This window comes from Dendrobates tinctorius, unplaced genomic scaffold (genome assembly GCF_039654945.1).
Source record: "Dendrobates tinctorius isolate UK_male_01 unplaced genomic scaffold, ASM3965494v1 ptg000159l, whole genome shotgun sequence".
NCBI lineage: Eukaryota > Metazoa > Chordata > Amphibia > Anura > Dendrobatidae > Dendrobates > Dendrobates tinctorius.
This window is the reverse complement of record NW_027361826.1, coordinates 9244761-9388939: the sequence shown is the minus strand read 5'-3', so window position 1 is coordinate 9388939 and position 144179 is coordinate 9244761. Positions and strand designations below refer to the sequence as shown.

Here is a 144179-nt window from a genome sequence, read left to right as displayed (position 1 = left end):
TCTGGCTATGGTGACCCTACCATGTATTATATCTACAGTCATGTATATGAATGGCTGCTATGTAACAATAGTGATAATGTTTGTTTTTCTGGGGCAAGTTGATGACTTTACCACAAAGTCAACGTATAAATCATAAAAAGAGATTACAAGGAGCGTACATGATGAGAATGATACATGGGAGAATGGGGGAAAAAAGAGAATACATGTCAAGTATTCAGACACACATATTATATACATGGACATTTATAGTCACAACTTGGGTTCAATGAGCTCTAAGAATTTGCATCTTCTAGGATAGATACTTGGCACCTAAAGGGCTTTCACTCCAAGACTAAGTTCAAAACTGTACTCAACCAGCATCACTATTGCCATACACAATACAGAATAATGGCACATTACAGAATAAATCTTGGGCGCTATCATTACATTTCAGCTAACAAATGCTCTAAACCTTCGGCCAACCCTACAGTGGTCCAGCTGCTTTGGTGCTGGTTTATCTCTGGGAGAACAGAAGGATTAAGTGTCTAAATCCAAACTGCCCAATCCTTCTTTCCACCTCCAGGGAATCAGGAGGCTCCTATATACAAATGGTTGGCTACCCTGCCGAAATCAGATGGTTTGGACATCTGTAATGTGTATGGGGCCTTATGACATTGAACTTGTTTACGATATAAATAAGGAGCACGTGGATGATCAAAATACTTAGTGTATAAGGTATTCGCAGTACATAGCTTTTCTTTAATAAAATCAATTCCAGTTTCAGCATCACATTGTGGCATAACAAGATTTCTTATATATCTACATGCTGTAGGCGACCGTCAGGAAAGATACTGGACAGAGTGTATATTTCTTCCAGAAAGTTAAGCCGGGAGAGATACTAAAAGCAGGGTAGTACTGGTTGGTGCAGCAGCTGAGATGTTTCATTTATGATCATTCCGGCTGGGTTTTATTGAAGTGATGAGGAGGATTTAGTGGTGGGACTCATCACTCCCGCTCCCTCTTCAGTACGCGTAGTACTGGAGGCTTAACCAGCTCAGCTGGGAGAGGTCGTGTCATTACAGACAAAGAAAAGGCTGAAGGAAAAGCTTTAGAGTGTCACAGCCTCCAGACTGATATGATGTGTTCCCGAGGAAGAAATGCACAGCGTTTAAATGTGCTAAATGACGACTTGCTGGAAAGCCAAGCTTGAATACATCTCTGATAGCATGAGGCAGCGGTATGTTAGTTAGAGCTTAGCCGGGCAAGTCTTTGTTGTTTTTGGTTTCTTTACTTAATGTTTGTTACCTTTTTGGCTAAAAACAAAGTCCCATGCTTTCGTTATATGCACTATGTCTGCCTACGTCACTGCCATGATGCCCTATAACGTCATAGCGCATTACATTGCCTATTCTCAGGCTCAGTAAATACATGGCCAGCATATTACTGATTTATAATAAAACTTATTAGATTATCGAAGCCTGGAACGCATCCATCTGAGGACCGACAAGTAATGATGATGGAATGTTAAGTATCTATCACACACTGTAGAAAACACTTCATTACTATCCTTTAATAACACTGCCAAACCCATGCAAGATATTAAGCCATGCTATTCATCTTAACCCTTCTCAGTCCAGACTAGCATCAGGGAGTATGGTAAATCAAATTATCATAATTGTCATTTCCTCACACATTTGTCATGTCCGATCACCTGAAAATAATTCTTTAAATTATTCTTGAGATTTCCACATTTTACACTGCACTTTTACAGTTTGTCTATTCTATATAGAAAAAAATGGTATATTTTCCGTGTACTGCACAAAGGAGGTCAAAAGAAGACTCTTAAGGTCTCTGTTGCCTTCTAGCCTTTCCAACATATTTTTACAGCAAATTTGTCTCATTGATATATGACTCACAGGAAGTTATTACTGTATACCATAATGGGACAGGTTTAAGGAAAAAAAAAAAAGAAGAAAAAATGTTTATAAAATGGAAAGAGGGAGGCTTATCTAAAGAAGAATATTATGCTGTCTGCAGAACCTGCAGGGCACAAATCAGATTAAATAAACTGGAGAAGTGGGCAGCAACTAACAGAATGGTTTTTAACAGGGAAAAATGCAAAGTACTACATCTGGGCAATAAAAATGAAAAAAGCATATACAGAATGGGAGGAATAGGGCTAAGCAACAGCACATGTGAAAAAGACTTGGGTATATTAATAGATCACAGACTGAATATGAGTCAACAGTGTGATGCAGCAGCAAAAAAGGCAAATGCAATTCTAGGATGTATTAACAGAAGCATACAGTCTAGATCACGTGAAGTCATTATTTCCCTCTACTCCTCTTTGGTCAGACCTCATCTGGAATATTGTGTCCAGTTTTGGGCGCCACATTTTAAAAAAGACATCAACAAACTGGAGCAAGTTCAGAAAAGAGCCACCAGACTGGTGACCGGTCTGCAAACCTTGTCTTATGAGGAAAGGTTGCAGGATTTGGGATTGTTTAGTTTGCAAAAGAGAAGACTGAGAGGAGACTTAATAGCTGTCTACAAATATCTAAAGGGCTGTCACATTGTAGAAGGATCAACTTTATTCTCATTTGCACAAGGAAAGACTAGAAGCAATGGGATGAAACTGAATGGGAGGAGACACAGATTAGATATTAGAAAAAACTTTTTGACAGTTAGAGTGATCAATGAGTGGAACAAGCTGCCACGAGAAGTGGTGAGTTCTCCTTCAATGGAAGTATTCAAACAGAGGCGGGACAGACATCTGACTGGGATGATTTAGCGAATCCTGCTTTGAGCAGGGGGTTGGACCAGATGGCCCAGGAGGTCCCTTCCAACTCTACGATTCTATGATTCTATGACATACACTATCATAATGGAGACCTGAACCGTACACCCAAATATTTGCATGGATAGGACTGTTTATGAGATCAGTTCACTTGGTGCTAATGCATTGGCAGCCTTGCTGCTGTGGTCGGGTGGTGGTCTCACCCAAGGGGCTTTGCCTGGCAAGAGAGATGGCTCTCCCTGAGGGTGCAGCGTTGCACTTAGTAGAGTAAGGACCCCCCTTATAAATATTTCTCCATAACATGGAGGTGGGTTTATACAATTTGATCAAAATGTTAACTAACAACATCATATACAGTTTTGAAAAATGTTACTTTGCCACAAAAGATCAATGTAAAATATTTGGATGTGCAATCCATGTCTTTTTTTCTACAGTTATTACATAATTAGACCATTCAGGAGGATGGGAAAGATGGAAAAACAATACCATGTAGCAAATGAAAACATATTTGTTCTCAAATTAGTCAGAAGTGGAAAAAGAGGGTCCATATTTCAGGCTGAATAGGAGTCTGTGGAGGTCTTTTTGCAGGTTACTCCTGAAGTCAGTTGCATGCACATACACAAAGACTAATTTCCTATATGAGTTTCCTTGGAGGTTAATGACTACTGATGCCAAACCAGAAAGCATTAATAGGCCACTTGGGATAGTGTAATTTAGATATTAAATCTTTCAGATATTGCCTGCAGCATCCCTTTAAATATTTCTCTATGGAGGTAAATCTACAGGTTGTCAAGGTCTCAGTTGTATCACAAGTAACAACAAGGCTGCCCTTGATAATTTGTACTTTACATCAATGGGTCTATCTTTTCAGTGAAAAATACATAAATTTAGTTCTTCAGGGTGTGTAAACTGTTTCTGTATATTTTACATCAGTGACTATTTGGACTTGCAATCTCCATTTGATGCCACATATCACACTGTGTTCCCAATACGAAGCTACATTATGATATTCATACATTCCATATTACCCGCCAGACTAAAGCCCCTAATGCGCATTACAGTCTAAGTGTTGGCACCCTGGAAATAGTTCCAAAAAATGAAGTATTTCTCCCAGAAAATTATGGCAATTACAGGTTGTGATGTTCAGGAAGAGATAACGTCCGAGAGTGGACCCTCTGGGTTGCGGATCCGGAGCCCCTGGGTCGAGCGCACCAGGTGATGACCGACCCCTGTACAGGGATCGTTAGGGGCAGGACCGCAGAGGGCAGAACCGCGACTGCTGGAACCGAGAGGGACGGCTCGAGGGACTGGAGAAGGCAACCGGCTGGCGGGGCTTACCAAGGCCTGGAACTCCGTGCAGGAGGATGAGGACAGAGGGCTGGATGCTGGGCAGGGAACAGAACGGACACCGGAGGACGGAACAGAGACAGGGAACCGGGAAGATGAAGGTAGTGGCACTAGGAGTAGGCAGGACAGATGACAGGCAGGAAGACAGAGCAAACACCAGAGGTAGAGACAGCAAGACTAGGGAACGTATGAGACGAAAAGAGACCTATAGGAACCTATAGGTGGCCAAATTAGAGCAGGTATGGACACACAATAATCAGGCGTCCTCCCCTTGTGGGAGATGCCTGATATATCCCCTGCCGGTAGGCGATAGGCTGGCCACTAATCGGCCGCCGCCCACCGCAGGGTTAAACTACCCGACGGCCGCGCGCCCGCGCCCTAATGCGCATGTGCGGGGTCGCCGCTGTTGGGAGACCAGGAAGGCAGGGTGCGCGTGAGCAGGAGGAGGAAGGAGGTGTGTGTGGACCGGAGGAGGGAGGAAGCGGCGGTGCGCAACGGAGCAGGTAAGAACTAGCCGCGGGGAGGCCCGGAGCTAGGGGACCGGCGGCGGTTACGACCAGCGCCGTTACAGTACCCCCCTCCTTACATCTCCCCCTTCTGAGATTGGCAAAAAACTTTTTCAGAATTTGTGGGGCATTTACATTCTCCCGGGGTTCCCAGGACCTCTCCTCGGGGCCAAATCCCTTCCAATCGATAAGGAAGAAGGTTCTTCCCCTGACTCTTTTCATGGCCAAAATGTCCTTAATTTCAAAGGTGTTATCATCCCCAATTGGCTGAGGGGAAGAGACAGGTGCAGGATGGAACTGATTGAGAATGACAGGTTTAAGGAGCGAGACATGGAAGGCGTTAGGGACCCGGAGTGAAGCCGGCAATTTCAATTTGTAAGCAGCGTCATTAATGCGTCCGAGTACTTCGAATGGCCCGATGTACCGAGGGCTTAATTTGTACGAGGGGACTTTCAGACGGATGTGCTTGGTCGAAAGCCAGACTTTGTCACCTGGATGGTATGGTGGAAGGTCCCTCCGTCTCTTGTCGGCATGCTTTTTCATGCGGGCGCTGGAGTTCACTAGGGCCTCCCTGGTCTCGTTCCAGACTTGAGAAAAGTCAGCGGCGAGAGCATCTGCCGCAGGCACCTCCGAAGACGTAGAGATGGGCAGCGGAATGCCAGGGTTCTGGCCTGTAACCACAAAAAACGGTGACTTGGAGGACGACTCATTAGGATGATTGTTGTGGGCAAATTCTGCCCAGGGAAGAAGTGAGACCCAGTTGTCCTGGTGGGCGTTGGAAAAATGACGCAGGAAGGACGTCAGAACTTGATTGACTCGTTCCACTTGCCCGTTGGTCTGAGGATGGTAGGCGGAGGAGAAATCCAAAGATGTACCCATTAGCCGACAGAGGGCTCTCCAGAAACGAGAGGTAAACTGCACACCTCGATCTGACATGATCCGTTGGGGGAGGCCATGCAGCTTAAAGATTTGATGGATGAAGACCTCGGCCAACTTAGGAGCCGAAGGCAAGCCGGGTAACGGGATGAAATGGGCCATCTTGGAGAAGCGGTCTATCACCACAAGAATAGTAGTACACCCCGCAGAGGAAGGCAGGTCTGTCACGAAATCCATGGCAATTTGTCGCCAAGGCGCCTCTGGAACAGGTAGCGGGTGAAGAAGACCAGTGGGCAGATTCCTAGGCACCTTGTTCTGCGCACAAGTGGTACAGGATGCTACAAAATCCTTCACGTCCTGGAGAAGAGTGGGCCACCAATAGTAGCGGGAGAGAAGCAAGCAAGTCTTTTTGATCCCGACGTGTCCTGCAATCATGGACGAATGCCCCCGACGTAGCACCTCCAGTCTTTTGCTGTGTGGAACGAAGGTTCTGCCGGGCGGAAGGGTAGAGAGGCTCACAGGGGCCACAGTGATGACCTTCGTGGGTTCAATGACATATGATGGATCTTCCTCTAACTCTGGTGACTGCTGAGATCTGGAGAGAGCATCAGCCTTGATGTTCTTATTCCCGGGACGAAAATGGAGCTGGAAGTCGAAGCGGGAAAAGAACAGCGACCACCTGGCTTGCCTAGCGTTGAGTCTCTGAGCGGACTGAAGATAGGCTAGGTTTTTGTGGCCAGTGAAAATAGTAAAGGGGTGGACCGCCCCCTCGAGCAGATATCGCCATTCCTCCAGAGCCATCTTTATAGCGAGCAGCTCCCGGTCTCCGATTGAGTAGTTACACTCAGCAGAGGAGAAGGATTTGGAAAAATACCCAGAGGGAACCAGGTGACCAGATGATGCCCGCTGGGAGAGTACCGCCCCGGCCCCGGTGGAGGAGGCATCCACCTCTAGGATGAAGGGCCTGCTGGTTACAGGGCGATGTAATATTGGTGCAGACGCAAAGGAGCGTTTCAAAGCAAGGAAGGCGTCTTCTGCTTCAGGAGACCAGGAGTTTGGTTTAGTTCCTTTTCGGGTCAGGGCCGTGAGGGGCTTGGTCACAGAGGAAAAGTGAGGAATAAATTGTCTGTAATAATTTGCGAATCCCAAAAAGCGCTGAATGGCTTTCACCCCGAGAGGACGGGGCCATTTGAGTACAGCAGAGAGCTTCTCGGGATCCATCTCCAGGCCGGAGACAGTGAGAATGTAGCCCAAGAAGGGCAACGAGGTTTGCTCAAACAGGCATTTCTCCAATTTCGCAAAGAGCTGATTCTCCCGAAGACGTTGCAAGACCAGGCGAACACTTCTTCGATGCGAGGATAGATTGGGTGAGACGATGAGAATGTCATCTAAGTATACCACAACACAGGAGTACAGTAAATCTCGAAAAACCTCGTTGACGAACTCCTGGAACACTGCCGGGGCATTACAGAGTCCAAACGGCATGACCAAATATTCATAATAGCCATCACGAGTATTGAAAGCCGTCTTCCACTCGTCCCCAGCGCGGATTCGGATTAAATTATAGGCTCCTCGCAGATCCAGTTTGGTAAAGAGCCGGGCCCCCCTCAGCCGGTCGAAGAGCTCTGGGATCAGTGGGAGAGGATACCGATTTTTAACAGTGATATTGTTCAGCCCTCGATAGTCGATGCATGGCCTGAGGGATCCGTCTTTCTTCCGGACAAAGAAAAAACCCGCGCCAGCAGGAGAAGAAGATTTTCGAATGAAACCTTTGGCCAAGTTTTCTTGAATGTACTCTGTCATGGCCGAGGTTTCTGCTGGAGACAGGGGATACGTTCTCCCCCTGGGTGGGGTAGCTCCTGGAATCAACTCAATGGGACAGTCAAAGAAGCGGTGTGGCGGCAAGGAATCTGCTTCCTTCTTACTAAAGACGTCGGCGTACGCGTGATAGGGAGCCGGGAGTCCTGAAAGGTCGACTGGCTCCTGAGGCGGGTGAGGACGGAGCACCGACAACAGACAGCTTTCTTGGCAAGAATGACCCCAGCGCAGAATCTCTCCAGAGCGCCAGTCCAGCACCGGTTCATGCAATCTGAGCCAGGGTAATCCTAGTAGAATGGCGTGGGACAAATTGGGTAGGACATAGAAAGCTATTTTCTCCCGATGAAGAGCTCCTACTTGGAATTCCACTTCGGCAGTAACCATAGTGATAAGTTCCGGAAGTGGTCTGCCATCCACAGAGGAAATCGCACGCGGGCTTTCCAAGGTAACCACTGGAATCTGGAACTTGTCCACCTCCTCTAGCCGAATAAAATTACCAGCCGCACCTGAGTCCACATACGCCTCCACAGATCTACGCTCCCGACCTAGCATAATCAAAGCAGAAATGGTAAGGGGCAGAGAGGAATTAGGGTCACCTAGGGAGGCCTCTCTTACCCTGCCTAGGTGGAGGCGTTTCCCAGCCTCACAGGACAGGTCCGCAGAAAATGATTGGCCCCTCCACAATACAGACATAGGCCCTCCGTCATCCTCTCCCTGCGCCGTTGCTCAGACAATCTTACACGGTCAATCTGCATGGGCTCAGGGGCGGCACTGGTAGAGGGTGCAGAGGAACGCGGAATAGGGGCTTGATAGAGCCTAAAGGGTCTCCTCTCCCTGGCTGCTTCATGCGAATGCTCTAGGAACCGGAGATCTATACGGGTGGCCAGAGATATGAGGTCCTCTAGAGTGGTGGGGGTATCCCGACCGGCAAGCTCATCCTTTATTTTGTTAGAGAGGCCCCTCCAGTAGGCTCCCACTAGAGTCTCATTATTCCACCCAAGTTCAGAAGACAACGTCCGGAAACGGATGGCATATTGTCCCACGGTGAGTGAACCCTGACGGAGGTTGAACAGAGCCTCAGTAGTAGAAGCCAACCGTCCAGGCTCGTCAAACACCTTGCGGAACGTATCAAGGAAATTTTGAATACTAGAGACCACGGGATCGTCCCTCTCCCACAAAGGATTCACCCAGGCCAAAGCCTCTCCCTCCAGGTGGGACACGATAAATGCCACCTTGGCGCGGTCAGAGGGGTATTGCTGTGGTAACAGCTCAAAGTGCAGTCTGCACAGGTTCAAGAAGCCCCGACATAGCTTGGGATCCCCGCTGTACCTGGGGGGCTTTCCCAGGCGTGGTGGAGGGTGAGATACTGGGTCCCGGGGTTGGATCGGGGCAGCCGCCGCGGACTGTAGGGACAGTAGGCGGTCATCGACGGACGCCATGTAGTTTAAGATGTGGGACTGGGCGTTGCGCTGCTGTGCTAGCTCCTGCTGGAGACCTGCTAACATGGGAGCGTGCCCGGGGTCGTCGGTTTGAAGGGCGGAAAGTCGGGTGTCCATGGACTTCATGAAGGACATTATCCGGGTCTGGTTTTCCCGTAAAAAAAGTAATTCTTTTTGCGTAGCGGCCGCGGCTCCAGCGGGGTCCATGGCCTGATTATACTGTGATGCTCAGGAAGAGATAACGTCCGAGAGTGGACCCTCTGGGTCGCGGATCCGGAGCCCCTGGGTCGAGCGCACCAGGTGATGACCGACCCCTGTACAGGGATCGTTAGGGGCAGGACCGCAGAGGGCAGAACCGCGACTGCTGGAACCGAGAGGGACGGCTCGAGGGACTGGAGAAGGCAACCGGCTGGCGAGGCTTACCAAGGCCCGGAACTCCGTGCAGGAGGATGAGGACAGAGGGCTGGATGCTGGGCAGGGAACAGAACGGACACCGGAGGACGGAACAGAGACAGGGAACCTGTTAGCGCGGGTGGTCTGGAGCGGGAAACTCCGAGAGTGGACCCTCTGGACCGTGGCACCGAGGGGCCCCGGGCGAGCTGCCAGGTGGAACCGACCCCTATACAGGGACCGTTAGGAGCAGGCCCAGGGGTTCGAGTACCACGGTAGCCGGTACCGAGAGGGGCGACTCAGGATGGACCGGAGTAAGACTGAGACTGGAGTAGGACGGCAGGAACACAAGGCAGGACTGGAGTTGGACGACAGGAACGCTGATAGCAGGACTGAGAAGCTGCTGTGAGGAGCAGCCGAGACTGGAACTGCAGGAGCAGAGTGTGCACGATGGAGCGAGGCCAGAGTGTCAGGAAACACAACGATCAGGCGCCTCCCTCAGGGGGAAGCGGCCTGATATGGCCCCGTCTGGTCAGCCATTGGTCCAAAGGTGCTTCCGGGTCAGGGCACAGCCGGAGCATAAGAAGTAGGAAGGAGGCGCGGCCGCGGCCTATGGCGCATGCGCATAGCATGCAGGGAAGGCATCGGTCGCGGACCTGTCTCAGGTGACCGCCGCGGCCGTCGGGTGGAGAGAGGCTGCGGCGTGGGAGCGGAGGGCGACTGTGGTGTGGGAGCGGAGGCCGGGTGAGTATGGCGGAGCGGTGTAACAGTACCCCCTCCCCTAAGCCGCCCCCCCCGGAGGTTAACAAGAAACCTCTTGAGGATACGGGGAGCATTAATATGCTCCCGAGGCTCCCAGGATCTCTCCTCAGGACCAAAACCCTTCCAATCAACGAGAAAGAAAGTCCTACCTCTAACCCTTTTCACAGCAAGGATGTCCTGCACTTCAAAAATGTCGTCGGCACCCACCGGCTGAGGACCAAGATCAAGCGAGTAATGGAAACGATTCAGCACCACAGGCTTCAGGAGAGAGACGTGAAAGGTGTTCGGGATCCGGAGCGAAGCAGGCAACCTCAATTTGTAGGCGACTTCGTTAATACGTCCCAGAATTTCAAACGGACCGATGTAGTGTGGGCCCAACTTGTAGGAGGGCAGTTTTAATCGGACGAATTTGGAGGAGAGCCAGACCTTGTCGCCAACACGATACGGAGGAGAATCCAACCTCTTTTTGTCTGCATAGTTCTTCATCTGATCCACAGATCTCTTGAGTGATGTGTTGGTCTCAGCCCAAATCTTAGAAAATTCCGAGGACAAGGCATTGGCCGCGGGTACCTCAGAGGCAGGAGTTATCGGAAGAGGAACACCAGGATGTCTGCCAAAAACAATGAAAAACGGAGACTTGGCCGAAGACTCACCAGCATGGTTGTTATAAGCGAACTCTGCCCAGGGGAGTAAGTTGACCCAATCGTTCTGGTGGGCGTTAGAGAAGTGACGTAAGTATCCCGTAAGCGTCTGGTTGGTACGCTCTACTTGTCCGTTGGACTGTGGATGGTAGGCCGAGGAGAAGTTGAGGGAAACATTCATGAGCTTACAAAGCGAACGCCAGAACTTGGAGGTAAACTGAACCCCTCGGTCAGACACAATGCGTCGAGGTAGTCCATGAAGCCTGAAGACTTAATGAATGAAGATTTCGGCCAGCTCTGGCGCTGAGGGAAGACCGGGCAGAGGGATGAAGTGAGCCATCTTGGAAAAACGATCCACCACCACCAGAATGACTGAGCAGCCCGCAGAGCAGGGTAGGTCGGTGATGAAATCCATGGCGATGTTCTCCCAAGGAACCGTAGGGACAGGCAACGGAAGCAACAAGCCGGACGGAGATCTCCGTGGCACTTTGTTTTTTGCACAGGATGGACAAGAAGCCACAAAGTCGAGTACATCTTGGCGAAGTGAGGGCTACCAGTAGTGGCGCTTGATAAGGTCAAGGGTCTTCTTAGTTCCGGCATGGCCGGCCAGTTTGGAGGAGTGCCCCCATAGAAGAACCTTTCGCTTGAGATTCTCTGGCACAAGCGTCTTGCCAGGTGGAGGAGTAAGCCAGTTCACCGGAGCCACGGTGATGATCCTAGTGGGATCAATGATATGCGACGGTTCCTCTGTGGATTCGTGTGGCTGGAAGACCCTGGACAGGGCGTCGGCTTTGGAATTCTTGTTGCCAGGACGGAATCGGAGCTCGAAATCAAATCGGGCAAAAAATAAAGACCATCTGGCCTGGCGAGGGTTTAGTCTCTGGGCGGACTGGAGATAGGCCAGATTCTTGTGGTCCGAGAAGATGACAAAAGGATGGACAGCTCCTTCCAGGAGGTGGCGCCATTCCTCCAAGGCCAACTTGATGGCCAAAAGTTCCCGGTCACCGATCGAGTAGTTACACTCGGATGGAGAAAAGGCCTTCGAGAAGAAGCCACAAGGTTGCAGGCGACCGGAAGCGGTTCTCTGGGACAGCACCGCCCCGGCACCAGTCAAGGAAGCGTCCACCTCGAGTACAAAAGGTCGATCGCTCTCAGGGCGATGCAGGACCGGAGCCGTGGAGAAAGCCCGTTTTAGGGTCAGGAAAGCCTCCTCTGCCTCAGGAGACCAATCCTTGGAAGTAGACCCTTTACGGGTGAGTACAGAAATGGGTCTTGTGATCGCGGAGAAGTGGGAGACAAATTGCCGGTAATAGTTGGCGAAACCGAGGAATCGTTGTATCGCCTTTAATCCGACGGGGCGAGGCCATTTGAGGATGGAAGACAGCTTCTCGGGATCCATCCTTAGACCAGCGTCGGAGATAATGTATCCCAGGAATGGCAGAGAGGTCTGTTCAAAGAGACATTTCTCGATCTTCGCATAGAGACGGTTCTCCCGAAGACGCTGAAGCACCAGGCGGACACTCTTTCTGTGGGACGAGAGGTCCGGCGAGAAGACGAGGATGTCATCTAAGTACACGACCACACAGGAGTACAAGAGATCCCGGAAGATCTCATTGACAAACTCTTGAAAGACTGCAGGAGCATTGCAAAGACCGAAGGGCATGACCAGGTACTCGTAATGGCCATCTCGAGTGTTGAAGGCGGTCTTCCACTCGTCACCTGCACGGATACGGACCAGATTGTAGGCTCCTCTGAGGTCCAGCTTGGTAAAGACCCGAGCCCCTCTGAGACGGTCAAACAGTTCCGGAATGAGTGGAAGAGGGTACCTGTTCTTGATCATAATCTCATTCAAGCCCCTATAGTCAATGCATGGCCGTAGAGTTCCGTCCTTCTTTTTGACGAAGAAGAACCCGGCTCCCGCGGGCGAAGAGGATTTCCGTATAAAGCCTTTGGCGAGGTTCTCTCGGACGTACTCGGACATGGCGGTGGTCTCTGCGGGAGACAGAGGGTAGATTCTGCCCCTTGGAGGGGTTGTACCGGAAACAAGTTCAATTGGGCAGTCAAACGGCCGGTGTGGAGGGAGGACCTCCGCTTCCTTCTTATCAAAAACATTGGCGTAGGAGCTGTAAGCTGGAGGAAGGCCCGGGAGGTCTGGAGGCAACCGTGGAGCGGCCGCCAGGCGGACAGGAGTCAGACAGCGAGCTTGGCACGGGTGCCCCCAGCGGAGTATCTCCCCAGAAGACCAGTCGAGAACAGGCTGATGAGTCCTTAACCATGGAAGACCGAGTAGAATGGCGTGAGAGAGCTTAGGTAAAACGTAAAAGGCAATCTTCTCTCGATGTAAGGCTCCGATTTGCAACTCCACCTCTTCAGTGACCAAGGTGACGGTCACCTGTAGCGGTTTGCCATCCACGGTGGCAATCTGAATTGGGTTAGATAGAGTGACTACAGGAATTTGGTATTTGTCTACCTCTTCCGGCCGAATGAAGTTACCCGCTGAGCCCGAATCCACGTAGGCCACCTCGGAACCACTAGTCCCTCCTGAAACCAAAAGCACAGAAATCGTAAGGGGTTGAGAGGAATCATCATCACCTAGGAAGGCTCTCTTACCTGACCTAGGTGGAGTCGTTTCCCTGTCTCTTAGGACAGGTGCGGATATAGTGTGACGAATGACCGCAATAGAGGCACAGACCTTGTGCCCGTCTCTCTCTCTGACGTAACTCGGCCAACCTAAGATGATCTAACTGCATGGGCTCACCCGAAGAGAGGGAAGAGAATCCGACTGAACGGGAGCTGGCAGACTGGGTGAAAGGAGAAACTGACCTGGAGGAGCGCCTGTCTCTCGCTGACTCCCGAGCGCGCTCCAGGAAGCGCAGGTCAATGCGGGTAGCCAGCGAGATAAGATCCTCTAAGGTGGACGGGGTATCTCGACCTGCGAGTTCATCCTTTATTTTACTAGAAAGACCGCGCCAGAATGCCCCCACCAAAGCTGCGTTATTCCAGCCGAGCTCGGAGGAAATAGTGCGAAAGCGAATAGCGTACTGTCCGACCGTGAGAGAGCCCTGGTGTAAGTTAAAGAGTGACTCGGTGAGAGAGGCTAACCGACCCGGCTCATCGAAAACCTTACGAAACGTATCCAGGAAAACCGGGAGACTCGAAACGACCGGGTCGTCACGTTCCCAGAGCGGGTTTACCCAAGACAGGGCCTCTCCCTCCAGATGGGACATGATGAAGGCCACTTTGGCCCGGTCCGAGGGATATTGCTGCGGCAGCCATTCAAAGTGGAGACTACACTGATTTAAGAACCCCCTACAGAGCTTGGGATCCCCGGTGAAACGAGGCGGCTTGGCGAGGCGGGGCGTCGGAGGAGCAGAAGACGCAGGGGGAGGAGGCGGCACTGCAGTGGCAGCCAGGAGGGCCGACAAGCGACTATCAAAGGAGGCCATGTAGGACAGAATGTGGGTTTGAGTATCTTGCTGCTGACCCAGCTCCTGTTGGAGACTGGCCAGCTGAGTGGCATTTCCAGGATCGGCCACCTGTAAGGCCGACAAATGGGTGTCCATGGACCTCATGACTGACATAATGCGCCCCTGATTCTCCCGTAGGAATAGCAACTCTTTCTGGGTAGCAGCCGTAGTACCGGCGGAGTCCATGGCCTGATCGTACTGTTAGCACGGGTGGCCTGGAGCGGGAAACTCCGAGAGGGGTCCCGGGCGAGCTGCCAGGTGGAACCGACCCCTATAAAGGGACCGTTAGGAGCAGGCCCAGGGGTTCGAGTACCACGGTAGCCGGTACCGAGAGGGGCGGCTCAGGATGGACCGGAGTAAGACTGAGACTGGAGTAGGACGGCAGGAACACAAGGCAGGACTGGAGTTGGACGACAGGAATGCTGATAGCAGGACTGAGAGCTGCTGTGAGGAGCAGCCGAGACTGGAACTGCAGGAGCAGAGTGTGCACGATGGAGCGAGGCCAGAGTGTCAGGAAACACAACGATCAGGCGCCTCCCTCAGGGGGAAGCGGCCTGATATGGCCCCGTCTGGTCAGCCATTGGTCCAAAGGTGCTTCCGGGTCAGGGCACAGCCGGAGCATAAGAAGCAGGAAGGAGGCGCGGCCGCGGCCTATGGAGCATGCGCATAGCATGCAGGGAAAGCATCGGTCGCGGACCTGTCTCAGGTGACCGCCGCGGCCGTCGGGTGGAGAGAGGCTGCGGCGTGGGAGCGGAGGGCGACTGCGGTGTGGGAGCGGAGGCCGGGTGAGTATGGCAGAGCGGTGTAACAGAACCGGGAAGACGAAGGTAGTGGCACTAGGAGTAGGCAGGACAGATGACAGGCAGGAAGACAGGGCAAACACCAGAGGTAGAGACAGCAAGACTAGGGAACGTATGAGACGAAAAGAGACCTATAGGAACCTATAGGCGGCCAAATTAGAGCAGGTATGGACACACAATAATCAGGCGTCCTCCCCTTGTGGGAGATGCCTGATATATCCCCTGCCGATAGGCGATAGGCTGGCCACTAATCGGCCGCCGCCCACCGCAGGGTTAAACTACCCGACGGCCGTGCGCCCGCACCCTAATGCGCATGTGCGGGGTCGCCGTTGTTGGGAGACCAGGAAGGCAGGGCGCACGTGAGCAGGAGGAGGAAGGAGGCGTGCGTGGACCGGAGGAGGGAGAAAGGGGCGGCGCGCGACGGAGCAGGTAAGAACTAGCCGCGGGGGGGGGGCCCGGAGCTAGGGGACCGGCGGCGGTTACTACCGGCGCCGTTACACATGTTATACACATGTTCATTACCTTTTATGTGTATTGGAACAATACTATAAAAAAAAGAGAGAAAAAAGGCAAATTGGACATAATTTCACACAGGCCCAAAAATGGGCCATATAAAATTGTGGATAAACAACTTTGTTTCAAGCATATGATGCTCGTTCAAACTCACGTGGCAAGTAACAGATGTGGGCAATATGAAAATAACACGTGAAACCAGATAAAAAAGGGAGCAGTTGACTCAGTCTTTGCATTGTCTGTCTGTGTGTGCCACACTAAGCATGAAGAGCAGAAAACTGGGAAGAGAACTGTCTGAGATCTTGAGAACCAAAATTGTTAAAAATATCAATAATCTCAAGGTTAAAAGTCCATCTCCAGAGATCTAGATGTTCCTTTGTCCATGGTGCGCAACATAATCAAGAAGTTTACAACCCATGGCACTGTAGCTAATCTCCTTAAATGTGAAAAAGTAAAGATTTGATGAAAGGTTGCAATGCAGGTCGCAGGATCGTCCGTATGGTGGATATGCAGCCCCAATCAAGGTCCAAATAAATGCAAGCTGTCCTGCAGGCTCAGGGTGCATCAGAGTTAGCACAAACCATCCATCGACACTTGAATGAAATGAAATGCTATGGCAGGAGACCCAGGAAGACCCCACTGCTGACTTAAAAAAAATAGACTGCAGCTTGCCAAAATGTAAGTGAGTAAGCTAAAATCCTTCTGGGAAAGCATTGTGTGGACAGATGAGGCCAAGATAAAACTTTATGGTAAAGAATAGTGATGAGCAGAGATTGGCAGACACCTGGATGTTCAGGTCCGGTGAACAGTTACAAAAAGTTTGGGTTCAGGTACCAGAACAGTACTCAGACTCGAATCCGGACCCGATTCACTTGAAAGACAGCATGAGCGCTGAGCTGTGTTCAGAGGTATAAAGTTTACCTACGGTCGCTGGTGTCAGCTGATGGGACTTCTGATCCCATCATCCGACACCTGCTGCCGTTAATTATAGTGAGAGCAGGAGCTGCAGGTGGAACTAGTCATCAGCCGCTCCTGTGCTGTAAATATTTTATGTATTTTTGCTAACCAGCCAGGCAAAACTCACAGCTGGGGGCTGCAACCCTCAGATGTCAGCTTCAGCAAGGCTAGTTATCAAGAATAGAGAGGTCCCCACTCTGTTTTTTTAATTATTTAAATAAATAATGAAAAAAAAATGGCGTGGGGTCCTCCCAATTTTTGACAACCAGCGTTGCTAAAGCAGACAGCTGGGGGCTCGTATTCTCAGGCTGATAAGGGGACATGGTTATTGTCCCCCAGGCTAAAAATAGCAGCCCGTAGCTGCCCAGAAAAGGCACATTAGATGAGCCATTTCTGGCGCCTTGCCCGGCTCTTCCCACTTGCCCTCTAGGGGTGGCAAGTGGGGTGATAGTTGGGGGGGTTGGCGCATTTAATAGATGTTCCTTTTCTGGGCAGCTGTGAGCTGCTATTTTTAGGCTGGGTGGGCAATATCCAAGGCCCCTTACCAGCCTGAGAATGGCTGGTTGTCAAAAATGGACCCCCACATCGCTTTTTTTAAATTATTTATTTCAATAATTAATAAAACAGCATGGGGACCCCTCTATTCTTGATAACCAGCCTTGCTGAAGCTGCCGACAGCTGAGGGTTGCAGCCCTCAGCTGTGAGTTTTGCCTGGCTGGTTAGCAAAAATACAGGAAAACCCACACCGTTTTTTTTATTATTATTTATTTACAGTGCAGGAGCAGTTGATGAATACTCCCATCTGCCGCTCCTGCTTTCACTGTTATTAGCGGCAGCAGGTGTCAGATGATGGGAGCAGTAGTCCCATCAGATGACACCAGTGACCAGAGGTAAACTTTATACCTCCAATCACAGCTGAGCGCTCACGCTATCTATTAACAGCGTGAGAACCGCAGCTCTCTGACCGGCGGGGATGATTTCACCGCCGATCAGAAGTGGTGTTTGTCGGCCTCCCATGCACATGACAGTGCGACAAACACCCGGTGTTTGGGCAGCCGAACCCGAACAGCAACACAGACTTACTGGTGAAGTCCGTGTTCGGTGTACGTGCCCGAACAGTAGGTGTTCGGTACGGACGCCGAACCTTACTGTTCGTGTTATCCGAGCATCTTGAGCGTGCATGGATATTAGATTCCAGTCCCTGCAGCTCCATGTTTTGCAGCGGTAGACAGCTGCAACACATACAGGGATTGCCAAACAAACTACCTCCGCAAAACATGCAGCAGCAAGGCCTGGAATATGATATCTGTGCACCCCCAAAATACTCGGATAACACCAGAACATGCTCAGATAACACGTTAGCTGAGCATGTTTGCTCATCACTAGTAAAGAACATCATTCTACTGTTCACTGAAAAAGGAATGAGACCAACAAAGAAAAGAACACAGTACCTGCAGTCTTTACTGTGTGCAAGGCATCATGAAATCTGAAGATTACCAATATATTTTGGGTGCAATGTAGTGCCCAGTGTCAGAAAGCTAGATTTGTGTCTTAGCTCATGGGTCTTCCAGCGGGACAATGACCCAACACAAACTTCAAGAAGCAGCCAGAAATCGATGGAAACAAAGCGCTGGAGAGTTCTGAAGTGGCCCACAATAAGTCAGCATCTAAATTCCTATCTGTGGAGAGATCTTAAAATTGTTGTTGGGAGAAGGCAGCCTCAAACGAGAGACCTAGAGCAGTTTTCAAAAGAAGAATGGTCTAAAATTCCAGTTGAGAGGTGTAAGAAGCTTGTGGATGGTTATAGGAAGCGATTGATTGCAGTTATTTATTCCAAGGAGTGTGCAACCAAATATTAAGTTACGGTTGCCAACAATTTTGTCCTGCCCATTTTTGGGGTTTTGTGTGAACTCATGTCCGATTTGCCTTTTTTAACTTTTTTTTGTGTGGTTCCAATACTCACAAAGGAAATAAACATGTGAAATTGCAATAATTTTCTGGGAGAAATACTTCATTTTCTGGAACAATTTCAAAAGGTGCCAACATTTTTGGCAATGATCTGTAGATAGTTGTAGATGAACGTTTGGCTAATCGTTCACCTGGCAACTATGTGACCAATTCTCCCATGCACTGAAGCGAGCGCTCTGCTCTGGCGTTCTCTACATGAGAGCCTCTGCCAGACATCTCTGGAGGTGGATTATCTGTAGAGAATAAAATGATCTGCAGTTCAAAATCAGACATACTAGATCCCTAAAGGGATTGTCCACTATTTGGACAACCCCTTCTTAATCCATATGCTTCCCCCCTTATAAAATAACATCTATACTCACCTGACACCGTTCCAGTAGTGTGACACTGCCTCTCAGGGGGCTCACTTGATATTATGTCATGCAATCCCTGCAGCTAATTAGCGACCACTTTACTCTCCTGTCCTTCAGAAAAATCAGACATCCGGAGGAGGTGAGACAGCAGCTATAGCTCGGACTTCCCCTTAGTAGTGGACAACCCCTTTAAGTGTCGGTTTACACAAACTGACTGGCGACTACAGATTGGTATTTACCAACTGTCAGTCATTTAACAGCCTATTTACACAGGCTGACCACATCAGCCGAAGCTGAATGATCTGTAATAGATTGATCAGTGCGCAATAGCTAGCATTGTTATGGACAGTGTGAGTCCTGTTTACACATGACAATCCACCTCCAAACAGGCACCAAAATCAGTTCTCCTGATGAATGACTCTTTTGCTTATTCATTAAGTGATCACCACCCTGTTTACACTGCAAGATTATCATAATCAGTCTTAGGAACATTCATTCATGATAATCTTTCAGTGTAAATTTCAGTGTTTTCTTTTACAGAAATGTATGTATTTTGGCATTTAGTCATTTTTGAAATTGGGTTTCATCCCAAATTTTGCAGTTTTGCCTTTATAGGCCTTTTGTCTCTCTGCACATTCAACTTTAATGTGGTCTGTGATCATAAATCCACTGAGAGGAGATCAGAAAATGACACATAAAGAAGACTTCCAAACTATCATGGTAGTCTTTCAGAACGAGCACACTGTTGGATTTTCACTTTCTAATGCAGAGGGTATGTCAGTCAGTGCCGGAGGTGCGGTTACAGCTGCCATTCTGAAGTCTCAGAGCAATGACGGAACCAGCGCCGCCCCCACAACTGAAGGCAAATGCTGCCAGGGTGAATAAAGATCATTTTCTCCCTGCAGCGTTCGGTTACGTGCAGGCATCAGGTAGATTAGTAACGCTATTATCTTGCACATTATCCTCACATCTGCAGGTGGTGAGAGGTTATTATTTATTTATTTATTTGCAGATTATCCTCATATCTGCAGGTGGTGAGAGGATATTATTATTTATTTATATAGCACCATTGATTCCATGGTGCTGTACATAAGAAGGGGTTACATACAAATTACAGATATCACGTACAGTAAACAAACTACAATAACAGACTGATACAGAGGGGAGAGGACCCTGCCCTTGTGGGCTTACATTCTACAGGATGGTGGGGAAGGAGACAGTAGGTTGGGGGGTTGCGGCAGCTCCGGTGATGGTGAGGCGGTAGCTCCAATAGTGGTGAGGAGGTAGCAGGGTCATTACAGGCTGTAGGCTTTCTTGAAGAGGTGGGTTTTCAGGTTCCGTCTGAAGGATCCGAATGTGGTATATAGTCGGACGTGTTGGGGCACAGAATTCCAGAGGATAGGGGATATTCGGGAGAAGTCTTGGAGGCGATTAGGTGAGGAGCAAATAAGTGTGGAGTGAAGGAGGTCTTGGGAGGACCGGAGATTACGTGAGGAAAGACATCGGGAGATTAGTTCAGAGATATATGGAGGAGACAGGTTATGGATGGCTTTGTAGGTCAGTATTAGTAATTTGAACTGGATACGCTGAGGGAATGGGAGCCAGTGAAGAGATTTACAGAGGGGAGAAGCAGAGGAGTAGCGAGAAGTGAGATGAATTAGTTGGGCAGCAGAGTTAAGGATGGACTGGAGAGGCGCAAGAGTGTTAGCAGGGAGGCCACAGAAAAGGATGTTGCAGTAGTCGAGACGGGAGATGATGAGGGCATGCACAAGCATTTTAATAGATTGAGGGTTGAGGAAAGGACGGATTCTTGAGATATTTTTGAGCTGGAGGTGGAAAGAGCTTGGATGTGCGGTTTGAAGGACAGGGCAGAGTCAAGGGTTAGTCTGAGGCAGCGAACTTTCGGTACGGGGGAAAGCATGATGTCATTAATTGTGATAGATAGATAAGGTAAGGAAGATCTGTGAGATGAAGGAAAGATGATGAGTTCAGATTTGTCCACATTGAGTGTCATGTCCCACGACTTGGGAAATCATTTAATATTTGCATTGCTTGTGTTGCATCATCTGTTGCTAGGCAGAAGTTTGCCTTTCCCTGTATTTTGTTCCAACTCTCTCCCTGTAGTCCTGTGATGTATGTTTGTTCCCTCCTTCATTCTCCATTTTGTGATCGTCCCTCCATCTGTATGCATCTTCTTACATGTCCTCTGAAGAATATTCCTTTTTACCTGCTGCTTTCATCATAATACAAGAATTTCAGTTAAAGCATCCCTCTGTCGGGATCCCTCAGAGTACCTCTTTCACCTGAAGGACCGATGTTCTTGGGTGTGAGACACCATATGTCTCTAATTGATTGCTCCGTCGAGAAGAATAACACAGACTTACGCTGTATTGTACAACTCGGGAAGCCTGCTGAGATGCCTCTGGCTTATCAGTTAGGTTTCCATTCTTTATAGCAAAGAAGTTAAACATTTACAGACATGCGTAGTATAAAACAATTTCACAACTGGTTTCAACAAGACAGAGGAAGCCACGTAGGCTGAAAAACAGGAATTCATCTGTTATCTGGTTTTAGTTCTCAAGGGAACAGGTAAGATGAGTCTAAACAAGAAAATACAACATAGACAGAACTCAATTTAACTCCTTCAGTTCCTATCACCTCTTTTCCTGGAGTCTTCTTACATGAGATTGTGGCTGAGTTAAGCTGTCTGATTAATCGGTATGAACGTGAGTACAGGTCGATACGGAAGGGGCCCAGAAAGAGAGGTCTATCCAGGCACCATACGTTCTACATATCCATGAGTCAGAACAGTAAAAAGGAATAACCTGCCTTCAGAGACAGTAACTCAAGGTCTGTGCTGAATCTCAGTGGAAAAGGACATTTTCCAGATAGACTGTAACCCAGTTCCAGCCAGACCCCAGCGTGCATAGAAGCTACACTGCAGCTGAACAGAGAGGAATATAACTCCCATCATTACGCAAGACCCTGCAGCTGCTCCAGCATTAGATACAAAGTATCAACTCTGTGCAGAGTCTGTGTATTTCCTGTTGCTGAACAGTGAGAAGTATAACCCTCATCATCCACTCTTCCTGCCTGCAATCTAATCATGTCTGAATCAAGGAATACAATGTCCCTATCAGACTTACAAGCACAGGAAAGAGACCCAGACCCCCATCCACCATCTAGCGAAAGGGGAAAACGTACAGTCAAACCCACATGGAAAGTCATGGAGAATTTAGAGACTGCAAAATGTGAATTATATAGTGATGTGTCTTCAGTATGGAAGAAAGTGCCGAGTCATATAGACACTGCATCAAGGCCTGCTTCTCATGAGTTACCACCAGAGGGAGTTCTAGAACAATTATGCACAGCATACCAAATGTACATGCAGAAGAGTGACCAAAATTTTATTCTCCTGAAGAAACTGAATCTCCCAGAGACTTTAAACGAATTGCAAGGTTTCCAGCAGCTTAATTCTGAAATAGACTGCACTGTACGTGACATTAAAGCCAAGATAGAGGCTAGAATCGCACGGACACCAGATGCATCAACTCGCTCTTCCAAATCGTGTAAGCACTCAAAACGTTCATCTAGGTCAAGTTCATCAAAATATTCTACTCTTACTGAGCAGCTTATAACAGCACGTGCTAAGGCTGAAACTACTAAGGTACAAGCTGCCTTTGCACAAAAGAGAGCAGAAATGGATGCAGCTGCAGCACAAAAGAGAGCAGAAATGGATGCAGAAGTGGCACGCATGAAAGCGGAAAAGGAAGCTCTAGAGAAGGAATGTGAGCATGCAACAGCCATGGCAGAATTAAAGGTACTCGAGCAGGCTATCAGTGGGAGTCAAAGAGACAGCGTCAGTTTGTGTGAAATGGAGGCAGAAGACCCTATTGAACGCACAAGAGACTACGTGCTAAGCCAAGATGGCGAACCGCAGATCATCACTAACACTCCTGATGGTGTTGACGCTTCTCCAGAGCAGCAGGATGCCGATCCACTTACAGAATCCTGCATTCAAGGTCAGTACAATGCTCCCAAACTTGAACTTCCTTCATATTCCAGTATGCGCCAAAACCCTGCATCTCACCAAACTCCACAGGCTAATACCTACATGCAACCCAATATACCGGCAGGTCATTATACCCTCGACAACCACACAGTGCCACCTCCGCAGGTAGCAGAAACTATACCCACCAAACCAGTTGCTGGACTAAATGCATATGCCACTCCATACTTCCCCATGTTTCAAGGCCAAGACGTCTCCACCCCTATGTACAACACCGCTCAGCCTACAATTGTGCATCCTAAGTCAGAAAGAACAGACATGTCCGACTTCACAAGGTACATGATTCGCCGTGAACTTACTAAAACCGGTCTCACAAGGTTCGACGACCAACCTGAAAATTACAGAGGTTAGAAAAGTGCCTTTAGAACCGTAACTAGTGACCTCGGCATCACTGCTGCGGAAGAGCTGGACCTGCTGATCAGATGGTTAGGACCACAATCCACAGAGCGTGTCAAGAGACTCAGGTCTGTACATATCAGTAATCCAACGGCTGGTCTCATGGCTGCATGGGAAAGACTAGAGAGAAACTTTGGCAGTCCAGAAGCCATAGAGGATGCACTGTTCAAGCGACTACAGAGTTTTCCAAAGATATCCAGCAAGGACAGTTTAAAGTTCCTAGAGCTCAGTGACCTGCTGTTAGAGCTCCAGCTGGCCAAGGCAGACACCCACCTACCTGGCCTTAGCTACCTGGACACTGCTCGTGGAGTAAACCCCATTATCTCCAAGCTACCATACAATGTACAAGAGAAGTGGACTGCAATAGGGTCAAAATACAAGAAAGACCATCAAGTGTCATTTCCTCCGTTCTCCTACTTCTGTGAGTTTATAAAAGTCATTGCAGAGCGTAAGAATGACCCAAGCTTTTCCTACGGAGAATCCAGTGGCCCAGCTTCACCTCCCTCTAAATACGTGAGCACACGCTCGAATGACAGAAACCGCAGGGGTCCAGTGTCAGTGAAGAAGACGGATATTCTTCCCTTACCAACATCAGCCCCAGGCAAGAGCAACAAGGGTGAAAAGATAGAGAACCCAAATCGTGAGTGTCCCATCCACAAGAAGCCACATCCCTTAAAAAAGTGTATCGGCTTCAGGAAGAAACCGCTCCAAGAACGCAAGGAACTTCTAAAGAAGTTCGGGGTATGCTACAGATGTTGTGCTCCTACTGAACACCTTGCTAAAGACTGTAAAACTACAATTAAGTGTATGGAGTGTGACAGTGAGGATCACGTACAAGCACTCCACCCATACCGTCCTGACTCTACACGTACTCCTTCCCCCACCACGAACCATGGCGGGGAGGACGCAGCTCAAACTGCAAGTCATACCACAATATCTTCTTCATGCACAGAAGTCTGCGGAGAAGGTCTCTGGGACAAGTCCTGTGCGAAGATTTGCCTGGTGAACGTATATCCCAACGGTCACCCAGAGAAAGCCGCGAAGGTGTACGTCATCTTGGATGATCAGAGCAACCGATCACTTGCAAGGTCAGAACTCTTTGATATGTTTAACTTAAAGGGAAATGTTTACCCTTACACCTTAAGTACCTGCAGCGGTGTTACAGAGGTCTCTGGGAGAAGGGCCAGTGGTCTTATAGCGACATCCCTCGACAACACCGTGGAGATACCCTTACCCACACTTGTCGAGTGCAACCAGATTCCATCCAATCAAGAAGAGATCCCAACGCCAGAGGCTGCTCTTCATCACCCACATCTCAAGGGGATAGCAAACAAGATACCAGCCCTCAACAACAGCGCAGATATCCTGATTCTGCTTGGCAGAGACATTCTCCGGATGCACAAGGTACGTCAGCAAATTAACGGACCACACGACGCACCATATGCCCAACGCTTTGATCTAGGCTGGGTAATTATAGGCGATGTTTGCATACACAAGATGAAGAGACCTAATAACATCTCCTCTTACAAAACACACATCTTGCCAAATGGTCGCAGCACTCATTTTCAGCCATGCCCACATCATTACTGGGTGAAAGAGAAAGTGAGCAACACCAAGAGGCAACAGGAATCCTTCAACAACATGAACATGCTCCAGCTCTGGGACGAAAACCTCGGGTCAACAGTGTTCAATTCCACAAATGAAGACAACAAGTTAGCACCCACAAGGGAAGATAAAGAATTCATAAAGGTTATGGACAAAGAATTTGTTCAAGATGACTCCAACAGTTGGGTAGCTCCTTTACCCTTTCGTTTCCCAAGAGCGAGGTTGCCAAACAACCTACAGCAAGCAACTGCAAGGTTCTCATCCTTAAAACGTACCCTAAAGAGGAAACTAGAGATGGAGAAGCATTTCATTGACTTTATGCAGAACATCTTTGACAAAGATCATGCTGAACCTGCGCCACCACTGAAGGAAGGAGAAGAATGTTGGTACCTTCCATCCTTTGGTGTCTATCATCCTCGCAAGCCTAACCAGATCAGAGTGGTGTTTGACTCCAGTGCTCAGTATGAAGGCCTCTCTCTCAACAACCTGCTACTAACTGGACCCAACATGAACAACAGCCTCCCTGGAGTATTGATCCGCTTCAGACAAGAACCTGTTGCTATAATGGCCGACATCCAGATGTTTCATTGCTTCATCATGAAGGAAGACAGCAGAAACTATCTTAGGTTCCTATGGCACAAAGACAACAATGTCAACAATCAAGTCATAGACTACCGGATGAAGGTCCATCTCTTCGGCAACAGTCCTTCACCTGCTGTGGCGATCTACGGACTGAGACGGACAGCCCAGGAAGGTGAGAGAGAGTACGGATCCGATGCTCGTCAATTCGTAGAGAAGAACCTCTACGTAGACGACGGGCTCAAGTCCTTGCCCACAAGTGAAGAGGCAATTGACCTACTCTCCAGGACACAGGAAATGCTATCCACATCAAACCTCAGACTCCACAAGATCATCTCTAACAGTCAAGAGGTAATGAGCGCGTTTCCATCTGAGGACCATGCCACGAACCTAAAGGACCTCAACCTAGGTTCTGATGTTCCTCCCACACAGCACAGCCTTGGTCTACTGTGGGATATCAAACAGGACACCTTCACCTTCCAAGTGTCGCCCTGTGACAAACCCTTTACCAAACGAGGAGTCCTATCTGTCACAAACAGCATCTACGATCCTCTCGGGTTTGTAGCATCCATCACTATTCAAGGCAAGATACTGTTAAGACAGCTCACTGCCGAGAACACTGATTGGGACACCCCACTTCCGACTCAGAAACAGCAAAGGTGGGAGACATGGAAGAAGTCCTTGAAGTTCTTAGAGCAACTCCAAGTCCCACGTTGTTATTCTCCAATGATTCTTACCCCAGCTACACTTCTTACACAGAAGATTGGAGCTGCAACAGTTCCTTCCGGGAATTTCGATAACAAGGACATTTACAAACGTCAGTGGAAGCAAGTACAACACATAGCCAACGTGTTTTGGCACCGTTGGAAGACCAAATACTTGCACCTGCTTCAAAACCGTCACAAATGGCAGACACCCAGTCCCAATCTCCAAGAAGGAGACCTTGTCCTCTTAAAAGACAAAGAGGCACATCGTAACGACTGGCCAATGGGTCTTATCACCAAGGTCATGCCCAGCGAGGACGGAAAGACTCGTAAGACAGAAGTTAAGGTGACAAAAGGGGGCTCTACCCGAACCTTCTTCCGTCCGGTCACTGATCTCGTGCTGCTTCTACCAAAGGAGGACGTCACATGAACTGAACATTGCTCCTGGACGTTGCTCACGGCGGGGAGCATACCTCCTCATCCCCCAGTTTTATTGAACATTGACATTTTCCATTGGATTGAACTTTGAACATTGCCATTGGATTGCTGGGTTGGTGGAAGAGTTGCATGTTTGTGGCTTCTCCAATCCGAAGATCGGTTTAATAGACTTGGACTTATCTTCCGGTGTGATCTACGGGTCAACAACAACGAGTTGGACTTTAAAAATGTTTATTATTGCATGCATGTTTTTCTTTTCTCTTGTTTTTCAGGTTCGAACGACTTCGAAGAATTAAGGACATCGTGAAATCCAAGGATTTCAGACGGGGAGTGTCATGTCCCACGACTTGGGAAATCATTTAATATTTGCATTGCTTGTGTTGCATCATCTGTTGCTAGGCAGAAGTTTGCCTTTCCCTGTATTTTGTTCCAACTCTCTCCCTGTAGTCCTGTGATGTATGTTTGTTCCCTCCTTCATTCTCCATTTTGTGATCGTCCCTCCATCTGTATGCATCTTCTTACATGTCCTCTGAAGAATATTCCTTTTTACCTGCTGCTTTCATCATAATACAAGAATTTCAGTTAAAGCATCCCTCTTTTCCTGGAGTCTTCTTACATGAGATCGTGGCTGAGTTAAGCTGTCTGATTAATCGGTATGAACGTGAGTACAGGTCGATACGGAAGGGGCCCAGAAAGAGAGGTCTATCCAGGCACCATACGTTCTACATATCCATGAGTCAGAATATTGAGTTTGAGGAAGCGAGAGAAGGAGGATATACAGTCATATGTAAAAGTTTGGGCACCCCTATTAATGTTAACCTTTTTTCTTAATAGCAATTTTGGTTTTTGCAACAGGTATTTCAGTTTCATATATCTAATAACTGATGGACTCAGTTATATTTCTGGATTCAAATGAGGTTTATTGTACTAACAGAAAATGTGCAATCTGCATTTAAATAAAATTTGACCGGTGCAAAAGTATGGGCACCCTTATCATTTTCTTGATTTGAACACTCCTAACTACTTTTTACTGACTTTCTGAAGCACTAAATTGGTTTTGTAACCTCATTGAGCTTTGAACTTCATAGCCAGGTGTATCAAATCATGAGAAAAGGTATTTAAGGTGGCCACTTGCAAGTAGTTCCCCTATTTGATTCTCCTATGAAGAGTGGCATCATGGGCTCCTCAAAACAACTCTCAAATGATCTGAAAACAAAGATTATTCAACATAGCTTTTCAGGGGAAGGATACAAAAAGTTGTCTCAGAGATTTAACCTGTCAGTTTCCACTGTGAGGAACATAGTAAGGAAATGGAAGAACACAGGTACAGTTCTTGTTAAGCCCAGAAGTGGCAGGCCAAGAAAAATATCAGAAAGGCAGAGAAGAAGAATGGTGAGAACAGTCAAGGACAATCCACAGACCACCTCCAAAGACCTGCAGCATCATCTTGCTGCAGATTGGGTCACTGTGCATCGGTCAACAATACAGCGCACTTTGCACAAGGAGAAGCTGTATGGGAGAGTGATGCGAAAGAAGCCGTTTCTGCAAGCACGCCACAAACAGAGTCGCCTGAGGTATGCAAAAGCACATTAGAACAAGCCAGTTACATTTTGGAAGAAGGTCCTGTGGACTGATGAAACAAAGATTGAGTTGTTTGGTCATACAAAAAGGCGTTATGCATGCGCTGTATTGTTGACCGATGCACAGTGACACCATCTGCAGCAAGATGATGCTGCAGGTCTTTGGAGGTGGTCTGTGGATTGTCCTTGACTGTTCTCACCATTCTTCTTCTCTACCTTTCTGATATTTTTCTTGGCCTGCCACTTCTGGGCTTAACAAGAACTGTACCTGTGTTCTTCCATTTCCTTACTATGTTCCTCACAGTGGAAACTGACAGGTTAAATCTCTGAGACAACTTTTTGTATCCTTCCCCTGAAAAGCTATGTTGAATAATCTTTGTTTTCAGATCATTTGAGAGTTGTTTTGAGGAGCCCATGATGCCTCTCTTCATGGGAGAATCAAATAGGAGAACTACTTGCAAGTGGCCACTTTAAATACCTTTTCTCATGATTTGATACACCTGGCTATGAAGTTCAAAGCTCAATGAGGTTACAAAACCAATTTAGTGCTTCAGGAAGTCAGTAAAAAGTAGTTAGGAGTGTTCAAATCAAGAAAATGATAAGGGTGCCCATACTTTTGCACCGGTCAAATTTTGTTTAAATGCAGATTGCACATTTTCTGTTAGTACAATAAACCTCATTTGAATCCAGAAATATAACTGAGTCCATCAGTTATTAGATATATGAAACTGAAATAGCTGTTGCAAAAACCAAAATTGTTATAAAGAAAAAAGGTTAACATTAATAGGGGTGCCCAAACTTTTACATATGACTGTATGTCATGCCCTCAGCCGCAGGCCCGGTCTCTGCTGCACAGGTAGACCAGCGCCTATCTCGCAGGTCCACTGGTACTACTCACCCTATCCGTGGCTCGAGACGATCAGCGGCTCCTTTCTCTGCTAAGAACCTGCATCCTCTTGGCAGGTCTCCTGGTAATGCTCTTAGGAGGTGCGCCCCGCTTCCTGCACATACTTAAAACAGCAGGGCACCTGTTTTCTATTACGGCTGTCTGTGCTGTGATGTTCTATGCGTAAACGGCATCCTCCCCTAGAGGGAGGTGCCTGAGCAATGTGTTTATTCTGTGGGATTGTAGTCTCCCATTCAGGCTATACTCTGTTGAGTTCTGCATGCTAAGGCCTGTTTCCTCTTCAGTTTTTGTCCATCAGTCAAGATCCGCTGTTTTGCAAAAAAACGGATCCGCCATTTTGCATGGCGGATCCGGTTTTTTTTCCCATTGAGTTGCATTACCGTCGGATCTTGACAGATGGCCATCCGTCGGATCCATTTTTTTGCGGATCCGCCAAAACGTTGACGTCCGCTGACATGCCCGAACGGAGCATGTAACGTTTTTTTCGGACGGCAGGATCCGCACTTCACAATGCGCATGCCCCGAAAGACTTCACTCAGCCTGAAATTTAACCCTAAAGTCTGTTCTGGTGGCTGGAAAATCTCTCTCTCTCTCTCTCTCTCTCCTCCCCGGGCTACGGTTGCTTTAAAATTCTTCATTCATCGGATCCGTAAAAAAAAACGGTCCGGTGGCATCTGTTCACATCAGTTTACCAACGGATCCGCTTTCCGCCATTTTGGCAGATTTTAACTGGCACAAAAAACTGAAGTGTGAAACAGGCCTAAAACTAGTGTTGTGTTTTTACTAATTACTCCTCAGAATCCTCTCCTGGCAGTTCGCTGTCTTGGATCCTTCTGGACTCTCCAGTTTCTATCCCAGGCTGACCAAGGATCTCCTCTCAGAACCATCCAGATATCACTGCCAGCTAGATCAGCCTTTATGAGATTACATAGAGCTTTCGGGATTCTCGCCACCCCCCCCATACGGTCTGTACGGGTCGTCCCCCTGGTCTGGGTATCGCGGCATTAAGGTCACCTGGTGTTGCGATGGGGGAATCCCTGTATAGGGGTACACCTTGCCCGTTGCTCCACTACGTGGTTCTGTGTCGTGGTCCAGAGGGTTCTTCCCTCAGGCACCTTTTCTGTTTGTTTGCTTCCTTTAATAATCATCCTTGGTTTGTTTTTTGAAGCTCATTCTCCTGTCTCTTGTGTATCGGGTGTACAGCTACCACTGCACCATCAGTGGTCTAGTGAATCCACTTTACATCTTCACACACTGTGGGCATAACAATATGGCGGATAGACACTACGGGATTATAGACAGCAGAGAGGTGAAGTCTGGGAGTGTATAGATTGAGAAGAGTAGGGGTCCTAGAACAGAGATTTGGGGGACTCGAGGAGAGGATCTGTAGTAGGAGGCAGCGGTCAACTGTGTCGAAAGCAGAGGACAGGTCTAGAAGGAGGAGTATTGTCTGTTAGTTTTGGTTGTAAGGAGGTCGCTAGTAATTTTGGTCAGGGCAGTCTCAGTGGAATGATGGGGAAGGAATCCAGATTGTAGACTGTCAAAGAGCAAGTTAGATGAGAGGAAAGTTCAGCGTGGATGTGCTACTCCAGGAGTTTGGAAACGAAATATTGGATGATAGCTGGACATAGCGGTTGGGCCGAGGGTAGGCTTTTTAAGGATAGTCGTGATTGTGGCATGTTTGAATGCAGAACGGAAGGTACCAGAAATTAGTGATAGGATGAAGAGATACATTTTTGATTTAGATAAATAGACAAAAAAGGTGTCTAAACACAAGGATGTCATCGCCATCACACGCACATACAAGAACAACACAGAAGTATTTAGAACAAGGGTCATTAATGGCAATGGTAGGCCTGGCACAGGGACGGACTGGGACAAAAATGAAGCCCTGCCACACAAATCCCACCAGCCCACAATCTATAACACTCCTCACCCCGATCAGTGAATTTTTGCTATACTTTGTCGTCCCCTCATCACTCTCTTTAAGGAGTTATTTGAAGAGCCACATGTGAATGGCACCACAGTGCGTATGATTGACCACAGCTCAGTTTACATGGTGCTCTTCAAAGCTACGTTTCCCAGGATCATGGGGGTCCCAGCCGTCAGATCCACAACAAACAGAAAGTCATCCCCTATCCCCACATAATGCTCCATACTGTATTATTTGCCCTATATATTACTGCATACAGTATAATGGGCACCATATATTACTTCATACTGTATAATGGGCCCCAAATATTATTTCATACAGCATAATGGTCCCCATATATTACTTCATACAGTATAATGGGCACCATATATTACTTCATACAGTATAATGGGCACCATACATTACTTCATACAGCATAATGGGCACCATATATTACTATATACAGTATAATGGGCCCCATATAATTCTTCTCCTCAAACCCCGCTGCTCTGGTCTCCTCAGTGTATTCCGATCCTCCGCACTGCTTGGCACAGGGACATCATTAACTTTATGTATATAATTGTCCACTTGGACTGATAGTAATAGTGATTTGTTTGTACTCTGTTGCCTGGGGCTGGCTCACCTTATGGGGGTGCTCAGGGCATATGATTATACACCAGTAAAAAGTATGAGAGGCTCAATGTGATCAGTGCCACCAAGTTTCCTACCCCTCTTATTCTACTGGTACTATGGGGACACTGACTGGTACTGAGGAAAAGAAAGAGCAGAGAGAAAAAAGAAAACAGAAAAAGAAAGAAAGAAAGAAAGAAAGAAAGAAGAGAGAGAATGAGGGGAAAGAAAGAAAGAAAGAAAGAAAGAAAGAAAGAAAGAAAGAAAGAAAGAAAGAAAGAAAGAAAGAAGAGAGAGAGAAAGAAAGAGGGGAAAGAAAGAAAGAAAGAACAGAGAAAGGAAGAAAGAAGGAAAGAAACAGAGTGAGAAAGAAAGAACAGAGAGAGAGAGAGAAGGAAAAACAGAAAGATTAGAGAGATAGAGAAACAGAGAGAGAAAGAAAGATTCTATAAAGATACTATAGCAGCCCGGCCCCCACTGCAGGATATATCATGATCCGCTCACATGGCCGGCATCCCCGAGTCCAAGGCAATTCCACTGTCCGTGCTGTCGGAGGACACGGTGATGGATCTGAAGCATTCCCTGAAGTGCCTCCATGGTTCCGTCACAATCTCCTCCCAAAATTACCTCATTTCCGGTCAGCTTCTAGCACATCACTTCCGATGGAACGTCACGTGCGAATTTTAAAGTGCTCCTCAGGGCTCCACCGTGTACTCCTGTGTCCACGGGAAAAGTAAGCTCCCAGCTGAGGCAGTGGGGCAGAATCTCTCTCAAAATCAGGACTGTCCTGCTGGGAGGTATGAATGCTCCCCACCATATACCTTGTACACGTATGGCTCCGCACACATCATACACACACGGTTCCGGTTTTTATGCCTCGTACACACATGGCTCCGCTCTGTACACCTCACACACACATGGATCCACTCAGTACACACATGGCTCCACTCCGTAAACCTCGCACACATGCGGCTCTGCTCTGTACACCTTGTACACATGTGGCCACGCTCTGTAAACCTTGTACACAAATGGCTCCATTCCGTAAACCTTGTACACATGCGGCTTTGCTCCATACACCTTGTACACACGCAGTTCCGCTCCGTACACCTCGCACATACGCGGCTCCGCTCTATGCACATGCGGCTGCGCTCCTTACACACACGGCTCCGTACACCTCACACACGTGAGGCTCTGCTCCGTATACCTTGTACACGTGCGGCTCAGCTCCGTACACCTCGTACGCGTGCGGCTCAGCTCCGTACACCTCGTACGCGTGCGGCTCAGCTCCATACACCTCGTACGCGTGCAGCTCAGCTCCGTACACCTCGCACATGTGCGGCTCAGCTCCGTACACCTCGAACGCGTGCGGCTCAGCTCCGTACACCTCGTACGCGTGCGGCTCAGCTCCGTACACCTCATACGCGTGCGGCTCAGCTCCGTACACCTCGTACGCGTGCGGCTCCGCACACCTCATACACACACAGCTCCACTTGTACACCTCACACACTCGCGGCTCCGCTCAGTACACCTCGTACACACGCGGCTCCGCTCCGTATATCATACACACGTGGCTCCGCTCCTTACACCTCGTACACACGCTCCTCCGCTCTGTACACCTCGTACACACACAGCTCCGCTCTGTACACCTTGTACACACACGGCTCCGCTCCGTACACCTCACACACTCACAGAGAAAGCAGAGTTCTGCATAAACCAAGGGCTGATGCGCACAGGACCTGTGATGAGGTCACAGGAGGGGAGGAGTCAGGGGTCACATGATCAGGGAGCCCTGACTCCTTCCCTCCTGTGACCTCATCAATTACAAGCCTCTTGCACGACCGCAGCACTAGCGTGCAGAGGCTAAATTGTAGGTGCTGCGGGTAGAGGAGCGCATAATGCCGCCCCCAGCTGCCTGCCGCTTGGGCAGCTGGCTCAACTCGACTCATTATAGCTACGCCCGAGTACACAAGTGGTGAAGTGTGATTTGGAGAGGAGACAATTAGGCTACGTTCACACGTAGCGGAACTCTCGCGGAAATTACCGCGAGAATTCCGAATTCCATTCCGTGGGAAAATCGCATTTTAAATTCCCGCGAAAAAACTATAATTTTTCAAGCGTTATTAGCTTGCAGAATTGTTAGCGTGTTCCAAGCGATCTGTAGCATCGCTTGGAGAACTGATTGACAGGTTGGTCACACTCGTCAAACATAGTGTTTGACGAGTGTGACCAACTTTTTACTATTGAGGCTGCCTATGCGGTATCAATAGTAAAAGATAGGATGTAAAAAATAATTTAAAAAAATATATATATTGCTATTCTTACCTTCCGGGGTCCCGCGCAGTCTTCCCGCCTCTCTCCACGCTCCTGGTGTCAGTAATCCTTTGCGAGAATTACCGCGATGACGTCCGTTCTCGCCGGGATCGCGACGTCTCGCGGTCATTCGCGATGACGTCGCGCGAATGACCGCGAGACTTCGCGATCCCGCGAGAACGGACGTCATCGCTCACAAAGGATTACTGGGACCGGGAGCGTGGAGAGAGGCGGGAAGGCTGCGCGGGACGCCGGAAGGTAAGAATAACAATATTTTTTATTTTAAATTCTATTTTTTAACAGGGATATGGTACCCAAAGCACGGAGGACAGTCTCCTCTCCTCCGGACCGTGAGTACCATCCGCAAATGTTCTGCTTACTTTTCGCATGGTGTGCACAGCCACATGCGAAAAGTAAGCAGAACAATGCATTCCTATGGGTGCGGGATCGACACGATTCCGCTAAATTAATGAGCATGCTGCGTTTTTTACCGCAAAGCAATTCCGCTGCGGTAAAAACCGCAGCATTAGCACAGCATTGCGGAATCCCATAGGAATCCATGGGATGCTTATTTTTCGCGGCAAAATCACGCGGATAAAACCGCCGCAAAAATGCGACAAAACCGCCACGTGTGAACATAGCCTTAAGCTTCCCTTCAGTGATGTTGGAGACGAAGGTTATGGGGTTAGGGCATTGGTCTGGTATAAAAAGGGTTGTGGTGGTTGAATAAAGACTTGCCTTGTTTGGTCGATTTTATTTTTGAAGTGTGTTGCAAAGTCCTCAGCAGAGATGAGGGAGGTTGGAGGGGGCAGTGGTGGGCGGAGGAGGGAGTTAAAAGTTTTGAATAACTGTTTGGGGTTGTAGGATAGGGAAGATACAAGGGTTGTGAAGTAAGCCTGTTTAGCAGAGGTGAGGGCAGATTTGAAAGCAAGCATTGTCTGTTTGAATGCAGTGAAAACATCTTCCAACGTCACTCTGCAACCCTGGATGCTTGCCAGAGCTTTTCAGTGGTGTTATAGTGCCAGGGTTGTCTATTGATACGTCGCACTGCCAAGAACGAGAGGGACGATCGTGTCAATACCTGATGCAAGAGTGGAATTGTAGTAAGCAGTGGCACTGTCTGTGTTGTGAAGCAAGGATATGGATGCCAGTGGTAGAAAAGAATCAGAGAGCGTGTGGGTGTCTAGGTGTGCGAAGTTTCTACGAGGGTACACATGTTGCTGGACATGGGTGACAGGTGAGGAGGACAGGGATGAGAAAATGAGTAGATGGTGGTCGGATAGGGGGAGAGAGGAGGTGGTGAAATTAGATAGAGAGCAGAGACGGGTGAAGACCAGGTCTAATGTATGTCTGTCTGTGTGGGTGGCTGAGGAAGACCACGGAGTAAGTCCAAAAGATAAAGTAAGGGTCAGAAGTTTGGAGGCTGTTGACTAAAGGGTATCAGTGGGGATGCTGAAGTCACCCATGATGATAGTGGGTATGTCAGTGGAAAGAAAGTGAAGAAGCCAGGTAGAGAATTGGTCAATAAAGGCAGTGACTGGGCCCGGAAGTCAGTATATGACGGCCACTTGGAGATTGGAGGGAGAGTAGATGCGGACCGAGTGGACTTCAAAAGAGGGCAGTATAAGGGAGGGTAGAGGTGGGATTGGGTTGAAGATGCAGCTAGTGGAAAGGAGAAGACCCACTCCTCAACCATGTCTGCTGCCGGGGCGAGGCGTGTGGGTGAAGTGGAGGCCGCCGTAACACAGTGCAGCAGGGGAGGCGGTGTAGGAGGGTGTCAGCCATGTTTCTGTGAGGCCAAGGAAGGCAAGATTGCGAGAGAGAAAAAGAGGTCATGAATCACATGAAGCTTATTGCAGATGGAGCGGGCATTCCAGAGTGAGGGAGCAGGGGGATGGGTGTCAGGGGCATGGGTTTTACGTTGGAAAGATTGTGGTAGTACATATTAGATAGGGAGCGGTAGGAGGGGGTAGTAATGGGAGGTATGAGCTGTGGGGGTCCAGGATTGGGAGATATGTTGCCAGCAGTAAGGAGAAGCAGAGAGACGGAGAGAAAGTGGAAGAGAGTGGCCGGCTTATTTTATGTTTTATTAGGAGAGATCTGAGGTTGAGGAGCAGGTCAGCAGAGGAGGTCAGGTTGGGACGTAAGAGGGAAGGGGAGATGATTAATTGGTTAGAGGGTGCTGGGGTTTGGTGATAGCGAAGGAGAGTGAGGATTAGTGGAGCAAATACTGTAAGGGCATATGTAAACCTGGTGAAGGAGTAAGATGGGTTAATTGAAAAGCTAGGTCCAAGTAATAAGAAGTGCTTACTTGGCAGACATAACCAAAAGAGACAGAAACATAGTGTGGGGTCCTGACTCCTGCCGTGACTATCTGCCATTGAAATTACTGCAGCTTCTCGATTTCCTTTAAGACTAAGTCTGTTTATTTTATTGTAATATTAAAGAAAAAAACTACTGTACAAAAATGTAGCAAAATGTAACTAAAACACAGTTGGCAGGATAAAAACAGTAAAAAACAAATCTAGCCTTAGGGCTGCTACACATAATAAGGATGCATTTAGGTGTCTGTATTGTGACCACAAGATCCTCACCCACTGTTGGAACCCACCTCCAATCGCCATACAACCCTTTGATGTGATAGCTAGCGATACAAGTTTTGCAGTTGTAACACAGACACTAATATGTGGCAACATTACGCTCATCAATGGCCTTAAGCCCGCAATACACATTAGATGGCTGTTGGACCAACAATAGTTGAGCCGACGGCCATCTCTCCCATGCACAGGAGAGATTATTTGGCGTAGCGCTCCTGTGCTATATGTAAGTTGCCTGCAGACATGCCTGATGGTGGCTCATTTCCAGAGGAACCAAAGGATTGGCTGTCCGGAATTAGACATACCAGATTGTTGTGAGTTCATTTTTCCCTACACCATTGAGGTCTGATGAACTCCCTCCTCTGGTGAAGGAAGGTAGTGAGGCTGATTACCAAACACCTGGGCAGCTAGATGATGACTGGGTGACTGGAATTGAGGACTGGATATAAGGCTGCCGACGCCCTTCTTCCTGGCTGGTGATTTTCCTGCTGGATTCTTGGAGACCAGTCTGATTCCTGCATCTCAAAGCTAAGATTTTCTGCTCCGCTTTGTACTCTTCAGTTTTGTTTTGTTTTGCCTTGTTTTTTGGGAGTTCTGCCATCCCCGGCCGGGGGTGAGCTGAATACCATTTTTGTCTCTGATCTGTTGATCTTTTGCTCTGTCTTCAGAATATACCTGAGTGCTGATATAGTCTTTTGAAGCCTAGCAACTTCAGGGCCTGTTCTTCCTATCAGTCGGTTGGCTCATTTTGATAGGGTTTTTTCGGATGGCAGACAGCAGCTTTCCTATCCTGTCCTATGTAGTTAGCTTGAGCAAATGATGGGGCCCAAGCTATCTTTCTATCTGTGTTAGTGTTTTCATCTTGCTTCACCGTCATTATATGTTGGGGGCTGCCTATTGCTTTGGGGTCTGCTCTGGGGCAGTTTAGTTTTTCCCCTTTCTGTCTTTAGGCTATCTAGTTCTCCGGCTGTGATCGAGGGGTCTAGGGCACCGTAGGAACCCCCCACGGCTACTGCTAGTTGTTGTGGATAGGTCCAGGGGTCTGCAATCCGATAGCTGCCAACCTCTCTGGTTTTTCTGGACTTAGCTGGTATTTTGTTTTTTCCTCCTTCGGTGACTCATCATAACAGAATCACCAGCCATACCGTAGATCCTAGGGTACTCAATAGCAGGAGAGAATACAATTATTTCAAGAATAATTGTAAATTATTTTTTGCTTGAAGCCTAACTCGTTGGGGAACTCCGCGCAGCAGGTTTAAATTGTCATCTCTTTGCTGCGCGGCGATCCCCAGGATTGGCCGTTTTCTTCGAAACCTGATGATCCTATTCTGAATAATGTGAACGCATTTTTTCAAGCCTTGGGGTTGTTGTATGATGAACCTAATGCTACTGATCAGGCTGAAAAGACCCTGTTGGCATTAAGCCAAGGTCGGGATTCGGCAGAGTTGTACTGTCAAAAATTCCGAAAGTGGGCGGTCCTTACTACCTGGAATGATGGTGCCTTGGCAGCCCTCTTTCGGAAGGGTTTGTCTGAAACTGTAAAAGATACTATGGTGGGATTTCCTGTTCCCTCTGGTCTTGACGATTCTATGTCATTAGCCATTCAGGTGGATCGGCGTTTACGTGAACGCAAAACTACACGAGAGATGTTGCCACCTGTTGAACAAATGTCTGAACCTATGCAATGTGATAGTTTTGTCTAGGGCGCAACGTCAGGAGTTCAGAAGGCGTAATAAGCTGTGTTTTTTTTGAGGAGATGCCTCGCATATTATTTCTGTCTGCCCTAAACGAGAGAAACGTGCACACACGTTTTCTGTGGGTGGTGTTCAACCTAAGTTTCTTCTGGCAATTACTCTGATCTGCTCCCTGTCCACATTTTCCGCCAAGGCTTTTGTGGATTCAGGAGCAGCTCTTAACCTGATGGACTTGGATTTTGCTAAACGTTGTGGATTTCCTATGACACCTCTGCGGACGCCTATCCCTTTGAGGGGTATTGATGCTACTCCTTTAGCGAAGAATAAACCTCAGTTTTGGACCCAGGTGGTAATGCGGGTCGCCCCAGACCATCAAGAAAATTGCAGATTTTTGGTGTTGCATAATTTGCATGATACCATTGTTCTGGGGTTTCCCTGGTTGCAAATCCATAATCCAGTTCTGGATTGGAAATCTTTGTCTGTGGTGAGTTGGGGTTGTCGGTGTGCCCTTAGTGAAGCTCCTGTTTTCTCCACCTCTCCCCAGTCGCATGATGTTCCTGACTATTTGGCTGACTTTTATGATGTATTTAGTGAGAATGAGTCTGCGTCTTTGCCTCCTCATAGGAGTTATGACTGTGCAATTGAGCTGAACCCGGGGTGTAAATTCCCCAAGGGTCGGCTTTTCAATTTATCTGTACCCGAGCACAAGGCTATGCGATCCTATATTAAGGAGGCATTGGAGAAGGGTCATATTAGACCATCCTCTTCACCCTTAGGTGCTGGGTTTTTTTTCGTGGCTAAAAAGGATGGTTCATTAAGGCCTTGTATTGACTATCGTGCCCTCAACAAAATTACTGTTAAATATCAATATCCGTTACCCCTGATTTCTGATCTATTCTCCAGAGTTAAAGGTGCTTGCTGGTTTACCAAGCTTGACCTCAGGGGGGCGTATAATCTTATTCGCATTAAGCATGGGGATGAATGGAAGACGGCGTTTAATACTCCGGAGGGACATTTTGAGTACCTGGTGATGCTTTTTGGGCTCACTAATGCCCCTTCTGTCTTCCAGTGCTTCATGAACGATATATTCCGAGACTTTGTGGATAAATTTTTGATTATCTATCTGGATGATATTTTGATCTTCTCCAAGAATTGGGACTCTCATGTGGAACATGTTCAGACTGTGTTCCGGATTTTGAGGGAGAATTCCCTGTATGTCAAGGGATCGAAATGCCTTTTTGGGGTACAGAGGATTTCATTTTTGGGATTTATTTTGTCTCCGTCAGCTATTGAAATGGACCCGGCAAAGGTACAGGCCATTTATGATTGGGTTCAGCCCACTTCTTTGAAGGCCCTCCAGAAGTTTTTGGGTTTTTCTAATTTTTATCGGAAATTTATAGCTAATTTTTCTGGTATTGCCAAGCCATTGACGGATTTGACTAGGAAGGGTGCTGATGTGCTGAATTGGTCTCCGGAGGCTGTTTCTTCCTTTCAGGAGCTGAAGCGAAGATTCACTTCTGCTCCGGTTTTGCGGCAACCTGATGTCTCACTCCCGTTTCAGGTGGAGGTGGACGCTTCTGAGATAGGTGCAGGAGCGGTGTTGTCCCAAAAAGATCCTGTGACATCTAAAATGAATTCTTGTGCTTTCTTTTCCCGAAAGTTCTCCCCATCCGAACGTAACTATGATGTGGGGAATCGGGAACTGTTGGCCATGAAATGGGCATTTGAGGAGTGGAGACATTGGTTGGAGGGAGCCAAACACCAAGTCGTGGTCCTTACTGACCACAAGAATTTGATTTACCTGGAGTCGGCCAAGCGCTTGAATCCTAGACAGGCTAGGTGGGCCTTGTTTTTCACACATTTTGATTTTGTGGTCTCTTTTCTTCCGGGCACTAAGAATGTCAAGGCAGACGCCCTCTCTAGGAGTTTCCTTGCTGATTCTCCTGTTGTGACTAAGCCTGCTACCATCTTAGGCGAGGGGGTAGTTCTTTCTGCCATCTCGCCCGATTTGAGACATGCTCTGGAAGAGTTTCAGGAGGACAAACCTGAGCATTGTCCCAGTGTAAAGTTGTATGTTCCTGACCAGTGGAGGAAGAGAGTGATGTCTGAAGTTCATTGCTCTGCATTGGCTGGTCATCCAGGTATTTTTGGTACTAGAGATCTGGTGAGTCGGTCTTTTTGGTGGCCCGCCTTGTCTCATGATGTCAGGAATTTTGTGCAGTCCTGTGGGACTTGCTCCCGGTCTAAACCTTGTTCTCGCTCTAGTGGCTTGTTGATGCCTTTGCCGGTGCCCAGGAGGCCATGGACCCATATTTCAATGGATTTTATCTCTGATATGCCTGTCTCTCAGAGAATGACTGTTATTTGGGTGATTTGTGATAGATTCTCTAAGATGGTCGATCTTGTACCACTCCCTAAGTTGCCATCTTCCTCTGAGTTGGTGCCCTTGTTTTTGCAACAGGTGGTTCGCTTGCACGGGATTCCTGAGAACATTGTATCTGACAGAGGAGTTCAGTTTGTGTCTAGATTTTGGAGGACTTTCTGTTCCAAGCTGGGAATTCAGTTGTCCTTCTCCTCTGCGTTTCACCCTCAGACCAATGGGCAGACGGAGAGAACAAACCAGACTTTGGAGTCGTATTTGAGATGTTTTATTTCTGCCGATCAGGATGATTGGGTTTCATTTTTGCCCTTGGCCGAATTTGCTTTAAATAATAGAGCTAGTTCTGCCACTTTGATGTCACCTTTTTTTTGTAACTTTGGTTTTCACCCTCGATTTTCTTCAGGGCAGGTGGAGCCTTCTGCCTGCCCAGGTGTTGACACTGTGGTGGAGAGAATGCACCAGATCTGGGACCATGTAGTGGATAAGTTGTCTCTCTCCCAGGAAAAGGCCCAGCGGTTTTCCAACCGGCGTAGGACCGTTGGTCCCCAGTTTAAGGTGGGTGATATGGTTTGGTTGTCATCTAAAAATATCGCTATAAAGGTGGCATCTCCTAAGTTTAAGCCTAGATTTATTGGACCTTACAAGATTTTGGAGATTATTAATCCGGTCTCTTTTCGGTTGGCTCTTCCTGTCACATTTAAAATTCATAATGTGTTTCATAAGTCCTTGTTGAAGAGGTTTGTTGAACCAGTTGTTCCTGTGGTGGCACCTCCTGACCCTATATTGGTTGAAGGTAACATGGAATATGAGGTAGAGAAGATACTGGATTCCCGTCTGGCTAGACGGAGACTCCAGTATTTGGTTAAGTGGAAGGGTTATGGTCAGGAGGATAATTCCTGGGTCTCTGCCTCTGATATTCATGCCGAAAGATTGGTGCGTGCCTTTCATCGGGCTCACCCGGATCGCCCTGTGGCATGGATGAGGGTTCGGTGACCCCTCCTCAAGGGGGAGGTACTGTTGTGAGTTCATTTTTCCCTTCACCATTGAGGTCTGATGAACTCCCTCCTCTGGTGAAGGAAGGTAGTGAGGCTGATTACCAAACACCTGGGCAGCTAGATGATGACTGGGTGACTGGAATTGAGGACTGGATATAAGGCTGCCGACGCCCTTCTTCCTGGCTGGTGATTTTCCTGCTGGATTCTTGGAGACCAGTCTGATTCCTGCATCTCAAAGCTAAGATTTTCTGCTCCGCTTTGTACTCTTCAGTTTTGTTTTGTTTTGCCTTGTTTTTTGGGAGTTCTGCCATCCCCGGCCGGGGGTGAGCTGAATACCATTTTTGTCTCTGATCTGTTGATACCTAAGTGCTGATATAGTCTTTTGAAGCCTAGCGACTTCAGGGCCTGTTTTTCCTATCAGTCAGTTGGCTCATTTTGATAGGGTTTTTGCGGATGGCAGACAGCCGCTTTCCTATCCTGTCCTATGTAGTTAGCTTGGGCCCCATCATTTGCTCAAGCTATCTTTCTATCTGTGTTAGTGTTTTCATCTTGCTTCACCGTCATTATATGTTGGGGGCTGCCTATTGCTTTGGAGTCTGCTCTGGGGCAGTTTAGTTTTTCCCCTTTCTGTCTTTAGGCTATCTAGTTCTCCGGCTGTGATCAAGGGGTCTAGGGCACCGTAGGAACCCCCCACAGCTACAGCTAGTTATTGTGGATAGGTCCAGGGGTCTGCAATCCGATAGCTGCCAACCTCTCTGGTTTTTCTGGACTTGGCTGGTATTTTGTTTTTTCCTCCTTCGGTGACTCATCATAACACCAGATCCTTAATGCCCCAAATGTCCAGAGGCCACATAGACATTAGACTGTTGGCCGAACTTGCTGATATTGGCAGGTTTGACTGACATTAAAGAGGATATCCGAGACTTTAGACAAAAAGGCATGGCATCTATCTGCCTTTTGTGCCTGGCACCAGTCATTGACCGGAGACTCAGCTACTCCCTGTTAACAGAACAGGAGCTTCTCTTCCTGTTGACAAGGCGGAAATATTAGTGTCATGCTGATTGACAGCTGGCTTCCATTGCCTCATTGTGGGAAGCTGGCTGTCAATCAGCATGATACCAATAGTCCCGCCCTCTCAACAGGAAGGGAAACTGCTGATCTTTTGACAGGGAGCAGCTGAATCTCTGGCAGTAGCAGCCAGTGACCGGCGTTGGGTACAACAGGCAGGTAGTTGCCTCTGTTAGCAACTCCATGCATTTTTTTTATAATCCCGGATAGCCAGTTTAATGTGTACGGGAGATCTTGAAATGGGGTTTGTTTGCTACCTTTTTGTGCTTTCACTTTTTATATTTAAAAACTGCTGCACATCCTATCCTAACATTCATGGCCTAACCTTGGTATAGGTCATCAATGTTTAATGGGCGGGATATAGGTCATCAATGTTTAATGGATGGGAGTGTGACACACCTGGCACCCCCGCCGATGAGCTATTCCCAGTGCCAGTCAGAATTGCTTAGTTGCGGAGTTAAACACAGCTCAGCCAGCTTAATAGTGGCCACAGCTGGGTACTGCACCTACGTCCCCTACTTGAATTAATAGGAGGTGGATGTACAGTACCTGTCCACAGCCACTATTCTGTTAGGAGCTGTGCCGTGGAGCTGTGCAACTGAGCAATGCTTTCCTCCACCTTCACCAAGTATAGCTAATCAGCAGGGGGTGCCAGTTGTCATACTCCCATCCATCAGACATTAATGACCTATACTAAGGATAGGCCTTCAATGTTAAAGTCCTGGACAACCCCTTCAGGCTATGTGCACACGTGCGGAATTGCCGCAGAAATTTCCACGGCAATTCCGCAATTCCCTGCCGCGAGAAATTCGCATGCGTAATTCCCGCGAAAAACTAGCGTTTTGCAAGCATAATTAGTGTAACTAGCTTGCAGAGTGCTAGTGTTTTCCAAGCGATCTGTAGCATCGCTTGGAAAACTAATTACAGGTTGGTCACACTTGTCAAACATAGTGTTTGACTAGTGTGACCAACTTTTTACTATTGAGGCTGCCTATGCAGCATCAGTAGTAAAAGATATGTTAAAAATAATAAAATCGTGATATTCTCACATTCGGGCGTCCCCCCCAGCGTTCCCAGGCCTCAGCGATGCTCCCATCAAGTCCCGTTCCCATCGATGCCTTGTGACAATGACCCCAGATGACGTAGCATCACGCGAGACCACTACGTCATCACAGGTCATTGTCACAAGGCATCGATGGGAACGGGACTTGATGGGAGCATCGTTGAGGCATGGGAACGCTGGGGGGGGACGCCGGAAGGTGAGAATATCATATTTTATTTTAGTTTTTTTTTTTTTTTTAACAGGGATATGGTACCCAGGGCCCGGTGGACAGTCTCCTCTCCTCCAGACCCTGGGTACCATCCTCACATTTTCTGCTTACTTTGCGCATGTTGGGCATAGCCGCATGCGGAAAGTAAGTGGAACAATGCATTCCTATGTGTGCGGAATCCCCGTGATTACGCAAAAAGAATAAGCATGCTGCGTATTTTTCCGCGATGCTATTTCGCTACGGAAAAATACGCAGCATTAGCACAGCATGTGCAGAATGCCATTGAATTCAATGGGTTGCTTATTGTATGCGTTTTTGCTGCAAAAACGCATAAAATCCGCGGCAATTCCGCACATGTGCACATAGCCTCAAGGTTAGAGCTTTACATGAGCAATCTGGCCTTGGGTTGCATCAAAGCTCTAAGTTTTAGCTCAACTCTCAGCCATTTTCACTTCTTTCTTCCTAGATCAGGATTTTGCATTAGCTTTGTAAGCTAAATCCAGGAAGAGGTACAAATATTTACACTCTGCACACTTGATTTTGGCTTACAAAATACCCCGGAAAAATACTGTATAGAAGTGGCCTAGTGCAGGTTCTTTAAAGTTTGTAAGGAAGTAGAAAGAGTAGGAATACAATATTTTACCGTGAAGTTGAGTCAGATTAGCAGGTAAAAGGGTTAATGTGTTTTAAAGTTTAATGGCTAATTAATAGTTCCTGGTAGGCTAAGCAAAAAGACACCTCTTGTCCGTAATCATCGCTGCCTCCGCTGCCAGGCTCATGGCATCAACATCCAATGGGGACGTCACAATCAGTGGCTGCAGAACTCGCGTGATGTTTCAACTGGCGCCAGATGAGCAGCTGGTGCAGGGATGAGTAGAGGAATGATGCCAGACCAAAAGACAAGTTGTTTTTTTACCCACCTTTCCAGTCCTGTTAATAAGAGGTTGTCCAATAGTAAGGATACCCCTTCAATAAAAAAGGAAGTTTTAGATTTTAGCAGACAGTAAAATCTAGTGTGAAAGCATTGTACTCTATGTTCATGTTATCAGGAGAAATGTATGCAGTAAAATTCCTTTGATCCAGTATTACCTGGAAAGCTAAAGGACTATTATAAATATAAACAATTTACTTGCAAGAGTGGACACACTTGGAGGCTATAACAAAATAAAATATTAAAGAAAAAAAATGAGAACTACAGATGACACATACATCCCTATGTTGTATAGCCATTGGCTCTTGTGAGACTGTAGTCCAGTGCAGGCTCTCACGGCATGCTGGGAGTTGTAGTTTGGCACTAGATCATTATTATAGATTGTCATGCAGCGGCAAACTTTCAGATTAAAGGAATGTTACTTTAACAAAGCTGCCCCATCAATATCACAGCATTAATAACTTACACAACACAGGAGGTTCACGTCTTTTTTTTATTTTGAAATTTATGAATACAAAGTTTAGGATTTTGTCAATGCTAAACTACAAAGCAATCACACGTCAATGCTACGGACAAAATAATCCTCCCATTAAGTCCATAATTAATAAATCGTCTATTGAAGAAAAATCTGGTATAGCCTCCCGCCTTTTTACATAAAAAAAATCATCAATGCCAAAAAAAACCAAAGCCTTATCCTCTAGTAAAGCGTTCGTGACGGATTTGTGATCTGTTTCTAGAGTTGAGCTGAAAATGGAAAAGTGCAATTCTTCTGTAGACGACGCTGGAAAAACAATGAGAAACATTCGGCATCATACAGTTCATTGTCAATGATTAAATGGGTAAGAATCGAATACAGCATGGTGGGGCCGTGGCCACGATCCAGGAGGATCTGTTCTCAGCATTGCCAGCCTGGGCTGGTGCTGATATCACATATCCAGTATAGACCGTAACGGGTGAGATAACTTCTACTAGATCCCAAATCTCTCACTAGTTAGGATTTACTTGGGGATGGAACGGAGCAAAAAAAAAAAACTAAACAAAACACTAAATTAATTATTGACATGGTGGCTCCGAAGCACAGACGTGTATTACATGATATGGCTATAATTCCAGCAATGTCACCGATACAGATCACACATGGGATGTATACAGCCTACACATATGGGACGTGGATTACCAGTAACTACAGCCTATAAATTAAAGGTAGAAAATTAGTGCAGAAAAAAAAAAAACAAATAATAATGCCATCAAACTTTTACTTCCCCACCCCCCCCCCCCCACACACAAAAAATAAATCAAATTTAAAAAAAAAAAAGTCCATAAATAAAAGGTATTGTCCTCAGGAATTACAGGGAAGCGGATCATCTTAAGAAAGTTGCACAGGAGAAAAAAAAGTTAAAGGTTATAAAACTATGTACACGACTCGCGGGAGCTGTCCAGCTGCGCTCACTTCTTCCTTGCAGACTTCTTCGGGCTGGCCTTAGCCTTGGGTTTGGCCGGCTTGGCCTTCTTCACCTTAGATGCCTTGACAGGTTTGGCTTTCACAGTCTTTGTCTTCTTGGCTTTCTTAGGAGAGGGGGCCGGCTTCTTCTTGGCCACCTTCTTTGCCTTTTTCTCGGGAGCTTTGGCCTTCTTGGCTTTGGCTGAAGACTTGGCAGCCTTCTTAGGCTTTGCTGCCGCTTTCTTGGGAGAAGCCACTTTCTTCACTTCCTTCTTGGCCTTCTTGGCTGGTTTCTTGGGTTCATCTCCCTTGGCCAACCTGAAGGAGCCAGAGGCGCCCACGCCCTTGGTCTGTCTGAGGACGCCGGAGGTCACCAGCCTCTTGATGGACAGTTTGATCTGGGAGTCGGCGTTCTCCCCCACTTTGTAGTGGTTCTTGATGTACTTCTGGATGGACTGACGAGAGGAGCCGGATTTGCTCTTCTCCGCCTGGACGGCCGCCACAATCATGTCCGAGTACTTGGGGTGGTCTGTGGATTTTTTGGCTGCCCTGGATTTCTTGGGCTTGGCCGCAGGGGTGGACGCGGAGTTCTCTGCCATCTTCTCTACCAATTCAGGTGTCTGTAACTTTGTGGATTACTTGTGTTCCCAGCTGTCTCCTCTGGGCACTAGTTTGGGAGAAGCCTATGGGTGAGGAGGACAGCAGCCCCGACTCTTCCTCTCAGCCAAGTTCAGCCCCAGAATAAACGCTTACTCCCAGGGGTAATGGAAATGTCAGGCTGGCTTGGTCTTTGTGCACACACTCACTTTCCACCTGTCAGTCTCTCACAATCCTTTCTGCCTCCCAGGTACAATGGGACAGTCCGGTATTTTCCTGCCAGAGTCGGTGTGAGGTATTGCCTGGCAGCCGTCTCTCTCCCCTCAGCTGTTTGTTCGCCGTCGCCTCTCCTCCGCTCAGTGACAGTCGCAGGCGCTCTCTCCTCAGCACCTTCCCTCCCTGTGTTGGCCCCTCCTGCCGGTTCCCGCCTTTTATTTGCTGAGGTCGGACCGAGTTGAAGACTGGCGGCTGCGGGCGGGAAGAGGCAGACATGGCGCCGCTCTGCTTCTATCTGTGTTTCTTCCCGCACACAAAGTGTCCATTCCCTGAGCCCCCGGAGCCGCTGCCATTCTCCCAGCCGGAGCTCCCGTGAGCCCAGTCTTTGGTCTTTCGCCCCCTCTTGTCTCCCAGTCCCGGGACATCGCACAGCCCCCGGGAGAGCCCCGAAAATCGCCGTGGTGTTGCAGGAATCGCACTCATTTCGTCCTCTCTGGCCCCTGTGGAGCAGACCCTGGGGGCCCGTTCGGCGTGACACTGTGGCAGGGTGTAGGTGTAACCCTGAGCCATGGCTGGGGGTCCTAAAATGACTGCTGGCTCCTGCCCTGTCCTCACTGAGGGGGGCAAAAGCGACCCCAACTAACACACAGCCCTGAGAGCACAGTGTGTCCATCAGGGAGAGGTGGGAGGGTCTGCAGCCCTCCTGGGGGACACAGCAACAGCATGGGGTGCACCCCAACACCCCGCACACCGGCACCCCCAAAATCCCCGGCCTGCACCCTTCCCGCCAGTGTTTCACAGCTTCTTGGCAAAACTTTCCAGCTGACTTTTGTCATGTGCATAGGCTGCCATTACTGTGCTGCAGCCAGGAAAGCGGGGGGACAGAGCAGGTGACCCCCAGCAGGAGCCCACCCAAGGCACCCCCCAATAGCAGGTGCACCCCCACCTCACTGCTCAGCATGGGGCAGGCACTGTGCCCCACAGGGGCAGCTCTAATGTTAGGGGGAGCTGACCCCATTTATGAGAAACCCATAAGGTACCCTGAGCGTTATCCCATCTGCCCCCATGACTGAGGGGTCTCACGCACGAGCCCCCCTAAAGTGCCTTGCTGTGAAGCTGGGTCTTGCCTCCACATTTTGGGTTGGTTTTTTTTCACCCATGAATCTTCAGACATTTATATGAATGTGACTATTGTAATGTATGACTCCAGCAATAGTCCTGAGAGCTCGGGGGCCTGTTCCTGTATGGGGGGCACAGAGCCTGGTGAGACCCCGCTGTGTGTGGCACCGCAGGGCACATGTGCATGGAGGGCAGGGCACGGTTATGGCGGGGGATTAGGGCTGATAGCCGACCACACATGCAGGATGGCTGCTGCTCTGTAATCTCAGCCTCTGCTCCATGGCTAAACACAAAGGGATTAAGCCGATTTTAAGGATGTCAAACCTTTCTAAATTGTCTTGCCAAGAGCAGAGCAGCTCTGATCGCCATCTTGCTTGGAGGGAGTTGCTGCTATTTTTTTCCTCTCCCTTCTTCCATTGAAAACAAGACAAGTTTATTACAGTGCAATCACCTGAGCCGATGCCACAGAGGAGCCTGTGTGCACATGGATATACTGTGTAGATGGGGTAGGGGGTCCCACCTCTAATGTGCACAGCATTCCCCCCTTCCTGCAGCAGGGATCACTTGCAGCTCCTTCATCTTCATCACATGGTGCTGCTGCCAACTCTGCATACCTGTGCCCATCTCATGCAATCAGCATTTCTGGGGTCAGATATTTCAGCACTTATGTAACATTTGACCGCAGACACTATGGGGTTTTACATCATCAACTTGCATTCAAATGTAGCAGCTTTTCTTGTGTTTTGTAAATAATTCCATTTTTTTAATGTGCTTTTTTTTTTTTATAATATTTACACCTGCCTTCAAGGGTGACAAGAAAAAAGGAGGAGGAAAGGGGTCATAAAACGCAGAACATTAAAATGTCCTTTTGGTTTTCTTATCATAAAATATTGGTGACAATATTCTCCAGCCACAAGGTGGGGAAAAAAAGAGTAAGTTGTGTAACTCTCCTAATGAATTGCATCACATTTATCCAGATATATTTGGGGTAATATTTGCACTTTAAGCCAAATGTGTTTTTCTGGTATGCCTGGTGTGTGCTTAGTCTGATATGCATTATCTGTTTTCATCATGTGTTGCAGAATTCATGAAACACTTCCTGCCTAAAATAGAAAAAAAAAGTTTCGAAATTTTGCCGAAACAATTTCTGTAGAGATGATTTGGAGAAAGAATTAGGAAAAATCCTTTTTATTGATCTGTTCTAGTTTGAAGAAAATAAAAAGTTCTTTGCAGTTTGATTATAGCTGTTGACACCATATGCAGAGCCTTGTTTCAGCTCAATTAACACATTGGGGAAGACTTAGGCTATGTGCGCACACTGCGGTTTTTGCTGCGGTTCTGCAGACGGTGTACAGTAGCATGTTATCCTATGGGATTTACATTCTGCTGTGCACATGCTGCAAATTTTTAACTGCGGAAAAGCTGTGGTTTTGAATCCGCAGAAAGAAATTACATGTCAATTCTTTTCTGCGGATTCTGCTGCGGTTTACCATCTCCATTGTAGAGGTGATAAACCGCAGGTCATTTTACCTGCGGTTCTGCAGATAAAAAATCCGCAGCGTGTGCACATAGCCTTAGGGTATGTGCACACATTGCGGATCTGGCCCTGTGGATCCTCTAGTGTTAGCCTATGGAAAAAAAAAAACGGCTGTGTACATGCGGAAAATTCCACGCGGAAACGCAGAGGTTTATTTTCCACAGCATGTCAATTCTTTGTGCGGATTCCGCAGCGTTCTTACACCCATTCCATTATAGGAATCCGCAGGTGTAAAAACGTAGGCGAAATCCGCAGGAAAAACGCGTGGATTTTGACTTGCAGATTCCGCGTGGAAAATTCCACACACAAATCCACAACGTGCGCACATACCCTTACTAAGTTACTAAGCAGAATTCATTAATACCGTGGTGCCGTGCCACCGGTCCTCCAGCATCTAATCCTTATGTAGTGCTCGCACCCTGTTCCTGATTTTGGTTTTAGCAAAAAATAAAACCAGACAAGACCTTTTTATTTTTAAAGCTTTTGAGCTCTGTTCCCACGATGAGCTTTTGATGTTGCAGAATTTCTGCACCCATGAAATACATTAGGTTACCTGCCTTCGTCATTGCATTTTTTACACGCGTTATTTTTGTGTTTTTGAAGCTGCGTTTTTTGTCTTTTGTTGATATGTTTTAAACAAAGCTGCTTTGTTTCTCTTACGTCCTGGTATTTCGTTTTGACAAAAAGCTATATTCATATAGTGATGTGCGGATTACATGCCTTTATGATGTGTTTTCAGTGCAGAAATGCACAAAAATTCCTTGCATGTGCATTTTTTACTTGTGGATTTTCCACATCTAATGCACATCTGAGGGAAAATTCTGTACATAAAATTCAGCGTACCTGCAACAAAAATTGACATGTTATGGATTTGAAAATTTGAAATGCATACCGCAGGTCAGTTTATGCTGAGTAAGGGCTCATTCAGACCTCCGTTTTTATACTTACAAGTGCTATCCATGGTTTTCACAGATAGGCTATCACAGGTACCCGTGCTATGAGGCCATTCACATGTCTGATTTTGAGCTGCGTGTCGGATCAAAATCGACAATGAAAGTGAATGAGTGAAAGTGAATCAGACTGCACCCCTTCTGAGGAAGAGACCGAAACGCGCGTCAAGGGGTACATTGAAGCGGTACTGGACTCTGGGTAATTATGTGCATCCTTTAGCCACCATGTAATTGTTTCTATATCTTTGCTATTTAGCACTTTCTATTTTGACTCAATGACTGGCTGTGGTATGCAAAGAAATATATTTTTTATAACAGACTTTAAAGCCGTTCTGATGTTCTTTAGTGTCACCATACTTTAATTGGATATATATTCACGTGGAAGTCTGCAGTTTGGTACTGTAGGATGAGTTTGAGTCCTTGTATTACTATGATGTAGATTTCATTGACTTATTTAAAGCACTTTATTATTATTTAATATCTAGGGCTTTCATTAATTCTTATCGTAGGGCAGAACTCATCCTCCTGCTCAGTGTTTGCATTGTTTTTCTCTTGTGTGTTATCCTCCCTTTTAAACTTTTTTGACACGGTTCAATAAAAATTATTTTTAAATGAATTTATTTGAGGACCTTTTCTTGCGTAAGGTTTTTGCATTTAGATGACATCTGAGTCCAGTCTAATTTTCATGGAATGTCAGAATGAAGAAGGTGGAGAATTTTTGTTATTTAACTTCGCCATGTACAATAAAATCAGATAACACTCGTACCACACAATGGTGAAACTCTGATCAAAATAGTCGATCTGTTTTTCTCGTACATAAGAAGCACAGAGGGCAGGAGACTTCTATAAATCCAATCCAGTCTGCTGGAACTGTAAAATGCTACATTTTTGACACAGCAAAAATACACAGCATCAAAAATTCACCAAAATCTCGTGGGTGCACAGCATAAGGGTGTGTGCACACGTTTCGGATTCTGCTGCGGATCCGCAACGGATTTGGCCCTGCGGATCTGCAGCAGATTCTCCTGCGGTGTACAGTACCATTATATTCAATGTAAACTAAAAACCGCTGTGCACATGCCGCGGATATTCCCACGCAGATTTGCTACAGTTTTTAATCTGCAGCATGTCAATTCTTTGTGCGGAACCCGCAGCGTTTTTATATGTCTTCCATTATAGGAATCCGCAGGTGTAAAAACGCAGGTGAAATCCGCACAAAAACTGCAGTAAATCTGCAGGTCATTTTACCTGCGGATTTAGCAAAATCCGCGTGGAAAAAGCCGCAGCAGAATCCGCAACGTGCGCACATACCCTCAAAGTCCCATCCTAGCTTTATGACACATTTGTGTCTATCAAAAAAATACACCATTTTAAACATCCTGCCCACAATGTTAATTTGTCTAAAAAAGAAAAGGAGGCATGGCCAAGAAGAGGCAGCAAGTACTATCTATTTATTATTAGTTACATAAAATGCATAATAGCAACAATGGTGTCATTTTCTGTCAACTTCACAAAATGGTGAACTAACAATGGTGTGTCATATTTGTGGCAACTCAATCCAGACATGTTGAATTCCTTTCCTTATGCCACCACGTGGCTGGGGCACTTTTCACCAATATTTTGCAACATAAAAAGGTGCACATTGTGAATAACGTTTTTACATTTATTTTACAACTCTGGTGCCTCTTTTTCTAGATGCTTTTAAAAACTGGAAAATTATAAATTAATGAATATATGATTTTTTTTTATGCGTTTTCCAACAAAATTCAGGCTCTTTTTGCTTAGTAAATCTCTCCTGGTTATAAAGTGTGTAGTTATTTGTAAGATACAGAAAAGTGTCTTAAGGCCAGGTTCCCACGTGCGGAAAAATAAAAAAAAAAAAAAATTTCCATTGTGGTTTTTTTTTTTCAGTTGCACTTTTTCTCATGTTATCCACAGGAATTTGCACAATATATATACTGTTTATTCAGTTTTATTGTGTTTTTAATGCATTTTTTCCTCTAGGTTATGGTGAGGATTTGTTGCAGTGATTTTGAATGCATTTTTTTACAGCAGAAACATTGTGATACCACAGTTAATGATGCAATTATGATTTTACTTGTGCATTTTTTTAAGACTCCTAATAGAAGTCTATGGGAAAAAAAATAAAAAATCAGTTCTGCAGCAAGTTTAAAGAGACGCCTCCATCATAAATTTAACTAATTTTTTTTAAGTGTATTTTAAAATAAACAATTGTCAATCTCATTATTTAAGAAAAAATAAAATTAGTAATCTTGCAGTTTTCACACTGGCCACTGGGGCCTTTTTTAGATTCCTATTTCCTGTTCTTTCAGCAACAGTTTACAGCAGTCTCCTTATTATCAGAAGTAGTTACAATGACAGGTGACCCCTCTACACACAGCTGATAACACAGGATCCACCAACAACACTATGAGATGTCACAGGGTCCCTGATCCCTCTCCCTTCACTGTCACCTTTGCACACGCTCCTTAGACTCTTCAATACATAAGACTGAGTGGGGATTGTGGCTGATGTCCATGTGTTATTTCCTGAAACAAAAGGAAGTGTGAGTGTAAACAAGCTCTAGTGGCCAATGTGAAAATTGCAAGATTTATTTTTTATTTTTATTACAGACTGCGCTATATAAAATAAAATATCTTAAAAAATACATTTTAATTTAAAAACCTGATTAAGTCAATAGGTCATTCCCTTAGAGACACAGTGGCATGAGTTTATATCCACTTAGCTTGAACTGTTAAACGCAGTAAATTTTCTGCACACAAAAAAAAATAATTTACACTGTTTGGGAACGTGACCTAGCATACCCCTAGTGCCATTTTTCATAAATTTGATACAGTGTTCACTATATTTAAAAACGTGATACATTTATGAAATCTGTAATTATTCAGATACATTGGTTGGGAACAGACGCGTCCTAACTACAGTGTTGTAGAAAGAAGTATGTTATTAAAGCGCCACTCCAGCGTTGTTGGTTTTTTATTGCACCACTGGAGCGGCGCTTTAGGGTATGTGCACACTTTGCGGTTTTTGCTGCGTTTCCGCAGCGGTTTTGGCTCTGCGGGTCCGCAGCAGGGTTTTTTTTACAGACAAAAATTCTTCAAAATGGCGCTCAGTTCATGAATATTGCGATAATTAAAAAAAAAAAAAATCTATCTTTCTCTGATCCTTTTTGCAAATTTTTAAGCACAAAAATTCCCGTTTAGCAAAATGCAAAATATAGTTTGGGGTCTACATAAAATCACACCAGTGGGGTCTGTAGTATATTTAAAAAGTTGCAAATTGTAAATCAGTCAAAAACATCTGAAAACCCTAAACTCTACCTACAACGGTGAACACATAAAATAGACTTTAAAAGGGGCGCAAATGAAAAGAGTAAGGGCCCCCTTCACACATAGCGATCTCACTAGCGAGATCGCTGCCGAGTCACAAGTTTTGTGACACAAGAGCGATCTCACCAGCGAGATTGATGTGTATGACAGCGATCAGCGACCGGCCCCCCTGCTGGTATCGCTGATCGCTGTAGGAAACCGCTATACATTTCTTTGGTCGCTGGTCTCCCGCTGGCCAGCACGCATCGCTGCGTGTGACAGGCGGGAGACCAGCGATCAGCTGGTAACTAATGTACACATCGGGTATCCAAGGGACGCAAGTTCCTTAGATACCCCATGTGTACGTTAGTTACCAGCTCCCTGCATCAGTGCGCTGGTAACTAATGTACACAGCGACGCTGCGCGCTCGGCATCGCTGAGCTGATCGCTGGTGAAGCTGTCTGTGTGACAGCTCACCAGCGATCACATAGCAACTCACCAGCGATCCTGACACGTTGAGATCGCTGGTGAGTTGCTATGTGTGACTCCAGCTTAAGGCGCAAAAGAAAAACAAGCGAAAACTAGCAAAAAGTAGACAAACTAAAGAGGTGCAAATGCAATGAAGACTCACTCTATGGGCCCCTATTCATCAAGACTGACCTTTTTCATGGTGGTCATGTTTCATAAAGAGGTGCACGCCTCAGCATGAATCTGGAGTGTCTGACGAGAACTGGAGTGAGATTTTTGGTGTATGGAGCGCCACAGCTGATCATGAATTCGATGATCTGTGGTATCATACTTCCATTTCGGCGAAACAATTGAGCAAAAATTTTGCAATTTTTCAGAGCCTTTAAGCCACTTTTATTTTTAATTGGAGCCTATTTGATTTAGACACTTTGTCACCTTGCTGAACTAGATTTGTGCCAAAATATTGGCACACAGACAAATCTTAACGCCTTGCCAGGGGCAGACATACCATTAGTTGAACCTATGCATTCACACACAGGAGCCCAAGAGGTAAGAGGCCCATTTAGATCTCCAAAGCAACATGAAAAAAGGATTATTATTCTGAACTATTGTACTGCAAAGTGCCCACATATTGTTATTGCACAGGGGCCCTTTTCTGTCTGTCCGCCCCTGTGCTACACCCCATTTCATGCTTGTGGTGCAAAGTGACAATAGAGTCTAAATGAAAGTTTTACATACAGTCCAGCTCAGTTATTGGTACCTCTTCATTTTTTTCATAGATTTCCATTTATTTCTGAAAATATTGTACAATGTACCATAGTTATGTCCTCGTGAAAAAAGGGGGGATAGGGAGCACCACTAAAGGGCAAAAGAGAAATCAATTTATAACAATATAAATGGGGTGCTGCACAATACACAGGTAAGGACAATGATCAAAAAAGGAGAAAAGAGAACCCAGCATATGAGGCGCACACCCAGGACAATAAAGATATGTAAGTAAATATATATAAATTTTATTGAAAGACAGAAAAATACACACAAAACATTTAAAAGGCAAAACCCCCAATTGTCCCAAATGGATCTAACAATAGATGCTGATAGAAACCACATGGTTTAATATGCAACATGCTAGCATAAATGTATATATTACATAAGTCATGGCCCACCAACTGCAAATCTGGGCATCCCCAGAAAGACGATGACACAGACACTCCAAACAGCCTTAAGACAAGCCAGGGAGCACTGTAAGTAGCCCTGTAAGGGAGAGAGCCGAGTGCACTCAGCAGCGATACGCGTCGGGCTCCCCACACTGCCTTGTCCTGGGACCTTCCTTCCCTGATGACCTGACCCCTGACGCTCCATGCTGGACTGCTGTCTAGGGGGATTGTTTTATCATATCACTCACTTTATCTGTATACTTTGGCACATATTCTTTGCCTATTGCACCATCCTTCAGTCCAGCCTGCCTTTTTTATAAGTGTTCTGATTCTTTGCTCCCTCTCTCATAGGGCTACTTACAGTGCCCTTTGGCCTTTATGAGTGTCTGTGTGGTACTCTCACTATCCTTATAGTGGATGGTCACTTTGCTCTCTCCCTTACAGGGCTACTTACAGTGCTCCCTGACTTTTCTTAAAGCTGTTTGGAGTGTCTGTCATCGTCTTTCTGGGGACGCCCAGATTTGCGGTCGGTGGGTCATGCCTCATGTAATATCATATACATTTAGGCTAGCATGTTGCATATTTAACCATGTGGTTTCTATCCATTAGAATCTATTGTTAGATCCATTTGGGACAATTGGGGGTGTGTTTTGCCTTTTAAATGTTTTTATTGTGTGCATTTTTATTGTCTTTTCAATAAAATTTGTTTACTTACATATCTCTATTGTCCTGGGTGTGCGCCTCATATGCTGGGTTCTCTTTTCTCCTTTTTTGACCAGTTATGTCCTCAGGATTTTTTAATTAGTGGTCCGAAATACAAAAAAAATATTGGTTTTTCAACTTACATGTTACAATTTCAAAGAAGAAATAAAACAGCATGGCAGCAATTAAGGCACCCCTAATACTTGGTTGCACACCCTTTGGCATTGATGACAGCCTCCAAACATTTCTTGTAGCCATCTATAAGTTTCTTGCACTTCTCAGCTGGTATTTTCTCCCAGTCTTCCTTTGCAGTTTGCTCAAGCTCTTGAATGTTTGCAGGATTCTTTTTACCAATGGCAGAATTGCTTTGCATTGTCAAAAAGCTCTATTTTTGTTTCATCTGCTCACAGAACATTTTCCCAGAAAGATTGAGGTTTTTCAAGGTACTCTTTAGCAGAGCTCAGTCATTCCTTATTATGTCTTTTCAGCAATGGTTTCTTTCTTGGCCTTCGCTTATAAAAGCTCTGCTTGGTTTAGGGTACCGTTACACCTAGAGATGCACCAGCGATCCCGACTAGCGATATGACGCGGTCAGGATCGCTGGTGCATCGCTAGGTGGTCGCTAGTGAGCTGCCACAACAGGCAGATCTCACCAGCGACATCGCTGGGGACGGGGATCGCTACTTACCTGACAGACGCGGCAATCCTGCGTCCTCATGCCCGGCTCCACGCGTCGCTCGTCGGCGCCACAGGAAGCCCAGCAGGAAGTGGCCGACGAGGAATGGTCCAGGAGATTCTCGCGCAACCAGCGGGGGAGCCGGTCGGAGGTATCACATGCAGCGATATCGCTAGCAATATCGCTGAAACGTCACAAAATCGGTGACTTTACAGCGATATCACAGTGTGTAACGGGGGCTTTAGTGTCCGGCATACAGTACTTGTGGAAGCCATGACCCCATACTGTTCCAGGTTGGCCTTCAGGTCTTTGGATGTTTGACGTGGTGTTTTTTCCACGATTCGCACCAATCTTCAAAGACATCTCTTCAATTTTCCTTGTTTTATTTTTTTAAAAATTGTTTTTCATTTGCTCTTTTGTATTTATCATGAGTGCTCTATACAAAAAAAACTTTCACTTGATTTTTTTCTTAAGATATTCCACATTATTTTACTTATTTATATAGCGCCATTAATTCTGCAGCGCTTTACAGACATTATCATCAATGTCCCCGATGGGGCTCACAATTTAAATTCCCTATCAGTATGTCTTTGGAGTGTGGGAGGAAACCGGAGAACATCCACGCAAACACGGGGAGAACATCCAGACTCCTTGCTGTACTTAAACTTCCTGGGTGCCAATAACGATGAGTAGGGCGGTATGCAGGATGGTTCCTTGCCTCAAACTACACCAAAATTACGCTACATTTAGCTACCTCTCCCCCTCTGTATATATAGTATATGCTACAGTCATGTCGTCATTTTAAAGACTAAAAAAATGCATTAAATACATTATGCATTACTGATGGCAGCTTTTCTGCAAGCATCTGCCCTTAGCATGGACTCATTCAGGAAAGGATTATACAGTTAAGAAGGTCACCTACTATTTAAGATCTTTATTAATCACATGACTAATATACGTCGAGCTTCACTATGGCATTGTGGGCACTGTAGTTTTCACCCGCCTATAAGAAATGTAATCCTAAAGATCGCATAAAAAGAAAACAAAAACACACAACGCCAAACAAGTACAATATATAAATCTTTTATTAAAACTGAGTGACAACCGTAGACATTTGGGGATGTAAGGAGTGGTATAGAGCAAGGTTAAAGATTTTTTTTCATGGCTATCAATCCGGGGATATCACAAGCCACAAAAACACCAACCCCTTTATTAAAAGGCACAACAGCAACGTAGTCCGTCTTCCAAGAGAAAAAGCAATTAAGACATCTTATTCCTAATCCAGTGCAATCTTGGAAGGTGAAGACAAGAACCAGGAAGACATAATTAGTTTCCTTGCTGTTTCACAAGAGACCACATCAAAAAACAAACTTTCAGGTGTATGAAACATTACAAAGTTCGTAAAACGATACAAAAAAAAAATCATGATGTACAACAGGCGGTCAAGAAGTAGCTTCACTAGTTTCGCACCCGCTCGCCTGTCGATTCACATCTAGTAAGGAAGCCTAGAAATTCAGCCACTTTATTTACAAGCACCATCTTAGGCTGGTTTCACACTAGCGGTTTTTAGCGCAGCGCATCGTGCGTGTACATGGCATGCGTCCTGATCCCCTATCTTTAACATGGGGGCACATGGTCTAGCGTTTGAACACGTTCGTATGCGTTTTCATGCGCATGCGTTTTTTGTGGGGTGTGCCCAGGCGCGCCGGATGCAACCTGTTGCATTTTTGGTCCGTCCGACCTGTCTCAAAAAAACGCATGCGCACGGAATGCGACAAAAAAAATCACATTACAGTCTATGGGAATGCAGACGTGCGCATGGACATGCGCACGTCAGCGTTTAAAATCGCATGCGTTTTAAGAGTCAATATGGCTACGCAGCGCAAAAAAACGCTAGTGTGAAAGTAGCCTTAGCCCTGCCAATCTTACAAAAAAGTAAAAAAAAAGTTTAACAACAAAAAGGTGAAATCTTTGTGTGGAACAAGAAAGTTGTAAGAGGCCAAGTATAGTAGTTCTGTGTTCCCACGTTTGGATTTTGCTGCGCGTCTGTACAGTAAGTGCGGTTTATCATTAGGACAATCTGTAAAATATAAAAAATTAAAGCACAACCTTCTCTGTAATAAAAATGCTCATCTAGTAAGGTCATCCTCCAGAAGCAAAAGTATAAAAAGGCAGCAAGTCTAAAATCAAAACCCGAACATGGGTTTTAAATAATGACAGAATAATTGTCTCCGACCTTCAGTAAAGTACACAACACTCCTGTCATCCAACATCAATAGATTATTATTAAATACAGTCATTTATAATAGAGCATTATTTGTATATTTCTGTTACTTACACAGGAGTTGTAGTATCAGACACCAGACCAGTGGAATTAGCAGCTGGATTTATACAGTTATGCAGTTTCTGTGCGGCATTATTGGGGGGTTTTAAATAAAAAAATGTTTTAACCCAATGGTAATGTCTAGTCTAAAGAAAGTTGTTGAAAAGTATACACACACATCGGTTTTGTAGCCTGGTTTCCAGAACACCGCATGCTATGGATAGGATGTTTTATGGCATTTTTTTTTTTCATAGGCCTCTAAGCGTTAAAAAAAAAAAAATGCAAGAATAAAATGTTTTAAAAAGGTTACAAAATATAATCCCACACAAAAACACTATAAAAAAAGTTTTATATATGGTGGTGCTTATAACTATTTAAAAATGTTGAAAGGAGCGCTTCAATAGGAACAGCGCTGACAGCTCTGCCAGTCTCTCGAATATTCGCTGTATAGGTTAAAGGGGTTGTCCGAGGCTTAACAATTGTTACACTACCATTTGGACAAGTCATCAATACAATATCGTTGGCGGTCCGCCACTTCCCGCAATCAGATGGAGTGGGACATAAAGTACTGTACTCTGCATTGGCTGCTGCGTTCCACCCAGTACATTGCTTCTATAAGACCACTGCCTGAGCAGATGTCAGCTGATCGGTAGCAGTGATGGGTTTCGGACCCCACCAATCTCATATTGATGGCCCATTCTGTGGTTAGATCATTAACTGTTATGTCCCGGACAGTCCCTTTAAAGTCCATTATGTGGTCCAGTGTTGTAAAAGACAATATTCAAAATATTCGGATACAGATTAAGGACTCCAGCTGTGGTGAAACTACAACTCCCAGCATTCCATGTTGGATGCAGAGGTTTCAAAACTCGTGATAGTGAGCGAGCTAGAATAAAGTGTTATCCGAGGATGCTCATGCACTAGCATAAAGTGTTATCATAGCATGCACACTCATCACTATTCACAACAACTCGTGTGAACGGAGGATACCCTCCATTAGCAGTGACGCCATGTTGATGGGACACGCCATTGCTTCCTTGTTAGTTGGGTTTTGATCGCAATCATCAGAATAAAGGACAGATCATCTTCACAATGGAGCTTTTCCTTCGCCTTATTCATGTTGCTCTTCTACTTGTTCACTTAGTCTTCTGTAAATCGAAACATGGCCTCTTTCTCTTACAGCAAAGTACTGCTATTATCAGTGGAAATCGGCTGAAGGCACTTCATTCAGATCAATGGTGGCTGTTCACAGAGGTTGGACACCCACCAATCATGAAGCAATGACATGATCCAGAGATATGCCGTCACTTATCATGGGAATATACGTTTCCACAAGTCAGCAAGGCTTGTGTGCATGGGTCAATTACAGTATTCCATTGTGAAAAGGTTTATCGGGATATTAGGCTGTGTGTAGTACGGGCATATTCCCAATGCCTGACATTAAGAGGCTGATCCAGCACTTTATAAAAACTATGTAAGAAACTATAGTCCCCACCATTACAGCGCTGACCCTGCAGACGTGCCCCTGGCCTTACTTCACATGTGGCTGGCATGTGGCCAGTGGAGCCGATCACGTACATGAACAATGGCACCATGCCTGCTATTGATTACAACTGGCTGGCACAGACTGCCCACCAGTTACCAAAGACATAGGGGGTCACTAGGGCATCATCTTGTGGGGAAAGAAGAATAAATTGTGTTTTTTTGGTTCCAGCAGTTATGGAGAAAGCTGGCTGGCCTATTAAACTGGTTACGATACAAACAGTGGTCTATGAGAGAGGCTGGAGAATGAAAGCCGAGGTCTGACAGCCGCCAAGAAGTGAGCTGATGCCAGCCCTCCTGCGCTATATACACGTGCTCTGTATCTAGGCTTAGTGACGCCATAAGTCACAGATCATGCAGGATGAGGCCATTATACATGACACAGATATTTAATAAATTGCAGTGCTATCCATATTCATTTACTAGGAACAATAAAGGCACAAAGTATGGCGAGTAGCAGAGGTGAACCGATGAGATCACATTACACAATGGCCAGCCTAAGGTGGTTGTCCACCTTTTTGGACTTTTTTTTTTTTTCATTAAATGCATATATTTTGGTATAAAAAAAAAATACTTTTTTTGCAATAGGATGTGTTTACATTTTTTTTAGGTTGCCTTCTCTGTTGCGCTGTGTATTGCTGGCTGCAGAATGAATTAACTGAGAATCCATCAGTGAGCTCACTATGAAACTTGTAGATTTTATCTGATTCTTTTTTTTCCTTATCTCCGCTCAGATGATTTATGGCCATAGACCACATCAAAAGTTGAACAAAGGCCCCATAAAAGCCAAAACTATGCACCATTTTAAGGAAATCCAATTGCAAAAATATTTTTTTTTACCCTGAAATATATGCATTTATGCAAAAAAAACTCCTAAAATATTGTCAACCACTTTAACTAAACTGAACCACAAGTGAATAGTCTTACAATAAAAAAAAAAAATTAAAAAAGTAGAGCAAAAAAAGTTTGAAGAGCAGTGGATTATTTAATGCTAACGGCATATGTGCTTTTCTATAGTTGTGGGCGGCCACAGTACTCAATCATGTGTCAAATCTTCATGCTGCTCCACGTATCTAGCACTGAATTTCGCCTTTCAAAAATCATCATACAATGTTCACTAAAATGAACGAGTATAAATCCACACACGCTGGGGGAACTACTGCACCCAGCATCCATACATTGCCCCTGCCTTACAGTGCACATCTGTACAAATAGATTCCCTATATAATTTAAAAAAGGGCATACAGACCATTATTCTTTTAGTCCCTGTGTTGTAAAACCGTTGTCTGCTTGGTACGGAGCTGCTAGCTTCCTGGCAGTGTTCACATTTAGTGCACTTACTGTATCCCGGTCATGCCCCCTCCCCGCACGCTCCCTGCTCACTTATCCACCTCGGTGGACTCTACATACAGTCGCTTCCCCACACGTAACAGTAATAGGTAGGATATGTTACAATGCTCCAGACCTGTGGACACCTCAATTTGAGCTATATGACCTTGTACCACCGTCTAGAAGGTTGGAGGAATCCCCATTTATAACATAATATTAATAACAAGGCGTTGTATAAAATTCTGTGGTTCACATATAAAACGGAGCAGTTTTGTGGCGAAAGGTGGAGACTCGGCGATGTCACTTGTCGGCATGAGTGATATCCATCTCCGTGATTAAGAGTCAGTGCATTAACCTGCAGAAAGCACACAAAAGGTTATCGGTATATGTAAAATAAAAGTAATATATGCTGTATGTATATAAAGGTATAGGAGGGGGGATGAGGATGCAGTGGCATGGCATACGAACATAGGCTAGGTCTGCAGTATGAGCAAGGATAGCTGACACCAAATGTATCCACAGGTCCCCATTGAGACAACAGATGCCAAAAAAGTGTCCTTGGTGAATCTGCAGTGGCATACATGATGTGTACGACATGGACACCTATGCATGGGGTGGGTGCATTGCCCATTTATCAGATAACATGACAGTAGACGTGCAGATCTCTCACCGTTACTCTCCTACGCTGTTGCGCATCGCAGCCTCTTCTCGCAGAGCGGCCATGGCAAGACGCAAGTGTTCTTTCAGCTGATCAATCTCGCGTTCTGACCGAGATTTGATGTTATTAAGTTCCACATAAATATCTTTGTATTTTTCTGATGCGTATCTCTTATCCTAGAAGGGATAAAAAAAAAAGATTTTTTTTCGTATTGGGAAGATATACTGCTACCCAAAACAAAATTATTGGCCACAATATTGTTAAATTAGAAATTACGGCAATATCCAGAGTTTGACATTTATGCTTTAAACACAGCTGTTTCATTTGTGAAACAGTGCAGCCACAATGATAACAACCTTTGCATTAAAACAGTGCGGCCAAAAGTGTGGTGCACCTTTACGCCTCCATATTTACATACTGGGGTCCTTCCCCTGCTTCTGATTGACATTGCTCACTTCCCAGAGATTTTACCGCAAGAACAAAAATCCACTGTTCTTGTTAATAGCATGGGGATGTATTTGAGCACTCCCAAAAGGGAAGGAAAAAAAAGACACCAGGAGACCATGAGGGCTGCCTAGCAGACAGCGGTCTTTAGGATCCTACACCCCAAGCTGGCATCTTGTACAATTTGACAGGTGTGGACAGTGGCCAAGGTGACAACCTTGCAAAACCAAGAAAGCGGCCTGATATCTGACTGGCCAGAAGGCCCCTACAGTCTGGATGGATAAGCTATAAAATATAAGGCCTGAGATTTGTGTTGGGCTTCAACTATGGTCTTGCCAATCCATTTAGACATGGTTGTCTTGGAGGCTGACAGGCCCTTGTGTGATCCATTGGAGATCAGGAAGAGATAATCGAACACAGGAAGGCTTCCGTAACCAAAAAATTGGATCTGTTAAGGGCCATTTGGACATTATGTCCTAGAGAAGACTTCTGAGAATGAATTAGAGATAAACCAAAAAGGATGGGAGGACGATGTTCTAATTGATGTGGAAGAAAAGTTTGAAAGAATGTTAAGGGGTGAAAGACCATCTTTGTCCTGATGGATAACAAGGAAGGTAACCCTGCTGGAAAGGGCACAGAGCTCAGCATGGAGGTCACCAGAAAAGTCACGCTCCATGTAAAGAACCCTGTGGAGAGGCTAAAAAGGAGACTCCCGGAGTGCAACCAGATCAAGGATGAGGTACAGAGGGCCCACCGGATGCCTGACTCAAGGGGCGCAATGTGCCAATCCCAAAATGAAGACCTTAACCAGCTAGTAAAAATCCAGCATATGCTGAAAAAGTATGGAAAGGGCAGAAGAGTGTTCCTTTGGGGAGGCAAGGCTGAGGCATATATACATGCCAAACTGAAGAAAAGGAAGGTATTCTAGAAGTGAAGGAAAACCATGTAATGGAAGGCCCTGTGTTCACATCCGTGAGGTACGAAGGTAAACCTTGGCAGCTTGCAGCTTACAAGCCCTCAGCTCATTCTGGAGAACAAAGTCACACAGACCCTTGGTTTTACCAGCCACACTGTTATAGGCAGCTGAAGTAAATAATGGACACTGTGAAAGAAGGTCATAACGAGAAGGAAGAAGCCATGGAGCGTCTGTGACCAACTAGTTAAGGTCAGAGAGCCATGCCCAGCCAAGCCAGAGCTATAAAATCATAGTGACTTCCTCCGCCTTAAAACGCTAGTGAAAGCAGTGAAAGAGGAGAAGATAGAGCAGACAGAACTCTGCCTCCTTCCTAGGGTCTGGGCGACAAAGGTTGAGGCCTTGTGATTGAGCCAGAATGGCACTGGGTCATCTGTCTGGATGCTGCTTGAGGCTTGTGGAAAAGAAGAGTTCCAGGAAAGGAGAAATGACCCAGAAAAGGGGTCTGCAAGAATGCAGATACAGCCTGAAAGATATCCCCAGAAAAGAACATCTACCCCAGCAACTAGCACAAAAGTGTTCAAGGAGATTATAACGCTGCCCTCTGACCATCCCTGAGCCAGGGGGTGGAGGGAGGTTACACACCGCCCTGGGAATGAAATGATGATTGCAGACTAGCTATAAGTATAGCCAGGGTCTCAGTTAAGCTGCCAAGTCGTGTGGCACCACTGGAATAGTAGTCATTAAGTGGGTTGGGGGGACAAGTGGGACTCTGGTTACCACTGAAGATCTCATGGAGTGACACAAAAATGTGCTGGAACCCAAAAAATGGCACTAGAGAAATGGCAAGAAAGTGGGCTAGGGGAATATAGATGAAGGAGGAATCAGGAGGAATAACAATCAAAACCCATGGAGGTGAGGGTGAGGATGACAAACAGAAGAATTATGCTCACCCATTTGATAGCTTCAGACGCCCACAAGGTCACTCCTTGGGTGGCCTCTCACTATCGCATGGACAACACACAGAACACCTGATACAGGTCATCTTCTTCTACAGACGCTAGGTTAACCTTAGCTGCCTTGTGTCCGACAAAAGGGTATAGCCCACTAGGCATAGCCAACAGATTATTTCTACCTGGCGATGAGCCTCCTAGTGGTGAGGAATATAAATCACACTCATGTGTCTCCCAGTGCCATTAATAAGAAATCTGATTTTAACTGGCAGAAAAAAAAAAATTATAAGTGATACATTCTCATTAACAACCAAATGTCTTATATCAGCTTGTGGTTTATTTTGACAATGCAGAAATACCCTATTATTACTCCTGCAGTCTGTCAGGAGCAGGTCGGTTTATCACCGCTTCCATCTTCATTTTTTTCCAGGCTTCATAGGTTTCCCTGTGAGTGGTATGTAGGAAATGGAAGCAGCGGCAATGCCCATGGCTCTATGGGAACTGGCGCTGGGGGCCTCCATGGCATAGAAGTGCAACTTGGTGTTAGCAGGTCCAGATCAAATCTACCACTGACTTATGTTATGGTCAGGTATAACACATTTCTCACGACTACATAGTGAGAAAAAAAAAAAAAAGTATATAATACAAGCTCTGAGCACAAGGTACAGCAGCCCGGCATTGTTCTATAGTGTTTCGATGTAAATATGGTGGTCAGGGTGGGCTGCAATAGTCAGATATATAGACAACTTCCCTTTTTAATTCACTCCCAAGCTAGGTATCTTTTTCTGGCATCTATATCTATTACTGATTTTACAACAGTGACACAATTACATAACTGAAAGTCTTACTTTCTGCATGTTCTGGACATCCTCACGGAGACAGGAGATTTCTTTTCTTAAATATTGCAACTCATTCTCTTTCACTCGAAGTAAAACCTAAAATTAAAGCACTTCGGTTAGAGGCACAAGCACAGAAAAGGCTTTAAAGAAAAAAAGAAAAAGGAATCACTCAAATGATCCATGCTAGAAAAGATTATTGAAATACCAAACAATGGAAACCAATGTGCCAAATGAGAACAATGAAAAGGGTCCAAAAGATTTTATTATATCCATCTATCAAATATCCATCAACATTAGATGAAAAGTTGTATACATAGACAATTGTGTGTTCGCATAAAACATGTAAAAATAACTACTGCTATACAAAAACATGGTGAAACATGGTCAATTTTACCACGACATTTCCTTTAAATTTGCTTTAACAGGCACCCCCTAGGAAAAGGAAAAAACACTTTTTGTATTATATCTTTATAAAAATAAAACCCTAAAAATACCTTTGATCTGCCAAAGTCATTTGATTTATCTAGAGGGAGAATTAAAATGGTGATTGTCTTCCAGTCCTTGAGTATTAAGGCCACAGAGCAGGACAAAACAATAGCGGGAGGAGCAGCAGCACGGACACATTTACAAGAAGGACGTCGGCTGTAAATGGATCACAACAGATATGGGATCGAGGGGAAACAGGAAGCTAAAGTGATGAGGAATGGGGACCAGCGCTGACCGCTGGGGTGTGGAGAAGGGGAGGATGGCATTCTTTAGGGTTATGTGAACAAGACTGATCCTTAACGGACTGCTAGAAATCCTGCATGGACACAATCCACTGCCACTAATTTTGAGGTGGAAACTGTTTGGATTTACAGCTCATTTCACAGAGGAGCAATCTGCCGCCTTAATCACACGTGTTTTCCCCCAGAGAACCTCTAACAAAACCATGAGAAGACCGTGTGATCTGTAGGTTTCCACTGCATCAGTAATAGGTACAAGACATTCTTTCTTTCTAAAAACAAAGGACAAGTCCACGTTCCGATGTGTAAGGCTATGTGCACATGGCACCTTTTTTCCACCATTCGGATTACGCCCAGAATCCGCAGAAAAGGCGATCCATTAAATGAACATAATACAGAGCCTACTTATTGTCATCATATTTACACCAGGGTCAGTTATGCACCTAAAGGAGACAGTAATAATGTCACGGCCCGCGGTAATAATGTCACAACCGCGATACAGCACATTTCTATGCCCTACATTATGAAATGAAAAACTCCTGTGTTTCGGCTTCCCATAGAAAGCACCAATCAAATCATTGACATTTGTGTCACTTTCCAACCAGCCCTGGATAAATGATTGGTGATAACTTACAGCCCACACATTATTCCCGAGTCAAAGTACAACTGTGATGGTGTGATATGCAATGTGGATATCATTTTGTGTATATTTCTATTTCACTGATTTTCATAGTGTTTTTCTTGTTGCCTGGTATGTCTATAGCCTATAGATACAGTCGTATCTGTCTCTTGACGACCCCCTGCAGTTCCTTAATTCCCAAGGCTCCTTTGTCTCCTCAACCTGTCTGACTACCCCTGGACATAAGGAGGGGGCTGGGGAGGACAGGAGCTGTACACAAGGAAAGGGGTGGGGAGGAGAGGAGGTGGACAAGTCAGTTCCTGTGTGGAGAGCTTCGTGAAGACTGCACCCCAGAGAGAAGGAACCATTTTAGCCTCTGGTGCTAGAGTTTTGGAATCTCGTCTCCCTGGACATTTTATCCTGTTACTGGACTGCAATCTTGTTCTGGACTATTGCATCCTCAGTGTGGTGGATTGTTTATGGACCTTCTAATTTTGCCTGTAATAAAGGTCTTGGGATTGTGTGGTATTGGAGAAGTACCCCGTGACAACAACTACTGGAGACGGACACACATACAGGATGCGGAAACCTCCCGTTTAACCCATTAGGCACATTGTCCAATTGTGCATTTCCTGAACCTGTGTGGCTTTGGTTTCCCCCCTTCTCTGTATTTGAAAAACCAGAACTCTTACTTTTCCGTAAACATTGGTTTCCATCCATAATTCAGATACTGATACGTCAGTACATCACAATGCCATGTACACATGTTCAGTATTTTGTGAGTTACCGGTATTTGTAAACCCCAAAAATTAGGTTAAGAAAATGCGGAAGTGCTGACGTATTCATTATACTTTTACTCCAATTGCTCCACTCCTGGTTTTGGCTTACAAATACTAATGTAAAAAATATTCACCAAATACTGTACGTGTGCACGTGGCCTAAGGGTGTATTCTCGCAGAATTTTTTTTTGCGCAGTATTTGAAGCAGAAACTTTCCAAAAACCAAAAGGAATTCAGCTGTCCAATCAAACTAGTGGTTCATGGAAAGTTTCTGCTGTAAAAAAAAAAAAAAAACCACTGGTCACATCCTCACATAGCATTATGTTTCATTAAAAAAAAGATTCATAAGAAATGTAAGTGTATTTTTTAAGACAAAGCAATGCAGGAGTATAACAAAACACCATAAACTGAAGCATGCAAATTGCTATGTAAAACTAAAAAACATGATCCTCCAACCCATGCTACTGCAGTCACCTCCAGCTCCGCACTGTTCCTCTCTCCTGCTTGTAACCGGCCCTCACTTGGCCCATTACCAGCCATAACGGTCCGCAATTTTGAGATTTCTTCTGAAAGTCGGTTGTTTAATTCCTAAGATTAAAACAAATTAAACATAATTAAAAAATAATAAGTTTACTTACACTGCATGACGAAATTTGAAAAAAAAAAAAAAAGTATGGAGTAAAATTAGCAAGTCAATAACAGTGGCTTGCGAAAGTATTCAACCCCCCTTGACTTTTTACCTATTTTGGCACATTACAACCTGTGTTTACATATATTTGTAATTAATTTGTGTTTGACGCATCAGTACTAAAAAGTCTAAAGCCCCTGTCACACATAGCGATCTCGCTAGCGAGATCATTGCTGAGTCACAAGTTTTGTGACGCAACAGCGATCTCACAGGCGAGATCGCTGTGTGTGACACTGACCAGTGACCGGCCCCCCTGCCGATATCGCTGATCGCTGTTGGAAAGCCCTGGACATTTTTTTTGATCGCTGGTCTCCCGCTGGCCAGCACGCATCGATGCGTGTGACAGGCAGGAGACCAGCGATCAGCGCGCTGGTAACTAATGTAAATGCAGGGTTTCTAAGCAGCATGCTGTTCTTAGAAACCCGATGTGTACCTTAGTTACCAGCTCCCTGCATCAGCGCGCTGGTTACTAAAGTACACAGCGACACCGCGCGCTCGGCGTCGCTGGTGCTGATCGCTGGTGAAGCTGCCTGTTTGACAGCTCACCAGCGATCATGTAGCAACTCACTATCGATCCTGACAAGTTGATATCGTTGTCGGGATCACTGGTGAGTCACTATGTGTGACGGGGCCCTAAGTTGGAGGAGTGAAGACAGAAAAATATAGATATAAATTATATTTATGGGATCAAGTAACTAAAAACTGTCATGTGCATATGTATTCACCCCTATTTCTATGAAGCCCGTAAATAACTCTGGTGCAAGCAATTCCCTTCATAAGTCACATGCTTAGTGACAGGATGTCTCCTGTGTGCAATCTAAGTGTCACATGTCTGTCAGTATATACACTTTACCTTGTGTGAAAGGCCAAAGAGGCTGCAACATCAACAAGAGGCCCCACTAACCAAACACCATCAACAAGAGGCCCCACTAACCAAACACCATCAACAAGAGGCCCCACTAACCAAACACCATGAAGACCAAGGAGATCTCCAAACAAGGCAGGTACAAAGTTGTTGAGAAGCACAAGTCAGGGTTGGGTTATAAAAAAGATCCCAATCTCTGATGATCTCCCTGAGCACCATCAAACCTATTATCATTAAATGGGAACAACATGGTGCCACAACAAATATTCCAAGAGCGGGCGCCCACCAAAACTCTCAGCCTGGGCAAGGAGGGCATTAATCAGAGAGGCAGCACAGAAACCAAAGGTAACCCTGAAGGAGCTGCAGAGTTCCCAAGCAGAGACTGGAGCATCTGTCCATATGACCACAATAAGCTGTACACTCCACAGAGGTGACCTTTATGGAAGAGTGGGCACAAAAAAGCCTTTAATGACACACAAAAATTGTGAGGATCGTTTTGGGTTTGCCAAAAGGCATGTGGGAGACTCCCCAAGTGTACAAGTGCTTCTCACAAAACCAGATAATCAAAAAGTTAATTTATTTCAGTTCTTCAATACAAAAAGTGAATCTCATTATATACGAGGGGCGATCCAAAAGTAGTGATAATCGGTTATTTCTATTGCACACAGAAATTAAAATAAAATGTTTTCTTCTCTCTTAGGTACCCACTAGTCCAGGAAAAAAAAAAATCACTTAAATAGGCCACGATTCCCGGGAGCTACATTCATTTGAATATTAACTGCCAAGGAGTGAACATCAAAATGGAAAAAAACGAGCTCAGAGCTGTCATCAAATACCTCTGCTTGAAAAAAATGTCTACCAAAGACATACACAGCGACTTGGTGTAAACATTGGGGGACTCTTCTCCATATTCCACAGTTGCACGCTTGGCCAAGGAATTTAAGCTGGGAAGAACATCGACGGAAGATGAACATCGCGAAGGACGTCCATCCACGTCCCTCAATGAAGAAAACGTGCAAAAAAGTTGAAGAAGTTGTGTTGGCAGATCGAAGAGTGACTATCAGGCATGTAGCTGAGGTCACAGGGATCTCATATGGCAGTATTCAAAGAATCCTTGCAAAAGAATTGCATATGAGAAAGGTCTCTGCGCGTTGGGTGCCAAAAATGTTAACTGACGAGCAAAAGAAGACAAGAGTTGACATTTCAATAGCAAATCTCGAAAAGTTCCAAGCAGACAAGGAGAATTTTTTGTCACGTTTTTTGACCATGGATCCTGGATCCACCACTTTGATCCCGAAACTAAACAACAATCGATGACATGGAAACGAGCCGACGAACCGACGCCAAAGAAATTCAAAGTGTCAAGCTCAGCAGGGAAGGTTATGGCGTCCATTTTTTGGGACGCTGAAGGAATTATTATGGTGGACTATTTGGAGAAGGGAGCCACTATTACGGGCTCCTACTACGCAGAACAAATAAGAAGATTGCGGGAGGCTATCAAGGAGAAAAGGCGCGGCAAACTGCAGGCTGGAGTGCTGTTTCACCAAGATAATGCAGCGGCTCACAAAGCTGCAGTTGCCATGGCTACCATTCAAGAAGCGGGCTTTGAACTGGTGGAACACCCCCCCTATTCGCCAGATCTACCCCCAGTGACTTCTTTCTCTTTCCTCGGCTCAAGAGACACCTCCGGGGCAAGAAATTTGACGACAATAGCGACGTGACAACCGCTGTTGGGGAGTTTTTTGAGGGTCAAGATCAAGAATTTTTTTCGAAGGGAATTCTAAGTTTAGAAAAGAGATGGACTAAATGTATAGACTTGTTAGGAGACTATGTAGAAAAATATTTTTTTTTTTTTTACTATATTCATTGTGTTTATTATTGATTATCATTACTTTTGGATCGCCCCTCGAAGAGTCATTATACACAGAGTGATCTATTTAAAGTAATTATTTCTGTTAATGTTGATGATTATGGCTTACAGCCAATCAAAACCCAAAAGTCATTATCTCAGTAAATTAGAACACTTTATAACACCAGCTAGAAAAATTATTTTAAAATCCAAAATGTTGGCCTACTGAAATGTTCAGTAAATGCACTCAATACTTGATCGGGGCTCCTTTTGCATCAATTACTGCATCAATGTGGCGTGCCATGGAGGCGATCAGCCTGTGGCACTGCTGAGGTGTTATGGAAGCCCAGGTTGCTTTGATAGCAGCCTTCAGCTCGTCTGCATTGTTGGGTCTGGTGTGTCTCATCTTCCTCTTGACAATACCCCATAGATTCTCTATGGGGTTAAGGTCAGGCGAGTTTGCTGGCCAATCAAGCACAGTGATACTGTCGTTTTTAAACCCGGTATTGGTACTTTTGGCAGTGTGGACAGGTGCAAGGCCTGCTGGAGAAGGAAATTTCCATCTCCAAAAAGATTGTTGGCAGAGGGAAGCATGAGGTGCTCTAAAGTTTCCTGGTAGACAGCTGCGCTGACTTTGCTCTTGATAAAACACAGTGGACCTACACCAACAGATGACATGGCTCCCCAAACCATCACTGATTGTGTAAACTTCACACTAGACCTCCAGCAGCTTGGATTGTGGCCTCTCCACTCTTCCTCCAGACTATGGGACCTTGATTTCCAAGTGAAATGCAAAATTTACTTTCATCAGAAAACACCACCTTGGACCACTGAGGAACAGTCCAGTTCTTTTTCGCCTCGGCCCAGGTAAGACACTTTCCATTTTATCTTGGATACAGCACTCTGTGAGCAGCCAGCTTCTTTAGCAATGACCTTTTGTGCCTTACCCTCCTTGTGGAGTGTGTCAATGACTGCCTTCTGGACAGCTGTCAAGTCAGCAGTCTTCCCCATGATTGTGGAGCCTACTGAAACAGACCAAAGGACCTTTTTAAACGCTTAGGAACCCTTTGCAGGTGTTTTTTTGAAATTATACTAACTTACTGAGATAATTTTGGGTTTTCATTGGCTGTAAGCCATAATCATCAACATTGACAGAAATAAACACAGGAAATAAATCACTGTTTGTAATGACTCCATATAATATATATATTTCACTTTTTGCATTGAAGAACTGAAATACATTAACCTTTTGTTGATATTCTAATTTAGTGAGAAGCACCTGTATGTAGGAAGTGATGTGGTCAGATGAAACCAAAATTTAACTTTTTAGCCACCAAGCAACACAGCTCATCACCCCAAGAACACCATTCCCAAAGGGAAACCTGGTGGTGGGAGCATCATGCTGTGGGGAGGTTTTTTGGCAGCAGAAACAGGGTAAATGGTCGGAATAAAGGGGAAGATGGATGGTGCAAAATACAGGGATATTCTTGAGCAAAACCGGTTTCATTCTATCAATGATTTGAGAGTGGGACGAAGGTTCACCTTCCAACAATACCATGACCCAAAGCATACTGCTAAAGCAACACGTGAGTGGTTTAAGGGGAAACTCGTAAATGTTTTGGATTGGCCTAGTCAAAGCTCAGACCTTAACTAAACTGAGAATCTGTGGTCAGACTTGAAGATTGCTGTTGACCAGAAGAAACCATCTAACTTGAAGGAGCTGGAGTTTTGCCTTGAGGAATGGGCAAAACTTCCAGTCGCAAGATGTGGAAAGCTCAGAGACTTATCCAAAATGACTTGCAACTATAAATACCACAAAAGGAGGCTCTACAAAGTACTGACTTTAGGGGGAGGGGGGGTGAATAGTTATGTACACTGACGTTTTCATTTTATATTTGTCCAATTTGTTGATTGCTTCACAATAAAAAGAAAATCAAATGTTCACAGTTGTATGCAGGCTATTTACATGAACTGATGCAAACCCTCAGAAAAAAAAAAAAAGTGGAATTCCAGGTTGTGGGGTAGCAAAACACAAAAAATGCAGAGGGGGTGAATACTCTTGCAAACCACTGTATCCATCATACTTTGCAGGCATCACTGATGAGTTCTATCCAGAAGTTGGTTACTGTGATTCCCAGAAACGGTCTCTGTTAAATATTAGTAAATGAGCCTTAGTCCTAAAGAACAACAAGGACGCAGTTGCATTATATATTAAAAATGCACCAATACAATATATGAATCCTTTAAAAAGCCCATGCAATTTTGTGGTTGGCGTTTCCAGCCATCTAACATTCCCAATATATAGAGATAGTAAACACATGGACAACCTGAGAATTGTTCTGCCCACAGGATTAGGTACCAACTGTGCAAACCTAAAAAGACTTCTTCAATCAGATCATTTTTTATTGTGAAAAATATTAAGATATATTCACATTTTGGAACACACACAAATAATAAAACATATACGACACTACAAACCAAATACAAAACGGTTCACATTAACATTCATCGTAGGTGTTATCATTTGCTTACTGCTGTTTACATGCATGAATACAAATATAAATGACCACCATCTGACTGCTCATATATTGTGCCAAAATACAGAGAATCCCAGCATTTACATATAGGTCTAGGACCCCTTTGTTTCCCAGAATCAAAATCTAAACACTCTGGGTAGGCAAGTTAGGGATCTGAGACGAGTTAGGAGATTTTACAGGTTTATGACCCGGAGATGTACAGACGGTCTATCATAGTGTTTCTGAGAAGGCTTTCCGATGCAGTCCCTGGAGTAGTTAACCATTGTTCCCATAGCTTTATACGTTCTTTGAGGGAGTTTCTTTTAACATATGTTCCCCATTCCAAACATAAGACATTATTTCGTTTGGATTTTAATTCTTCTATCCAGCTGTAGTTCTATTAGTTTTCTAGCTTGAAAGAGCACTCGGGAGATAGCTTATAGGGGAATGCGAATCCAGCCCTTCCTCCAAGAGACCAAGTAACCAGATTCTGGGTTTCCAACAATATACAGATTCCAAACACAGATTTTATCAAGTCAACTACCCCCTTCCAATAGTTCCCAATGTTCACGCACTCCCACATCATGTGCATTAGAAGAGTGTCGCATTTCCCGCATCTTGGACACGTTTTGTCAACTCTTATACCAATTTTAAATAGGATACTGGGGGTCTTATATACTCTATGAATAAGAAAGATTTGGGACAGTCTGCGATTCAGACAAAGATAATTTAGGAATTGGATCCAGCACCTCTTTCCATTTTTCGCACATTGGTTGTCGGGGGCACAGGCAATTTCAGAAAAAGCAAGCTGGTAAAGGGTAAATGTATTTCATGAGCTGATGAACACAGACAGGTATTTATATATGTAGATTGGTAATACAATAAATTGTTTTGATAAGTAGAGGCCAAAAAACGTCTTCCGGTTGAGCTGCCACCTGCTGGTCATTGTGTCTTTCTGCAGGTTTATGAAAATGAATGTTTAAACTGTATTTAGTGATAAAATCGTGATTTTGTGGTTTGTTTGGCTGTTTTCTTGCTGAAAAGGGCAAGTTTACCTTTGAAATGATGGTGTATCATGTGTGTGTGCCGGGCGAAGTAATCAGCGAAAAAGCAGTGCATGTTTACAAATGTGTTGGTAGTGTGCTTTGGGGTACTGTGGTGCCTCCTGCAGGTCATTTTTACTTACTGCAGGTTTATGAAAATTAATGGTTAAACTGTATTTTGTGATCAAATCGTGGATGTGTGGTTTGTTTGGCTATTTTCTTGCTGAAGGGAGTAAGTTTACCTTTCAAATAGTGTGTCATTTGTGTGTGTGGGTGCAGTATAAACGGAGATGCAAAGGAATCACCGAAAAACAGTGCTTAAATAATAGAACAGATTACACCCTCTGTGTCTACTGCAGAAGCAATTGTATCAATTATAGAATGTATAATAATGTAATTTGCTCTGAGTAGTGCATTATACACATGACGTATCTGCAAAAAAATTGCTAAAACATTTTGTGAGTAAGATTGGATCCTGCTCTTATTTGTTAAAAGTTTTTTTAATATTCCCTCATTTAGAAGTTGTGACAAAAGAAAAATATCCCTATCTTCCCAGTTGTTGAAGCCTTTTAGCTTGTATATCTCTGGCTTGTTGTAGTTATATCTTACAGGGGTGTAGTTTGATTTACCAATTCCCATTATATTCTTGCCTCTATCCCACCCTTTACACCGTGTGCAGAATTATTAGGCAAGTTGTATTTGAGAGGATTATTTTTATTGTTGAACAACAACTATGTTCTCAATCAACACAAAAGACTCAGATATCAAAGCTTAATATTTTTGGAAGTCGGAGTGGGTTTTTTTTTTTTAGATTTGGCTATCTTAGGAGGATATCTGTTTGTGCAGGTAACTATTACTGTGCAGATTTATTAGGCAACTTAATAAAAACCAGATATATATCCATCTCACTTGTTTATTTTCACCAGGTAAACCAATAGAGCAACACAAAATTTAGAACTAAACATTTCAGACATTCAAAAACAAAACAAAAAAAAAGTCAGTGACGAATATAGCCACCTTTCTTTACGATGACACTCAAAAGCCTTCCATCCATAGATTCTGTCAGTTGCTTGATCTGTTTACGATCAACATTGCGTGCAGCAGCCACCACAGCCTCCCAGACACTGTTCCGAGAGGTGTACTGTTTTCCTTCCCTGTAGATCTCACATTTTATGAGGGGTTCAGATCAGGTGAACAAGGGGGCCATGTCATTATTTTTTCTTCTTTTAGACCTTTACTGGCCAGCCACGCTGTGGAGTATTTGGATGCATGTGATGGAGCATTGTCCTGCATGAAAATCATGTTTTTCTTGAACAATACCGACTTCTTCCTGTACCACTGCTTGAAGGTGTCTTCCAGAAACTGCCAGTAGGTCTGGGAGTTGAGCTTCACTCCATCCTCAACCCGAAAAGGTCCCACAAGTTCAACTTTGATGATACCAGTCCATACCAGTACCCCACCTCCACCTTGCTGGTGTCTGAGTCGGAGTGGAGCTCTCTGCCCTTTACTGATCCAGCCTCGGACCCATCCATCTGGCCAATCAAGAGTCGCTCTCATTTCATCAGTCCATAAAACCTTAGAAAAATCAGTCTTAAGATATTTCTTGCAAAACACAAGCTGCGGAGACACCATCACATGTTTCTCAACGCAAGCAATGACTAGCCAGGTCTTTCCCCGGGAAGGAACAACCACGGGAAGGGCAGTCTCCAATGAAGGAAACCACCTATGCCAAAACATGGTATTCATCCACAGACAGCAGTTTCGGGGAAAGACCTGGCTAGTCATTGCTTGCGTTGAGAAACATGTGATGGAGTCTCCGCGGCTTGCGTTTTGCATATTTTTACATATTTCCCATAAAGGATGGGGGCTTTGCTCTAGAATCACTGCGTTGAGAAACATGTGATGGTGTCTCCGCAGTGTTGGATGTTGATCTCCATGAGTTCATTCATCCTAATTTTTCACATTTTTAAGATATTTCTTGGCCCAGTCTTGACGTTTTATCTTATGTTTCTTGGTCGTTTTTCAGCCTTCCTTACCTTGGCCATGTCCCTGAGTATGGCACACCTTGAGCTTTTTGATACTCCAGTAACGTTGCAGCTCTGAAATATGGCAAAACTGGTATCTTGGCAGCTTCACGCTAGATTTTCCTCAATTCATGGGCAGTTATTTTGAGCCTTTTTTTATCAACATGCTTCTTGCGACCCTGTTGGATATTTGCCATGAAACACTTGATTGTTCGGTGATCACGTTTCAAAAGTTTGGCAATTTCAAGACTGCTGCATCCCTCTTTAAGACATCTCACAATTTTTGACTTTTCAGAGTCTGTCAAATCTCTCTTCTGACCCATTTTGCCAAAGGAAAGGAAGTTGCCTAATAATTAAGCACACCTTATATAGGATTTTGATGTCATTAGACCACACCCCTCCTCATTACAGAGATGCAAATCACCTAATTTACATAATTGTCAGTTGGCTTTCAAGCCTATACAGCTTGGAGTAGGACAACATGTACAGTCATATGTTAAAGTTTGGGCACCCCTATTAATGTTAACCTTTTTTCTTAATAACAATTTTGGTTTTTACAACAGCTACTTCAGTTTCATATATCTAATAACTGATGGACTCAGTTATATTTCTGGATTCAAATGAGGTTTATTGTACTAACAGAAAATGTGCAATCTGCATTTAAACAAAATTTGACCGATGCAAAAGTATAGACACCCTTATTTTCTTGATTTGAACACTCCTAACTACTTTTTACTGATTTCCTGAAGCACTAAATTGGTTTTGTAACCTCATTGAGCTTTGAACTTCATAGCCAGGTGTATGAAATCATGAGAAAAGGTATTTAAGGTGGCCACTTGCAAGTAGTTCTCCTATTTGATTCTCCTATGAAGAGTGGCATCATGGGCTCCTCAAAACAACTCTCAAATGATCTGAAAACAAAGATTACACTGGGGAACAATTTGAAAAAAATTTTCTGTTGAGTTAGGTTTTTGAGCTGATTTATACTAAAATTGGCATGCTGATTCCAAAAATGTAGTCAGTTTTTTTCTTTCACGTCAAGTTTTTCCTCCTCAACTTACCTGCCATAGAAGAACAATTGCACTGATTTCTGTAATATGACTTGTTATCTGAGTACAATTCGACTCATATAGAGCTACGTGGCAACTTGTAAGAGTAGGTGAGAGGTGTGTACAGCTCCCAATACGTCATAATTATCAATATCTTTACACAAAAAAATGTATCATAGTAGGAATAAATAGGATTTGTGATAGCTTTTCTCTTTACATTGGGCGCTTAGTTGTAATTTATATATCTTTTATGATTTTTTTCTTTGTTAGTTTTCAAAGCTTGTAACTTTCCATCTCAGTGTTTTATTTACTTATGTACATATTTCCTTTGTTTCAGATAATGTCTGCTCCTTCTTCCTCTCGTCGTAAATGCTTAAACAACCCTGACTCCTTCTGCTATATTTGTGGTGTTTTCACCATTCCAGTTCAAAGTGCAAACATCAGTGCATTTGTCAAACAAGCATATTTTGCATATTTTAAAGTAAAACTCGGTGATCAAGATAAGCCATGGGCCCCTCACAGTGTGCAAGCAGTGTGTCGAGAGTTTACGGATGTGGACCAAAGGAACACGTGAAAAGTTGGCATTTGGTATCCCCATGGTGTGGAGAGAGCAAAAAAGTCATTCCACAGACTGTTACTTCTGTTTAGTGAAAACATCAGGATTTAACAGGAAAAATAAAAGTAAAATAGAATATCCAAATCTACCGTCAGCTATCAGACCAATGCCTCATTCAGCTGAAATTCCAGTGCCAGTTTTCGAACAGCTACCATCTCTAGAAGTTCTGAGTGATGTTGACGAACACAGTGACAGCAATGATGCAGAATTTGAAAGTCACAAGGATTCAGTTCGTAAGGGATTTGATCAGCACGAGTTAAATGATTTAGCACGTGAATTGGGCTTATCAAAAAAAGCTTCAGAATTACTAGCATCAAGGCTGAATGAGAAACAGTTACTTGAACAAGGAGCGAAGGTATCATACTTTCGTACTAGAGAAAGTACATTTTTGCAGTACTTTCGGTGTGACAGCGGTTTTGTGTTTTGCCATAATATTCCTGGTTTACTACAAGAATTAGGGCTTTCAATGTACAATCCAAATGAATGGCGACTGTTTATTGATAGCTCAAAGCGGAGTCTTAAGTGTGTCCTTCTACACAATGGCAATTTATTTGGTGCAGTCCCTATTGGGCATTCTGTCTCTCTTCGTGAAGAACATGGAGATGTAAAGAGAGTTATTGAAATATGACACACACAATTGGATTATCTGTGTTGACCTTAAAATGGTTTGCTTCCTTCTTGGTCAGCAACGTGGGTACACAAAGAATCCCTGCTTTCTCTGTATGTGGGATAGCAGAGCTCGAGAAAAGCATTGGGTTGAGTCGAATTGGCCTCCAAGATCTGGTCTTAAAACTGGAGATCCTAACATTCTACATCAGCCACTTGTTGACAGGAAGAATATACTATTCCCACCTCTGCACATAAAACTAGGTCTCATGAAGCAATTTGTAAAAGCATTGCCAACTGACGGCGACTGTTTTAAGTACATCATGTTGGCACTTCTGGACTGTCCATTGAAAAAAAATCAAGGCTGGTGTGTTTGATGGTCCACAAATTCGACAGCTCATCAAAGATGAACATTTCACCTGGACTATGTCAGATCTTGAGAAGAATGCTTGGTTATCATTCAAAGACGTCGTCAAGAACTTTCTTGGAAATACACGTGCAAGTAATTACAAAGAAATTGTTCAGAAACTATTGGAGAGCTATTAAGCGCTTGGTTGCAACATGAGTATTAAACTACATTTTCTGCATTGCCATCTTGCCAACTTTCTGGAAAATCTTGGTGCTGTTAGCGATGAGCAAGGTGAACGATTACACCAAGATTTGAAGGTTATGGAAGACCGTTACCAAGGGTAGATGGGATTTATATATGATGGCTGACTATTGCTGGAGCATCAAACGTGATTGTCCTCAAGTTAAACACTCCAGAAAAAGCTATAAATGTACACTTTTACCTTAAATACTTGCATATATATATATATATATATATATATATATATATATATATATATATATATATATATATATATATATATATACACATCCTTTGTAAAAAAACATGATAGTGTTAAAAAACATATTTGTCATGCCTATTTCTTATATATTTCATTTTTTGTTCATATTTGTACTATTTAAAAAAAAAAAACTTTTTTAGGTACAGTAGTTTACATGTTTTTGAGAAGACAAAAAACCTATAGTTCAAAAACTTGACGTGATTAGTGAAAAACTGAGAATTTCTGGATTCAGCATCCAAAAATTAATTAAGAACAGTTGTCTGACCTAACTCCTAAAAAATTGCGTTCCATAGCTTTTCAGGGGAAGGATACAAAAAGTTGTCTCAGAGATTTAACCTGTCAGTTTCCACTGTGAGGAACATAGTAAGGAAATGGAAGAACACAGGTATAGTTCTTGTTAAGCCCAGAAGTGGCAGGCCAAGAAAAATATCAGAAAGGCAGAGAAGAAGAATGGTGAGAACAGTCAAGGACAATCCACAGACCACCTCCAAAGACCTGCAGCATCATCTTGCTGCAGATGGTGTCACGGTGCATCGGTCAACAATACAGCGCACTTTGCACAAGGAGAAGCTGTATGGGAGAGTGATGCGAAAGAAGCCGTTTCTGCAATCACGCCACAAACAGTCACCTGAGGTATGCAAAAGCACATTTGGACAAGCCAGTTACATTTTGGAAGAAGGTCCTGTGGACTGATGAAACAAAGATTGAGTTGTTTGGTCATACAAAAAGGCGTTATGCATGGAGGCTAAAAAACACAGCATTCCAAGAAAAACACTTGCTACCCACAGTAAAATTTGGTGGAGGTTCCATCATGCTTTGGGGCTGTGTGGCCAATGCCGGCACCGGGAATCTTGTTAAAGTTGAGGGTCGCATGGATTCAACTCAGTATCAGCAGATTCTTGACAATAATGTGCAAGAATCAGTGATGAAGTTGAAGTTACGCAGGGGATGGACATTTCAGCAAGACAATGATCCAAAACACCGCTCCAAATCTACTCAGGCATTCATGCAGAGGAACAATTACAATGTTCTGGAATGGCCATCCCAGTCCCCAGACCTGAATATCATTGAACATCTGTGGGATGATTTGAAGCGGGCTGTCCATGCTCGGCGACCATCAAACTTAACTGAACTGGAGTTGTTTTGTAAGCAGGAATGGTCAAAAATACCTTCATCCAGGAAGCAGGAACTCATTAAGGGTACGTCCACATGCTGCGGATTCCGCTGCGGATTAATCCGCACGGATTTTGCAAAAACCGCAGATAATCCGCAGGTCCAAAGACCTGCGGATTATCTGCGGTTTTGCCTGCGGTTTGGTCCTGCGGATTCACTATCTCCACAATGGTGGAGATAGGAACCCGCAGCGGTTGCCGCAGAAAGAATTGACATGCAATTCTTTCTGCGGATTCAAAACCGCAGCAAATCAGCGCGGATTTTTCCGCAGCGTCGGCACAGCGGTTTTTTTTCCCCATTCATTTGAATGGTACTGTACACCGCAGCTAAAACTGCTGCGGGTCCGCAGCGGCCAAAACCGCTGCGGAAACGCAGCGGAATCCGCAGCGTGTGCACACAGCCTAATAGCTACAGGAAGCGACTAGAGGCTGTTATTTTTGCAAAAGGAGGATCTACGAAATATTAATGTCACTTTTATGTTGAGGTGCCCATACTTTTGCACCGGTCAAATTTTGTTTAAATGCAGATTACACATTTTCTGTTAGTACAATAAACCTCATTTGAATCCAGAAATATAACTGAGTCCATCAGTTATTAGATATATGAAACTGAAATAGCTGTTGCAAAAACCAAAATTGTTATTAAGAAAAAAGGTTAACATTAATAGGGGTGCCCAAACTTTAACATATGACTGTATAAAAAGGATAATGTGATCAAAATACTCATTTGCCTAATAATTCTGCACCCAGTGTATATATCAGGTTTAGCGTGGGGCAGTTTAGGACATTCTCTCGAGGAGGACCCATGTCTAATACTGACATTGGCAGTTTCCATTTATTCTTTCTGTAAGTAGTTGACCCAATATTCCACAATGCTCGGATGTTCTCCAACTGTGAAATTGTTGCATTTGTAAGGCCAAGAAGTAGATCCGGGCATTCGGAATAGCCAATCCACACAAACCTAAAAGACTTCTATTGGTGGGCTGAAAACACAGTCTACCACACTATTCTGTATGGTTTAAAAGAGAGTTACATAGGATAGATCAATCTCAATTTGAAGCCAAACGTTCACATATTAGACTCTGTTTTCCTCACTCAAATGAATGACTGTGGGGGAAACTTCTTAAGAAAATCTTGGTTACGCACCGTAAAATCTCTTTCTTGGAGTCTTCATTGAGGGACACAGGAGAACAGGAGACCATGGGTGTATGCTGCTGCCTCTAGGAGGCGGACACTAGGCAAAAAATGTTAGCGCCTCCTATTATACCCACCAACTGGCACAAAGCTAATCAGTTAGTGAGAAAGCAGTAGGAGAAGCAACAACTTTAACAAGTCCACCATAAGCACAACAAGGGTGGGCGCTGTGGCCCCCAAAGAACACGCACAGAAGTATTTTATGGTGAGTACCCAAAAATCTTCTTTTCTCCATCACTTCATTAGGGGACACAGAAGACCATGGGATGTTCTAAAGCAGTACCCAAGGGTGGAAAAAGGAAGAAAGCACAGAATAGGTCTACGCCCAGGTGACTGCAGTTAGCAGAACCTTCCTACCTAAGGTCACATCAACTGAGGCATAGTTATACACTCTGTAGAACTTTACAGGCTTGCAGAGTTGCGATGGAAAGGCCTCATGACGAACAGTCCACAAGGCCCAGAGGCATGTGTGGAGTGAACCTTGACCCCACAGCAGGGTCAGATAGGTTTCCAGGATGGTCGCTTGGCTATAACGGGCGATTGTGAACTTGGAGGCAGGAAGACCTCTGGGGTGACCCTCTAGAACCACAAACAAGGAGTAGGAGCGTCTGAAAGTTGCTATGCTGAAAAGATAAAGAAGCAGGGCTCTAATGAGATACAACCTGTGAAGGGACTGTGCCCCGGGATGAGATGGAGATGTACAGAAAGATGGAAGGACGTTGTCGATGTCTTCTATAGGGTGGAAGGGATATGAAGATGTCATCTATAGGGTGGGAGACACCACCTTAGGAAGAAAGGAAAGAACTGGACGCAGCACCATTTTGTCCTGATGGAAGACAAGAAAGAAAGATTGGCAGGATAGGGCCACCAGTTCCGAGATGCGCCTAAAGGACACAATCTCCAGGAAGAAGGCAACCTGTTATGAGCTCATTTTCTGCTCCACCAGCTGGGAGTTCTTCTTCCGTTCTCCCTCTGGTGGTGACAGGAGGTGGTGAGGTTAGTTTAATTGGTAATGGTCTGCCACCTGACGAAGAGGAGAATGATTGGATCTCTGGAGTATCAGACTGAATATAAGACAGCCGACGCCCTAAACGGGTTGCTGGTGATTCAGTCTGCTTCTCAGGTCTTGGACTTCAGCTCTGCTCCTTTCTTCTCAAGTTAAGTTTGTTTTTTGCTAATGTTCACACTTGCTCTTGTTGGTCAGCAAAGTTTTTGTGTGGTCAGCCAGCCCGGCTGGGCTGTGCTGAATCTCCACTCTTATTTACCGTATATACTCGAGTATAAGCCGACCCGAGTATAAGCCGACCCCCCTAATTTTGCCAAAAAAAAACTGGGAAACTTATTGACTCGAGTATAAGCCTAGGGTGGGAAATGCTCCATAGATTATTCCCCATATGGTGTCCCCAGAAGAAGCTCCATATTGTTCCCCCATATACTGCCCCCATAAGAAGCTCCATAGATTATTCCCCCATATACTGCCCCCATAAGAAGCGCCTTAGATTATTCCCCCATGTTCTGCCGCTGCTGCATGTAAAAATAAAAAAAATGACATACTCACCTCTCCGTCGCTGGGTGTCAGGTGCCGGTGTCACTGCTGGCACCTGAGATACTCACCTGTCCTGCGTCCATGGCTGCTCACCGCTATCTGCCACGTCGTCGGTCAGTGACGTTCAGACTGCAGGGGGCGCGGCGCGCACTAATCACGTTACCGCGCCCTCTGCTGTCTGAAGTCACTGACCGATGACAAACAGCAGCAAGGAGCCATGGACGCAGGACAGGTGAGTATCGCTATATTTACCCGTCCTAACGTTGTCACTTGAGCCCCCAGCTTCTCCATGCTCTCTTCCTGCGTTCAGCGGTCACGTGATACCGCTCATTAAAACTCATGAATATGCACATATTCATGAGATTTAATGAGCGGTACCACGTGGCCGCTGAAGGCAGGAAGAAAGCACGGAGAAGCTGTGGGCTCAAGAGACAGCGTCAGGACGGGTGTTATGATTGAGTCACCGTAGGAGGCAAAAATAGAAATGCTAGCTAAGTCCAGAAAACCAGAGAAGTTGGCAGCTATCGGATTGCAGACCCCTGAACCTATCAACACAACTAGCAGTAGCCGTGGGGGGCTCCTACGATGCCCTAGGCCCCTCGATCACAGCCGGAGGACTACATAGCCTAAAGACAGAAAGGGAAATCTAAACTGCCCCAGAGCAGACCCCAAAGTAAAAGGCAGCCCCCCACATATAATGACGGTGAAGCAAGAAGAAAGAACAAAACACAGACAGAAAGATAGACTGAGCAAAGATGGGGCCCACGCTAGCTTAGCTAGGAAAGGACAGGAAGGCTGCTGTCTGCAATCCGTGAAAACCCCTATGAAAATAAGAGCCAACAAACTGACAGTAAAAAAGGCCCTGAAGACGCTAGGCTTCAAAAAAAGCTATGTCAGTACTCAGGAATATTCTGAAGACAGAGCAACAGGCAAAAGGAGATTCAGCTCACCCCAGCAGGGAATGGCAGAATCCAGAAAAGCAAGGAAAACAAAACACTAATGCAAAAAGGCAAAGCAGAAATCTTAGCTTTAGATGAGCAGGAATCAGACTGGTTTCCTAGAAGTCCACAGAGAAATCACCCGCAGGCCAGAAGGGCGTCGGCAGCCTTATATCCAGTCATTAACTCCACTCAGCCAGTCATCATCATCAGCCACAGGTGTTTGACAATCAGGCTCACTACCTTTCTCCACCAGAAGAGGGAGTTCCTCGGGCCTCAGTAGTGAAGGGAAAAATGAACTCACAACAGTACATCCCCCTTGAGGAGGGGTCACCGAACCCTCAACCACGCCACCAGGGCGATCAGGGTGAGCCCGATGAAAGGCACGCACCAATCTTTTGGCATGAATATCAGAGGCAGAGACCCAGGAATTATCCTCCTGACCATAACCCTTCCACTTAACCAAATACTGGAGTCTCAGTCTAGCCAGACGGGAATCCAGTACTTTCTCTACCTCATATTCCATGTTACCTTCAACCAATACAGGGTCTGGAGGTGCAACCCCAGGAACAACAGGTTCAACAAACCTCTTCAACAAAGATTTATGGAACACATTATGGATTTTAAGTGTGACAGGAAGAGCCAAACGAAAGAGACCGGATTAATAATCTCCAAAATCTTGTAAGGTCCAATAAATCTAGGCTTAAACTTAGGAGAAGCCACCTTCATAGCAATATTTTTTGATGATAACCACACCATATCACAAATCTTAAATTGGGGACCAATGGTCCTATGTCGGTTGGAAAACCGCTGGGCCTTTTCCTGGGAGAGAGATAACTTATCCACCACTTGGTCCCAGATCTGGTGCATTCTCTCCACCACAGTGTCAACACCTGGGCAGGCAGAGGGCTCCACCTGCCCTGAAGAAAATTGAGGATGAAACCCAAAGTTACAAAAAAAAGGAGACATCAAAGTGGCAGAACTAGCTCTATTATTTAAAGCAAATTCGGCCAAGGGCAAAAATGAAACCCAATCATCCTGATCAGCAGAAATAAAACATCTCAAATATGACTCCAAGGTCTGGTTTATTCTCTCTGTCTGCCCATTGGTCTGAGGGTGAAAAGCAGAGGAGAAGGACAACTGAATTCCCAGCTTGGAACAGAAAGTTCTTCAAAATCTAGACACAAACTGGACTCCTCTATCAGATACAATGTTCTCAGGAATCCCGTGCAAGCGAACCACCTGTTGTAAAAACAGGGGCACCAATTCAGAGGAAGACGGCAACTTAGGGAGTGGTACAAGATAAACCATCTTAGAGAACCTATCACAAATCACCCAAATAACAGTCATCCTTTGAGAGACAGGCATATCAGAGATGAAATCCATTGAAATATGGGTCCATGGCCTCTTGGGGACAGGCAAAGTCATCAACAACCCACTAGAGCGAGAACACGATTTAGACCGGGAGCACGTCCCACAGGACGGAACAAAATTCCTGACATCACGAGACAAGGAGGGCCACCAAAAAGACCGACTCACCAGATCTCTAGTACCAAAAATACCTGGATGACCAGCCAAAGCAGAGCAATGAACTTCAGACATCACTCTCTTCTTCCACTGGTCAGGAACATACAACTTTCCACTGGGACAACGCTCAGGTTTGTCCTCCTGGAACTCTTCCAGAGCACGTCTCAAATCGGGCGAGATGGCAGAAAGAACTACCCCTTCGTCTAAGATGGTAGCAGGCTTGGTCACCACAGGAGAATCAGCAAAGAAGCTCCTAGAGAGGGCGTCAGCCTTGACATTCTTAGTTCCAGGAAGAAAAGAAACCACAAAATCAAAACGTGTAGAAAACAAGGCCCACCTAGCCTGTCTAGGGTTCAAGCGCTTAGCCGACTCTAGGTAAATCAAATTCTTGTGGTCAGTGAGGACCATGACTTGATGCTTAGCTCCCTCCAACCAATGCCTCCACTCCTCAAATGCCCATTTCATGGCTAACAGTTCCCGATTCCCCACATCATAGTTACGTTCAGATGGAGAGAACTTTCGGGAAAAGAAAGCATAGGGATTCATTTTAGATGTTACAGGATCCTTTTGGGACAAAACAGCTCCTGCACCAATCTCAGAAGCATCCACCTCTACCTGGAACGGAAGTGAGACATCAGGTTGCCGCAAAACCGGGGCGGAGGTGAATCTTCGCTTCAGCTCCTGAAAGGAAGAAACAGCCTCCGGAGACCAATTTAACACATCAGCACCCTTCTTAGTCAAATCAGTCAATGGCTTGGCAATACTAGAAAATTTTGCTATAAATTTCCGATAAAAATTAGCAAAACCAAAAAACTTCTGGAGGGCCTTCAAAGAAGTGGGCTGAACCCAATCGTAAATGGCCTGTACCTTGGCCGGGTCCATTTCAATAGTTGACGGGGACAAAATAAATCCCAAAAAAGAAATCCTCTGTACTCCAAAAAGGCATTTAGATCCTTTGACATACAGGGAATTCTCCCTCAAGATCCGGAACACAGTCCGAATATGTTCCACATGAGAATCCCAATCCTTGGAGAAGATCAAAATATCATCCAGATAGATAATCAAAAATTTATCGACAAAATCTCGGAAAATATCGTTCATGAAGCACTGGAAGACAGAAGGGGCATTAGTGAGCCCAAAAGGCATCACCGAGCCCAAAAGGCATCACCAGGTACTCAAAATGTCCCTCCGGAGTATTAAAAGCAGTCTTCCATTCATCCCCATGCTTAATGCGAATAAGATTATACGCCCCCCTGAGGTCAAGCTTGGTAAACCAGCAAGCAACTTTAACTCTGGAGAATAGATCAGAAATCAGGGGTAACGGATACTGATATTCAACAGTAATTTTGTTGAGAGCACGATAATCAATACAAGGTCTTAATGATCCATCCTTTTTGGCTACAAAAAAAAAACCGGCACCTAAGGGTGACGAGGATGGTCTAATATGACCCTTCTCCAACGCCTCCTTAATATAGGATCGCATAGCCTCGTGCTCGGGTACAGATAAATTGAAGAGCCGACCCTTGGGAAATTTACACCCCGGGCTCAGTTCAATAGCACAGTCATAACTCCTATGAGGAGGCAGAGACGCAGACTCATTCTCACTAAATACATCATAAAAGTCCGCCAAATAATCAGGAACATCATGCGACTGAGGAGAGGTGGAAAACACCGGAGCCTCACTAAAGGCACACCGACAACCCCAACTCACCACAGACACAGATTTCCAATCCAAAACTGGATTATCAATTTGTAACCAGGGAAACCCCAGAACAATAGTATCATGCAGATTATGTAACACCAAAAACCTGCAATTTTCTTGATGGTCTGGGGCGACCCACATTACCACCTGGGTCCAAAACTGAGGTTTATTTTTAGCCAAAGGAGTAGCATCAATCCCCCTCAAAGGGATAGGCGTCTGCAGAGGTGTCATCGGAAATCCACAACGTTTAGCAAAATCCAAGTCCATTAGATTCAGGGCTGCTCCCGAATCCACAAAAGCCTTGGCGGAAAATGTGGACAGGGAGCAGATCAGAGTAATAGCCAGGAGAAACTTAGGTTGAACACCACCAACAGAAAACGTGTGTGCAAAGAGTTTCTCGCGTTTAGCACAGACAGAAATAATATGCGAGGCATCTCCACAGAAAAAACACAACTTATTACGCCTTCTGAACTCCTGACGCTGCTCTCTGGAAAAAACTATCACATTGCATAGGTTCAGACATCTGTTCAACAGGTGGCAACACCTCTCGTGCAGCTCTGCGTTCGCGTAAACGCCGATCAACCTGAATGGCTAAAGACATAGAATCGTCAAGACCAGAGGGAACAGGAAATCCCACCATAGTATCTTTTACGGATTCTGACAACCCCTTCCGAAAGAGAGCAGCCAAGGCATTATCATTCCAGGTAGTAAGTACTGCCCACTTTCGGAATTTTTGACAGTACAATTCTGCAGAATCACGACCCTGGTTCAATGCCAGCAGGGTCTTTTCAGCCTGATCAATGGCATTAGGTTCGTCATACAACAACCCCAAGGCCTGAAAAAATGCGTTCACATTAGTCAGAATAGGATCATCTGGTTTCAAAGAAAACGCCCAATCCTGGGGATCGCCACGCAGCAAAGAGATGACAATTTTAACCTGCTGCGCGGAGCTCCCTGACGAGTTAGGCTTCAAGGCAAAAAAATAATTTACAATTATTTTTGAAATTCAAAAATTTAGACCGATCCCCAAAAAATACATCAGGTGTAGGAATCTTTGGTTCAGCAGCATGTGAATGATGAGCAAGGTAGGCGGAAATTCCCCGCACTTCCGCAGCGAGCTGCTCCACACGATCAGACAATTGCTTTATCTCCATTGAGAGAAAAAAAAATTCCCCCTACGGCCTCAGAGATATGGAGGAAAAAATATACACACTTTTTTTTTTTTTTACAATTCTTTCCTGCTATTGAGTACCATAGAATCTGCGGTATGGCGGGTGATTCTGTTATGATTGAGTCACCGTAGGAGGCAAAAATAGAAATGCTAGCTAAGTCCAGAAAACCAGAGAAGTTGGCAGCTATCGGATTGCAGACCCCTGAACCTATCAACACAACTAGCAGTAGCCGTGGGGGGCTCCTACGATGCCCTAGGCCCCTCGATCACAGCCGGAGGACTACATAGCCTAAAGACAGAAAGGGAGATCTAAACTGCCCCAGAGCAGACCCCAAAGTAAAAGGCAGCCCCCCACATATAATGACGGTGAAGCAAGAAGAAAGAACAAAACACAGACAGAAAGATAGACTGAGCAAAGATGGGGCCCACGCTAGCTTAGCTAGGAAAGGACAGGAAGGCTGCTGTCTGCAATCTGTGAAAACCCCTATGAAAATAAGAGCCAACAAACTGACAGTAAAAATGGCCCTGAAGACGCTAGGCTTCAAAAAAAAAGCTGTCAGTACTCAGGAATATTCTGAAGACAGAGCAACAGGCAAAAGGAGATTCAGCTCACCCCAGCAGGGAATGGCAGAATCCAGAAAAGCAAGGAAAACAAAACACTAATGCAAAAAGGCAAAGCAGAAATCTTAGCTTTAGATGAGCAGGAATCAGACTGGTTTCCTAGAAGTCCACAGAGAAATCACCCGCAGGCCAGAAGGGCGTCGGCAGCCTTATATCCAGTCATTAACTCCACTCAGCCAGTCATCATCATCAGCCCCAGGTGTTTGACAATCAGGCTCACTACCTTTCTTCACCAGAAGAGGGAGTTCCTCGGGCCTCAGTAGTGAAGGGGAAAATGAACTCACAACAGACGGGTAAGTATGACCTGACACCCCCGCACCCTCCGACCCCCCGGTGTATATGCCTCGAATATAAGCCGAGAGGGGGACTTTCAGCCCAAAAAAAAACAGGCTGAAAATCTCGGCTTATATTCGAGTATATACGGTATCTGTATGTGCCAATTTGCCTTTTGTTAGATTGGCCTCTTTTTTGCTCTGTCTCAGAATATTTCAGAGTGCTGATATAGTGGGAGAAGTCTAGTGACTTCAGGGTTAATTTTGTTATCAGAAGTGTTGGACATTATTTTGGGTAGGGTTTTTTGGCAGATTGCAGACAGCATCTTTCCTTTCGAGTTAGTTTGGCCCCATCGTTTGCTCAGCCTATTTTTCTGCCTTTGTTTGTGTTTTCACCTTTCTTCACCGTCAATACATGTGGGGGGCTGTCTTTCCTTTGGGGTCTGCTCTGGAGGAGTTAGTTTTCACTTTTCTTAATTTAGGCTTATTTAGTTCTCCGGTTGTGACGAGGCGTCCAGGACCATCATAGGCACGCTCCACGACTGCTGCTAGTTGTGTGTTAAGATCAGGGGATCTGCAATCTGCATAGTTACCAACCTCTCTGGTTTTCTGAGACTTAGCGTGTGTTATTTTTTTCCCTCGGTGACCCATTCATAACAGCAACCTTCCAGGAAAGCAGAAAGAGAGCGGGTTCTTAATCTCAAAGGGGGAACCGTGCAAAGCGTTCTGAACCAGATGGAGGTCCCAGGGGTCCACAAGAGAATAGGGAAAATAGGGATTTTTGTGTACTCACCATAAAATCCTTTTCTCTGAGCCAATCATTGGGGGACACAGACAGCGGGTGTTATGCTGCTTGCCACTAGGAGGACACTATGTAAACCAGAAAAAAAGTTAACTCTTCCCCTGCAGTATACACCCTCTCGCTGGATGAGATTTCTCCAGTTCGGTGAAAAAAGCAGTAGGAGAATAAACAGTCAACAATAACCATAACTGTCAAAACCTAAGAATGCTACAGTGAGCCCATAGGCTAAACGGAGTCGGTGCTGTGTCCCCCAATGATTGGTTCGGAGAAAAGGATTTTACGGTGAGTATACAAAAATCCCTATTTCTCCTACGCCTCATTGGGGGACACAGACAGTGGGACGTCCTAAAGCAGTCCCTTGGTGGGGAGCATACATCTGCTAATACCCCATGTACCACTGACTTAACACTGTGGTACTGCCGATTGCAGGATGCACTTGCCGAGAGCTGCATCTGCAGAGGCCTGAGAATGAATTTGGTAATGTTTTGTGAAAGTATGCATACTTGACCAAGTCGCAGCCTTGCAGACCTGTTCTGCCGAGGCCTGGTGCCGAATGGCCCAAGAGGCGCCCACTGAGCGGGTAGAGTGCGCCTTAATCCCTGCTGGGACAGGCACGTTCCTGACACGGTAGGATTCTTGAATCGCCAAGTGAATCCACCTGGCTAGCGTTGCTTTTGAAGCGGCTAGACCCTTCCTATGCCCCTCTGGAAGTATGAACAAGGCATCTGACTTGCGGAAGGGAGCCGTCCACGAGATGTTCTGTCTCAAAGCCCTAACCACATCCAGAGTGTGGAGGGCCTTCTCAATGCGATGGATTGGTGCCGGACAAAAGGAAGGCAAAACAAATTTTGTCATTGAGATGGAAAGAGGATACGACTTTGGGCAGGAAGGACAGGGACATCCTGAGAACTGCCTTGTCCTGATGAAAGTTCAGGAACGGAGGGCGGCAGGACAGGGCCGCCAATTCCGAAACTCGTCTGATTGACGTAATTGCCACTAGAAAGACCACCTTCCAAGAGTCCTGCAGCGGTTCGAAAGGAGCCTCCTGTAAGGCCTCGAGAACCCGGTTAAGGTCCCATGACTCGAATGGCCTTTTATAAGGAGGCGCCACATGGTAGACTCCCTGAATGAACGTCTTGACCTGAAGTTTGGTGGCAATTATGCATTGGAATAGCACTGACAAGGCCGAAATCTGGCCCTTGAGCGAGCTAAGCGCGAGGCCTGACTTTAATCCGGATTGAAGGAATTCCAATATGGTCGGAATGGAAAACACCAGAGGGGGATCGACCATGATCCTTGCACCATGAAAAGGTTTTCCAGGTGCAGTGATAGATGCGCATGGACACAGGCTTCCTAATACTAATCATGGGGGAAATCACGTCGCGAGAGAATCCAGCCTGTGCTAAAATCCAAAACAGAAGCCACGGAGACACCATCACATGTTTCTCAACGCAAGCGATGACCAGCCAGGTCATTCCCCAGGAAGGAACAACCACGGGAAGGGCAGTCTCCAATGAAGGAAACCACCTATGCCAAAACATGGTATCCATCCACAGACAGCTGTTTCGAGGTATTGCCCCTCATCAGTGTAGAGTAGGAAACTGGCTGGTAGGAGCAATGCCTAGTAAAAGACTGTGAAAAATGAGGATGAATGAGGATTCATCCTCATTTTTCACTGTGCTAAAATCCAGACAGGGCCCCGGAGCTCTGGTGGTAAATCGGGTCCTGAGAGAGTAGATCCATGCGATCTGGAAGTCGCCAGGGGACGTCGGCGACCGTTGTATCAGTTCTGGTAACCATGCCCGGCGCGACTAGGATCACTGGTACTCCCTCTGTTCTGATCTTCTTGATGACCCTCGGAAGCAAGGGAAGAGGGGGGGGTTAGATGTACGAGAGCCGGAACCAGTGCCACGACAGAACTAGGGTGTCTGCTCCGATGGCGCATGGATCGTGCGATTGGGCAATGAATCGAGGAACCTTGTTGTTTAGTCTTGAGGCCATGAGTTCCACATCCGGAGTTCCCAAACGATGACAAATCTGCTGAAAGACTTCCGGATGAAGAGACCACTCTCCCGAGGCAAGGCCCTGGCGACTGAGAAAATCTGCCGCCCAATTCTCTACGCATGGGATGTGGATTGCTGAGATGGGTGAATGGTTGGTCTCGGCCCAATGGAGGATGTGACTCACTTCGTGCATGGCCATCCTGCTCCGAGTACCTCCCTGGCGGTTGATATACGCTAAAGCCGTAGCGTTGTTGGATTGGATCCTGATGTGGTGACCTGCGAGGAAATGGTGGAAACTCCGTAGAGCTAATTTGATCGCACGTATCGCCAAGATGTTCATGGGGAGACGTGACTCTCGAGTTGAACAACGACCCTGTGCCATGTGGTGACGAAAGACCGCACCCCAGCTCAGAAGACTTGCGTCGGTGGTTACTTCCAACCATCTTACTGGGAGAAAAGACCTCCCTTGACTCAGGGAGGACTTCAGTGTCTACCACTTGAGGGCTTGTCTGACCCGCAAGGACAGAAGGAACCGACAGTCCAGGGAGAAGGGGTTCTTGTCCCAAGCTAACAGCAACGCGTGTTGTAAGGGACGGAGATGGAACTGTGCGAATGGAACTGCTTCCATCGCTGCCACAATCTTTCCGAGAACTCTCATGCTGAAACGAATGGAGTGAGAAACCGGTCAGGAAAGAGTCCATGCTGCCTGTTGTAAGGCTTGGGTCTTTTCTGGAGGGAGAATGACTGACACGCGGTAAGTGTCGAAGATCATTCCTAAAAAGGAAATCTGCTGGGCCGGTTTTGGGAAAGACTTTTCGAAGTTTATCTTCCAGCCCAGGCGAGAAAGTGTATTTACTGTTATATCCACGGATTCCTCGCAGGCTGGAAGGGACGGACCCTTGATGAGCGGGTCGTCCAGATACGATAACACCACCACTCTCTGAGAGTGGAGAATGGCCATGACAGCCGCCATGACCTTGGTAAAGACCCTGGGGGCGGTGGCGAGTCCGAAGGGCAAGGCAACAAACTGGAAGTGTTCCTCGTGAAGTGCAAAACGCAGGAACTGCTGGTGGGACGGGCAGATCGGAATGTGAAGGTAAGCGGCCTTGAGGTCGATGGATGCTTAGAACTTTCCTTTTTCCACGGAAGCGACAACTGATCGGAGAGATTCCATTCGGAATCGCCATACCTTGACAAACTGATTTAACAGTTTGAGATCCAGTATGGGCCGCATCATCTCGTCCTTCTTTGGAACCACAAAAAAGTTTGAATAAAAACCCCTGAACCTTTCATGATGAGGGACCGGAATGATGACTCCGTCCCTTTGTAGAGCCTGAACAGCCCAAAGGAAGGCTCTTGTCTTTTTCTTGGGGGGGTGAGGACCGGGAACGAAAATTCTATCTTGTATCCGGAGGACACCAGCTCCCTGACCCACTTGTCGTGGACGACCACAAGCCAGGTGTGACTGAAGGAAAGTAGACGACCGCCTACTTTGTCGGTGTCCGCCGGATACAGCAACAAGTCACTATGTAGAAGATCTATGGGGTCTGGCTCCCCTAGATCCAGATGCCCTTGGCCTGGGATTCCAAGAGCCATTAGGTCTGAATGAGACCTGGGAGCCTCTGTCTCCGCACGGGGACCGGCCTGATCAGGAAGAGAAGGTAGTGGAGGACCAACCGGAATTGTTGCGAAAAGGTTGAAAAACGAGTCGGCTGTTTGCTCCGAAACGCCCGAACAGCCTTTTGTTGAGGAAGGAATTTACTCTTTCCCCCCGGTAGTATCAGAAATGAGCTGGTCCAGTTTCTCTCCAAAAAGACGACCAGTCTGATAGGGCAGGGAAGTCAACGATCTTTCAGATGTGGCATCCGCCCCGTCAGTCGCGGAGCCATAGGGCTCTTCTAATGGAGATCACATTAGCGGCAGTTTGAGCAGCGAAATTGGCGGCATCTAAAGAAGCGTCCACTACAAAGTCCGCTGCGTGAATTATCTGCCTGGTGACCCTGGATGCCTCCGGAGGAAGATTGACTGTAACCAATACTTCATTAGGTCTGGAGCAAAAGGGTATTTAGTCTCAGTAGACTTTTGCCCTGTGAACCGCTTATGTGTCCTTAAACTCCGGATGGCTGGCAAATAACCTGCGTACACGTTTGGTCTTCTTAAATGAGATAGCGTGTGCTGGAGCAGGAATATTTTCCTCATCCAACTCCAGAATCCTGATGACTGATTCTATAAGAGAATCAAGCGACTCTTGGTCAGTTGCAGGATTCTAAGGGGCTGACATGTCAGAATCGAATTCAGAGTCGTGCTCGCTGCGAACATTAGGAGAGGGAGAGCAAGAGACAGAACTCGCCGGTGCTGAAGCGCAAGCCTGACTAGGGGACGCATCATGGGTCCGCTTTCTAGCCTGACCATCCCTTGAGTGAGCACGGTCCCTGCTGGTGGACGGATCCCGGCCGTCGCCAGAGCCCTGCTCGAGCGGTAAAGAAGGTTTCTGACTTAAAGATGCTTCCCAGAGGGAGTCTATGGCCTGGGTCAATGACTCCACCGACCGTGACAGGGACGCAGCCCACTCAGGGGGACTAAACGCAGGAAGCCCCGCAGCAGCGTCGGCGAGTGGCGTTTGAGCGCAGGCCGGGTCGCAGTCCGTGCATAACGGATTAGTCTGGGCACTGAGCAAGGCAGTCATGCAAGTGGTACACAAGGTAAAAAACGCAGTGTGCTTCTTAGCAGCCCGTTTAGCCTCCTTAGATGGAGACATAGCGCTCCTGAAAGGGTTAAAAGCAGATTCTGGTCTGCAGCTGCAGGGAATGTGCTGGGAAGGGGTTAAGCTTTGTTCTGAGGGCAGATGCAGCTTAGCCCGGTCCTGTGCTGTGTCCCCGGGAGGAATAGAGGTGGCCCTGTGGTGTCACCCGGTATCCGGCAGAGTGCGCGCCTCACAGCTTATTTTCTGAGCAGGCTGAGGTAAATTTCATGGCCCCCGAGACTAGGATTGCGCCTCTCGTAAGACGACAGGCGCCAAGGAGGGGGGGGGGGGGGCGATGGCGCTAGCATGGGCGGCGCTATTCAAATTGCGGCCTAGTAGGCCGGAAAAGCCGGGGGGCTAAATTTTTGGCCTACCCGCGTTAAGCGCCAGGGGCGGGGAGGGTGTGCGGCGCTATTCAAATTGCGGCTTAGTAGGCCGGAAAAGCCGGGGGACTAAGTTTTTGGCCTACCCGCGGTAAGCGCTGAGAGGGGGGGGGGGGGGGGGGCGCCGGAGCACCGCTGCTGAGACAAAGTCAGCACCTCTCCCAGGGACCAGGACCCGACCCCATACCTCTACTCCAGTGCTCAGGCCTGCCGTCGCTGTCCGGGCCATCCATGCAGGTCTTCTCATCCTCCTGGGCTGATGTAGCAGAGCTGGAGGAATTCTTAAAGGGGGATGCTCAATCGATCCACCCTAAAGGTAGGGGGATGGAGAGCTCTGGGGACGATTCAGGGTATTCGGGAGCGGTGAAGGTAAGGTCCTCCGCGGTCTCCATGCACTCCATGCTGCGCTTGCCCTCATATCCGTCCACTGTAAGGAATCATCGTCAGAGGAATCAGCCCCGTTCGTCGCAGGAAAGCGTACAGGGAGGTATACACCGCGTGCTTGCCTGTTGTTGGTTCGGGGGAGAGCGGGTCGTAGAAAGGAACTGTCGCCCCCTTCACTCCGTTAATTAAAAAATAAAAATTTACAGAAAATTAAAAAAATCAAATAAAAACAGTGGGGTCTGAAACAAGACCCAAGTGCCTCCTACAGACACCAAGCAAGAACTGGAGAAATCTCATCCAGCGAGAGGGTGTATACTGCAGGGGAGGAGTTAACTTTTTTTCTGGTTTACTTAGTGTCCTCCTAGTGGCAAGCAGCATAACACCCACTGTCTGTGTCCCCCAATGAGGCGTAGGAGAAAACGGAATGAGCAACTAGATTGAGACAGAGAGACTCATTGCCAGAGGGAGTAAAAATAATCCCAAAATATTCTTTAACTACATAAATAGTAAGAAACTAAAAAAATGATAGTGTTGGATCCCCTTAAAAATAGTCTGGGTGAAATGGTGGATGAGGAAAAAGCCAATATGCTAAATTACTTTTTTTTCAAAAGTATTTACACAAGAAAATCCCACGACGGATAACATGATCAGGGATAAAAATTCTCCATTAAATGTCACCTGCTTAACCCAGCAGAAGTACGGCGGCGTCTAAAAATCACTAACATTAACAAATCCCCGGGCCCGGATGGGATACACCCCCGAGTACTGCAGGAATTAAGTACAGTCATAGATAGACCATTATTTTTAATCTTTAAAGATTCCATAACAACAGGGTCTGTACCACAGGACTGGCGTATAGCAAATGTGGTGCCAATATTCAAAAAGGGGACAAAAACTGAACTTGGAAATTATAGGCCAGTGAGCTTAACCTCAACTGTGGGTAAAATTCTGGAAGAATTTCTAAGAGATACTATACTGGAGTATCTGGAGAAGAATAACCTCATGACCCAATATCAACATGGGTTTACAAGGGACTGTTCCTGTCAGACTAATCTGATAAGCTTTTATGAAGAGGCAAGTTCCGGACTGGAACAAGGAAAAGCAGTGGACGTGGTGTACATAGACTTTTCAAAGGCTTTTGATACAGTTCCACAAAAAAGGTCGATACATAAAATGAGAACAACGGGGATAGGGGAAAATATGTGTAAGTGGGTTAAGAGCTGGCTTAGGGATAGGAAACAAAGGGTGCTTATTAATGGAGCACACTGACTGGGTCACGGTTAGCAGTGGGGTACCACAGGGGTCAGTTTTGGGCCCTCTTTTTAACATATTTATTAATGACCTTGTAGGGGGCATAGAGAGTAGAATTTCAATGTTTGCAGATGACACTAAACTCTGCAGAGTAATCAATACAGAGGAGGACAATTTTATATTAGAGAAGGATTTATGTAAACTAGAAGCTTGGGCTGATAAATGACAAATGAGCTTTAATGGGGATAAATGTAAGGTCATGCACTTGGGTAGAACGAACAAGATGTATAATTATGTGCTTAATTATAAAACACTGGGCAAAACTGTCACTGAAAAAGACCTGGGTGTATGGGTGGACAACAAACTCACATTTAGTGGCCTGTGTCAGGCAGCTGCTGCAAAGGCAAATAAAATAATGGGATGCATTAAAAAGAGGCATAGATGCTCATGAGGGGAACATAATTTTACCTCTATATAAGTCACTAGTGCGACCACACTTAGAATACTGTGTACAGTTCTGGTCTCCGGTGTATAAGAAAGACATAGCTGAACTGGAGCGGGTGCAGAGAAGAGCAACCAAGGTTATTAGGGAACTGGGGGGTCTGCAATACCAAGACAGGTTATTACACTTGGGGTTATTTAGTTTGGAAAATCGAAGGCCTCGGGGTGATCTTATTACAATTTATAAATATATGCGGGGACAATACAAAGACCTAATGATCTTTTTACTCTTAGACCTGTGACGGGGACAAGGGGGCATCCTCTACGTTTGGAGGAAAGAAGGTTTACGCATACTCACAGACGCGGATTCTTTACTGTAAGAGCAGTGAGACTATGGAACTCTCTGCCACATGATGTTGAAATGAGTGATACCCTACTAAAATTTAAGAAGGGACTGGATGCATTCCTCGAAAAGTATAACGTTACTGGTCATATACCATAGATTCCATAATATGTGGAGTCAGGAAGGAATGTTTTTCCCCAATGTGGAGCTTAGTGTTTGCCGCATGGGTTTTTTTTTTTTGCCTTCCTCTGGCCCAACATGTTAGGCTATGGGTTGAACTAGACAAACTTAAAGTCTCCCTTCAACCTTAAATACTATGTCATTATGTAACTATGTAATTCCCTGTAAGAAAGTCCTGACTTGTGAGGGGGATTTCTCTGAAACATGATAGAAAGGGCAGAGACCTAACCCTTAAGGGAGATCAGAGACAGACCAGACTTGAGACCTGCTGAAGAAAAGCCAAAGGGAAGTAGCAGGATATAGGAGGGGAAATAGGAGCTGCCTGTTTAGCTTTTGGACCAGCGAAAGAAGGACTTCCAAGTGCAATGGTAGACGCAAGACAAAGAGGGCTTTCTTGCTTTGATCAGGGTCTGGATAACCTGGATAACCTGGCCTCAAGGACACCGTTCTCTCCTGGTTCTCCTCCTATCTCTCCGACCGCTCCTTTACTGTTTCTTTTGCCGGTTCCTCCTCCTCTCACCTTCCCCTTACTGTTGGGGTCCCTCAAGGATCGGTTCTAGGCCCCCTCCTCTTCTCCTTGTACACTGCCCCTATTGGTCAAACAATCAGTAGATTTGGTTTCCAGTACCATCTCTATGCTGATGACACCCAATTATACGCTTCTTCTCCTGACATCACGCCAGCCTTTCTAGAAAACACTGGCGATTGTCTAAACGCTGTGTCTAATATCATGTCCTCACTATATCTGAAACTGAACCTATCAAAGACTGAACTCCTTGTGTTTCCTCCCGCTACTAATGTACCTACACCCAACATTGCCATTTCCGTCTGTGGTTCCACTATTACTCCCCAGCAACATGCCCGCTGTCTTGGGGTCATACTTGATTCCGAGCTTTCCTTTGCCCCCCACATTCGATCACTGGCTCGCTCTTGTCATCTGCACCTCAAAAACATTTCTAGAATTCGACCTTTTCTTACTTTTGACTCTGCAAAAACTCTGACTGTTTCTCTTATTCATTCTCGTCTCGACTATTGTAACTCTCTTCTAATCGGTCTCCCTCTTACAAAACTCTCCCCTCTCCAATCTGTCTTGAATGCTGCAGCCAGGATCATATTCCTCACCAATCGTTACACCGATGCCTCTACCTTGTGCCAGTCATTACACTGGCTACCCATCCACTCCAGAATTCAGTATAAACTTATTACCCTCACCCACAAAGCCCTCCATGGCTCAGCACCACCCTACATCTCCTCCCTTGTTTCAGTATACCACCCTACCCGCGCCCTCCGTTCTGCTGATGACCTGAGGTTAGTATCCTCAATAGTCAGAACCTCCCACTCCCGTCTCCAAGACTTTACACGTGCCGCGCCAATTCTTTGGAATGCACTTCCCAGGTCAATACGATTAGTCCCCAGTCCCCACAATTTTAAGCGTGTCCTGAAAACGCATTTATTCAGACTGGCCTATCGCCTCAACACATTAACCTAACCTATCTCTGTGTGGCAGAGCCAAAAATTTTACCATAACCAGGCTCCCAGCATCATGTTCCCACATGCTTTATGCATCCATTAGCCCTCGGTGTCTGTACTGTTACACACTTAACATTATGGCTGGTCCATACAATCAGGGCAACTGTTACCACCCACCTTTCGTGTCTACCTCTTTCCTCATAGACTGTAAGCTTGCGAGCAGGGCCCTCACTCCTCTTGTTATTTGTTATAATCTACTGTATGTGATTATTGTTATGCTGTAATGTCTATTGTCTGTACAAATCCCCTCTGAAATGTAAAGTGCTGCGGAATATGTCGGCGCTATAAAAATAAAATTTATTATTATTATTATTATTGTCGGAGATGCCTAAGTCTTTTAGGATTGCGGCTTCAACAGCCATGTTGTTAAACAGAGGCAGTGAATTCTGGTGGATGAGGGGTTCCAGGGAGAGGAGATCTGAAAGTTTCCACGGGATGTCTGCAATAAGGTTGACCACTGCTGCCTACCAGGGTCTTCTGGGCCAGTCAAGAGCCACGATCATGACTGGTATTACCCCCTGCTTTGGTGTTCATGATGAGCCTAAGAATCAGCGACAGAGGTGGAAAAAGATATTGAAGGCGGTACGGCGACCACGTGAGAACCAGGGCATTGTTGTTACTCATGGATGCAAGTAGGTCGACGTCAGGTGTGTACCACCTTTGACAGATCTGTCTTAAGCCAGGTGGGTTCAGGACCACTTGCCCAAGGAGAGGCCCTGGTGACTTAGGAAGTCAGCGCCCCAGTTGTCTACTCCGGGTATGAGGAGTGCAGATATCGTGAGTACCCTCTGATTGGCCCATGACAGGACTCAAGAGACTGAAGGATTCAAGACATGATGGATTTGCTTTGAGTTCTGCCCTGGTGATTGATGTATGAAACAGTCCTGGTAGTAAGGAGCTTTGATCAGGTGGTCGTTCATATAGTGAATGACTAGTTTATTACATGTAGAGGGCTTGTGACAACAAATATCTACAAGGCATCTATCCTATTTATTCTATCTATATCTGTATATGAGATTGCTTTGTTAGTAAACCAACATTAAATGACAGAATTACTCTATGTAAAAGCTGATGTTAATAACGCATTGCATACGAATGCTAGGTGAGAAAAATCACATTGTACTGGCATGACACTCTGCCTACTTTTCTGGATCAACATCAGTGCGATTGTTTTTTTTCCTTTTACACACAGACGAGAGCGAGCCCGTAATCATGGGATTCTGATTAGGCAATAGAACATAATACACTGTGGTGAGAAATATTGTTTAATGACTGCATCACTTGCCTGATTCTGCCTCAACAGCTCCTTTACTTCTTGCTGGTAATTTTGCAGTTCTGTCTCTCGCTCTGATGCAGCCTGGTTCAATGCTCCAATCTCTAAGCACTTCTGTGAGTAACGTTCTGACAAAGTCTGCAGCTCCCGCCTTATTGCATCCATATCAGACCTGCCCAGAGGATAAAGAGAAAATAGAAAACCTCTAAGGCTACTTTCACATTAGCGTTATTTAGCGCAGCGCTTCATGCGCAATAGAAACGCATGCAAAAAAAATGCATCATGCGTTTTGCATGCGTTTGCGGTTTTTAGGCACATGCGTTTTAACCAGTTTCTAGCCATGTTAACTCTTAAAACGCATGCGTTTTGTAAGGCAGGCGTGCACATGTACATGCGCACATGTACATGCGCACGCCTGCGTTCCCATAGACTGTAATGCGTTTTGTCACATTCCCTGCGCATGCGGGGTTTTTTTACGCCATTGGACGGACCCAAAAATGCAACAGGTCTGGCGCGCCTAGACGCACACCTAAAAAAACGCATGCGCACGCGTGCAAACGCTAGACCATGCACACGCCATGTTAAACACAGGTGCGCATGACGCATGCGCATGGACGCGCACGATGCGCTGCGCAAAAACCACTAATGTGAAACCAGCCTAAGCAACCTACATGACATTTTGATGCCATAATGCATCGCTTGGAAAAGCACGCTAAACATGCATGGATGAGGAGCTGGCGTGTCTGAAAGAACAAAAAATTCTTGCTTTGGCAAATGGGTATGTTCACAAGTTGCGTTTTTCCAGTGGGAAAAAATGCAGTGTTTTACAGTACCAGCAAAGTGAATGAGATTTCACTGATTGCTTATTGTTTTCTTGTAGACTTGATGCAGTTTTATATCTGCAGCATGTCAATTTTTTCAACTTTTATTTCCAGTGTTTTTTTTATCCATTCAAATGAATGGTGGGAAAAAAAAATAAAATACATAAATAGGCATGCCAAAACTTGCACATTTCACACAGCGTTTTTTCCTGCCAACACTCCAGTATTTGCAGCATTTTTCTGCTGCGAATACTCAACCTGTCTATGAAGGACACACAGTGCGTCACCCAGCTTTGCACATAGACTTGCCTCTGCACCTAGCATTCACATGGTATGTCCATCCACCCAGCTCTCCTGCTCTCCTGCTGTCTGTCTATGAAGGACACACAGTGCGTCACCCAGCTTTGCACATAGACTTGCCTCTGCACCTAGCATTCACATGGTATGTCCATCCACCCAGCTCTCCTGCTCTCCTGCTGTCTGTCTATGAAGGACACACAGTGCGTCACCCAGCTTTGCACATAGACTTGCCTCTGCACCTAGCATTCACATGGTATGTCCATCCACCCAGCTCTCCTGCTGTCTGTCTATGAAGGACACACAGTGCGTCACCCAGCTTTGCACATAGACTTGCCTCTGCACCTAGCATTCACATGGTATGTCCATCCACCCAGCTCTCCTGCTCTCCTGCTGTCTGTCTATGAAGGACACACAGTGCGTCACCCAGCTTTGCACATAGACTTGCCTCTGCACCTAGCATTCACATGGTATGCCTTTCAGCTAACCCCAGCTTACCCCAGTGTTATTTATGACCTTGTTTACTCTGGCTTGATCATATACATCTGGTCCACTCTTAATTGTCTGGCCAAGATGAGCAGAGACCACTCCTCTCTGCTTCACACCTGACTGCACTTAGTTGTACATATATTGCAGAGCACAAGTCTGCATAGACTTCAGTCTGCATTGTGATTGCTATAAGTGTGTGCTAGAAGTGTGAAGATTAATTTAAGAATTAAAACCAGAAGGGAACCAGAAGGGAACTGAAGGTAACTGGACACAGTCACTGTAAACAATGTTTCTGTTTGTTTTCACTTTCACCCCAATAATCCTTCACTTTCTGCTAATTCCCCTAATCCCTACTCCTAGTAAGGAACTGTTCATCTCTTCTTCAATCCTCCCCATCCACCTCACCTCCGCCTCAAAACTGTTCCTTAACATACAATCCTCTGTCTCCAAACACAGACAGCCCCCTCATGCCCTCTCCTGCTCCCACCTGCTAACACTTTCTCTGCTCCTTCTCACTGCTGGTGATATCTCTCCAAATCCTGGTCCTCCTCACCACATTCCCACAGTCATTTCTACCTCCCATCCACGCTCTATCACAACCTTCCGTAACCTCTCCAACCTTATACCCATTCACCCAGCCCCCGCTTCCCCAGTCCCACTAACAGGAGCTCTGTGGAACGCTCGCTCTGTCTGCAACAAGCTTTCCTACATCCATGATCTTTTCGTTACTACCAAACTCTCCTTCCTCGCCATCACCGAAACCTGGCTCACCCCTTCTGACACAGCCTCTCCTGCTGCACTTTCGTATGGCGGCTTCCACCTTTCTCACACCCCCCGCCCCAGCAGCAAACATGGTGGAGGAGTTGGTTTTCTCCTGTCAGATACCTGCTCCTTCACCCCAATCCCACTGCCACCCTCTGTTACCCTCCCTTCCTTTGAGGTGCACTCTGTGCGCATCTACTCCCCCTCCAACCTCCAACTGGCTGTCATCTACCGCCCCCCAGGGCCAGCCACCACCTTCTTTGACCACTTCACCACCTGGTTACTTCATTTCCTTTCCGCGGACATCCCTACTATCATCATGGGCGACTTCAACATCCCCATTGACACTTCCCTCTCAGCTGCCACTAAACTTCTATCTCTCACTTCCTCCTTCGGCCTCACTCAATGGTCTTCTACAGCCACCCACAAAGATGGCCACACACTGGACCTCATCTTCACCCGCCTCTGCTCCCTATCTAACCTCTCTAACTCACCTCTTCCTCTTTCTGACCACAACCTGCTCACATTCTCTTCCCTCTTCACTCCATGTCTACAATCCCCACCCCACAAACTTTCACACCCTCGCAGGAATCTTAAACACCTTGACCTACACTCATTCTCCGAATCCCTCCTCCCTCTTACAGATATAAGTTCCTTACACAATGCGGATGACGCTGCCGCTCTATATAACACCACAATAGCTGTAGCTTTGGAATCCGCTGCCCCACTTACACATACCAAAACTCGCAAAATCAACAGACAGCCCTGGCACACCAGCCTGACCAAAGAGCTGAGGCGAGCTTCCAGGGCTGCTGAGCGCAGATGGAAAAGATCCCACTCCAACGAGCATTTCATCGCATTCAAACAGTCCCTCACTACTTTCAAGACCACACTCGCCACAGCTAAACAAACCTACTTCTCATCTCTCATATCCTCCCTGTCTCACAACCCTAAACAGTTATTCAACACCTTCAATTCTCTCCTCCGCCCCCCAGCACCTCCTCCCTCCCCACTCATCTCAGCTGAAGACTTTGCCTCATTTTTCAAGCAGAAAATTGATAACATCAGGGACAGTTTTGGTCAACAACCCCCAGAGCCCTTCCTCCCGACTTCCCAGCCCTCCACCTTCAAAACCAACTTCTCCACCATTACAGAAGATCGACTCTCCACTCTACTCTCAAGATCACATCTCACCACCTGTGCACTCGACCCGATCCCATCCCACTTCATCCCAAACCTCACCACAGTCTTCATCCCAACCCTAACCCATCTCTTCAACCTATCACTAACAACTGGTGTTTTCCCCTCAAGCTTTAAACATGCCTCCATCACACCTATCCTCAAAAAGCCCTCTCTTGACCCATCCTCTGTATCTAGCTATCGCCCTATATCACTTCTCCCATACGCCTCCAAGCTACTGGAACAACACGTCTACCTTGAACTGTCCTCCCATCTCTCTTCTTGCTCCCTCTTCGACCGCTTACAATCTGGCTTCCGGTCACACCACTCCACTGAAACTGCCCTTACTAAGGTCACCAATGACCTCTTAACTGCCAAGAGCAAGCGACACTACTCTGTCCTCCTCCTCCTGGACCTGTCGGCTGCCTTTGACACAGTGGACCATTCCCTATTATTACAGACCCTCTCATCCCTCGGCATCACAGACTTGGCCCTCTCCTGGATCTCATCATACCTAACAGACCGGACATTCAGCGTCTCCCACTCACACACCACCTCCTCACCTCGCCCCCTATCTGTCGGAGTCCCACAAGGTTCAGTCCTAGGGCCCCTGCTGTTCTCTATTTACACCTTTGGCCTGGGACAGCTCATAGAATCTCATGGCTTTCAGTATCATCTTTATGCTGATGACACACAGATCTACATCTCTGGACCAGATATCACCCCCCTACTAACCAGAATCCCTCAATGTCTGTCCACTATTTCATCCTTCTTCTCCACTAGATATCTGAAACTCAACATGGACAAAACAGAATTCATCATCTTTCCCCCATCTCACGTGACCCCCCCTACGAACCTATCAATTACAGTAAATGACTGCCCACTCTCCCCAGTCCCACAAGCTCGCTGCCTCGGAGTAATCCTTGATGCTGATCTCTCCTTCAAACCACATATCCAAACCCTTTCCACTTCCTGCCGACTTCAACTCAAAAATATTTCACGCATCCGTTCATTCCTCACCCAAGAATCTGCAAAAACCCTAGTCCATGCCCTCATCATCTCTCGCCTTGACTACTGCAACCTCATGCTCTGCGGCCTCCCCTCAAACACTCTCGCACCCCTCCAATCTATTCTAAACTCTGCTGCCCGACTAATCCACCTGTCCCCCCGCTATTCCCCAGCTTCTCCCCTCTGTCAATCCCTTCACTGGCTCCCAATTGCCCAGAGACTCCATTACAAAACCCTAACCATGACATACAAAGCCATCCACAACTTGTCTCCTCCATACATCTGTGACCTCGTCTCCCGGTACTTTCCTGCACGCAACCTCCGATCCTCACAAGATCTCCTTCTCTACTCCCCTCTTATCTCCTCTTCCCACAATCGCATACAAGATTTCTCTCGCGCATCTCCCCTACTCTGGAACTCTCTACCACAACATATCAGACTCTCACCTACCATCGAAACCTTCAAAAAGAGCCTGAAGACCCACCTCTTCCGACAAGCCTATAACCTGCAGTAACCACCGATCGACCAAACCGCTGCACGACCAGCTCTACCCTCGCCTACTGTATTATCACCCATCCCTTGAAGATTGTGAGCCCTCACGGGCAGGGTCCTCTCTCCTCCTGTACCAGTTATGACTTGTATTGTTTAAGACTATTGTACTTGTTTTTATGTATACCCCCCTCACATGTAAAGCGCCATGGAATAAATGGCGCTATAACAATAAATAATAATAATAATAATAATAATAACCTGTGCACATACCTTTAAGGTTATGTACACACTAAGTATGTGCAACAGAGAAATCATTAAAAACTCTCTCGTCTACCACTTTCTGAAGTAAAAAGTCTCTTGCAGGAAAAATGCTGCGCAAAATACGTACAACTTTGATGCATTTTCTTTGCATTTTTCTCTCCATTCAATTGAATGGGTGAAAAATGCTGCAAAAAGTTGAAACATGGATTTTTGTGATAAACTCACCGTAAAATCCTTTTCCCCGAGAAGCTCATTGGGGACACAGGACTGTGGGTGTATGCTACTGCCGCCTGGAGGCTGACACTAAGTGAAAAAAAAAAAAAAAAAAAAAAGAGGTTAGCTCCTCCGCCGTATACACCCTCGCCCCGATTGCGGGCGGAAACCAGTTTGGTGCAAAAGCAGTAGGAGATCAAACAAAAATCTGACAATATCAACCTTAATGCAGGTAACAACTTGTCTAGAAAAGACACCACCCTAATAATCAAAAAGGTGTATTAAACAAAACAGAAGCCAACTTGGCTAACAGGGTGGGTGCTGTGTCTCCCAATGAGCGTCTCGGAGAAATGGATTTTACGGTGAGTTTATCACAAAAATCCATGTTTCTCCTTCGCCTCATTGGGGGGATACAGGTACAGTGGGACGTCCTAAAGCAGTCCCTGGGTGGGAAGTTGACTCTCCGATCCAAGCTACATGCACCTCCGGTCTAAAGGTGCGCCACCGCTGCTTGGAGAATCCTTCTACCCAGGTTCGTATCCGCCGAAGCCTGAGTATGGATATTGTAGTGTTTAGTAAACGTGTGCAGGCTGAACCAGGTTGCTGCCTTGCAAACCTGTTCCGCCGAAGCCTGGTGCCGAAGCGCCCAAGAGGCGCCCACTGCCCGAGTAGAGTGTGCTCTGATTCCAGCTGGAACTGGTGCACCTCTGATGCGCTAGGACTCCTGAATAACCAAACAAATCCATCTGGCTATGGTCGATTTTGAGGCAGCGAGTCCCTTCCTGCGACCTTCATGGAGCACGAACAGCGCGTCTGACTGACGAAAGGGTGCCGTCCGTGACACAGACCTGGTGAGAGCACTCAGGAGGTACAACGTTTGCAGGGCCTTTTCCACACGGTGTACCGGTGCTGGACAAAAAGAGGGCAAGACAAGATCCTCATTAATATGAAACGAGGAAATTACTTTTGGCAAAAAAGGAGGAGCTGGTCTAAGAACCACCTTGTCTTTGTAAAAGGTCAGAAACGGGGCTCGGCAAGATAATGCTGCCAGCTCCAAGATCCGCCTGATTGATGTTATAGCTACCAGAAACACCACCTTCCAGGAAAGGTATGACAAAGATATCCTGTAGCGGTTCCTGCAGAACACTTAGGACCAGGTTAAGGTCTCAGGCGTCCATAGGTGCCTTATAGGGAGGTACAAAGTGGGAGACCCCCTGGATGAAAGTCTTTACCTGCAAGTTGGTAGCAATCTTGCGCTGAAAAAGGAAGGATAAAGCCGATATCTGTCTCCTGAGAGAACTGGGGGCCAAGCCTGAATCTAGGCCAGACGGGAGAAAAGCCAAGATATTAGGGATGGAGAATCTCAGTGGCGAACAACCATTGCCCCGACACCATGCAATGAACACCTTCCAGGTGTGGTGGTAATTTCGTGCTGAGGCAGGATTCCGGGTGCTAACCATCGTAGCAACCACTTTGCGCCCAAACCCTGCCTGCGTCAGAATCCAAGCCGTCAAACACAGGGCCCCCGATTTCGGGTGGCAGATCGGCCCTTGAGAAAGTAGATCTGGGCACTCTGGCAGTCGCCATGGCACGTTGACGAGCAGCTGCACTAGATCTGCGTAACACGACCGACAAAGCCAGTCTGGGGCCAGCAGAATCACTGGCACCCCTTCTGCCTTGATCTTCTTGATGACCCTTGGACGTAGTGGCAGCGGGGGAGGGGAATAGGTATGGAAGGTGAAACTGATTCCATGGCAGAACCAGCGCATCCCACGGTGATTACCTGCAGGTCCCGGGACCGAACGACAAATACGGACACCTTGGCGTTTACCCTGGAGGCCATCAGATCCACATCCGGTGTTCCCCCACCGTTGGCAAATCTTCTGAAAGACCTCTGGGTGTAGTGACCATTCCCCGGACGCAAGCTCCTGCTGGCTGAGGAAGTCTGCCGCCCAGTTCTCTACCCCCAGGATGTGGACCGCCGATATCAGCGAGCAGTTCCTCTCGGCCCAGCGAAGCGCGTGCCCTACCTCGCGCATGGTTGCCCTGCTTCGGGTGCCCCCTTGGTTATTTATGTAAGCCAACACCACGGCGTTGTCCGACTGAACCCGGACGGGGCGGCATGCTAGAAGGTGATGAAACCGTTGCAGAGTCAGCCGGATCGCCCGTATCTCCAACAAGTTGATCGGGAGGCATGCCTCCTGCGGCGACCACCGTCCCTGGGTCGTGTGGTGGCGAAAAACCACTCCCCAGCTGAGAAGGCTGGCGTCGGTTGTGACCACCAGCCACTGCTCCGGGGGAAAGGGTTTCCCCTGAAGGGAGGAACTGATTGTCCACCACTCTAGTGACTGTCTGACCTGAGAGGACAACCGGCACCGATGATCGAGCGTGAATGGATTCTTGTCCCAGGCTGACAAAGGGCGTGCTGCAGGGGGCTAAGATGGAACTGGGCGAATGGGATCGCTTCCATCGCTGCCACCATTTTCCCTAGGATCCTCATGCAGAAACGGATGATGTGAGGGACTGGTTGGCGCAGTACCCGCGCTTCCCTGCTGGAGGGCTAGGGCCTTGTCTCTAGGGAGAATTACCAACCCTCGGCAAGTGTCGAAGGTCATCCCTAAAAAGGAAATTCTCTGAGCTGGCACAAGGGATGACTTCTTTACATTGACCAACCACCCTAAGCGGGCAAGAGTATCTAGCATAATGCTGACACTTTCTTCACATGCCTGCCTTGAAGGGCCCTTGACCAAGAGGTCGTCTAAGTAGGGGAATACGACTATGCCCCGGGAGTGCAGGATGGCCATGGGGACTGCCATGACCTTTGTGAACACTCTAGGGGCAGTGACTAGCCCGAAGGGCAGCGCTGCAAACTGAAAATGTAGACCGTTGACGACGAAGCGTAGAAACCTTTGATGCGGAGGGAAAATGGGGATATGTAGATAGGCGTCCTGGATATCGATAGAGGCCAAGTACTCTCCCTACCCCATTACCGATATGACTGAACGGAGAGACTATCCGGAAATGTCTGATCCTGATAAATTTTGTTCAGGAGCTTTTGATCCAAAACAGGCCTGACAGTCCCGTCCTTTTGGGGACTGCAAACAGATTGGAATAGAAACCCTGCGTCTTCTCGTTTTCAGGTACCGGAATGATAACTCCGTTGTGGCTGAGCAAATCGATGGCTCCTAGAAGAGCCTTTGCCCGGGTATCCACTTTGGGAAGACGGGAAAGAAAAAAAAAAAATAGTCTATCTTGTACCCTGTGGACACCAGCTCTCTCACCCATGTGTCGTGTGCGACATTGAGTCAGGCGTGGTGAAACTGGAGTAGGCGGCCGCCTACCTTGCCGGTATCACCTGACAAATGCCCCGAGTCATTTGGCTGATATCTTTGGGACCTGGATACCCTCGACCTGGACTGGTTAGCACGCATCCTCCCCAATGGGTTGGTTCTATATGGGACCTGTCGGTCCCTATTCTGGTTGGAGCGCCCTGATGCGGCGGAATTAGCTGCTGTCGTCCACCCGAGGTTGCGAAAGGCCCAAACACGCGCCTGAAAGTGGTGACGAAACTGCGGTTTGACCTTTTGTTAAGGAAGAAAATAGCTCTTGCCTCCTGTAGAGTCAGAGAGGAGCTGATCTAACTTCTCTCCGAACAGGCGGCCACACTGGTATGGTAGCGCTGTCAAGGACTTTGAGGCTGAATCGGCCCGCCATGTCCTTAACCATAGCGCTCTCCTAATGTAGATTGCATTTGCGGACGCAAGTGCCACGCAGTTGGCCGCATCTAAAGATGCATTAATCAAGTAGTCCCCCGCCATGGCTATCTGATTTGTGATTCCTGATACTTCCACTGGTAGGTCTATGTGCTGCAAGGCTCTCTTCAAAGTTTCTGATCAAGAAATCATGGCCTTGGCTACCCACGTTGCTGCGAACGAGGGAGAGAGTGCTGATCCTGATGCCTCAAACACTGAGCGAGCAAAGTTCTCTATGAGACGATCAGTGGGATCCTTAACCCCTTCATGACCCAGCCTATTTTGACCTTAATGACCTGGCCATTTTTTGCAATTCTGACCAGTGTCCCTTTATGAGGTAATAACTCTGGAACGCTTCAATGCATCCCAGCGATTCTGAGATTGTTTTTTCGTGACATATTTGGCTTCATGTTAGTGGTAAATTTAGGTTGATAATTTTTGTGTTTATTTGTGAAAAAATCAGAAATTTGGCGAAAATTTCGCAATTTTCAAATTTTGAATTGTTATTCTGTTAAACCAGAGAGTTATGTGACACAAAATAGTTACTAAATAACATTTCCCACATGTCTACTTTACATCAGCACAATTTTGGAAACAAATTTTTTTTTTTGTTAGGAAGTTATAAGGGTTAAAAGTTGACCAGCGATTTCTCATTTTTACAACAAAATTTACAAAACCAATTTTTTTTTGGGACCACCTCACATTTGAAGTCACTTTGAGGGGTCTATATGGCAGAAAATACCCAAAAGTGACACCATTCTAAAAACTGCACCCCTCAAGATACTCAAAACTACATTCTAGAAGATTATTAACCCTTCAGGTGCTTCACAGAAACTAAAGCAATGTGGAAGGAAAAAATGGACATTTTAATTTTTCCAACACAAATTTTCTTTTAGCATCATTTTTTTCATTTTTACATGGTCAACAGGATAAAATGGATCCTAAAATTTGTTGGGCAAATTTCTCCTGAGTACACCGATACCTCATATGTGGTCATAAACCACTGTTTGGGCGCACGGCAGGGCTCAGAAGGGAAGGAGCACATTTGACTTTTTGAATGGAAAATATGCTGAAATATTTAGCGCTTGCCATGTCGCGTTTGGAGAGTCCCTGTGTGCCTAAACACTGGAACTTCCCCACAAGTGACCCCATTTTGGAAACTTGACCCCCCCCCCCCAAGGAACTTATCTAGATGCATAGTGATCACTTTGAACCCCCAGGTGCTTCACAAATTGATCCGTAAAAAAAAAAAAAAAAAAAGTACTTTTTTTTTTTTCACAAAAAATTATCTTTTAGCCTCAGTTTTTTCATTTTCACATGGGCAGCAGGATAAAATGGATCCTAAAATTTGTTGGGCAATTTCTCCTGAGCACACCAATACCTCATATGTGGTCATAAACCACTGTTTGGGTGCACGGCAGGGCCCGGAAGGGAAGGAGCACCATTTGACTTTTTGAATGGAAAATTAGCTCCAATCGTTATCGGACACCATGTCGCGTTTGGAGAGCCCCTGTGTGCCTAAACATTGGAGCTCCCCCACAAGTGACCCCATTTTGGAAACTAGACCCCTTAAGGAACTTATCTAGATGTGTAGTGAGCACTTTGAACCCTCAAGTGCTTCACAGAAGTTTATAACGCAGAGCCGTGAAAATAAAAAATATTTTTTTTTCCTAAAAAAATATTTTTTAGTCCGCAATTTTTTTTCACAAGGATTACAGGAGAAATTGGACCCCAAAAGTTGTTGTCCAGTTTGTCCTGAGTACGCTGATACCCCATATGTGGGGGATGACCACTGTATGGGCACACGTCAGGGCTCGGAAGGGAAGTAGTGACATTTTGAAATGCTCACTTTGATGGAATGGTCTGCGGGCATCATGTTACATTTGCAGAGCCCTTGATGTACCTAAACTGTGGAAACCCCCCACAAGTGACCCCATTTTGGAAACTAGACCCCATAAGGAACTTGCCTAGATGTGTGGTGAGCACCTTGAACCCCCAAGTGTTTCACAGAAGATTATAACGCAGAGCCATGAAAATAAAAAATCATTTTTTTTTCCCTCAAAAAATCATTTTTTAGCTCGCAATTTTTTTAATTTCACAAGGGTAACAGAAGAAATTGGACCCCAAAAGTTGTTGTCCAGTTTATCCTGAGTACGCTGGTACCCCATATGTGGGGAGGAACCATTGTGTGACCACTGTATGGGCTCACGTCAGGGCTCGGAATGGAAGTAGTGACGTTTTGAAATGCAGACTTTGATGGAATAGTCTGCGGTCGTCATTACGTTTGCAGAGCCCCTGATGTGCCTAAACAGTGGAAACTCCCCCACAAGTGACCCCATTTTGGAAACTAGACCTTCCAAGGAACTTATGTAGATGTGTTGTGAGCACTTTCAACCCCCAAGTGCTTCACAGAAGTTTATAATGCAGAGACGTGAAAATGAAAAAATCTTTTTTTCCACAAAAATAATTTTTTAGCCCCCAATTTTTTATTTTCCCAAGGGTAACAGGAGAAATTAGTCCCCAAGAGTTGTTGTGCAATTTTTCGTGAGTACGCCGATACCCCATATGTTGGGATAAACCACTGTATGGGCACACGTTGGGGCTTGGAAGGGAGGGGGCACCGTTTGACTATTTGAACGCAAAATTGGCTGGAATCAATGGTTGCACCATGTCGCGTTTGGAGACCCCCTGATGTGCCTAAACAGTGGAAACCCATCAATTCTAACTTCAACACTAACCCTAATCCCAACCCTAACCCCAACACATCCCTAACCCTAATCCCAACCCTAACCCCAACAAACGCCTAACCCTAATCCCAAACCTAACCATAACCCTAACCACAAGCCTAACCCTAATTCCAACCCTAACCCTAGTTCTAATCCTAACCCTAATTCCAACCCTAACCCTAGTTCTAATCCTAACCCTAATTCCAACCCTAACCCTAGTTCCAACCCTAACCCTATTTCCAACCCTATCCCTAATGGAAAAATAAAAATATTTTCTTTTTTATTAGTTGTGCCTACCTATGGGGGTGATAATCGGGGGGTTTATTTACTTTTTATTTCATTTTGATCACTGTGAGAGTGATCAAAATGAAAGAATGGAATCTGCAGCCGGCATATTCGGGCGGGCGCACTGCGCATGCGCCCGCCATTTTCCAAGATGGCAGCGCCCATGATCCAGACCCGCGGGACACCGGGAGCGACAGGGGGACTCAGGAGGTACCAGGGGGGATCGGAAGCTGGCGGGGAGCGGAGGGAATGGGAGGGGGGGGCGGATGATGACAGCGGCGGCAGATCGCCGCTGTCATTCAGTGGCGGGGGGGGGGGGGGGGGGGCGATCGCCGGGGGGGGGAGGGGGGGTCGGATCGGTGTCTCCAGCCATGTCCGATGCTACGGCAGCATCGACCATGGCTGGATTGTAATGTTTCATCAATTTTCATTGATGAAATATTACTATCGCCCTGATTGGCTGTTAAAAGTGAAACAGCCAATCAGAGCGATCGTAGCCACGTGGGGGCGAAGCCACGTCCCCTGTGGTGAATTACAAAGCCCCCTGTATCTGCGGGTCAGGTGACCTTTCATTGACCCCGGTCACCCGACCCGCAGGTGGGCTTTGAAGTCTTGACACAGGGTATGCGTCATGGGTCGGATTTGCACCGACTTTCATGACGCATACGCTGTGTCACAGGTCGGGAAGGGGTTAATAGAAGAACCACTAGGCACGCATAGTAGGGTTTTTGTAGCCAAGCGCGACACAGGTGGATCCACCGTTGGGGATTTTGTCCACTTTTTAAGGAGATCCGGGGCAAAAGGATACTTTGCCTCGGGTGCCTTATGGCCTGAGAACCGCTTGTCCGGCAGTTCTCTGTGTCTTTGCACTATGTCCTCAAATTCAGGGTGAGTGCAAAATAATCTATGGGGACGCTTGACCTGCTTAAATGACACCTTATGGCCCGCAGCCAGAGTGGAATCATCCTCAATCCCCAGAGTCTGGTTGACGGCTTCTATGAGACTGTCAACTGTTTCCTGACCACCTGGCGTATCTAGGTCAAGGGGTTCGTACGAGTCGTAGTCCGAGCCTTGCTCGCTATCGATTGCTGGTGACGGGGAGCGAGAAGCAGAGCTCACGGATGCAAAGGCACCGGGAGACGCTGTGTGGGTTCGTTTCCCTCGCATCTGCCTGGAGTGAGAGCGGCCCCTGCAGGCCGGAGGCTCCTGTGAGGTAGAGGACCCCTCTAAGACAGGGGCAGGGGCTCACCTATCTGGGGCCCGAAGGGACTCGATTGCTCTCATAAGTGACGCCATAGATTGCGAGTGATAGCGCCCATTCCGGGGGAGTTGGTACACTGGGCTCGGTCGCAGGGGAGGGCTCCTGATTGCGTTCAGACTCGCAGGCTTCACATACTCGCTTGGTCTGCGCCCGCGAAAAAGCAGACTGACAGGAGATGCATGCAGCGTATAAGAACGAATGTGCCTTAGCTTTTCCTGACATGCTGTACCTGTCAGGGCTCCGTGCTGAAAAAAAAACGCCGGGGAGGGCGCTCTTTATTCCAGTTAGCGTGGCCTCTCCGTTGGGCTGGGGGGCAGCACTTACCTTAGTCCTGTGTCCTCAGCGTGCAAGGCGTCGCTTCAATCTGCGCGCCCACTACAGCAGGCCGGCCCCCGAAAGCCCAAAAAAAAAAAAAAAGATCCTGGGGCCGCGGCCTCGATTTTTTTTCCCCATCCGCCTGGAATCATGGCCAGGACCGGATCCGCCGCTGCCGGACGCTGCAGGAGCCCTCCCTGGCCATCCACTCCGTTCAGCTCAGGTAGAGGGGAGGGGGGGGGCCATGTGAAGTAAAGACAGTGCAGTCACCCTAGCTCCATCTAACCCCTTCAAGGGGTGAGGAGAGGGACCGTCCGCCACCTTGCCCCACCGCAGTCTTCAGCATTGGTGGGGCAGTGGGGACCGCACAGACTACGCTTGTGCCTCTGTGCAGCCTAAGGTTTCAATACCCTAGGGTGGACAGGGCTAAGTCGGCATCATGTCCCACGGTGCGAGAGAGGATACCTGGAGGGACACTCGCACATTGTTGGTTTGGGGAGATCGGACCCCTTCCATAGGGTCCGTCGCCCGTATGTCACCTCCGTGGTCTGACAATATCCCACGTCGCGGGAGAGGATACGTGGAGGGACACTCGCACGTGCTCGCCCGTTGTTGGTTTGGGGAGATCGGACCCTTTCAATAGGGTCCGTCGCCCCTGTCTGATCTTCATGGGGAAAATAGACAGACACTAAGCAAAAACTGGTTTCCGCCCGCAATCGGGGCGAGGGTGTATACGGCGGAGGCGCTAACCTCTTTTTTTCCACTTAGTGTCAGCCTCCAGGCAGCAGTAGCATACACCCACAGTACCTGTGTCCACAATGAGGCGAAGGAGAAATAGTTGACCAGCTGCAGAATTCAATCTGCAAGTAAAAATTAAGTAGGGTGTGCATGAGACTTCAGAAATTTCATTCACTTTGCTGGGCGGTAAGACTTTTTGCCGCAAAAACAAGGCCAAAATGCAATGTGTGAACATGCCTTACCAAAAAAAAAAAACAGAAAAAAAAAAACACAACCTATGTAAGCAACATCGCTCCCCCCCATTATATCTTTGAGATAATTCCCTTCAGATGGCGGCTGTGCTCAGATGATCCTCTCCTATATAGCGGTATTGGTTCATGGTTTCACGCAGTCTTCTGTCCATCAGACTTCATGGCGTAAAAACTTATCTTCTAATTTTGGTAACGACTTCTTCTCTACACCCAGTGTACAGGTCATAATAGGGTAAAAGTGTGATGTCTGGACGCTTTCATGGAACAGTTTTCTCTTTACCGGTTCTTTTTATTTTTTTATGCATCAACATTTTCTGTATCTTTGATTGTAAATGATGATATGTTATATGTATATAGGAATTTGTAAGGTCCAGAGGTGGAGTAGTGGAGAGGGGACAGGGGGAGGGTGTTGTTTGTGATTTTTTTTTTTTTAAATTATAACAAACACATTGGATTAACAAAAAAAGTAATGTCTCAAATCTAGCGTATTATATATTTGTGTATAAGTCGACCCGAGTATAAGCCAAGGCACCGAATTTTGCCACGAAAAACTGGGAAAACTTATTGACTTAAGTATAAGTCGGGTATGCATTGTCTCCCTCATTCCCATCCTAGTCTCCAAGGTTCCTTATTCCCCATTCTGGTCTGCATGGCTCATTTCCATCCTAGTCTGCATGGTTCCTCATCCCTATCCTGGTATGCAAGCCCCTATGAAAAAAGCATATAAAAAAAAAAACAAAAAAAAAAAACGTCCTACTTACCTTCCTTGCATGCCCTCACAGCATCTTGTTCAGGTGTCAGCAGCTCCTGCTGCCGGCCGATCACGTGTCCCCACTCATTAAGGGAATGAATATTCACTCCATGCCTATGGGAGTGGAGAGAGGTGAATATTCATTACCTTAATGAGCACAGGCACCCGTGATACCCCAGCAGCTGCTGAAAGCTGGCAGCTGTGGCTGACACTGTGCGTGCTATAAGAGAAATGAATATTCATTGCCAGTGCAGTGAATATTCATTTCTCTTTAGCAGCACAGGTACAGCCGTAGCCACCAGCCGCTGCCTCCTGTGACCCGCGGCTCCGCTGTCCCAATGACTTGTGTATAAGCCAAGCAAGGTGTTTTCAGTACTAAAAAATGTGCTGAAAAACTCAACTTATACAAGAGTATATACTGTACATATTTTAAATCATAATTTAAAAAATAACAAAAGTGCATACTGGTGCTGCCGCCGGAGCATCTCATTTGCTGAGGACCCGCCGTGTTGGAATGTCCGAGCCTTCTCCACTTCTCTTTGCAGCTCTTCCTTGTGAGCAGCCCGTATGGCTTCAATCACTGTGGAAAAGCAAAGAAATTACTATAAATCTACACATATTACCTGCAGAATTAGCAATGCACGACAGCCATCAGTCTGGAGATCTGGGTCCAGCTGCTGGGTCTACTATGCCCGGACATAAGCCAGTGTGTGATGGAGACACTCAATAAGAAGAATACAAACAATTGCACCATTTATCTGTACAAATGTTGCCAAAATTTTACACTAGGAGTCTGTAAACATGCAGCCGCAATCTGATTCTTTGGATGCTTGCAGACACTATGTGTAGCAGGTGGGTACATGTGTCGATTTTACAATAGCTGCTATCAATTCCATATTGATTGGAGTTTGACAACAGAAGGACTATCATTACTTTGCAGATATCCTCTGACAACTCAAATAGACTAGTGTTAGCACAATGGGGCGAAGAAATATCCTCTGCACCAACATCCATTACTGTACTATAAGACAGCTCATGGCTCCCTCGCCATACCAGATGCCGTGGCTGCGGTTTCCTCTGCTAACAGCTGATCCTTCTCCTGCTGCAGTCTCTGGATCTCCCATTCATGGTGTCTCTGGAGTTCGGATAAAAGCTGCTTGTGCGAGTTCTCCATCTGAGAGAGGCTGTGCTCACAGGCCTCCTGCAATAGAGAGTAAAGGGGAATGCGTGCTTACTACATTATTACTGTTAGACGTGATGCACATGTATCACAAAGTCCTAAAATCAAGCAAATATTGGATATATGGATGCAAATTGCCAGAATTAAAAGAGCCTGTTACGAGACTCATGCTGCCCACATCTCGAGCAGCATGACTCAGAGCCGGACTGCACGATAGCAGCCAGGTTCTACTTATGTCCAGAGAGTTTGGTATCTCTTAAGTTTGTCACATTCATTCACACTTTAGGAGAAACCTGTGCAGAAGTGTGAACTTTTACTGCTTTACACAGTTATATTTCTGCCATTAGGTGGCGCCATTACCTACAAGAAGAGTTGAAGGGCATTTCTGTGCAGCGAGGATAATGGGAGACATAATCAGGGTATGACCATCACACAGTGACAAGGCACAGGACACGGTCTATCCTTTCTGGTAACTAAATTCTTCTACTAGGACTAGATTCTACTTGGCAGATTTCATTTCTTTGAATATTCATACAAAAAGTTATCTAATAGTTTCTCATTAGCCACTGAGCAAATGAATCTTATTAGAAAGTGAACAAGCGCCAAATCATGAACTATTAGTATGTTATAATTGCTGTGACAACTTCCCATGGATATACACAAAATAACAAGAATATTATAAAATAAAAAAAAATATTTGCATGCATGTACCAGATTTGATACATCATGTTCAGCCTCTTAAATTTGATACAATACGGATAATTTCTGCAAATCAAGCATAGAGTGACACTGCTGAAACATTTACTATTGGGACAGGGAAGGGCTGTCCTGCTAAATACATGAGCAGGGTAAGTCATTAAAGGGAATCCATCAGCAGGGTTTTGCTATGTAATCCAAGAGCAGCACAAAGTATGTAGGGTATGAGACCCTGATTCTAGTGATGTGGCACTTCCTGGGCTGCTTGCTACCCTTCTGATACAATCACTGTTTTCTCTGCTGTACAGCTGAGTATAACCACGCCCACTCCACTGATTAGCAGCTTTCTATCAATATAGGAAGCGGCCAATCAGTGGAGGGGGCGGGGTTACACAGAGCAGAATGACTAGGAGGCACGAGACGCTTAGTCCTGTACTGATAATCTCCTGCTGATAAAACACTCATTTTATTTAAACAGCAACACAGCCTAGTAATATATCACTGGAATCAGGGTCTCGATCCCTACATCATGTTGTTCTCAGATTACATAGCAGAAACCTGTAGACAAATTCCCTTTAATGCATGACTCTTGGAGGGTTCGTATAGTGTGACCCCACTGTGGCAATGTCCGCCTGTTTGACCACTACTCTATTCACTTCTATGGGACTTGTTAACAGACATTTTCCACCAGCCCCACAGAAAAGAATGGAGTGGCGGTCACACATGAGAAACATTGTTTTAACCACAGAGGAAGATTTGTAGGGTCCCAGAGATCAGACCTCCAACGATCACACAGTAGCTCTATCTATCCCTTCAATAGGTGATAAAAGTATTTAGTGGGAAAAACCTTTTAATAGTAATCAAAGAGGCATAATATCCATATACCAGGAGCAAATGTAAGAGAAATAATATTCCTATGGCACACCATGTTAGGCATGCCATCTATGGGTAACTTACCTGAGATATGTAAGCCTGGGGTAAAGCCCCCTCGCCCGCTCCCCTCTGAGTCTCCGTCTCCTTCTTCGCCTTCTCCAGCTGCATCTTTAAACTCTGGACCTAAATATGAGCAACGCATAGTAATTCATCACCATAAAGCCCCTCAACTACTGGTAAAGAAAGTATTAAGTATAGCTCCATCCACACTGGTGTCAGATCGGTTCTGTGAAGCCCCCATTATCCTCAGTGGGAAAAATAGCAAAGAGGGCGGAACTAAAAAAATAACTGACCCTCCATAAGCTAATGCAGAAGAAGGAGAGATTCTCCAGCAATGGTAGGTGCGATTGTAGATAAAATCTCTCACTTATTAGTACATTTAAAAGCAGCAAATGTCACCGGCACACCACCGGGTACCCACAGAAAAAACAATCAGCATGTCGCTCTCTGGTTTGGCCGAAGGCAGGAAGCTTTCTTGGCCGGGTGTCTTTGGACCTCAGCGGATTCTCCTTCATGATCTTGTGCTCCAACATGACACATTCACACCTTCATATCAACGGTCAGTATATTCCTTACCAGAAGAGGCAAATTTCCATCACAGGAGAGCAATCCCAGCTTCTGTCCCTAAATTTCTCATGTCCCCATGTGTCGCCTGAAGCCGCGCTACTGCATCGCACAACACAAGCTTCAAAACACGACGAAATGCATTAAAGTAGAAATAAAATAGCACCGTACGTACCTGTTTCTCAAGTGCCGCTGTGCTTTCTCCACCAGTCCTGTTTCTGCTCCCACCTAGTAGACACGTAAGGGACGTCTGCTTGGTGTCTCGCAATGGTAGTCTCTCCAGTTCCCTCCATTTAGCCTCGATATCGTCACTGAGTCGTCGTTTCTGCTCCTCTGTGAGTGGTGTCTGTGCGATACGACGGGTAGAAGAGGAGTCTCCTCCAGGGGGAGCTTCAAACCAGCGTCTGCGCTCCTCCGATCTCTGATCCCGCTCCTCTCCGGGGGACAGCGGGGACAACTCCACATAATCAAAGGAACCTTGGCGAGATCCTACCAGCTCCACTTTCCTGGCTCTGACTTCAGAGCCAAGCCGGAGCTCATCTGGTCTCTGACTCTGCCGCGTGGGAACAAATGTATTCTCCTTATTACTCTCCGACAGCCTGAAAAAGAGAAATGTGCAGAAATGTCAGGTATAATGTACAACAGTGCCACCATCTGCAGCAGCACTCCTTAATGCATCTGGAGGCAGTAATGACAGTGAGAGTGGGCACAGGGTTCATGTGACATACACTCACTTCCCACTCCGGTGCCGTGAGGTTAGGTGCTTTTACTTTAACGGGGCCAAACATGGGAAATGAGAAGGGGGTTATCCTAGTAGAGGACAACCCCATTAAATTAGTGATGTGTTAAAGTAAACAAAGCCTAACCAAGTCAATGCACTGCCAATGTCTTCGGTAAACTATGCCCGACCAATTCAACACCCCTCCCCCCCACTGTTTTCACATCTGCAATTGTGTATTTTTTCATGAACTCATAACAGTTCACGGCCGCGCTTCCTACATGAATCCAGCTGTTTTGTTCAGAATAGTCACTTTTTTCATATGTAAAAAAAACAAAAAAAAAACAACTTTTTTTCACTAAATAATTGAATCAAATTGCCTTTCCCCCCCCAAAACATTTTATTGTGTCACATATGTATTACATTGGTGGCCTAACACCTTGCATTGTTCATTTATGCATGGTGGAAGTAAAGCTGAACTTTAAAATCCTGAAAAATGCAGTAAAAACGCAGAAAAACCTGCTTTTGTCTGCAGCCTTTTTACTGCCCAGAGATCAGGTTTTGGCTGCAGAAAAAAGCAACGTGTGAGCATAGCCAAAAGGCTCAAAACGCGTAATAACTCTCTTGTCTTATAGACCTTTTGCCTAATCCATTTATGGAATATACACTAATGAGGATGTTTTTAACCATTTTGGAATAAACATTGATATTATCCTTTAATTTATCACATCTGCTGTAAAACCTAAGAAAAACAAAACAAGCCAATGGTCATCAAAATGTTATTTTGGCATCTCACTTGGCTAACTGACTTAATGGGACTATGCCGCCATATATTTGCAATCATCATGTCATTTTCCGGTTTGATCAGGTATCGGGCATATGACCTATTAAATAGGAAACAAGATCGATAATAACTGGATTTTGGATTTTTGCCGTGACAAGCAGGACACAAAAAATTCAGATGGTACAGCCATTAGAGAATTGTTTGCCATGGTCGGAGCACCTTGCAGGTCACAATGTGCCTACAATCACCTGCATTATGCAGAAGTGGCATACAGTGACCTTTTGATGCGAAATCTGTGCTGCGACCAGAGTGAATGTGTATCCCCAACGTAAGAGACCATTGTGATGAATATTCGGGATATAGTTTCATGTCAATCATTTGTATCCTATTTGGCATGGGATTATAAAACCTCCTTCCCTGTGTGCAGCTGTAACAGGACACCTGGCTCAGCAGGGGCAGCCAGCATTCTCAGGTTCAGAGACAAAATCCACACCCTCACCAGCAAGCTAGCATCAAGCTCCTACAGGAAGACCCCCCTGTAAATGCTTTGATTTCATAAGGAGAATATACTTATCGCACGTCCTGATAACACACCAGTCACATTTTCAAAATCTCTAGAACGGACCGAATGCCTTCCAGGGTCTCGATCCGTTCTAGCACCACAGGATGGGGAGTAACGTAGAATGGCTAGTAGGAGCCAGGTAGCAAAGCTGTGTTTTGTCTCACCACGTAGCAGGGGACCGGACGGAATCGATGGCGCCACTTTGAATAACATGCTGTGAAGGAACTAGGAACCAGCTAGCAGCCCATGTCCCCTGCGGCCCAGGGTCTAACATCAAACTGGTAATTGACATCATCCATCTGCTTATATCTTTTGTACTTGCATATCTGACCACTGTATATGTATAACCATTGTGTATATAGTTTATGGTCTAGTAAACTTGGGCTGCTCTTTTATCGTGATCTACACGTCCGTATTCTTGGTTTAACTTTCCATGCTACCGGGGCTGGTTTCTGGCCCAATATAATCCCATTAACGAACTGGACTTATATCCAGCGAGGAACCGGTGGCAGTCCTACCGGGCTGGCAGTGCTCTGTTTCACTGGGGCTAGTGAAAGGGGCCTATTGGTCAGGGTTGTGAGAGAGTGTGGTGCCACGTCAGCAACTGGGTGAGGACAGGGGTTGACTGTGTAAAACTGTACCAAAGCTGACCTTACATATCCCCAGGGGGTGTGGAATGTCACGTTGGAACAAGTGGGGAGACCGCACTAGGTGATCCTTCTGACGTAATAGTGACGTCAGGCGGGGTGGCGAGGTGCTGGTTCATCACAGCCATCCATAATAAGTAAAAAAGTCACATGACAACTTGGACCCAGTATAGATTTTGCCATAGATCTAAATGGTTTTAAGTATCTTCCAATGTTCTTTTTCACTATCAGAAGTGTAACAGCAACTTACTTGGTCACATCAGGGATGGAAACTGGGTGGACATTTTTTCTCAGTGCTTCGATCCAGTTTCTTCGTATACCAGATGTCATGGCGGAAAGTGTGAATACACCTTCATTTGTCTAGAAGAATAAGAGGATTACAAAAAATGGCTTGTCCAGATAAATAATAATAGTGCACTATCCTTACAATATGTCATTGATATCAGATCACTAAGGAGCTGACACCTGGCACCCTACCGGTCAGCTGCTCTTAGAGCGCTGGCCTATGTAATAGAAGAGGAGCTGATCTGCAGTACTCAGCAGCGGCCACTACACACAACAGAATGTAGCAGTTCAACTTCATTCAATGTTTACATCCCTTATATACAAGATCAAAAAAAAAAAAAAGTTAGGAAGGGTTGCTAATGCCTGCAGTGTCGGGACACAGATGACCTGAAACATCGTCTTACTGCAGGCAGCAGAGGAATGTAGCAAAAACAGAGTTCACATCAGTTTTTCTTCTAGATAAAATATCACTAACATAAAATACTACAACACACAGACATATGAACATGTAATTTCTGCAAATCATTTCACGTTCAGCTCACATGAATCTGGAAGCCATAATTCCTCTGTACAGCAAACTCCGGCACGTCAGTACAAGTTCGCAGATCAATCTCCCCATCTAATTCATCTGCCTGAGGAGTGGAGGAAAATATGTTAAGACTTGCACCATTGCTCCCGACTCGCATTCACTTATTCATTTCTTATAAAGCTGCTATCTGTGCGCTGATCTACACACAAAGCCCTGCACAAAATGGTGAGCGATAACGCAGGCTTAGGAGGAGTCATTGTAATATAGGACAGCAAACTTACACCTATGTAGTGTTATAAGAGACGCTAAATGTGATAGAAACACCATGTAACCGACTCCTACCCTAAACAGTCACCATAAAAGCAGATCCTTTAATATACACATCACATAGACCCAATAAACCTGAAATCCTGGGCACGGCCTCCTCCACATTTAATGGTGGTGCTGCTGTACACAGTGTTTTGTATGAACACTAGTGATGAGTGAGTATACTCGTTGCTCCGGTTTTCCCGAGCATGCGCGGGTGTCCTCCGAGTATTTTGGCACGCTTGGAGATTTAGTTTTCATCTTTTCAGCTGCATGATTTGCGGCTGCTAGACAGCCTGAATACATGTGTGGAATGTCTGTGTGTTAGGGAATTCCCACATGTGTTCAGCCTGTCTACAAGTGGCAAATCATGCAGCTGAGGCGACGAAAACAATCTCCGAGCACGCCAAAACACTCGGAGGACACCCGAGCTAACGAGTATACTCGCTCATCACTGGAGAACACCTGGCTATTATAAATGTATTTTTACCAAAATTCCTCCCTCTTTAAGTGGGAAAAAAAAAAACATCTGAAAGATCTGATTATAAAGAGTATAATCTAGTTACATCCAACGCTAAAAATTCTGCATTTTCAAATACAAAGTAAGTAAATGTAATATCGGATTTTTTTTTCTAGTTCAGGGAGCAAAAATCTGTGTGTGATGGCTAGTGATGAGGGAACGTGCTGTTATCTGAGCATGCCCGGATGTTATCCGAGTAGCTAAAGGGCCCGTTACACTAAGTGATATCGCTAGCAATATCGCTATAACGTCACTAGCTTAGTGACGCTGCAGCGATATTGCTAGCGATATCGCTATGTGTGATACTTACCTCCGACCGGCTCCCCCGCTGGTTATCGCTGATCGCGTGAGAACGTCCTGGGCCGTTTCTCGTAGGCCACTTCCTGCTGGGCTTCCTGCTGTGGCGACGAGCGGGCGCGAGGACGTCAGGATCGCCTCGTCTGACAGGTAATTAGCGACCGCCGCTATGTCACTGGTGAGATCTGCCTGTGTGGCAGCTCACTAGCGACCACTTAGCAATGCACCAGCGATCCTGACCGGGTCATATTGTGGTCGGGATCGCTGGTGCATCGCTAAGTGTAATGGTACCCTAAGGCTGGTTTCACACTAGCGTTTTTTAGCGCATCGCGTGCGTCCATGCGCATGCATTCTGCGCCCCCATCTTTAACTTGGGGGCGCATGGTCTAGCATATGCACGCGTTCGTATGAGTTTTCGTGCGCATGCGTTTTCGTAGTGCGCGCCTAGGCGCGCCGGACGCAACCCGTTGCACTTTTGGTCCGTCCTGTCTCAAAAAATGCATGCGCACGGAATTCGCAAAAAAACAATCACATTACAGTCTATGGGAACACAGGCGTGCGCGCCTGCGTTTAAAATCGCATGCGTTTTAAGCGTTAACATGACTAGAAACTGGTTAAAACTCATGCGCCTAAAAAAAGCAAACGCATACAAAACGCATGATGCGTTTTTTGCATGCGATTCTATTGTGCACGAAGCACAGCGTTAAAAAACGCTAGTGTGAAACTAGCCTTAGGCTATGGGCACACGTAGCGTTTTAAAACGCTCACTAAAAACCGGACTCCTTCCCAGAAATCGCGCGTTTTTTTCCACGCGATTTCACAGCGATTTTACCGCGATTATGATCGCGATTTTGCCGCGATTTTCGCGTGCGTTATTCAAGCACTTTCCAAGCGATTTGAAGCATCGCTTGGAAAGTGATTGACAGGTTGGTCACACTCGTCAAACATAGTGTTTGACAAGTGTGAGCAGGTTTTTACTATTGAGGCCGCCTATGCAGCATCAATAGTAAAAGATAGGATGTTAAAATGCTAAAAAAAAAATAAAAAAAATCAGGGTATATTTACCTTCCGGCGTCCCGCACTGCATTCCCGGGCCTCAGCATTCCCAGCGATGCCTTGCGAGACCTGTGATGACGTAGTCTCGCGTTGCTATAGCGATCTCGCGAGACCGCTAGAGTCACGCGAGACTACGTCATTACAGGGCCTTGCCGCAAGGCATTACTGGGAACACTTAGGCCGGGAATGCAGCGCGGGACACCGGAAGGTAAATATACCCCGATTTTTTATTTTTTATTCTTTTACAGGTGTATGGTACCCAGGGCCTGGAGGACAGTCTCCTCTCCTCCACACCGTGGGTACCAACCGCACATGAGACGCTTAACTTGCCACATGCGGGAAGTAAGCGATTCTCATGCATTCCTATGGGTGCGGAACCGCGGCAATTCTTTGCGATTCCGCACAAAAGAATGAGCATGCTGCGATTTTTTCCGCAATGCGATTCCGCCGCGGAAAAAAGCGCAGCATTAGCACAGCATGTGCGGAATGCCATAGGAATGCATGGGGGGCGTTCTGTACACGATTTTTAAACGTTTTCGCGCCGAAAATCGCGGCAAAAACGCTTAAAAATCGCTACGTGTGCACACAGCCTAAGGCGTGCTAGAATACTATATGCAGGTCTCTCAGGTGTACAACAGCCGCAAGACACGCAGGGATCGCCCAACAGCCGCAAGACACGCAGGGATCGCCCAACAGCCGCAAGACACGCGGGGATCGCCCAACAGCCGCAAGACACGCGGGGATCGCCCAACAGCCGCAAGACACGCGGGGATCGCCCAACAGCCGCAAGACATGAAGCGGCAAGGACCCGAACATAGTATTCAAGCACGCCAAAGACACTCGGATAACACGTTCGTTCATCACTAATGATGACCTCTGGCCACATGTTACAAAAAATCCCAGTAGTTTCCTACTTCTTTCTGCTCCTCTTTGGAGAGAATGTGGAGGAGTCTCCCACGTACAGTAACACCACAGTAATGCATCAAACCTTCACATAACCCTTCATTTCTACGTTTCTTACAGCACAACTTGGCCGACGTCCATAATGACTGTTTATGTGTTACTCCTTTTTCATCTCTGATTGATGAATTCTTCAAAACTTGCAAAAATGCTTCCCAGAAGTGATCCGGACACAAACCAACAGTTATTGTACAGCAGAGGACCCACATTTTGGTTTCCTACAATTATACAAAGCAGCTTCCAGACATACTTGCTTAGGTGTCAGATGCATATAGATGGGACGGTTAGTGGCAGCTGCGTGCTGCCAACAATCCATGACAGGGGATGAGGGACAGTACTTCACGCTAAGGCCGGATGTACACATTGCAGACTTTCAACAAGGAAGAAACGCAGAGCAAGGGTATGTTCACACTCATACATTACAAAAAAGTTACATTTTACAGTATCAGCAAAAAGAATAAGATTTCTGAAATGCACACGATGCCTTCCCCCATGTATACTTTAAGCATCAATGCATTTTTCAAATCTGCATTGTGTCCATTCTTTTATCGTTCTTACAGCGTTTAACCGTAAAAATTAACGTAATAAATACTCAAGTAAAAACGCATAAAAAATGTGCGCATCGTACGCTGCATTTTCCTGCCAGGAAATGTGCTTTTAGAAGCGTTTTTTTTCTGCAATAAACATGTGCACATACAGTTCTAGTAAAGTCGATGATGAGATTTTTAAAATCTCATCTCCATGCTGCAGAAGTTTTCCACACGTACATTGATCTGCTGTGCAGATTTTAAAATCCCTACTATGTCAATTCTTTGTGCAGACTTTATTGCAGTCTAAACTCGTGCATTGCATAGGGTGAAATTCACAAGAAAATCTGCATGTAACATAAGGTGATTTTGATGCAGAACCAAAGAGGAAATGCTGTGAATACACAACAGAAAATCAGTGCAGCGGGGTTAAAAAAAAACCAAACATTTGAGGGTTGGAGAAAATTGCTGCATTGGACCAAGTATCATATTCCTGGAGCTGCATCCCTACCTGTCACAGATGAGGAATTGCTAGTCATTGGGGCCAACTTACAAGGCGTAATAATATTCTGCAAAATACCCCACACACGCTTACAAAAGGCTTACAATATGCCACATCATCCCCAGGAGAAAATAAATCAGTGTGCTGGCTAATTACTGAAGATTTCTAATTAATCCTGTGGTTTTATGAAAGCTACACTGCGCAGCCCAGTAAGTGATACATTGCTGAAATCAGGGTCCTTGCCTATACATCATGCTGCCATCAGATAAAAGAAATCCCTCACTGGGGATTTTCACATTAAGTTGTTCATTGTATGTTTCATGGATCATTACCGTAGAAGGGTAAGGGACGTCACTTGCTTCCTGTGTTAAAGGGATTGTCCAGCCTTAAGAGTGACTGCAGACTCGTAGCCTATGGGACTGCGGACTTGTGAACCTCACATCGCATGTACGGCGCACTGTGAAGCGGGCAGTCATGTGACAGCAAGTGTGTGATTTTCTTACTACCGGACACATTCCGACTAGACGTGTCCAGCCTCAATCAATGCCTTGAATTGAGCAAGGCCACACGTTTAGTCGGCACGTAACTGCATGAATGCAAATTACATACTTGCAGTCGCACGCCTGATACCGATGTCGAGACAGCAGAGTCCTCACATCTTGTGCCATGTGAGGATTCACAAGTCTGCAGCACCAAACTGACTGCAAACTTGTACCATAAGGAAGGACCACCCCCTTCAAACCACCCCCTTCAACGCGCTCATCGTCCTGGGGTCTTTTGGAGCTTGCCTTACTGACAATAAGTACAAGTAACAAGCAAATATAAATCTACTAGAGTTTTATCAGCAGGAGAATATCACTAGAGGACTAGTAAACCCACTGCCATGTAGTCCTCCATATTCATGAGCTCTGTGTAACCCCACAACTGATTGACAGTTTTTTGCCTATGCACACATCAGCCTGCATAGCCTAAACATGCTACCATGGCCTGCAGAGTCTCCCATGAAACACATTTGGGATGTCATTGGCTATCAATTGCAAAGAGAGCTGAAAGCAGAGGATCTAGATGATTTGCCCAAGTGCGATTAGCGTGGCAAGATATTCCCGAGACATACAGTATGTGTACATGTGCATGCAATGTCGTGTCAGTTAGTTAATATACTCACCTACCGCCGTCTTCTCCAGCATCTAGCACACTTCAGCTCCTCTGAGTGACGTCACCGCTCTTCAGACTCTCCGGTTCACTTTATGTGAGGGTCAGAAGTCTCTATCACAATGCAAGTCTATGGGGCCCCGTTCTGACACTCCATAGACTTACATTGTAAAAGCTGCTTCCGGGTCATGCAGGGCACAGTGTGACCCGGAGAGTTTACAGAGCAGTGACATCACCGAGAAGAGAAGCAGAGCTGTGCTGGAAGCTGGAGAAGGCAGCAGTAGGCGAGTGTGTTATCACACTGTTACTACATACACACACTCAGATTTATGGGCAAAACATTAGATGGACTGCAGACTTGTACCTTAAGGCAGAACAACCCCTTTAATACATTGACACTTTACATCAAAAACAGAAAATGGCGCATTTGGAAACTAGATGCTCACCTCTTCAGCATTGGAGTCTCTGTAATATCTGAGGCTGGAGTCTGTCAGGACAAACCAGTGCTTCTTCCACTACAAGGAAGGAAGAAAGTAAATTACATACTCAGTATGATTACGTGTAGACTAGGTGCCACAGGACCCGGTCCAGTAGCCAGGTGAGTGATCTGTGGCCGTCAGACGGGAGCTCTGAGAACAGGTAAGGGCTCTGTAAGCTGGCCTGGAAAACAATGGCTCCAGGGATACAGCCACCAGAAAATAATAAGTATTCCCTTACTGGTCAGAGGACACGGTATGCAACGCTTACATGACTGGCCATAGACACTGGCTGCCTTCAGAGCCCATAGGGACACATTTCATGTACATGTGGCTATGGTGGCCGGGACTATAGCCACAGCTGAGCTCCGCGCACACCACTACTGACCACGTAATAGCCATCACAGCACACATAGCTACACTCACCTCTCCATTGGCGTCCAGCAAGGACATCCAACCCTTCTTGAAGTTCAGCAGGTCGGGCTGTTGAGAGAAAACACACATGGACTGCAACTGAACATTCAGTAGTACAAAAAGAGCGGAAGGGGTTAATACGACCCTGTATGTGTACAGCAGAGACCGAACATGAAAGGGATGCAACAACACAGGAGTAGAGACGTGGTCCTTGGCGGAGGACTTCATACCTCCAGGTCAGAGCTGGCACCTCTCTCAGAGGGTGCACTACTGGGCAACATGGGCACGTCTCACCACCTCGGTGTCTCAATGAAGTTTGTCCTTCTTGGAAGGCAATTCTTCAGTCATGGCCGCACAGGCCACAAGACCCGGGCTGTGCCCTATACACTTCCTCCAGTCTATCTATACATTCAGTCTATTTTCTCCTCTCTCTCGCCAGCACAAGAGCGTCTGATGTGACTCGGAGTCCAGTCCCTCTCTCCTTCTCCAGTTACAGAGCTGTTGTGTGCATGGCAGGGACGCTGGTGACACCCGCCCCTTGGTTCGAGGGCAAAGAGAGCCATACAACGGATGTAGCAGATTCGATTTCACCCTGTGAATACCGCATGAGACGGGCGGAAAGTGAGACTGCCCCATAGAGAGCATAAGCGTTTCAGACACCCAATACCCCACCGGTACACAGGAGACGCTGAATGATCAGAGAAACTGTCAGCATGCAGCTGGTTAATAGGACGCTACATACTACAGGGTCAGGTATCAATGGCGATAGTGTGATAGCAAGATTTTTTTTGTAGGGCACGTTCAGGATGTCCAAGATGGTAATAGGAAGAACTAACCAGATTACACAACCTGTCGCTAACATGCACAGCGCGATCCACGACCAAACGTCAGTAGAGACAGAAGAGCCGAGAGACACTGAAAATGGAAGAGGCCCGGGGCGACGGCAGCCACAGGAAGAAGCAATAACCAGCTGAAAACCATGAATGACGGCCGTACTGTATATCACCGAGCCTGGAAATACGAGTATTACATAATACATGTAGTAACGTGCCAAGCACTGAGTCACGGACAGTGGGAGGAAAAGAAGTAATCGCAACAAGGGCACTAATGCGGATATTACACCTCATAAGTAATGGCGCTCTCATAAGGCAATCATTAATGGCATTAACTGATAATGATGTCCTACACCTGTCAGGCCATAAATAATTCCAGCATCACAGATGTCCATAGCCCTGGGGTAAACCTCTCACACAGTGGCATGTAGAAGTTTGGGCACCCTTACTCAAAATTACTGTTATTGTGAACAGTTAAGCAAGTTGGAGTGATTTCTATAGGGCCTAAAGTTAAAGATGACACATTTGCTTTTTTTTTTTTTTTTGCATAAAATACATATTTTTTTTCATATTTTACATTTTGAAAATTACAAAAAGGAAAATTGATCCATGCAAAAGTTTGGGCACCCTGCGTGAGAACCTCATATCACAGCTTGTAATCACTTTTTGCAGCCAGACAAGTCTTTCAATTCTTGTTTGAGGCATTTCCATCCATTCTTCCTTGTACAACCTTCAGCTTGCGCCTTTTGAGGTCGTCTATTGTGGATTTTGCTGTGTGTTTAGGATCATTACCCAACTGTAGAAGCCATCCTCTTTTCAGCGTTTTTTACAGTTGATGTTATGTTTGCATCAAGAATTTGTTTAAATTTCATTGAATCCAATCTTCCCTCTACCCGTGAAATGTTCCCCGTGCCATTCATGGCAACACAACCCCAAAACATGATTGATCCACCCCCATGCTTAATGGTTGAAAGAGGTGCTTCTCCTGAAATTCTGTGCCCTTTTTTCTCCACCCATACCTTTTCATCATTGTGACTAAAGAGTTTATTTTAACCTCATTGGTCCATAGGACTTTGTTTCCAAAATGCATCAGGCTGGTACAAATGTTCTCTTGCATACTTCTGGCACTGAATTTTATGGTGAGGACGCAGGAGAGGTTTTCTTCTGATGACTTTTGAAGGCTATATTTGTGCAGGTGTCCCTGAACATGGACTGATCTACTGATCAATGTATCACAACTCCAGAGTCTGCTATAGCTTTCTGACAATCTTTTGCAATGAAGCGTGAAGGGGAGTTCTGATTCTAGCAATCCTACAAGCAGCTCTCACTAAAATTTTGACCTTATCTTGACCTCCACTGTTCCTATTAACTGCCATTTCTTAATTACATTAAGGCTGTGTTCACACACAGCATTTTTTTCGCATTTTTCCTGCGGATTTACCAAAAAATCCGCTTAAAAGAAGCTTCCCATTCATTTTAATGCATTTTGCACTTTGTGCCTATTGATGCGTTTTTTACCGCTAAAAAAATGCAGCATGCTCATTAATTTTGTGGTAAATTCCGCATTTCTGGCTATTTTCTATGTGTCTGGGGACACGCGGAAAAAAACGCGGCAAAGACGCGTGGAAAAAAACGCGCCTTTTCTGGGAAGGAGTCCCTGTTTTTATGCAGAAATTTTCTGCATATGTGTGCACATAGCCTTAGAACTGAGTAAATGGCAACTTGAAAACGCTTTGCTACATTCTAGCCTTCCCCTGCTTTGTGGGCCTCCACCATTTTCATAGCTGCTTAGAAGAACCCCATGGCTGCCGATTTTGGCACAAGGTTAGAGGAGGCTAGGTTTTTATAAAGCTGGGAAATGTGCATCACCTGGCCTTTCCTAACGATGATGGCGAACAAGCCATAACCCTAACAGGCTAATTAAGGTCTGAAACCTTGGTCAAAGTTATCGGAGCACACAAATTTGTAAGGGTGCCCAAACTTTTGCATCAGCCCATTATCCTTTTTGTAAATTATAACATTTTAAAAATTACATATTTTTTTCCCTAAAATACAAAGGAAATGTTCACAATAACAGTAATTTTGACCAAGGGTGCCCAAACTTTTACACGCCACTGTACATCAATTACTACTACTTTCTGGACTGATTTCCATTCCATGGTCTGTGAAAGTTTTCTGTAGGGTTCACTCCCAAATATCAGTTTAATTTTATGCCTGTGATGGACAGAATAGAAAGTCTAGTTCTGTGCGCTGGTCCGGTATCCATTGTCTGATATAAAATAACCTCAATGGGACTGACTCTTCACTACTTTTGCACTTTTTTTTTTTTAAAGCCAAATTCATCTCTTCATTTGCGTCTTTTTTAAAGTCACTTTGTCATGTATTAGTCTGGGGGGGGGGTCACCACTGTGGTTTTACTAGATTTATTCGCCTCATTCATCATTTGCAACTTTTCAAAAAGTTTCACAGTGTACTCCAGTATTTCCCTGAAGTAATTTTATGCACATCACAATTTTTTTGCAAACCATGTGACTTTTTAAGCTAAAGCAAAGACTAAAGAAAAAAAATATACGGTACTTTTTTCTTTTTTTTTAGGTTGCGCAAAATTCAACAACGACTTGACATTCTTAAGGCTGTGGTGTAAAAAATGACAAAAAAAAAAAGTGACTTTTTCCCCCAAAAAAGAAAATCTGCATAAAGCATATAAAAAAATAAATTATACCGTAGTTACTTTCTGGCCCCGCACCGCTCCTCCACTGTCAGCCCTGTGTCCTTGCTGAACTGCTGACCAGAAACATTGTTTCTTCCACTTGGGCGAGAGGTAAAGGCTGCAGCCGATCAGTGGTAGCAGGTTATTTCGGGAGAGCGGCAGGGGGCGCCGGGCGGAGAGCGGGGAATCAGTGCTGCTCCTGGAGGAGACCATAGATTTTTTTTAATTCACTTAATGCAGCACCTTGGGGCCATTAATATGGGGATGACATGTAGCGTGCAACCTATAGCCGGATGTCTGTCTACATGGCAATTCATAGAAAGCGTCCTCTCACCTAGCACTCAGCGAGCGGATCAATACAGATTGACAGGCAGAATGATGGAGGAACTCCTCTTACTACCACAGTGCGAGGACAATGTGAAGGACTTCGAGGAAGCGTCACATCAATGAGGTGTTGCAGCATTTCCTCCTAAAGCGCCTCATCCCCCCCAACCAAAAAACAAAATTTATAAGAGGTATGACTGATGTTGGTTTACAGACAGCACAGCCAGACCAGTCCTACCATGAATACCAGCAGCCCCCGACAGACCCCAGGAATTGGCCACAGTCAGCGCACAACGCCTAAGGCTGTGTGCACACGCTGTGGATTGTGCTGCGGTGTACAGTACCATGATTCCCTATGGGAATCAAAAACCGCAGTGCAGACGGTGCGGAATTTACCGCGCGATTATCTGCGGTTTTCAATCAGCAGAAAGAATTGACATGTCAATTCTTTCTGCGGATTCCGCTGCGGTTTACCATCTCCTCCATTGAGGAGATGAAAAACCGCAGGACAAAACCGCAGGCTAATCCGCAGGTAAAACCGCAGGTATTTTGACCTGCGGTTTCACCTGCGGATTTTACAAAATCCGCACCTAATCCGCAGCGTGTGCACACAGCCTAAGGCTGCGCTCCGACAAGCAGAGTGTCGCTGACCAGTCACATACCCGGCGGACGCGCGTCTGTGTGCTCGCCCAGAGAGCGGACGGGGGCTCGGTAAATAATGTGATTCCATACAGACCAAACCCCTGTGTGAACCAGCACAACAGCCGAACATTAGTGACAGCACCGAGAACACGTCACTGAGCTACGAAGGAACCGCGCCACCAGTGACTGAGCTGTGCTGCTGGTAACACCGCACCAGAATCATTAATGTTCATAGCATCACTGACTCCATGGTGTACGGGAGGGGACACGCAGAACACCAAGTGATTACAATGGACAAACTGACAGGGGCAGACACAAAAAAGCCGACAGCCCCTTTACCCATGTGTTCCTGGACACACAGGATGGCAGTATGGCCGCCGTTACGGCAGCTGCAGGTTTAGCTCCCGGGCATCAATGCAAAATCTCCAAGAGCCCCCAGTTATCATCGGGCTATACGACTCCTCTGTTGGGGTCTCCTAAGCTCCAGGGCCTGCGTGTGCCCACCTCACATATAACTGCACTGCGGCCACACCTGTAGGGGCATGGGTGATATAGGGGGGCACAGATTTAATACAGAGGTGATATAGAGGGGGCGTAGATGTAATACAGAGGTGATATAGGGGGGTAGATGTAATATAGAGGTGATATAGAGGGGCACAGATGTAATACAGAGGTGATATAGGGGGGGCACAGATGTAATAGAGGTGATATAGGGGGGCACAGATGTAATACAGAGGTGATATAGGGGGGCAAAGATGTAATACAGAGGTGATATAGGGGGGGCACAGCTTTAATACAGAGGTGATATAGGGGGGACACAGCTGTAATACAGAGGTGATATAGGGGAGCACAGATGTAATACAGAGGTGATATAGGGGGGCACAGCTGTAATACAGAGGTGATATAGGGGGGCACAGCTGTAATACAGAGGTGATATAGGGGGGCACAGCTGTAATACAGAGGTGATATAGGGGGGCACAGCTGTAATACAGAGGTGATATAGGGGGGGCACAGCTGTAATACAGAGGTGATATAGGGGGGGCACAGCTGTAATACAGAGGTGATATAGGGGGGGCACAGATGTAATACAGAGGTGATATAGGGGGGCACAGCTGTAATACAGAGGTGATATAGGGGGGGCACAGCTGTAATACAGAGGTGATATAGGGGGGGACACAGATGTAATACAGAGGTGATATGGGGGGGACACAGATGTAATACAGAGGTGATATAGGGGGGGACACAGATGTAATACAGAGGTGATATAGGGGGGCACAGATGTAATACAGAGGTGATATAGGGGGGCACAGCTGTAATACAGAGGTGATATAGGGGAGCACAGATGTAATACAGAGGTGATATAGGGGGGCACAGATGTAATACAGAGGTGATATAGGGGGGCACAGATGTAATACAGAGGTGATATAGGGGAGCACAGATGTAATACAGAGGTGATATAGGGGGGACACAGATGTAATACAGAGGTGATATAGGGGGGACACAGATGTAATACAGAGGTGATATAGGGGGGGACACAGATGTAATACAGAGGTGATATAGGGGGGCACAGATGTAATACAGAGGTGATATAGGGGAGCACAGATGTAATACAGAGGTGATATAGGGGGGACACAGATGTAATACAGAGGTGATATAGGGGAGCACAGATGTAATACAGAGGTGATATGGGGGGAGCACAGATGTAATACAGAGGTGATATGGGGGGAGCACAGATGTAATACAGAGGTGATATGGGGGGAGCACAGATGTAATACAGAGGTGATATGGGGGGAGCACAGATGTAATACAGAGGTGATATAGGGGAGCACAGATGTAATACAGAGGTGATATAGGGGAGCACAGATGTAATACAGAGGTGATATAGGGGAGCACAGATGTAATACAGAGGTGATATAGGGGAGCACAGATGTAATACAGAGGTGATATAGGGGAGCACAGATGTAATACAGAGGTGATATAGGGGAGGACAGCTGTAATACAGAGGTGATATAGGGGAGGACAGCTGTAATACAGAGGTGATATAGGGGAGCACAGCTGTAATACAGAGGTGATATAGGGGAGCACAGATGTAATACAGAGGTGATATAGGGGAGCACAGCTGTAATACAGAGGTGATATAGGGGGGCACAGCTGTAATACAGAGGTGATATAGGGGGGCACAGCTGTAATACAGAGGTGATATAGGGGGGACACAGATGTAATACAGAGGTGATATAGGGGGGCACAGCTGTAATACAGAGGTGATATAGGGGAGCACAGATGTAATACAGAGGTGATATGGGGGAGCACAGATGTAATACAGAGGTGATATAGGGGAGCACAGATGTAATACAGAGGTGATATGGGGGAGCACAGATGTAATACAGAGGTGATATAGGGGAGCACAGATGTAATACAGAGGTGATATAGGGGAGCACAGATGTAATACAGAGGTGATATAGGGGGGCACAGCTGTAATACAGAGGTGATATAGGGGGGACACAGCTGTAATACAGAGGTGATATAGGGGAGCACAGCTGTAATACAGAGGTGATATAGGGGAGCACAGATGTAATACAGAGGTGATATAGGGGAGCACAGATGTAATACAGAGGTGATATAGGGGAGCACAGATGTAATACAGAGGTGATATAGGGGGGCACAGCTGTAATACAGAGGTGATATAGGGGGGCACAGCTGTAATACAGAGGTGATATAGGGGAGCACAGATGTAATACAGAGGTGATATAGGGGGGCACAGCTGTAATACAGAGGTGATATAGGGGGGCACAGCTGTAATACAGAGGTGATATAGGGGGGCACAGATGTAATACAGAGGTGATATAGGGGGCACAGCTGTAATACAGAGGTGATATGGGGGGAGCAGAGGTGATACAGAGGTGATATGGGGGAGCACAGATGTAATACAGAGGTGATATAGGGGGAGCACAGATGTAATACAGAGGTGATATAGGGGAGCACAGATGTAATACAGAGGTGATATAGGGGAGCACAGATGTAATACAGAGGTGATATAGGGGGGCACAGCTGTAATACAGAGGTGATATAGGGGGGACACAGATGTAATACAGAGGTGATATAGGGGAGCACAGCTGTAATACAGAGGTGATATAGGGGGGCACAGCTGTAATACAGAGGTGATATAGGGGAGCACAGATGTAATACAGAGGTGATATAGGGGAGCACAGATGTAATACAGAGGTGATATAGGGGAGCACAGATGTAATACAGAGGTGATATAGGGGGGCACAGCTGTAATACAGAGGTGATATAGGGGGGCACAGATGTAATACAGAGGTGATATAGGGGAGCACAGATGTAATACAGAGGTGATATAGGGGGGCACAGCTGTAATACAGAGGTGATATAGGGGGCACAGCTGTAATACAGAGGTGATATGGGGGGAGCAGAGGTGATACAGAGGTGATATAGGGGGGCACAGCTGTAATACAGAGGTGATATAGGGGGGCACAGATGTAATACAGAGGTGATATAGGGGAGCACAGATGTAATACAGAGGTGATATAGGGGGGCACAGCTGTAATACAGAGGTGATATAGGGGGCACAGCTGTAATACAGAGGTGATATGGGGGGAGCAGAGGTGATACAGAGGTGATATAGGGGAGCACAGATGTAATACAGAGGTGATATAGGGGAGCACAGATGTAATACAGAGGTGATATAGGGGGGCACAGATGTAATACAGAGGTGATATAGGGGAACACCGCTGTAATACAGAGGTGATATAGGGGGGCACAGCTGTAATACAGAGGTGATATAGGGGGGCACAGCTGTAATACAGAGGTGATATAGGGGGGGCACAGATGTAATACAGAGGTGATATAGGGGGGCACAGATGTAATACAGAGGTGATATAGGGGGGGCACAGCTGTAATACAGAGGTGATATAGGGGGGGACACAGATGTAATACAGAGGTGATATAGGGGGGGACACAGATGTAATACAGAGGTGATATAGGGGGGCACAGATGTAATACAGAGGTGATATAGGGGGGCACAGCTGTAATACAGAGGTGATATAGGGGAGCACAGATGTAATACAGAGGTGATATAGGGGGGCACAGATGTAATACAGAGGTGATATAGGGGGCACAGATGTAATACAGAGGTGATATAGGGGAGCACAGATGTAATACAGAGGTGATATAGGGGGGACACAGATGTAATACAGAGGTGATATAGGGGGGACACAGATGTAATACAGAGGTGATATAGGGGGGGACACAGATGTAATACAGAGGTGATATAGGGGGGCACAGATGTAATACAGAGGTGATATAGGGGAGCACAGATGTAATACAGAGGTGATATAGGGGGGACACAGATGTAATACAGAGGTGATATAGGGGAGCACAGATGTAATACAGAGGTGATATGGGGGGAGCACAGATGTAATACAGAGGTGATATGGGGGGAGCACAGATGTAATACAGAGGTGATATGGGGGGAGCACAGATGTAATACAGAGGTGATATGGGGGGAGCACAGATGTAATACAGAGGTGATATGGGGGGAGCACAGATGTAATACAGAGGTGATATAGGGGAGCACAGATGTAATACAGAGGTGATATAGGGGAGCACAGATGTAATACAGAGGTGATATAGGGGGACACAGATGTAATACAGAGGTGATATAGGGGAGCACAGATGTAATACAGAGGTGATATAGGGGAGCACAGCTGTAATACAGAGGTGATATAGGGGAGCACAGCTGTAATACAGAGGTGATATAGGGGAGCACAGATGTAATACAGAGGTGATATAGGGGAGCACAGATGTAATACAGAGGTGATATAGGGGAGCACAGATGTAATACAGAGGTGATATAGGGGAGCACAGATGTAATACAGAGGTGATATAGGGGAGCACAGATGTAATACAGAGGTGATATAGGGGGGCACAGATGTAATACAGAGGTGATATAGGGGGGCACAGCTGTAATACAGAGGTGATATAGGGGGGCACAGATGTAATACAGAGGTGATATAGGGGAGCACAGATGTAATACAGAGGTGATATAGGGGGGCACAGCTGTAATACAGAGGTGATATAGGGGGGCACAGCTGTAATACAGAGGTGATATAGGGGGCACAGCTGTAATACAGAGGTGATATGGGGGGAGCAGAGGTGATACAGAGGTGATATGGGGGAGCACAGATGTAATACAGAGGTGATATAGGGGGAGCACAGATGTAATACAGAGGTGATATAGGGGAGCACAGATGTAATACAGAGGTGATATAGGGGGGCACAGCTGTAATACAGAGGTGATATAGGGGGGACACAGATGTAATACAGAGGTGATATAGGGGAGCACAGCTGTAATACAGAGGTGATATAGGGGGGCACAGCTGTAATACAGAGGTGATATAGGGGGGCACAGCTGTAATACAGAGGTGATATAGGGGAGCACAGATGTAATACAGAGGTGATATAGGGGGGCACAGCTGTAATACAGAGGTGATATAGGGGGCACAGATGTAATACAGAGGTGATATAGGGGAGCACAGATGTAATACAGGTGATATAGGGGGGCACAGCTGTAATACAGAGGTGATATAGGGGGCACAGCTGTAATACAGAGGTGATATGGGGGGAGCAGAGGTGATACAGAGGTGATATAGGGGACACAGATGTAATACAGAGGTGATATAGGGGGGCACAGCTGTAATACAGAGGTGATATAGGGGGGCACAATGTAATACAGAGGTGATATAGGGGAGTACAGCTGTAATACAGAGGTGATATAGGGGGGCACAGCTGTAATACAGAGGTGATATAGGGGGCACAGCTGTAATACAGAGGTGATATGGGGGGAGCAGAGGTGATACAGAGGTGATATGGGGGGAGTAGATGTAATACAGAGGTGATATAGGGGGGGCACAGCTGTAATACAGAGGTGATATAGGGGGGGCACAGCTGTAATACAGAGGTGATATAGGGGGGCACAGCTGTAATACAGAGGTGATATAGGGGGGGCACAGCTGTAATACAGAGGTGATATAGGGGGGGCACAGCTGTAATACAGAGGTGATATAGGGGGGAGCAGAGGTGATACAGAGGTGAAATGGGGGGAGTAGATGTAATACAGAGGTGATATAGGGGGGGCACAGCTGTAATACAGAGGTGATATAGGGGAGCACAGCTGTAATACAGAGGTGATATAGGGGGGGCACAGCTGTAATACAGAGGTGATATAGGGGGGGCACAGCTGTAATACAGAGGTGATATAGGGGGGGCACAGCTGTAATACAGAGGTGATATAGGGGGGGCACAGCTGTAATACAGAGGTGATATGGGGGGAGCAGAGGTGATACAGAGGTGAAATGGGGGGCGTAGATGTAATGCAGAGGTGATATGGGGGAGCAGCACAGAGGTAACGCAGCAGGCCTCCCCGGTCCCCCACACGTCTCCCCTCCCCGGTCAGTCCCGGTGCTGCACCCCGCGCCGGTCTCACCGTCATGTCTCCGCCTTGTGCTGCTCTCGCACGCCCGGGCACGGCTCCCGCCTCTTCTAATGGCTGCACGGTAAACTCCCCGACTTCTTCGTTTTTAGGAACTTTTCCCTTCTGGGTTTCTTTCCTCTAATTTTTTTTTTTTTCTTTAGAAACTTCCTGGGAGGGGACAGGAAAAGTACCCGAGCGAGGAAGGAGGAACCGGCGGGAGGAGGAGGGAGGTCACATAGGAAGTGCTGCACAGTGCAGGCTGACGGCAGGAACTGGCCCACTGTACCGGAGCTGCCGCTCCACCGTGCAGATAGTATACCGGAAGAGAGCTCGTCTGCAGCTCCCGTGGGACGATAACGCCCAGTATACAGGGTGTAACGGGGGCAGTAGTGTCACCAGGCCTTGTGGGAGAAGTTTGGAAGAAGCTGCTGGGACTTGTAGTGCAGTTTTTCTCAGGCATTGCTGTCCTGCTAGTTGTTATGGGGCTGGTCCGTGGCGCAGTGTCAGACCCTGCTGCAGGTGACCGCACGGCCCCTCAGACCCCGGGAGGCCACTGTGGCACAATGCTGGGTACAGCGGGTGCCATACGCCTCTGCACCGGGTCATGGCGACCAGTGACGCTCTGTCCACAACGCCGCGGTTTCTGCTCTGTGCATCAGACCAACTGGACCTTATATGTTGCTCCACATGGACGATCTGTACCAGGGGGTCTCGCACTCGGCAGAGTAAATGGGCCGCACATAAAAAAAAAAAACCTCAAACTGGCGGTCTGCACACATGGCTCTTCACAACTTGTACACGCGCAGCGCCTTTCCATCCACGCGCGGCTCCACTCCGTCCACCTCGTACACGTGGCTTTTCACACCTTGTGCACGCGCAGCTCTGCTCCGTCCACCTCGTAGACACGCGGCTGTAGGGAGGAGGACCTCCAGATAGTGATTGGGCCAGAACAAAGGGGACCGCCATCAGGGTTATTGAAGGAACCACATCAGGAGGATTACAAAGGGAGACATGCAACTGAAGTTGTCAGGGCAACGGGGGGTGGGACTAGGGTAAAAGGAGCAGGGGACGCGCTGCGGTGGCAGTTGGGAGAGAAAAGGCAGGAGGCAGGGTGACTTGCAGGGACACCGAGAGGAGCCTGAGGGTAGAAAGCTGCGCATTGACCAACGTGATAGACTGTTAACAGAGACTGCTCCCCGCCCCCGTTCTGAGAGAATTATCCCCGCTGCCCCCCGCCTTGGTGGGAGAGGAACTTTACCTCAGGTTGTGGCCGTGAGTACATGTAACCAGGTCACAGAGGCCTGGACACTTCCCCCATCACGCCGTCACCGGCCTGAAGATACGCCACCTCGTCACAGGCGAGATAAAAGGCCCACTACCCCGGCTTTGGGAGAGACTCCTTGATAAAGGACGGCTACAGGTCATCTGGGGAGCTGCATCATCAGCGCGTGCCACCATCATCACTTTCTTCAGGGCCTGTTGCGCCCCCCCGGCATCGTTTTCTTCAGGGCCTGTTGCGCCCCACCGGAATCTCTTTCTTCAGGGCCTGTTGCGCCCCACCGGCATCTCTTTCTTCAGGGCCTGTTGCGCCCCACCGGCATCTCTTTCTTCAGGGCCTTTTGCGCCCCACCAACATCGCTTTCTTCAGGGCCTGTTGAGCCCATTCCTTCCCGGAGTAGCGAGGCCTCAGGACAGCCGCCTCAGCGACCTCTACGCGGCCACGTTCACGAAACGAGCAGTCCCTGGAAGGCTAAGTGGCAATATAATCTTGTTAAGATTGTTGAGTCCCTGCGTGGACTGTTTGTTTTTGTCCTTAATTTATGTTTGTTCAGCCAAGCCCAGTGGCTACAGTTAGATAAAAGATTTCGCAAACCACCATCCGTCTAGTGTCTCGTCACTGCATCCTGCGAACCTGCACAACCCTACACTTGGCGTAGTCGGCAGGATGCAGTCCCCGAGCACAGACAGTGGTGCCCCAGATCAGGATAGAGTTGTAAACTCCACAAATGAGGAGGGTCCCTGCATCAGTATATCCTTGGGGGCCATGCTGAACAACCTGCCTAGATTTTCCGGCTCCAATACTATGTTATGGAGCTGGACAGAGCGAATGCGGGGGCTCTTCCGGATGCATCCTATGACCCCTGATCTGGAGACTGAGGTGGCACTCATGGCACTGGATGGGGAGGCGAGGAGGTCTGTGATGTTGAAACCTCCGGGGCACTGCAACACATTTGAAAAAGTGTTACAGATAGTAGAACAGACCCATGGGGACCCTACAGATGTGGGGGAGTTAAGAACCCGTTTGTTTAGTCGGATGCAAGTAGAGGGGGCGACAACCACAGAGTATATGAATGTTCTCTAAGAATTGCATATGGCTATAGAAAGGAAAGACGGAGTAGGGGTAGGACCTGTTGACATTACCCTACGTGATCTATTGGTGATTGGACTGCGAGATCCACTAATAAAGCAGGCATTACGGGAGCAGATCAGAATGAATCCTCAAATAGACTTTTCAGAAGTGGGAAGTCAGGCACGGGTACGAGAGCAAGGGATGGCGGTCCCCGTGGGGAAGGTCCGAGGTGTGGAGGCCTCCTCAAACGCAGGTGTGGAGATGAAGAAAGAATTGAAGAATATTAAGGGCGAGTTGGCCGAAGTAAAGAGAAGAACTGGGACTGGGCGATCTAGCTTTAATTCTGGCCCCTGGGGGCCACGTTCCCCGCGGGGGGGTCAGCCTATACCAGCTCGGTGTTATGAGTGTGGAGAACCAGGCCACTTCGTCCGTGAGTGTCTGCGGCGTGGGAGATACCCACCCCGGTGGCCATTAAACTAAAGGGCTCCGGGCTGGGGGGACGCCGTTCGGAGCCGAAAACCACAACTAGGGGTGGTGGAAGTC

The 144179-nt window shown here is 46.2% G+C and overlaps 2 protein-coding genes across 3 annotated transcripts; both read right to left on the bottom strand.

Moving 5' to 3' along the window:
- Positions 1 to 45158: 45158 nt before the first annotated feature.
- H1-0 (H1.0 linker histone) lies at positions 45159 to 47134 on the bottom strand. The gene has a single exon (XM_073549496.1). The coding sequence runs from the start codon at positions 46717 to 46719 to the stop codon at positions 46126 to 46128; it is 594 nt and encodes a 197-aa protein (XP_073405597.1). The 5' UTR covers positions 46720 to 47134; the 3' UTR covers positions 45159 to 46125.
- A 10804-nt stretch (positions 47135 to 57938) lies between these two features.
- Positions 57939 to 141554, bottom strand: TRIOBP (TRIO and F-actin binding protein). Of its 2 annotated transcripts, none has more exons than XM_073549494.1 (14): positions 141299 to 141554; positions 130300 to 130380; positions 129844 to 129912; positions 124091 to 124180; positions 123514 to 123623; positions 120728 to 121151; positions 120013 to 120111; positions 118233 to 118380; positions 117645 to 117759; positions 101591 to 101750; positions 68470 to 68583; positions 65882 to 65968; positions 62736 to 62899; positions 57939 to 62420 (listed from the first exon to the last, which is right to left on the bottom strand). In XM_073549494.1, exons 1-13 carry the CDS (start codon positions 141302 to 141304, stop codon positions 62738 to 62740), a joined length of 1665 nt encoding a protein of 554 aa, XP_073405595.1. In that variant the 5' UTR covers positions 141305 to 141554; the 3' UTR covers positions 57939 to 62420; positions 62736 to 62737. The 2 variants fall into 2 exon arrangements, with proteins under 2 accessions (XP_073405595.1, XP_073405596.1); XM_073549495.1 differs by having other exon boundaries at positions 130300 to 130356.
- Positions 141555 to 144179: the final 2625 nt, after the last annotated feature.

Excerpts from the sequence above, each read along its gene's own strand:
- H1-0 (XM_073549496.1), bottom strand. The coding sequence starts at position 46,719 with ATGGCAGAGAACTCCGCGTCCACCCCTGCGGCCAAGCCCAAGAAATCC.
- TRIOBP (XM_073549494.1), bottom strand. Across the intron at positions 120,112-120,727 it reads CAGCGGCACTTGAGAAACAG|GTCCAGAGTTTAAAGATGCA; the intron begins GTACGTACGGTG and ends GCTCATATTTAG. Across the intron at positions 118,381-120,012 it reads CCCAGGCTTACATATCTCAG|GAGGCCTGTGAGCACAGCCT; the intron begins GTAAGTTACCCA and ends TCTCTATTGCAG.